Here is a 130,180-nt window from a genome sequence, read left to right as displayed (position 1 = left end):
AAAAATTGTGGGTTTTGATGAGGAAGCAAAGAAAGAATTTCCATTGAAAGAAAAAGTACAGTTGCATTCTGATTGTATATTGCTAGTCATATTTATTTAATTGTTCAATTATGATCATAAAAATAACAACAGAAAACAATATAGCACCAAAATACAGCAAGCAAAATACAGGGAAAATCTGATAGAAAAAATTCATAAATGGAAAATGTTTAGTCAAAAAAAATTTTTAATTCTTCTTTTATAATGAAAAATTTCAATCACATAAAAAAGCAAGCAGAAAAGTATAATGAATTCTTATGTACCTTCCACTAAGCTTCAACAATTATCAACTCAAACAGTAGTTTTTCACCTATGCCCAACCCACTTCCTTCCTTCCCACATTGTTTTGAAACCAAGCTCAAAGATCATGTCATTTCATTCATAAACATTTTAACATGGATTTCTATGAGACTGACTCAGGACCTTCTCAACATGCATTTCTAAATGATAAACATGCTTTTAAAAAATACAGCATGATGGATGTTAACCAGATTTGTTGTGGTGACCATTTTGCAATATATGCATTCAACAAATCATTTTGTTGTACACCTGAAACTAAGTATACAATAAACATTAGAATATGTCAATTGTGTCTCAATAAAAATATTTTAAATCCAATGCCATTAGCACATCTATAAAAATTAACAATAATTTTTTAAAAGTAGTTGTGCATTTTAATACACCTCTATTTGACAGATCTAGCAATCATAAATGAATAAAATAGATAAGGGTATAGAGCTGCACTGTCCAATACAGCACACAGAGTCACAGGTGTTGTGCACATTTGCCTTCTGTAACCAGGAAATTGAATTTTTAATTTTATTTAACTTTAATTAATTTAAATATAAATTTTAAAATGAAATGATTCAGTGTCAACAATTTTTAAAGAATGTTGAGAACAACTTGGTTATGTGAATCTCCTTTTCAACTGTAAGTTTTATAGGATCTAAATATAGATCAATAATTGATGACAATTTAGCATCTGAATTGAGATGCACTATAAATGTAAAACACACATTGGATTTTAAAGACCTATTATGAAAAATATCATGTCAATTATCTCAATATATTTTATATTGACTGCATGTTGGAATAATAATATTTTTGATATAGTGGGCTAAATAAAATATGATAATTAAAATTAATTTCACCTTTTTAAAACTTTTTTTAACATGGCTACTAGAAAACTTTAAGTCACATATGTTGCTCACAGAATATTTCTATGGACAGCACTGATACAGAAAGTCTGAATGATACAATCAATAAGATCAAGTTAATAGATAAATATTGGACTCCCTTTTTCTACAAACATAAAGCTCTTCTACTCACAGATAATTATGAAATTAATTATATATGTCCAACAAAAAAATGCTGATACATTCCCCAAAGCACAAATTATTCAACGCACTCCCTAGTCGATATTAATAACGAAAATAGGATCAATGGAAAGAGCCAACCCTATGAAAATATAGGAATTCTCTCCTAAGTAATTCTTTTGTCAAAGATGAGACCAAAATGCAACTGTAAGATACTTAGAAAAAAGCAGGAATGGGCACAGTACACAGCAAGCCTGTAGGACCCGACAAAGCTGTAATTAGAAGCAAATTCAAAGTGGCAAGTGCTTTCATTATTAAACAGGCAAGAATGACAGTAACAGAATGATGCAGTAAACTAAAGAAGCTAGAAAGCAAAGTAGCCTGGAGGAAGTCCAGAGAAAGGAAGTACAAAGATAAAATAGAAAAAAAAAATTAAATCAGAAAATGGAAGGGATAAGTAAACAGTCTCAGATTTTAATAAACAATAATAAAATAGATAAAATTTCACTTAAGATCTATTTTAAAAAGAACTTATAGTAAAAAAGAAAGTGAAAAACTCAAATACCCACTATTAGATGCATAAAAGTAGCCCATATTTATCAAATATTTCCCAGGTACCAGGTACTATGCACTTTACCTACTGCAGCTTACTGTCAACTTCCTTATGAACAACAAAGCATTAAAATCTCTGTTTTTCATTTTCTGCATTTCAGGAGCCAGGATCAGAGAAGTCAAAGTAATTTATCAATAATCGCTTAAAAGTTGTTGCACATTTTGGTATACCTCTATTTGACAGATCTAGCAATCAATCATGCTTAGGTTTATGTACTGGAGTTTTGTTTAAAATTTTTGTCTCTCTTTATATAAGTAAACATCATCTATCCCTTTAAAAAAAAAAAAAACTTTGTGCCTGAATTAGCTTTAAAAATGGAATTGTGACACAGTCTAAAGTTTCTGCTCTTCCTTGTCCTAGAATAATTTCTTTATCATGGGGATTACTTATTCTTCAAAGGTCTTTTTAAAAAGAATGTTCTAAGTACTCAGCCCAGCATTTTTGTGGAGGCAATCAGCTTTTCTTTCATGGTTACTGCTTTGTTGAGGTTACCTATTTCTTGAGTCAAGTTTGGTGATTTACATTTCACGTGCGGCTCACATCCTTCATAAGGATTTTTAAATATATCAGCATCAAGTCGCACCCAGAATTTGTAATTTTTATATATATAAAACACCAAATGATGTTAGGTCAGGAATGTAAGAAAGATTTAATATAAAACTTCTAAAGCTCACATCAATATCTGTTCTCTTGGCAGATAATTTTGAAAAAATTTAATAAACTCCAGTATCTATTTCTGATTGATTTTAAAAAGTAAACTTCAATTTAAAAAACATGATTTCTTTTCATGATATAGAACATCTCTCTCAATAGCCAACATCTAACAGCTATAAATAAGAATTAACATCATGCTTAAAACACCAAAATCATTCCCATTAAAATCAGGAAGAAGACAAAGTCTCCACAGTTATTACCACCACAACTATTTACCATGATTCCAAAAGTTTTAGCCACTTCTAAAGAAAGTGCAAAGAAATATCACTCACAATAGCAACAATGCCATTAGAAACCAAGGAAGAAATATGGAAAAAGAAGGAATCAAAATTTTATACACAGTATAATCTTTATTAAATAAAAAATGCATAGATAATAGGTAACTTTTTTATTATACTATCTTAAACTTTTCATTAAGCATAAGCATAAATTTTATAATCATAAAAAGATAAGCAAAAGCAACAAAATAAAAATTAAAAAATCCCTGGCAAGAGAGAGAGCTGGGGTGGGAAATGTGATGTGTTTGCAGTGTTAGGAGAGGGAAAGAAGTCGACTTGGAGCCAAGGTGCATGTCCTCCTCTCCACATGACGACTTAGGAAATACTATTTCTTGGAATATGTCTCTATTCATCCAGAGTTGAACGTTAGGACATGGGAGTTCAAATTCCTCAGTGAGTCAGTTTGAAACTTGCAGGCAATTAGATGGCTGTAAAAGACACCAGAGGGCAAGCATGCTGTGTGATAAAGTTTTTCCATCTGGTTAAAGTCCTTTAATCCCAGATGGCGTGCAGAATGGGCTTCTGGGGCCCGAAACTGAATTGGGCTAATGGCCCAATCCTTCTCAATGAGTGCACAGCCCCAGCTTAGGGCAGGGTGTCTTTGCTGGCCAACTTTTCACCTCCATTTTCGTAGGGCCAACCTAGAGACAGGGAGAAGGTGTTTGTGTGCGCAGATGTGTGTGGATACACAAGTGTCACTATATTCTCCAGATGTTTCCTTTACAATTCACCCTCTGTCTAGGAGAACAGGAGTTCTGGTTCACTCCCATCAAGGTCTGCAGGTCAACAGGAGGACTTACACCTTTGGTGGTGACTGGTCACCTTTTGTTCCAAACCACCTTTTGTTCCAAACCACCTTTTGTCTCCTGCCCGCAGCTCCCGGTCAGGTCACCGCATTACTGCTCACTCGGTGTTGCTTTTACCCTTCATGCTCCTGAAGCACCAAGACTGTTATTTAAAGTCAGAGGCTTTCTTAAAAACTTGCAAATGTCGCAGGGTGGACAACACAAGAAGGAAAACGTTCATCTCAACTCAGTCTGTTAGCTCCCCTATCCGGCTTTCCCCCTGGCTTACCTCCCTGCATCTCGGCCAGCTCCTTCCTCTCAGATCGCAGCCTCGGTTCAATTTCCCCTCCGGCCAGGCCCAGGGACCTCCAATCTCCCTGCATCCCCGGTGTCCACAGAGGAAGTCCCAAATCAATGAACATCCCGGCAAGCCACGCTGACTCTTGGCTCTGCAGAACGGTGGAGCTGTTTCTTCAAACCTACAGACGTCCAGGCCAGGCCCCGGCATGAGCACTGGGGAGGTTTTCCGCCACCAGAAGCAGCCCCTCCAGGGCCCCATCTTCAGGATGCCTTCTGTGGGCCACGTGTTCCTGGAGTGACCACATTTTCACAGAACCGGTTAAAAGGCAGAACCCCGGGCCCATCCCAGACACTGCCATTCAGTAGGTCGAGGGCCAGGAATCTGCATTTTTAGTAAATGTTCCAAGTGATTCTGATGCTGATAATCCTGAGATCAGAATTGGAAGGACTCTGCCCCCAGCAAAGCGCAAAAATTAAGACCCTTTTTAATCAAGCTTGCCAGGCCTCATCTTTTTCTCTCCATCCTTCCTTTTTTTCTTTTTCCCTTCCTTCCTTTCTTCCTCTCTCTTCTTTCCTCTCCTTCCTTTCTTCCTCTCCTCCTTCTTTTTTTTACACACACAAAAATTTTTTTTTAAAAAAGTGTATAACATATGTTCTTTTTTTTTAAAGCTATTTCTTTTTTTCTTTTTCTTTTCCTTCTTCTCTTTCTTTTCTTTTTCTTTCTTTATTTCTTTTTTTTTTCTTTTTTGGTGGGGAAAAGATAATTAGATTTATTTATTTATTTATTTATTTATTTATTTATTTATTTATTTATTTATTTTAAATGGAGGTACTGGGTGGGGATTGAACCCAGAGCCTTTGCATGCTAAGCACACACTCTGCCACTGAGCTATACCCTCCCCCCAGAAATGTCAACAATCCTTTCTGGGTGGTAAGAAATATTTATAAAGAAAATTGTATATATATTATATTTATATTATATATTTATAATTCACATGTATAAATATATAAGAAAATATAAACACTTGTATTTATATTTTTTGGCCCTCCTCCCAATTTTTTGAACTTATATTATTTTGTCATTAGTTAAAAAAAAAAAACAATAAAGAAAAGAGAAACTTGAATGACTGGGAAAGTGGACTGGACCCTGGAGTCTCCCTCTGCTCAGGGACAAGGCTTCATCTCCTTGTATCTATCTCCATACCCAGGGGGTAACTCCTGTGACTCCAGAGAAATCTCCCAGTGACTATCAGTGTTGCCTCGGACAGGACGTTCCCCGTGGCTTTGGCCAGCTGAGCCCCCAGCCTGGAAACGGAAATTGTGCTTGAGATGAAACGTAATCTGTCTCAGGTCTGCAGAGTCCTGCTGACCATTTCCCTCCCTCTGCACCTCCTCCCTCCTGCCTCACCTCGACAGTCCCCTGGGGCCTCGATGGCAGCCTGGTGACTTTGATCCTGCTCTGTATCGCTCTTAGCAAGACTCGGCATCAGCGCTCTCACCTGTGAAGTGGGCAGAGCAACAGATCATCTTTTCTTCAGAAAGGTTTGGGGGAAATCAAATAAAAATGGTTGTGAATGTGCTTTGCAAAGTGTGCCCAGCAGTCAGTCCCTCTTGCAGCCATTGGCTCTTTCCACAGAAACCTTCAGAAGTTCCACTGTGCATCAGGAGTGCGCTGGCCATGGCAGCAACACACATTCCTGCTTTCAAGGAACTTCAGCTGTCTGCCCACAGAGAAACAGACACACAGACAAAGCCAGTGTGCTAGTTCTGCTAGAGCAGGAGGGCTCAACCCAACCTCAGAGCAAATTCTAGCCCCTCCTGTAGACCTGTGACACGGGGCAAGTTATTTTACCTCTGTGGGTTGCTATCTCAGAAATGTGAAGATGTGGATTTCACAGGGTGGTTGTAAGGATTAAATGAGACTTCCCCAAGCCCCAGGAATTAGCATCTCTCCCTTAGAATGTTTACTCCATCTCTCTGCAACCTCTATAATTAGTTCATTAACATCGCCACCCACTTTGCTTCCTAAGCACCAATATTTGTGAAATCAGTGGTTCTGATATGTGAGTCCTATTTTTTCTCTAATGAACATTAAAACAAATGATAGCTATAGAAATTCAAATCCACCTAGAATCATTTCACAGACCCCCTGCGGTATAACTACAACACTTAGATGGAGAAATACAGAGATTCTTAGTTATTTTGCTTGGTGCCTGAAAAGGCTGAAATACACACAATTTTGTTGATTCTGAGAAGTCAGCACAGAGTAGGTGAGAGGACCCAATGCCTTAGGGCTGGGATGGGGAGGCTTCCAGGAATGGGTGACATCTAAACACAGCATCAGACTGATAAAGGGCAGGAGGAGGGGCCAAGGGAGGTACTTTCCAAGAAAAGGGGACAAGGGTAGGAGCAGAACAGGACCTTAGAACATTGTTGAGGAACTGCTTGCAGGGCCCCAGGTTGGGTATGAGGGGAAGCGTGTGAGAGATGAGCTTGGAAGCGTAGAGAAGTCATCAGATACAGATTAAGAAGGGCCTGCACGCTCTTAGGAGGAATTTGGACTTGATGCAGGTGGATAGGTTGAAACCCTAAGGAGTCACATTGACAGTGACATTTAAAGACCAGGAAGATCTCAGAATTATTTGGAGTAGCTCAAGACGAAAGGCCCATAATGCTGCCTGAAAAACCTGCAAAAACACTTCTCTCACTTCCTAGTTCTCATCCCCTCATTCACTAACTGGGGCTTCCACATAAATCCTGTTGATTTCAGCAGAAACGAGCACTTTGCTTCTGATGTCAGCTTCCTCTGTCTGAAAGAGCTGCGGCTGTTAGAATTGTCACGCACCCACCTAGTGGTAAAAGCCAGAAACCTGGGAGCTGTCTTCAATTCCCTCCTCCGCCTCGCCCTCCACAACCGGGCTCAAGCAGCCTGTCAACGTCCCCTCTGTGATACTGATCAAATCCTGTGCGCCTACTGCCCCTGCAGTTCATGCCCTTTTCATCTCTTACTTCAATGATTTGTAATGGTCTTCAAACTAGTCTCACTGCTGGTTGCATCAGGATTCCTCCATGCTGCTGCATCATCCTAAGCAAATCCCTAATCTTATTAGATCTCAGTTTCTTCATCTATCTAATGGGGATAATGTATTCATATATCTGTCTCGTAGAGTTTTGGGGATTGTGTGAGCTACTGAGTGTCAAGCCCTTACTATGCTGCATGGTACATAGTAGAAGTTCAGTAAGGTCTTGGTATTATTCTTATAGCCCCCTCCCATTTTGTAATCTATAGCTGCATTAAAACCCCAAACTCTATATGGCATTAAATTGGCCTTCTAGTGTTAGTCACCAGCCTCCCAGACAGGGTCCATGGAGTCCCATGGAGCCCTTGAGAGTCATATCTGCTCTCTGTGTGCAGATTGCTGAGCCCTGCATGGCTAAGGATCAAGAGGGACAAGGCTAGGGTGAGGCAAGAGAGGCACTCGGGCCACAAAAGTGAAGGAGACACTAACTCTCAGGGTCGTGCAAGTGCTTCCTTCACTTCTGTGCCCTATTCCCAAAGGTGGGTGTACAACCTGCTGTCTTTTCCTCCAGTTGAGTGAGCTACATGTGGAACCAGGCTCTCTAGCTGTGGGTAAAAAGCAGGCAAGTTCCAAGGCAGCCTCCCGGGTACCTAGGACCCCAGCAGGCAGGAGGAAGAAGGAGAGCCCCGGGGAGGCTTGAGGTTACAGTGACACCAGTGAGAGCAGTCCTTGGGGGAGCTTAGTGTCAGTTCCCAGGCACCCAGACGCCCAGGGATAAGGATCTGCCGTCAACCTTAGGAAGACACAGGCTGCCCATTAGGCTGGTGCCTTTCAGTATTAAAGTGTGAATCTATAGTTTCTCTTACCACCAGCTCAGCTTTTCAGCAAGGAAGCAATGCTCCCGCTTCCCTCTTGGTTGGCCCTGATCCTAAGCAACTAAAGCATATGATGATTAGCTGAGGTCATCCTTCCACGCCCTGACCAGCTTTATACTGCTGATTATCTGGGCAAGTCTGGATCTACCGGGCAAGATTTTGAGGTTTTAGTGGGTGGCAGAAGGCAGGGACAAGGCATCATCCTATGAAGAGGTGATCTGGGCAGACACGTCTGTCTTGATCCCTCAGACCCAGCACGAGCAGAGGCTTCTTCTCTTCCAGGGCTGAGTAATGCAAGGGGTGTGGGGCAGGGGTGAACTGGAAGTAGAGGACAGAGAGAGGGCTCAGATTTCCCATGCATCTGTCCTGGCCAATATTTTAGAACTCCTTTCAAATCAGCAAGTTAATGTAGCGAGGCGAGACCACATCAGGCTGGTCCCAGTCTGGTGCTTGCGATTAATGTATCATGAAAGGAATCAAGGATGTTGCCGAGGCCAATTAGAAAGTCAGCGGGGTTGGGAATACCAGTCAGCAGGGTGTGCACCCCACTGCCCCTCCTGCTGGTCCCCACCCTTGGAGGGCCTTCCCTTTACACCATGGCTCTTTCGTCCTCTTCCTCCTTCTCCTTTCACCCTTGTCCCCCTCCAATAGGCTTGGCTCAGAAAGTGACTTTGAGTAGAGAATGCAGTGCAATGGCCTAGGAAGCATATATGTTTGGGTAAATGCCAGACTAGGTTTGAACTCTAGATCTACCACTGACCATTGGCGAGGTATTGGTCCAGGTATGTAACCTCTTTGAGCCTCAGTTTCCCCAGCTGCAAAATGGAGATTCTATACTTACCCAGAAGATGGAAGATAATTGTGGTTGGATTTGCTAAGGACCTGACAGTAGAATCCAATAATGAATTCCTAAAGAATTACACTCAGGTTAGTTCTGTCTCACTTTTTTTCAAATGCAGAGGTGGCTGTTGATTTTTTTTTTTATAATCTTCATAGGAATGTAGGAAGAAATAGTTTTGTTAGGACTTTTGAGGAAGTTTTCTTGTGGGTCCCTTGGGCGAGAATTATTAATAATGATGATAGAAAACACGTATGGGGTCTTTACCGTGCGTGTGGCTCTGTTCTCAGCACTTTGCATGGACTAACTCATCGATTCCTCACGAGCTCTGGGAAGCTGGAACTACTGTCATCCTTATTTCACAGACCAAGAGACATACCCTCGTCCCCTCGAGAGTGTGCTCACCTATCTACTCCAGCTGGATTGTTCGTTTGTTTGTTAAAGAATGGCTTTGGACCTCTCGTGATTTTTAAAAAGAAATTTATTAAGGCGAGATTCCTATAACACAGAATTAACCATTTTAAAGTGAGCAGTTCAGTAGCATTTGGTACATTCACCATGCAGCCACCACCTCTATCTAGTTACAAAACATTTTCATCAATCCAAAGTAAAACAGCTTATCTGTTAAGCAGTTTCTCCCCGTTACACCTTCCCCCAGTCCCTGGTTACCTCCTGTCTGTGTTCTCTATGGATTTATCTGTTTTGGATATCTCATATAAACAGATCATATAATTTATGACTTTGTTGTTTCTGGCTATTTTCACAAAGCATAATGTTTCCAAGGTTCATCCATCCACATTGCAGCATGCATCAGTAACCTTTTTATGACTTAATAATACTCCATTTTATATACCATGATTTGCTTATCCACTCTTTCAATGATGGTCATTTGGACTGGTTCCTCCTCTTGGTTACTATAAGACCTGATGCTATGAACATGCTTGCACATTTACTGGTTTGAGTTTCTGCTTTAAATTCTTTAGGATATATACCTCGAAGTGGAATAGCAGGATCATACAGCGCTTCTAAGTTTAAATTTTGAGGAACTATCAAACTCTTCTCCATAGCAGTTGAACTAGTTTGCATTCCTACCAACAAAGTATGAGAGTTTCCATCCTTCCACACCCTTGTCTATACTTGTTATTTTCCATTTTTAAAAAATTCTAGTGAGTGTGAAATTTAAATGCTTCAATTTGCATGTCCCTAATGATGAAGGATATTGGCATCTTTTCATGTGTTTCTGGACTATTTGTACATCTTCTTGGGAAAGTTGTCTGTTCAAGTCCTTTGCCCATTTTTTTCAATTGAGTTGTTTGTTTTTTTATTGAGTCCTAAGAGTTTTTTTATATAATCTAGATACCAAACCCTTATCAGATGTATTATTTTAAAATGTTAAAAAAAAAAGAAAATGTTTTCTCCTATTCACAGGTTGTCTTTTCACTTTCTTTCTTTCTTTCTCTTTTTTTACATTTTTTATTGAGTAATAGTCATTTTACAATGTTGTGTCAAATTCTAGTGTAGAGCACAATTTTTCAGTTATATATGAACATATATATATATATTCATTGTCACATTTTTTTTTTCGCTATGAGCTACCACAAGATCTTGTATATATTCCCCTGTGCTATACAGTATAATCTTGTTTATCTATTCTGCATTTTAAAATCCCAGTCTGTCCCTTCCCACCCCCCGCCCCCTTGGCAACCACAAGTTTGTATTCTATGTCTATGAGTCTATTTTTGTTTTGTATTTCTGTTTTGTCTTTTTTTTTTTTTTTTTAGATTCCTCAAATGACCAATCTCATATCATATTTTTCTTTCTCTTTCTGGCTTACTTCACTTAGAATGACATTCTCCAAGGACATCTATGTTGCTGAAAATGGCATTATGTTGTCATTGTTATGGCTGAATAGTATTCCATTGTGTAAATATACCACCTCTTCTTTATCCATTCATCTGCCGATGGATGTTTAGGCTATTTCCATGTCTTGGCTATTGTGAATAGTGCTGCTATGAACATTGGGGTGCAGGTGTCATCCTGAAGTAGGGTTCCTTCTGGATATATGCCTAGGAATAGGATTGCTGGGTCATATGGTAAATCTATTCCTAGTCTTTTGAGGAATTTCTATACTGTTTTCCACAGTGGCTGCACCAAACTGCATTCCCACCAGCAGTGGACGCTTCTACTTTTAAGCCTTCAGGGAGAGAGCGATGGATGCGGGAATATCTGGTTACCAAGGGTGGAAATGCAGCAGGCAAGCAAGGACGAGCAGCGGCTGAGCCCACAGGGCAGCTTCAGCCCAGGAGGCTGGAGCTGTTCAGAAGCCCGTGGAAAATCCAAGCATCTGAGCTGAGCAGTCAAGCCATCCTCAACCTAAGCTGCCGAACACAGTGAGCCATATACAACCAGTCTTAAATCGCACTTTCCCTTTGGTCCAGCAATGCCACTTCTGTTGATTTATCCCAAGGGAATTACTATGGAAATCACAGATTTGGCTACAAGTTTTTTTGTTTTTTCTCAGAATTTAATACAATAACCAAAAAATCAGATATAACATAACTGTCCCACATAAGGGGATTGGATAAACCAAATAAATATATCCATATATGAAATATAATTCAGCCATTTAAAATATGGTGAAGGAAAATTAATTTTTTGACATAGAAAACTATTAAGTGAAAAACAAGAGTTAAGTCGGAAAGATTAGAAATCAGTATTGTCTGTGTACCCATTATCTCTAGCTCCAAAACCTGAAAATGTAAACCCTACTAGTAACAGGAGACCTCAGCTATAGGAATTATGGAGGTTTTTGTGTTTTTCCATATTCTCCAGATTTTTCTGTAATTTACTTGTTACTTTTGTAATTAGTAAAAAATATTATTCAGAAAAAAATTAAAATCAAGCCAGAGTCTCATAACTATCTGCAGGCCTTGGTAACCACCACTCTACTCTCTGTTTCTATGAGTTAGCTTTTCTTAGGATTCATATATACGCGAGATCATACAGTATTTGTTTTTCTCTGTCTTGTTTCATTTAGCATCCATACTGATGCAAGTTCCATCCATATTGAAACAAATGGCCAGATTTCCTTTTTTCTACTGGCTAAATAGCATTCCATTATACATTCATACCATGTCTTCTTTATTCATCCATTGATGGACAATTAGGTTGTTTCCCTATCTTGGCTATTGTGACTAATACGACAACATGAGAGTGCAGACACCTGTTCAATACCCTGTTTTTTTATTTCTTTTGGACATATACCCCGAGGTAGGATTGCTGGGTCACATGGTAGTTCTATTTTTAATTTTAACAATACTATATTATATACTTGAAATTTACTAAGAGACTAGATCTTATATGTTCTCACAAAGAAATGATAATTATGTGATGTGATGGAAGTCTTAGCAACGCCATAGCAGTAATCATATAGCAACATATAAATCATGTCAAATCAACATGCTGTACACCTCAACTTCACAATGTTATATGTCAATTATAGCTCAACTTAAAAAAGAGGAAGTGAGAATTTGGTCTCACATCTGGATGAAACGTAACTGAAAATAAGGAGATAATCTTGGGAAAAAAAAATTTTTTTAAGTTTGCTCTTACCAAGAAGCTGAGTTTTGACAAGAGCTACTAATTAACTCTGCAAGGAGGATACAGTGCTGATTAAATCAGATGTACTTGCTGGTGGAAAATCTTCCGAAATAATGAGGAGATGTCAAATTCTTCCAGCGTCATGGGGCCACAGGTACATGCTCAGCTCTTTGGGGCTCATTTGCATGTAATCCACCAGGATACCCACAGCGGCACTTACTACAGGTTTCTTGGTACGAAAATAGGAAAAATAAACCTGACCAGCCCTTCTCCAATGACTTACTGTGATCCTTTTCTGTACCAGCATTGTACAGGGGCTAGGGGTGGGGGACCCTGAAGTGCCCCTTCTTTAATAACTGAACAATCCTACTGGGGAAACAAAGCAAGTTCCGAAGTACAAAGGCCTGGACAACGTGACAAGAGTATGTAACTAATTCCTTCATCGAGTGGTAAAGTCAATGAGCCTGGGGAATTCATAGGAGGGGCAGTCAGTGAAGGCTGCAAGGCAGCAGCTTCAGCTTTGGTGTCAGACAAATGGAAATTGGAAGCCAGCCCCCACCCACCTCCACAGGAGACATACTCTTCCCTCCTTACTCACTTAGTTACCCATATAACTTGCTTTAGCTTATGGGACATGAGTGGAGTTAACATAAATGAAAGCTTCAAAATGCTTGCCTGGTTGAGTTTTGAGACTTTTGTTATGAGATGGTTGGGGAAGATAAAATTTCTTCCATCTTCTTCAGTTTAGTGAATGGGGGCCTGCAAATTAAACCAATAAAAGACATATTAACCAAAAAAAGGCATATACTTTTTAATTAATATATTACACCCATGAGAAAAAGAGAAATGCAAAGAAGTGATTAGACAAAGGAGCTTGTATACCATTTTAACAAAGGAAAGGGGGTTTGGGATTTGAAGGATAAACTAGGAAGCAACTAGGAAATATGTGCAGAAACCAATGGAACACATGGGTTATTTTAGTAAGCTTTTTTAATGCAGACTCATCTCAGGGCTGACTCTCCAACTCCAGTGATAAGAGTTGCTGGTGCAGGAGAGAAGGAGGCACTTTCACAAAGGAAAATTTATGCCCTGCTTTTGGGCAGAAAAGAAAAGGGCAGAGAACTCTTCCTGCATCTGCTGACTGTCAATAATCTTTATGCCAAAGTGGTATATTTTGGGGTTGCATATCCTGATCCCATGCAATATGCCCCAGTTGCCTACAGACCCCAGAAAAAAACACAGAGAGCAAGTTTGAACCCACCCTACAGCCTGGAACTAAGCCGAGCCTAGATCATTTGAACCACAGCCAACTTACAGGTGCCTGAGTGAGAAATAATTGCATATGGCTGTGTGCCACTGAGATTTTACAGTTACTCATTCCTCAGTATGATTGCAACACGAGTTTATTCATCCATAAAATGGGGGAAATGTGTAGCTTATTTGCAGTGGTATCGTGAGAATTAAGTGAAATATGAACTTGATGTCTCAGAGTTCCCCAACTTGAGGATACAACTGAGGTTGCATTAATGTTGTTACCTGACTGACAAGGGCCCCTACGCTCATGAGGAAATTCCCTTCCTGGAAGCAGGTTCATAAACAGCCCTGATGTCCCTCAGTTTGGGGATGTGCCTCCTCACCCGGCAGCCCCTGGTTCCCACAACTCTGCCAGGGGACCACTCTCAGTTCAGTTTCCTCAGTATTAATTGGTTCAGGCTGGTCATTTGATGGAACTGCAGGGGAGACTCACTGATAAACAGCAGAAGATTTGAACTTCATTATGCAGGATGGCTTGGTCCATTTACTTACTTAACAAACGTCTTCAGAGTACTGAGCAATGGATTTCAGCAGCACACGGAGCCGGATTCGTGACTTAGGGTAATGGTTCTGATAAGGAGAATGGGATACAAAATATCCCCTCCCTCACTTACACTCTACAGCCTGTTAGGGCCCCAGAGAATCAGAATTTAGGGAAACAGCTCTTTCCAGTGTGACATATTTCTGGAACGGCAGGGTTAAGAAGGGATCGTCTGTAAAGTCGATCTAGTTCTCCCCAGCAGCCCCAAGGGTACATGGCTGTCTAGGGTCAGTTTCCCTCCTGGCTTCTGTAAGGGCTTCCCAACCCATGGCCCTCAAGTGTGTTAGGCATGTCTGAGCCCCAGGCATGAACAGCAAATCAAGATACATTCCCAGAAGACATTCCAGCCTCCACCCGAAGATGAGCTTGCAAATGGTTTTTTGAGAGACAGGGTACCCTTTGACCACTCCCAATGGATAGATTGGATCCTACTTGGATTCCAGCTTATAGAAACAAGTATGGCAAGTACCAGTGAATGCTAGATAGTCAAGAAGTGTTGATTCTCTTCCACCTGGAAGAGAGGAAACTCAACCGGGATTATGGAGTGGCTGAATGAAAAAGAGAGGGGCCAGAAGTCTCTGTGCCCAGTGTGAGTTTAAAAACCCAATCACTGTAGGTCAGAGCTTGAAGACAGCTAGACCGGTGAAGTGGGTTCAAGTGGCCTGCTGGTTGCTCAGGGCCACACAGCAAGCCATATAGGCCGAGTGTCCCCACTCTGGGCGACTGTGGACCTATGGGTCCTAGAAGACGCTCTACTGGGGATAAAATTATTTTAAGGCCTCTCAGAATTCCTATAAATATTTCCTAAAGTCCTAATGAGTACTATTTTTCTTATATTTGTGACTCTTCTTCAAATGTTAACGTTATTAATTTTAAACTGTTACTGGTCCCCTTTAGCTTTAAAAAAATTAAATGAAATTTATTTCTTTAGATTAGTTTCAGGCCCACAGCAAAACTGTAGGGAAGGTACGGAGATACAGCTCCAACATGATGCCATGCTGCAGAGGAATAGGGTGTGTATGCGGTGGGGCGGGTGGGGGTGGGGAGGAGGTTTCTGAGCGAGTAGGCGTTTTCCCTGAAGAAACTCAACTACTCAATGGCACTGTATTAGTTTATTACATTGGAGTAAACAGTTTTCTGACCCCACTCCTCTATCCAACCCCACCAGTACCCAGAGGACGTACACTCAAAAGCAAAACTAGATTACAGGCAAAAATAAAGAATTTAGAGTGTAATACATTTGTAAACCACTCCCAAGATAAGATAAGAGATGTTTTTCAAAGCATTCAGTGTCCCAGGGCAATAGTGGTGGCCAGTAAATGCGAAATAGTCACAGAGGTGGGGCTGAGTCTTACGGGATGGGCAGCATTGGGCCCACGTCAGAAGAGGGGAACCACCAGAGCAAGGGCTGGAGGTGAGGGTGTGCATGTGTGGTTCAGGGAACAGCAGGGAGAGGGTGGGACAGAGAGCTCCTGTTGGGCCTGTGGTGCCCCCCGTTGGTTAGCCCGACCTGGGAACACAGCTATGAGTAAGCTCAGAAAAGGCCGGCTCTGATAGGGCCTGGATTTGCCTCCTGGAGACCTTGCAAAGAGAAAGCCAGAGAATGTGGCCACCCAAATGTCAGCTGGCTCCTGAATAGGCCGAGGAGCTGTGGGGCGGCTCCCGGCGCCTGAGCAGCAAACAGCGGTGGGCTGGGGTGACCCTCTGAGCACGTGGCTGAGGCCCTGGAAACACCAAGGGTCATTCTCCCAGTAGGTCAACTTAAGGAAACCAGGGACTCAGAACAAAGGCTAGCTGGCTCACCATAAGGAACGCTCTTATTTTCTAGTTCCTGTTGACTCCATGAAGAAAGTGCCTGGTCAGTGTTTGAGAACTGGCCTGGCTCATGTTTCATGCCCCCTCCTGGGGCCAAGCTGCTCAGCCAGGCAGAACTCCTTGCAGAGAAGTCACGAACAAGAAAGGTTGCTGGTCCTGCTACAGAAGCAAACAGGAACTCTCAGTCATTGCTGGTGGGAATGCGAACTTGTTCACCACTTTGACAGTTCGGTGATTTCTTATAAAACTGAACATACTCTTAACATGTAATCCAGCAATGACGCTCCTTGGTATTTATGCAAATGAACTGAACACTTCTGTGCCCACAAAAGCTTGCAATCGATGTTCAGAGCAACTTAAAAATAAAATTGCCCAAACTTGGAAACAACCAAGATGCCCTTCAGTCAGTGAATAGATAAACTGTGATCCATCCAGACAATGGAATATTACTCAGAGCTGAAAAGAAATGAGCTAGAAAGCCATGAAAAGACATGGAAGAAACTTAAATGCAAATTACTGAGAGAAAGAAGCCAATCTAGAAAGCTGCATACGGTATGATTCCAACTACATGGCATTCTAGAAAAGGCCAAGCTATGGAGACAGTGAAAAGAGCAGTGACTGTCGGGGCAGGAGGGACACACAGGAGTTTTAGGGCAGTGAAAACCCTCCACGTGACACCATGATGATGGAAACAGTGTTTATCAGTGTACAGTGTTTTAAAAAGTGTTTATTCAAGGTCTTAAGAATTATAGTTTGGAAGATACAGAAGAGAATGTTACTCTGAAAGAATACTGGGTAACTCCAAAAGAATGTTCTGAGGAAGAGAGAGGGACTTACAAAAACAAAAAGGTGTGAAGTTGTTAAAAGTTGCCTGGTGAGAACTGTGATTGACTCTGACCAGAGTCAGAAAATATTTGTTCTCAAGGAATGACAATTAGTTTTAGGGTAGGGATCTGACACTTACATAGACTGTCATGAGTTATTTTAGGGTAAGGATTCGATAAGTATCTTGAGTTTCTGGCAGTTTCTGTACGTCACTTTATCAGGTCAAAACGTGAGATTCCATTCAGGCCAATGTGTAAAAGTCACACTTCCTTAATGACCTCCTGGCTCCATTTTAGAGCCCCATCTTAGCGATACCAACTCCATCTTGATTTTTCTTTCACAGTGGGATGCTTGTGGTGATGTGTATAATGTCCTCATACTGTCTAGTCATTGTTCAGCCTCTGAAGCTAACATCTGCTTCAGCAAACTCATGATCCCTTGCCTTGTCTAGGGCATTACTCCCAGGTACCCTCTTCAACTTCCTCTTGCTGATGGGCTCCACTTTTGGCTCCACTGGTGTTTAAAATTCCCAAAGCTGCAGTCCCTGCTGACATCTTGGCAGCCAGCACCCTCAGCAGATTTCCACATCTCCTCCTTGGAGCACATAAAAGTTTCTAGACACCTTCTAACTACACAGAAAGCTGGCAAGACTCGGGGAAACCAAACTCAGGCTCTTTCCTTTGGCTGCAGCAAACGGAGGCACTGTTGAGCCCCATGTATGGGCAGGGAGTCAGCAAGGCTGATACCTTCCAGTGGAAGCAAGAGAGTATCTCTCTGCCCCAGGACCTTCCCGTGTTTGAGGATCAATCCTCCTGGGCACTTCAGAGGATAATAAAAAAGGAAAATTGAGGGATCTGCATTCTTCCTCTAAACTCTGTTTTTCCCTTCTTTCTTTTTGCCACCACCCTTCAGGCTGGAAGGAGTGGATTTTTCTTTTACTTCCCTTATTATATTCTTTCAGCCATAGTATCTAGTTGTCACAAATGGAAGGGATACTGTCCACACTACTTTAGAAAAGTCTTTGAACTAGTACTCCAAATCTATCTCTTGATATAAGTAAAGACTGTAGGAAACCCATCTCTACTATGCTAAGTTTGCAAGTCCATTACTCTGTTAATGAAGTCAAATATCTGCTTTCTTCCGTCTCTGGTATAAGCTTCAGGGGTCTCTCTCTGAGGGAGAAGGCTGCAAAGGAACATGAGTCGTAGGGTAAATTAAAATACACTGGCTTGATATTTGCAAATATTAACCCAAATTTCATCTTGTTTAACATTTGTGCTTTTATTTAACTTTTTCTATTTGTTGGTCTTGTCTCTACAAGTAAGTAAAATGCTTGTTTCATCTACCAGAGTTTCACACACTATTATATACAGGATAAAAAAAATTAAAAATAAAATTTTACAGCTTCATTGAGGTATAATTGACATACAATATACTGCTTATATTTAAATAATGTAACTTGATGAGTTTTGAATTATGTATGCACGAATGAAATCATCATCATAATCAAGATAAGGAAGACATCTATCACTCCAAGTTTAAAAAACATTCTTCCCCGTAACTTCACCTCAATCCTACATGCTATAGGCAGTCGGTGCTCAGCTTTCTGTCACGATAGATTAGTTGGCATCTTCTAGAATTTTATGTAAATGAAACAATTTGATATGTACTCTTTTTTTTTTTTTTGGTCTGGCTTCTCTTACTAAGTATAATTACTTTGTTAATTATTCTTTTTTTTTTGTATCAGTAGTTCATTCCTTTTTTTGTTTTTTAGTTTTTTTTTTTTTTTAATTGAAGTGTAGTCAGTTTACAATGTTGTGTCAATTTCTGGTGTACAGCGTGTTTCTGTCATACATGTACATACATATATCCCTTTTCATATTCTTTTTCATTATAGGTTGCTACAAGATATTAACTGTAGTTCCCTGTGCTGTACAGTAGAAACTTGTTGTTTATCTAGTTTATATATAGTAGTTAATATCTGCAAATCTCAAACTCACAGTTATGAAGTAATTTGTTCTTTTTTATTACTGGGTAGTAATCAATTTTATGGATATACAATAGTTTGTTTATTTATTCTTTTGTTTATGAACATTTGGGTTGTTTCCAGTTTAGGGCTTTCAAAGAAAGCTGCTGTGAACTTTGGTGTACAAGTGAACATGCATTTTCCTTTTTTTTCTTGGGTAAATACTGGGTTGGCTGGGTTGGAATGGAATGGAATGAAATGGCTTGGGTTGTATGGGAAGCAGAGTTGCCAGATTTAACAAATAAAAATAGAGAGCATCCAATTAAATTTAAACTTTAGACAAACAGCAAGTAATTTTTTAGTACACATATGTCCCATGTGATATTTAGGACATATCTATATTAAAATTTATTCATTGTTTATGTGAAATTCAAATTTAACTTTGTGTCTTTTATCTGGCAACACTAAATTAGGAAGAGTACTATTAACTTTTTAAGAAACTACCAAACTTTGTTTCTGAAGTGATTTTATCATTTTACATTCCTGCAAGCAGTAAAAGAGAGTTTCGGTTGCTTCATGTCCTTGTCAGCACTTAGTGTGATCAATCTTTTAAATTTTAGCCATTCTAGTGAGTATGCAGTGGTATTTCAGTGTGGTTTTAATTTGCATTTCCATAACAACTAATGATGTTGAGTGTATTTTCAGTGTGCTTACTTGCCATCTCTATTGCTAGCTTGATGAGGACCCTGTTTTGTTCAGTTTGTTTCCTCTTTTTTGTATTGGGTTTCTGGTCTTTAATTATTGAGTTGTAAGAGTTCTTTACATATGCTGTATCCAAATCCTCTGTCATACACATTTTCGGCAGATATATTGCCCCAGTTTGTGGCTCGCCTTTTCATTTGTGTACCAATGTCTTTTGAAGAGCAAGAGTTTTTCATTTTGATCAAGTCCAATTTATTGATATTTTTTCCTTTTATTCTTGTCCTTTTTGTCCTACATAAAAAATCTTTGCCAAATTTGAGGATACTAATATTTTTGTTCAGAAGTTTTATAATTTTGGTCTGTACATTTAAATTGATGATGCATTTTGAGTTAATTTTTATGTATGGTGTGAGGTAGGATCCGATTTTTTTTTTTTTTTTTTTTTTTTTTTTTTTTGCTTATGGCTTTCAAGTTGTTTTTATGAAAAGATCTTTCTCCAAGGTAATTAAACATTTTAGCAACTGTGTTGAAACTCGATTGACCATATAAGTGTGAGAATTTCTGGAATCTCTATCTTTTCCCATTTATATATATGCCTATTTTTATGGGAATACCACACTCACTGTCTTAATAACTGTAGCTTTATAATAAATCTTAAAATCAGGTAGTGTCAGTCCTCTCATTTTGTTCTTTTTTTCTTTTTTCAACATTGCTTTATCTATTCTAGGTCCTCTGCACTTCAATACAAATTTTAGAATCAGCTTGGCAATTTCTACCAAAAAAAATCCTGCTGTGATTTTTTGATTGTTATTGAACTGAATCTATAAATCAACTTGGAGAAGATTGACATCTTGAAAAATTAAGTCTTTTGATCCATGATCATAGTATATATGTATCTCCATTTTATTTAAGTTTACCTTAATTTTTCTCAGAATACTGTTAGTTTTCAGAATACATATCTCATAAATCTTTTGCTACATTTATCCCTAGTATTTCATACTATATGACAACTCTTTTAAATAGTTTTAATTCTTTTTCATCTTTCAATTGTTTATTGCTGATGTATCAAAATATATATTGGTTTCGTATGTTGACTTAGGATCCTGCAGCCTTGCTAAGGTAACTTAGTAGTTATAATATCTTTTTCTTGTATTCTTTAGAATTTTTGAAAGGACTTTCAGTTCACTACTGAATAGAACTGATCAGAGTAGGTATCTTTGCTTTATTCCCAATCTTTGGGGAAAGCATTCAGTCTTTCACCATTAAATACAACATAGCTGTAAGTTTTGTTATAAACATCCTTTATTTGGTTGAGGAAGTTACCATCTTTTCCTAATTTGATGTGTTTTCTTAATAATAAATAAATGTTGGATTTTGTTAAATGCTTTTCTGCACTTATTGAGCTGCTCTTATGTTTTATCTTTCTTAGTCAGTTAACATAGTGAGTTGTATTGATTGGTTTCAAATGTTAAATCAACTTTGCATAACTAGGATAAACTATATTTGGCCAGGATATATCCTTTTTGTTAATTGCTAGTTTTAATTTGCTAATATTTGGTTAAAGATTTTTGTGTCTATGTTTATGAAAGATACTGATCTGTAGTTCAGTTTTCTTTTCTTATAGTTTGTCTGATTTTGAGTTCAAGGTCATGTTGGCCTCATAAAATAAGTTCAGAAATATTTCTTCTTCTATTTTTTTATGAAAATGTTTGTGTAGAGTTGATACTATATTTTTCTTAAATGTTTGATAGAAGCAATGCTACAGCCATCTGGCCCTGGAATTATCTTTTGGGGAAGGACTTTAAACTATGAATTCAATTTCCTTAAATGCTGTAGGCCACTCAAGTTTCCTATTTCCTACTTTAGCTTTGGCAGTTTATGTCTTTTAAGGAATTTTAAGATGTCAAATTTATTGGTATAAAGTTTCCATAATATTCCCTTATTATTATTTTTATGTCTATAGGATCTGTAGTGAAATCATTCATTTATTTCTGATATTGGCAATTTTGTGTCTTTTTATAGAGCTTTATCAATTTCCTTGATTTTTTCCAAAGAACCAGCTTTGATTTTATTGATTTTCTTTATTTTTCTGGTTTCAATTTCATTAATATCTTTTTTTTTATTTATTATTTCTTTCCTCTGCTTACTTTGGGTTTACTTTGCTCTTCTTCTTCTTTTTTTTTCTTATGGTAAAAATTTAGATCACTGATTTGAAATCTGCCTTGTTTTCTTATGAACAGTTAATGCTATAAATGTCCACAAATTTTGATGTGTTATGTGTTTATTTTTATTCAGGTCAAAATATTTTCTAATTTCCTTTGAGATTTCTTCTTTGACCAATGGATTGTTTAGCAATGTGTTATTTCCCAGCTATTCTAGCTGTTTTATTTTTGTTTTAGTTTATTTCCTTGTGGTCAGGTAGTATACTTTATGAGATTTCTATATTTTGAATTCTAATGAGACTTGTTTAATGGCTCAGGATATAGTCTATCTTGGAGAACATTCTGTGCACCCTTGAATGAATGTATATTTTGTGATGATTAAGGTGTAGTGTTTTGTGAATATTAATTAGGTTAAGGGGGTTGGACAGTGTCATATAGATCTTCTGTATACTTACTGAATTCTTGCTGTATTACTGAAAGAAGTGTGTTGACACCTACAATTCAACTGTGATTTGATTATTTCTCCTTATTTCTCTGTTTCTGCTTCATACACTTTTGATACTTTGTTACTAGGCATATATATATATTCATAATTACTTAATCTTCTTGATTTACTGACCCTTTGAATATAACACAATGTCCCTTTTTGTCTCTTGTGATACTCCTCGTCTTGAAGTCTATTTCGTCTGATATTAATAAAGCTACTCTAGCTTTCTTATTTCCCATTTGTAACTTTAGTAATATGCTACTCTTAGAAAATATTACTTATCATAAAAGGCTTCTTTCTAGCTTTTCCTTATTGTAAAATCCAGGTAAGTTCATCAGGGCTGATCTTTTCTAACTTGTGTTTGGTTCTCTGCTTTGCGGATCTCCACGACTGACCTCAGTCTGTTGGCTAATCGGGCACAGTCTCCCTGACACTAGAGCTTTTATGAAATACACTCCAGCTTAGACTAATTAAAGGAAAGCCAAGGCTTTCTGTGTAAAGTCACAGTGAAAGCCAAAGAGCAAGAGGTTATATACTATGCTAAATTTCTTTGCCTTCAAGGATAGTCAGGTTGTGGCAGACTCAACTCCAACAAACACCTGCCAGTTCTGAGCACTGAGGCCGATGTTAGTTTGTTTTATATTTCTTTATTTCTTGTATTTGGATCTCAGGTACCCAAAGCTGAGTTAATCATTCTCTCAGTTCATGGCACACCATCAACATTGTGTGCAAGACTCTGCTCTCTTTTTATTGTAATATTTTTCCTTTCCTCACACAATCCATCTCCCAAGCCCCACCTCTGAATATCTAACTAGCCACCCTAATATATTTGATATATGATTTAAGCCAGTAGTTCTCAACCAGGACAGTTTTGCCATTCCTGCCTGCCATTACCTCCTCTTCAGGTACAGTTAGGAATGTCTGGAGAAATTCTGGGCTGTCACAGCTGAGGGGGTGCTACTGGCATCTAGTAGAGAGAGGGCAGGGATGCTGCTAAGCCTCCTATAATGCATAGGACAGACCCCTACGACAAAGACCCATCTAGCCCCAAACGTGAGCCTTGCCGAGGTTGAGAGCTGTGTATGAACCCTGAAAAAAGGTGTGTGTGTGTGTGTGTATATATATAGATAGATAGATACATGAATATTTACATGTACATATACATATTTACCCACATATGTGTAAAATGTTTTTTGAGGGTTTGATTTTGAATTTACACAAATACTATTGACATATAGATCTGCTTTAATTTCTTACTTTTCTCATTTATCAATATATTTTTAACATCTTTCTATGTTGCTCCTCTCAGGTCTAGTTCATTACTTGCTGACTAGTATGATTTTCCATTCAATTTCTCCTACTAGCCTTGCAGTTCCACTTTTCACAGTTAAATCTTTAATTCATTTGAGATTTTTAAAATAAAAGACATGAAATACAGTTTCAATCTTATTTTTCTGCATGTGATTGACTGACTCCCAAACTCTTTAAATATTAAATATGAAATATTCCACTCTTAGTCCAATTGATTTGTGATATTATTTGGTCATACCCCAAGTTTCCATATAAATCTGGTCTGCTCCTTGGCTCTTGATTTTTTTCTCTGAAACCATTTGTGTGTTCCTGCATTATCACCTCACTGCTTCTGTTACTATGGTACGGTGGCTTTGTAGTATAATAATATTTGGTATATCAGTTCTCTTTAGTCCTCTTTTTTAAAAATTAGTTATTCATGGACTTGTATTCTTTCATATAAATTTTAAAATTAGTTTGCCAGTTCCCCACAAAATTAGAACTTTGATTAAAATTTCAGTGAATTTATACATTAATTGTGAGGAAATTGACATATTTATATGTTATTATTTCACCCATGAACATGGTATGTTGCTTTATTTATATCTTCTTTATGTACTTTAAAAAATTTTCTTGGTAAAGATCTAGTGAGTTCATTATTAGATAAATTATCAAACTTTTTATAATTATATTGTTTTAGAAATGAAATATTTATTTTTAATAAATATAATTCTTTAATATTTTATATTTTAGTTATCTATTGCTGGTATAGGAAATATCTATTTTTAATTGAAATATAGTTGATTTACAATGTTATGTTAGTTTCTGGTGTACACTGTTTTTTTTAATTGACATTTTATCTAGAAATATTTTTGAATACTTCATTGGGACTTTAAATGATGCACAGCTTAGCATCTCCCTCTACCAAAGAGTAGAAAGACTACCATTTCCCCACTTTCCAGGAACTTGACAGTGATTAAGCAGTAGATGAATCTGGTGGTCTGTTTCAAACTTGCCAAAATGAAGTCATTAGGAATGAAGAGAAGGAAGTCTAAAGCATGGATTGTAAATTCAAATGCCTACATGGGCTAAGTGTAAAACAGCAGGGAATGGTGGGGACTGGGGCAAATCAGAAAGCACAAGCTTTATCTTGAAGGAGCAGACCTACTCGGCTTCAGCTAATTCTTGCCGTGCAGCAATGAAAGCTCAGTTTTTTCACATCTGTAGATTTTTTTTAAAGAAAAGCCCCAAATCCTTGATTTTAAGATAACAACTTAATCAAAATTTTAAAAAAATACTAGATGGGCCAAAGAAATCACATCTGTGTGCTCAATCTGTTTCATGATCTACTAGGCTGCACCCTCTGGTCTAAGAATGTCCTAAGGGGAGGGGACAATAGGGAAGTAACTGAATGTCAACTGTGGACCCCATCCTTCCATTTCTTTTTTCCTTCCTCCGGCTCCCTGTTGACTTCATTTTGCAGGGTTCTACTCCAGCCAGCTTGGACACCAGCCTGGAAGGAATTGAGCTTAGAACTTGAGGAGAGAAGAGGAAGGTCAAGGCTGGCAAAGGTATGGTCTGGACCTAGATCATGTAGGCTGAGAACTTTCAAGAGAACAGGAGTCTAAGCTGGGACAGGAATTGATGTGTGGCCTACAAGCTTCACCTGAAGTGGTTTGGCATTGGAACCACTCCAGCTCTTTCCAGCATCACCTGGAGATAAACATATTTGGACAACTGTCTCAGATCAGAGTGGCTCCTGTGAGTCCATATTCTGGACCTGGACCAGCCTCGCATAGTGTTTTGGGTTGGTGTTATGAGCTGAATTTTGTTCTCCCAAAATTCATATATTGAAGTCCTAACCTCCGGTGCCACAGAATGTGATCGTATTTGGAGATACGGCCTTTAGAGAGATAATTAAGGTAAAATGAGATCAGTGAGGTAGGCCCCGATCCAATATGACTGGTGTCCTCGTAAGAAGAGATTAGGACACAGACATACACAGAGGAAAGGCCATGTAAAGATGCTGGAAGCAGACAGCCGTCTACAAGCCAAGGAGAGAGACCACAGAAGAAACCAGCCCTGCTGACACCTTGCTCTTGGGCTTCCAGGCTCCATGCTGCAAGGAAATACATTCTGCTCTTTAAGCCCCTCAGTCTGTGCCACTTTGATACAGCGGCTCTAGCAGACTAAGATAGTTGTGTTCCTTGGAAACAGACTGTGGAGGGGTACAGAGTTGTATGTGAAGGTTCATGGGAGCAGTGTCAGGAAATCGTATGTGAAAACAAGGAAGACAGAACTGGGCAGAGGGAGAAACTGAACTATAATGAGAGTGCTACCAAGTGGTGTTTGTGGTGGACGGGGTGGGGTGACCCTTCAGGACTTCCAAATTGAGGCAAGGAGCCTTTGCTTTCCTACAGTCATTCTCAAGGTGAAGGAGGGAAGGTGATTCCCACCCCCCACCCCCCATCAGGGAACATGTGGCAATGTCTGGAGACATTTTTGGCTGTCATGACTCGGGGATTGGGGTGTGTGTGGCAGGGGTGCATTTACCACTGGCGTCTAGTGGGTAGAGACCAGTGATGCTGCTTCTATACATCCTAATGCACAAGATGGCCCCCAAAACAAAGAACCACCTGGCCCCAAATGTCAGTAGTACAGGGTTTAAGAAAGCCCCCACTATATCAACAAGCCACTGGACATGAGCTGCTCTTGCAAGGATTTAACCGTGGGCAGATCCCTGCAGCTGATGGCGATTCGCAGTTGAGGGACGCAGCTGTGAACTGTCAGCAGCCTATGTTCCCAGCAGCAGGGAAATGGGCATGCTTGCCGTGAAGAGGATCTGGGTAGAGCAAAGAGCCCTTGGTCAGGCCCCTCAACCTTCTCTTTCTAATAAAAATAACCAACCATGTTGAGGACATTGTCCTGGGAGTTTTACATATGTTATCCCACTTAAACCTCACGAAAAGCCCAAAAGCTGGATTTCATTGCCTCTATTTTATAAAACAATAATCTGAGACTCAGAGAGGTTAATCGCTCACCCAAGACTGAGCTGGTATACTAGCTACCGAACCAGAATTTGAATCTGGGGCTGTTTGACTCCAAAGTCTGGCTCTTTTGCAAACAGGAAGGACAACCTTTGCTAAAGCAAGGGCAGTGCATACAGCGTACATGGGAGAATGAGGGCGGGCCGCAGACGACCCAGACCTGATAGACATGCAGCCTCACAACAGCCAGAACCCTGAAACGATGGCTGATACTGTGCAAACATCACAGGGGCCAGACCCTGCACTCGGGCTCCCGGAGAAGAGCCTCCTGTCACTTCTGTGTCCGTAAATGTTAATAGTTGCCAGAAATAATCCCTCTCGTAAGGGGATTTTCTTAGCCTTCTTGAGGAAAATGCATAGATCTTAGGACTTTGTATGATGACAATAGTAACTCTAAAAAGAAAAAAAAAATCCACTTCCCAGGAGTCAATGGTATAAAAATAATTTTTATTTACTACTGTAAATAAAGTAGTGCAAAGAGTAGTTTGAACCCACAATATTGCATTACTGATTTATCTACTACCTTAACAGCATACAGTGTTCAGACAGTCTGCTCTCTCTTCCTTTCCCTCCCTTTCTCTCTCACACACACGTGCACACACACACACACCCCTACACAGACTCAGGCAAGCGTAAGGGGGCAGGAATGAGACTATGAGCTGAAGGCTTGTTTTCTGCATGTTCCACTGCTGCCAGTCTATTCTAATAGGTAAGTCATGGAGAAGACTACACTTCAATACTAAGAATTTTCTAAATGTTATTGTATGGATTGCAATTGAAAAAAGAAAGAAAACGATATCCAACAGTGTCATTAAATGATTCGGAAGCACTACGACCCTAGAAAACCTCAAGGAGAAAAATGTAAACCAATTTACAAAGCCATCGCCTTCCCTGTATTTCCAGCTATAACCTATTTATTTCAAGGTGCCTTAGAACTGCTGGGTCTTGGAAGTCAAATTGAAATCTGCCCACGGGACGGCGAGTAGCAGAGCAGTGGCAAACACACGTACCAAAATATTATCTGAGTGGTAGAGAAGTCATGATTTTCTGTTCTTTAATAAAAGGGAATGAGCAAGGGGCTAAGATTCTTAAAATATATGTCAGTGTGTAAGGATTCAGATCCACCACAGGACAAACTGACTTCCTCATATACACAATCATCTGTTAACCTCCCTGACGTGCCCCTGTGATCAGGATGTTCCTTGTATTTATCTGCTAACCTTTGGTATAACCACTGTCTGCTCTGGGTATTTCCTTAGTTAAAAAGAAAAAAAAAAAAAAAAAAGATACCGAGTGCAAAATTCGCATCCAGTTCACAAGACGTTTAAGGTCTGTAATGCCCTGGCCCCAGTTTTCCAATACCAGCTGTTGAAAGGATTCTCTCTCATCCAGTGAGACCTGGAGTGTACAGTTCACCCACGTGGCTCTGGGTTATTAGTGACCGCGGGTTGGTCCTGAGCGGAGGCGTCTGCAGCTGGAGTCACAGCTGGACTTGCAGTGGGGGCAGTCGGGTCTGGGGATGCCTGGGCTGGTGTTGGACGGGAACCGCTGGCTGCAGAGACACACGCACAAAAGGTGCTGAAGTTTCAAAACAGTATGTGCAGGACACACAACCACACCTAGACCCTAGCAAGCTAGGAGCGATGCTTCTAGTCTAGTGGTCCTGACACTAACTAAAAGAGCAACTTGGACCCACGATCTAGGTTCTTTGGACTTTGACGTCCCCTCCTATAACATGGCAGGTTGGAATAGGCATGCAAAGATCTCAATGGTTCTGACATCCTGAGACTCTAAGTCCTGCATTTATGCTGTGAGTTCTGGGCAAATAATTTAATTTTAAGAAGGAAGAAAGAAGGAAGGAAGGAGAAAAACTCAATTCTTTGGTCTTTGTTTCCTGTGGTCGTATCTCTTTTTTTCACCTGGTGTGGATGCAATGCAAGCTATGAATCATAACAATCAGAAAAGAGTACTGATTTTATTCACATTCTTATCCCATTTGGATGACATTCCAAATGTGCTGTAAATTGCTTTATTTAAGTAAATGTCTATAAGTTTTGGCAAACATAATTATTAGGTTTAATTGTTTATCAATCTACCTTTAGTAAAGAGGTTGGACCACCATAAAGGCTTATAAAGTTTTATACTTTATGTCAGTAGTTTTCAAACTGGGGACTGACTCCAGGGGACAACTGGTAATGCTGGTAGACGTTTTTGGTTGTCAAGACTGGAGGGTGGGGTCTGCTGGCATTTAGGGGACAGAGGCCAAGGATGCTGCTAAGTATCGTACAATGCCTGGGACAGCCCCCTCCCCGCTCCCCCCGCCTCCATCAAAGAATGATCCAGCTCCCAGTGTCACTAGTGGGGAGGCTGACACATCCTGCTCTATGTACTGGGACTGAGGGGTGTCCTGGCTCACCAGATGGTGGGTTCTGGAATCTGGCTTCTCTGCCCTTTATCAGACCCACTTACCTACTTTCCTTCTGCCTCTAAAAACTGGGGAAAATAAGAATACCTATACCTACTGAATTGCTGTAAGCATTAAATGAGCTCATGTACATATTGTGCTTAGAACAGTGTCTGGCCCTCATAGGTACTCAACACCTGGTTTACTGTTCAAATGTGTTGATTTATCAATTTCTGGGTCTGACTTACAGGACCGATGAAAGAGTCAGGGTGTTTATTTCTGGGATGCCTACAGTCCTCTTTTAGCCCCTAGTAGCCTATGAAAACAGCCCAAAATTTGAAGCCAGAAAGCCCAGGAGCTACATGGTACTAAGAATTAGCAGCTGAGTGATCTTGAGGAAGTTACTTAATCTCTCTGAGCTGTAGTTTCTCTGTCTATACAATAAGGGTAGCAGTTTGCAGAAATGTGTGGCTGGCACAGTCCCCAGTTTGTGCGAAGAATGGCTAGTTTGCTTTTAAGCAGTGATCTTAATTAAACTCAGCAGTCCTTGAGTCTTATACAGTTTTCAGCAGGTGGGACCATCTTTAAAGTCCCCAAATGTCGATCCTGAAATGTACTGACATGTACAAGATGCCACTACAATGCTGACATTCTGGCTTCTAGATAAACCTTTTAAGAATTTCACCTCCAAGACGCTATTCTAGGAAATTCAGGAATGAGCTGCAAAGCCTCTGGCCTCTTTGAATACGTACAGGAATTCTCCAAGGAACCCTTTCCAATATCTACAGAAGAGCTTGTGAATCCAGAGACTGTTCTGAAAGACAGGATGGTGGTGGTGGTGGTAATGGCGGCAGGGTGGGGAGGAGACACTCAGGTGTTGCGTAATGATGTAATGCTTGCAAGTCAAAGCCATCACTCTGGTGGGTGACGTAACCATGGCAGGGACCAGGAGGCCCAGTGATGCAGTACAAAGACCATTTATGGAGTCAGGAGACCTGTTTTGGGCAAGTCTCATTTATCTACCACTAATAGGTGACTCTGGGGGTGGATACTGAATGAAGACATTTCAGTCCTAAGATGCTTGGCTCTCACAGGCCTTGGTTTCTTCATCTGTGAATGAAAGGGCTTGGATCCGCTGGTGTCCAAGACCTTCTTGGGCCCTAAGATTTATCTTTCTGATGCTCTCTGAGGAAGTTAATGAAGTACTAAGTCATGTATTTTTCCTTTTGAAGATCAGGGAAATGTTTAAATCACCATGGTAACAAGATAAATCAGCAATCAGTTTTCTGATTAAAACAAAAAAGTGCCAGTGCGTAAATGTAGAAGGAATGCGTAATTAGCATCGCCGCCATTTACATTTTCTTGTCAGAGCATAATAAAAATGCTCGACGCTTTTCTCCAGTTAGTTTGTTATTATCCATGTGAGAACTCTCCCATTTCCATTGGGGGGTTTGCAGTCACTGGACCAGCACCCCCACGGCTCATCATAATTTTAAAGTGGCCTCTTTGTCTCCGCTCACCTGGAATCCGAGCTAATTTGATTACCGGACTTGAATCAAGGTAACCAGGAAAATCAGCGTGCTGCTTAAAAAATTACAGAGTATTTTCCAGAGCCAAAGAAATGATTGTTGGATTATTTGCTGCCTGGGGGACCATTTTCTATACATTAGCAAGAATAATCAAGAGCTGGCCCTGAGCTGGCAGACTGCAGCCCATGGGCCAAATGTGGCTGGCTGCCTGTTTCTGTACGGCTTGCAATCTAAGGATGGTCTTTGCATGTTTAAATGGTTGCATAAAAATCAAGAGAAGAGTACTATTTTGTGACATGTGAGAAACATATGAGATTCAAATCTTCACATCCACAGCAAAGTTTTATCGGAAACCGGGCACACCATTCGTTTTCCTGTATGGTCAATGATTGCTTTGGCACTAAAGTGAAAAGTTGAGTGGTTTTGATACAAATGGCCCACAAAGCCCAAATGTTTATTATCTGGCCCTTTATCAAAAAAGTTTGCCAACCTCTGTTGCGGACCACTGTAGGAAAAATATCTGGCTGCCAGTTGACCAGATGGGAGGATATAGGAGAGAAGATATGAGTGAATGTATCGGGTGAATCCAGAGATAATAGAACGTTTACAAAGACCGGGGGCAAGGAGGTGAGGGAGGGAAGGCTATGGAAATTATATGCTATGAATAAAATCTAATCTACTTCATTTGGGCCCTGGATCCAGCAAGGCCCAGTACATGTATAAGATGCACATCATTTCAACATTTCTTATGAGTAAAGATACCGGGAGGGCACCAAGGGTAATGAGATAGGAGAAAAGTAAAATCTCATCATTAAATCACCCTGACTTTAAGGCTACTGCTTTTTTCATGAGCACCACTTTGTGACATTTTACTGTAATTTTAGTAGAAACCTCATTAACTGGAAGTGTAGAGGACAGGAAAAGAGTAGGAACAGGTTTAATTAATCTTGTTCATACCGTCTTACTCTTTTTAAAAGACCACTAGACTAACTGCTTAGGCGAAAAGGATGAGTTGGCTTAAATGATGAATGTTTTGAATAGGCTGACATTGGTTTAAAAGGTGACCCCGTCACACCTGAAGCTGCTAGTTGTGCAGACTGTGCTCTGTCCCGTGCGTTTCATTTAGACATAAAGTCTATAATAACACCAGGAAGGCAGGACTCTCTCTTTGAAGTGATCATTCACATGTTGTCCCTCTAAGTCTCCCCTTCACCTTCCTGCCAGGCAGCCAGCCGGCCTCCACGCTTCTTTGGTCTCAGGGGAGGCTTGTGGTGGGGCAAAAATGGAGATGGTTCTAGACATACTTTACTTTGGGAATTTTTTGTTTTTTTCCAAAAGCCCGAGTCTATTAAGGCAATTATGCTTGGCGTCCCTTGACAGGGAGGGGAGAGGGAAAGTGCTTTAGAGATGCAATGAGGCGGGGAAAGGAGGCGTACGGACTGTGGGAAAGTGGCTGCGCCTGGCTGTGGGTGTCCCCGCAGCGGGGCCCTCACCTTGTCCCTTCGGCCATCTGAGAAAGGAAGACTCGAGAGAAAAAAAAGGCTAAGGTGCTCAGCTTTGGCAGAGATGATGGGACTCGCAGGTGACCCAGAAGCTGCAAAGCCAATGGACCTGGAAGGATGGTGCTGGCCCGGGGCCATGTCTGTTCTGCTATCAGATGGGTGACCATCTGAGTGACGAGTGCTACCCAAGACCTAGGGAACTTGGCATGTCCCTGGGAGGCACTGGCTTCAAGAAAGACTGAGCTGCTTTGGGGAATGCAAGCTAGGAGTCAAAAACAAGTTCTTTCAAAGGAAATAAAAGAGATTTTTGTGTACACAGTGGTTTTTTGTGTACTCATTTTTGCACTCTTGCTAGACAAGTCAACAATGCCTTTGTTTAGCTGCTTTAAAAAGAGTTTGATTTATTAATCATTTAATTATTTTACTTTGGTGGGGGAGGTAATTAGGTTTATTTATTTTTAGAGGAGGTACTGGGGATTGAACCCAGGACCTCATGCATGCTAAGCATGTGCTCTACTACTTCCCCTGAGAGTTCTATGTTTTAGAGAGTCTAACAGCATAGAAAAGCACTCTACACTTGTAATCGTGTCTGCTTATTGATGTAAACCAAGCTTATTTAAGTGTGAGCATTACCTGGTGTCAGTATGCTTTTTTATTTTATTTAAACATTTTTTTCAATTATTCTTTTTTTAAGCATTTTTTTTCAATTTCACATTTTCAAATATTTATTTATTTACTTATACTTTTTTTTTTTTTTTGGTGGGGGAGGTAATTAGGTTTTTGTCTACTTATTTTTAATGGAGGTACTGGGGACCGAACCCAGGATCTTGTGCATGCTAGTCCCACGCTCTACCACTGAGCTATACTTTCCCCCACAGCATACTTTAATTGCACATAAAATGCCCCAGAAGGCATGACTTCTTAGGAGCTACCAGCTAACATTACTTTTCTTTTTTTTCTGTCTTTATAACTGGCTCATTCTTTTTCCAGCTAACATTTCTTGGGTTTTAAGTCCTCGGCACTGTGTGATCTCATTTGATTCTCTCAACCACAGTCCGAGGTAGGCGTACTACTATTTCTGCTGTTGTAGAGAACGGGAAACTAAGGCACAGATAGGTCCCTCCCTTGCCCAAGGTCACACAGCTTGCGACGGGCCAGAATCTTGGCGGCCCGTGCTATTAGCTACCGTCCCGCGCTGCTAGCCTTCTGAACGCAGGACAATTTAATGTGGCGAATGCGGTGAAGTGTTGAGTATATATCACAGAGCGCATAAACTCAGGAGGAAAATGAAGGTAGCTGGAGCTGAACGCGAAATGGATGGACAGCTCAATTTAAAGGTCTGACCATAAATCATTAGTTTTTAAAAAACAACTGACTGGAAAAAATGCAAATCATGAAGTGATGAAGATCCCCTCACTTACAGCACACCCCTCACAAAAAGTGACTTAAGGGAGGCTCCCAGCTCTCAAACCCTGCCCCTCCTGACTCGGGCAGTCAGCACCCAGGGGGCCGTACTGTGCCTGCTTCACGGCGCCACTGTTACCACCAGCGTCGACTCCGTCTGCCCCACTCCTCCCCGTGGGGCGGGTCATGGACCGTGGGCACCGTCTGATCAGGGAGACACCAGAGGTGGACTCTTTGCCCTCTCAGTGCTCCCCCCTGCAGTGCTTCTCCCCTGCTTTTTGTGCCTGGACGGCTCCTGCCCCATCGCCTAGTCACTGACAGAGAACCTTCCTGTTTCAAGTTATTGACAAATTTGCACTATGTTGAGGACTTTAAAAATAATTTACTACATGTTTTAATTCAACACTAGTTCTAACAGGGCTGGTAGGTACCACTGTGGGGGCATGTTTTGGAGATATGTGGAGATTTTATTTTATTTTATTATTATTATTTTTTTTACTTCCAGGCCCTTAGGACTCTAAGTGTGGTCCATGGTACAGCTGCTTGGACATAATCTGAAACCTTGTGAGAAAGCCTGGATCTCAGAGCCCATCTCAGACTGATTGACTCAGAATCTGCATTTAACCAGTTCCCTGGGAGATTCATGTGCATATTAAAATTAATAAGTACGGAGCTAGAATTTACATATTGGAATATATATTATTTTAATTACTTTCTTTTTCTTTCTCTTTATATTGTTTGTTAGGGCATTATTTTTTAAAATAGGTGTGTAGGCAGATTACTTGTCGTTTATTTCAGGGTACCAAAAATCTGTTAAAAAATATGTCTTTATGTAAGGGGACAACGGGTCAGAGACAGATGGTAGCCACAGTTTTAAAGTATTGTGAGTGTGGAAAACTTTGGAATTCTGTTGCCCTGCATCCTTTCTTGGACTTGACTGTATGATTTTGGGCAGGCAACATCATTCCTTTGGCCTCAATTTCTTCATCTATAACATGAAGGGCATAGAATTAAATTATTTTAAAAATCCTATCCAGACTTTTCCAACATGATCAAGAGGGGGCACAGTATGTACAGGAAGAAGCAAGCGAAAGAGTTTGAAGACATGAAGAAGAAATGTGTGAAACAGCAAAGGGTACATAGGAAGGGAAACAATCTCAAAAGGCAGGAGGGACAGGGAGACGGGAAGGTGGAGGGACTGACAATGAAGTCGCAGAGAGAAGAAACAAAAGACGGCTGCGGATAAAAGTCATTCCACCAGCCCATGAATTTTCATGGCTACCAGCTGGCATAAAATCATAAAGACAATTTTCAGCTCCTCTAACAGAATTGCATTTGTAATAATCATAACAATATTTCTACAGAGTAAAAATGACAAAGATAATTTGAAATGGAAAACACTGGCAAGATGCAAAATAAATGTGCTATACCTGGCAACAAATTTAGGGACGGGACAGAATTTGCATGAAGAAAATGGATCAGCCAGCCGGCTACAGGGCATCAAACCTGGAAGGGCTTTTGATGGTTCCTTGCTAACCTCCTCAGGTAAATCAGAGGGAAGTGATTCCATATTAGCCTCGTGGAACAGTGGCTTCCATCTCACCACCGAATCTGTGGTGAAATGCTCTCCTTTCGCCTTTCATCATCTGTGACATGAATAACGGCTGTGCAAATGCTCCAACGCCATGTCCGGTCCTAACATTTCTACTTGTAAACGTCCCCACTGGTGTTAGTGAGGGATTCTGTCCTGCCGTAGCCATCCAACATGGTGGGAGTGGGAATTCACCACTGAGAGATGCTGGCAAAATTGAGCACCTACTAAGTGTGAGATGGGGCCAAGGCCTCCCTCTGACTCTGCCTGTGGTCTTATACAGAAGATAAACATGACAGCTAACACTATTGTATGTCAAATAAATAGAACAGCTAATATTAACTCCAGTGGTCATTTTGGCGTCTTATGTGTATTTTTTTCACTGAACCCTCCTGATATCCCCGAGAAGTAGCTACTGTTAGAACCTCATTTTATTGATGAGAATCTGAGGGATCAGGAAGGTGAGGTAACTGGTCATATGTCACACTTAAGTGAACAGCTAAGCCTGGACTCTACACCAGCTCGAAAGGACAGGGGTGCCTATCTCCTTAAGTCCTGCCCTGCACTAGCTCAGAGAGGTGACAGTGATGAGTGGAAACCACACTAGACCACACGCTGGCTTCACAGTCCTCCTCGGCGCCTCTCTCTGAATCTATGTGGCTGGGTATTCATTACAAGTGCTTGTTTATTATCCCACAGGTTTGACTACTTCACCAGGATAAACAGGAAGACTTCGTGCTGGAGGGGCCTCAGAACTTGGATTTTAAGGCACACAAGGTATAGTTTTGATAGCAGGTGTACTTTCAACAGGAGAAGACATTTTTGCCCAATTTCTTCAGCATCTTGTTAAAAAAGAAAATTCTGCGTACTTTGAAAAATACAATTGGAGCCTTTCATCAGCCAGAGGTCACGTTACAGCCCTCAGGGTGACCCCCACACTGTGAATGACCATCCTAATGGCCTGAGGAGGAACAGTGTCATTTTTCCAGAGAGGGGGAAAGAATCCCTACACTTTTTCTATTGCCCTGGCCTTTTGTAAACTTTTACCTGAGACAGACTGGAAATACTGCATGATCCAGGCGATCGATACGGACAGCAGGAAGGTTCCCAGAAAGTAGATCTGCAAACATTGGACACACATGTCAGATGCTGACAAAGGGCTGGGACCCTGAGGGCAGGGCTGAAGGGAGACGGTTCCTACCAGTGCAGAGTGTAGGACGGCGCCCCAGAGAAGCCGGAGGTTAAGGTAAAGCCAGGCCAAGGAGCAGGGGCTGAAGGACTCCTCGCTGCTATGGCTCCAGCACCTGCACACAAAGAGCATAGGGCATCCAGATGCATCAGCCAGCTTTGGTAGTATTACTTATGACCCGTATTAGCAGATCCTCAAACCCACATCCTTCTGCTTCAGGTCAAAAGAACACACGTAAAATGAGAAGAAAAAGAAATAGAGCCAGTTCTAAAGAGTTTAGTCCTGCCCTGAAATTCTAGGATTCTGGCAGAAATCTCAGAAAAAGGTCAGTCCTGTCCTTCGTAAAAAGCCAATAGGTCAAGGAGGACCTTAAAGCGCGGGGGCTGCTGAGCAATATTTCTCTCCGAGTGTCTGTCTAAAGTCCAGACGTTGGAATGCCTCCCCATCTTGTAGAACAGCATGCGGATCAGACACATTATTTTTTCCACGATCATTGAAAACCTTGGTCAGCATTTTAACTTCAGATCAATTTAACTTAGTATCATAAGCCTCAGATACTAAAAAAAGGAGTGAATTTGGGTCCAGCTTAGTGTTCTCTAATGGAAACAAATCCTGAGCCCTTTACAACCACTGACATTAGGAAATAAGAATAAGGCTAACTGAAACCAAAAGCAAACAGCACCCACTTGGGTTCCCCCAGTGGAAAATAAAGAGGCTCTGAACTTACCTTTCATACAGTTCCCGGAGGATGGAGATATTATTAGAATGGATGTTTGGGTCAATTTCCAAGAAATCTAAAATATGATGTGGGATTTTAGCACCTTCCTCAATCAGCAGGGCCAGGTTAAAAAATCCCTGAAAACAAACCACAAACAAAACTCATTCCCTCCGTATAATAAAACCTAGACGCACACCCTTTGTCAGAATGTAAACTTTTACAACATTAAGATTTTTTTTCAGTCCCTAGAGCCAGATGGTTTTGTCATCTTCATTGATGAATTGTTTCCCTAAATATATGCATCTGAGAAATTTATTTGCAGGAGAACCAGGAGGCTTTCAGAAGATGCTGCGTCCCATCTGCTCAGAGCCAGTCAACCAGGGGAATCTGTCCTTTCCTGCTCACTCTCTCGAAACAGAACCTGCTGGAAAATGTGCCCTTGTATCACCAACAAAACCAGAATATCGAGTCAAAGGCAATGTCCGTCACTTACAGACTACACCCTGGGTCACCACCAGCAAGTCAGAAATCTAACAAAATGTTTTTGTGGCTAGGGGTGCTACTCATGGCTCATGTTTAAAGTAGAGAGGGTCTCTGATGCACAGAATAATGTGTAGGTGTTTGTCTCATCTTCCCTAGGTCAGCGTGGAAAACCTCTTCTCTCGATTACTTTTGGCACAGACCCCCTCTCTGGTACGCTTCCCTACCTCTTTCTTATTATACATTGTGTTCTTGACTCTTAGGGGTAGGACCTGCCTTGTGGGGCTGTGAAGGTCCAATACAACAACACAGTTAAGAGCCTGATGATAGAGGTGCTTCATGAAGGATGGAAACTATCATAGCACCTGGAAGAGAGGCACTGTCCACTGTGAGCTGAGCATGTGGCCAGACCAAGAAATAAAGAAACAATGAGGTGTTACTTATATTTAGGGCTTTATAAATTTCACTGAATTGTTGCCCTTCAAAGAATTAATGGTCACGCTTTAATGACTTATATCCTCCCTGCTACCTTTCCTTTCATTTAGTTGATTCTAAATAAAAATCACCCTCCCCCGGGTTGTAAACACCAGGGCTCTCACAAGTAGGCTATGTGATAATCATGATAAAAATAATGGCAGCCAGCATTTTCTGAGTGCTCGCTGTATGTGAGGCATTGCTCTGTTTTTTATATATTTATTTAATCCTTATAACAACAAATTGAGATAGGTACTATTATCCTTCTTCATAATCAGCTGAGGCACAGAGAAGTTAAGAAATCCACCCTAGGTCACACCGCTGGAAAGGGGCAGATCTGGGATTAAAACGCAAGCTGACAGGGTCCAAAGTCTCAAATCTTAACCTGCACCATGCTGCCAAATAACCTCTAAACAGATAAAAGTGTTAGGCATCTTTAAATTTCACACAGACACACACAGACAGACAATAGACTGTTTCTCTACTTCTTGAAAGGAAAGTATTCTTAAAGCTTGAGGTATTAGAAAAAAATGACTTTATTAAATTTTAAAGTCTCTGAATGACAGAAACATAATAAGACTAAAATAAATGGGAAAATGGACTAGGGGAATATTTGTCTGTAATGTAATAGTTTAAGGTTCATTATCTACTGGGCAAATGTATAAAGAACTAATTATAATTTAAATTAAAAAAAATCAAAACTCCAAAAGATAAGCAGGCAAAGAGTAAGAATAGAGAATTCACATAAGAAAATATGAAGAGGAAATTATCACAAATACATGTCAAGATGTCCATCCCCAGTAGCAGTCAAATAAATACAATTTAAAACAATAAGGAAGTATCAACTTATAATTATTCAATTAGCAAAACTAAGTCGTGAAAACATCCAGTGCTAACAAGATTTCAGTTATCCTTTTATACTTAAGCACTGCTTGGTGATGTATTAATTGGGAAACCCTTTCAGAAAGCCAATTGGCAACATACTATTATTATGTCGTAGCCATAAAAGCATTCTGGCTGTTTGACTCAGTAATACTATCCCTCAGATTATATAGAAATTATTCAAATGGAAGTAAAAAAATGGAAATATGGAAGCATTCATTGTAGCACTAGCTATAATTACAACGTAATTGGGAACGACCTTCACGTCTTCCTTAATAGACTGTAAATCCCATGAAGACAGAAATATTGTCTATCTTTTAATCCTCCGTCCCCACCGCTAAGCTGTGTCTAAGATGTGACAGGACTACATAAATATGTGCCAAATCAACAAATAAATTAGCAAACAAGAGAATAAATGACCACCAATAAGATAAAACTTAATAAATTACAGTCTATCAGCTCAACAGACTATGAGGCAGCAGTTAAGAGTAATAATTACAGACACCCTGCAATAAAGTGCACGCATTCCTACAATACGTGAAAAGAGGCAGGTTTTTCAAGTGGACACTAGTTACCATTACAGAGATCCACTCGCCTGTGGCCAGGACTAGACAGGGACATGAAAACTGGAGGAATAAAACTCTTGACATGGAATTGTGGGCACATTCTTTGATTTTTTTTCTCTTTAAAAATTATTTTTTAATATTTTTATAACATTTTCTTCCAAACAAATAAAAATCAGAACTGAAAAAAAAAAAAAAAAGAGGTCCAGGCCTAATTCTGAGTAACAGCAGGAATCATCCAGGGGAGTGTGGCTCTCTAGCAAGTCCTTTCAGCACCAATAATTCAATAGCAATAGAGCAGATCATGCGCACTGAGCTTGCTCAGGGCTGGGCTCCATGCTTTACGTCAAACATCGCATTTAATCCTCATAACCTATGAGGGAGAGGCTGTCATTAACCCCGGTTCACAAGTGAGAACACGAGGACAGTGACTGAGGGACTTGCCACGTCCAAACAGCTGTGAAGTGACAGGGATGTGGGTAAAAGTAAAAGCAATACTTCCTTCAAAAAAAGACTGAGATGGGGAGGAGTGTCCACCTTTTGCTCTGTGAGCAGATCACAAACCACCACACCAGGAACCTGTGGCTTAAGAGGGTAACAACTATTTCAGCCTCCGTCATGAAACGGCCCTGAGATTCTCACAAGAGAATTCCGATCAGCGAATGTAGGAGGAATGAGAGAAATAGAAAATTATCACTGGCACACACCACAGTTAGTGGCTGCAGGCAAGATTTACTGAAGGATACTAAAATCAGTGGACAGGAGTTTGAGTAGAAATAGAATGTCTGCACTGTTGCAAACTGTCTCCCTAAGATACCTGTAAATTAGAAAGAGAAAAATACTAACTTTATAGGGGAGAACTCAGCAGAAACCACCTCAGCCAAGTGGTTGAGATTAACCTCACCAGTAATAAGGCCTCATATGATACACTGAGAAGAACACATCATTTCTGGGCAATCCTGGCCCAAAGTGCATTATCTCAATTTATTTGGGAGAAAACAGAAGACAGACCCAAATCGAAGGACATTCTACAAAATATCTGACCAGATTCTTCCAAAGTGTCAAAGTCATGAAAGACAAGCAAAGACAGACTGTCCCAGATTGAAGAAGACTGAAAAAATTTTGACACTTAAATACAATGTGTGCTCCTGAGTGGAACCCCGGAACAGAAGAATAACATCAGAGGAAAAACTAAGGAAACCCAAATAAAGTCTAAAGTGTAATTATTGAATCCACATTGATTCCTTAGTTTGATAACGATATTGTGGCTACGCAACTTCTCTATAAATCTAAAAATATTTCAAAATAAGAACTTCCCCCCATCAAAGGGTTACTGAGAGCAGAGTCCTAGCACTAAAGTGTTGGCCCAACTATACAAGTAAACTACTCCGGATTTGGACCACACTTCCAGTTTCTTGAGATTCTGGTGAGTTAGTTTGATGGCATCTGGTAGAAAGACCCCTGGGTTTCGAGCCAGAAGACCTGGGTTTAGACTATGGCTGCTTCAGCTACTAACTGTCTGGCCTTGGGCAACTTTCCACAGTTTTGCTATTCTCTACTATAAAATAATTATAATAATCCCCCCTGCCATGAGATGGCTGTGATGACTGCATGGGAAACACAGTAAGTACTCAATAAATGTCCGTCACTATGGTCAGTGTACTTTGAGAGGTGCTGTGAGGGGCTCGTGAAAATGGATGAGAAGTGACTTTGTAACCTGTGAGGCAGACAGAGATGGGTGGGTGTGTGAGGACTCCGGGCCTTGCAACCTCACAAACAAGCATCCCCAAGAGCTCCCGTGGCCGTTTACCTGCGAGTCTCCGTCCAGGGCTGCTTGGGCGTACATCTGAACAGACAGCTCAAGGTCCTGTGACTGGTTTTGGTGGCCATAGTAGTAAAGGTCTCCCATTTTCAAATAGGCTGCAGGACAAAAAGCACAGGTCCGTTTGTCAAGTGGCTTTATTTCAGGCCGACATTTTAAATGATTGGCTCATATGCGTGACTGCAAGTTTTTCCCACCAGAATCTGAATACAGACACATATTTAGGTTTCTACGGTACGTTGGGAGGGAAAAAAAGGGTTTCTCACTGAGCATCCCCATTTCTAGGTACGTTTTCTTGCCTGGCCAGGTAGCTCTCCTGAATGTGTCTGCAATCTTACAGCCAGATCAGCCAAGGCTGTTTTGGGCACCAACATTTTGCTGCCTGGTTTTGATGACTGATGGGCATTTCTTTACTCTGTCTGAGCCACATATTTTATTTTTCCTCTGCAGAAAATGTTTTGTTTAAGAGTGTATATTTCACTCAATGTCCAATCAGCAAAATAGAATCTATGTCAGGTAGTTCAAAAGAGGGATTTTAATACTGGAAACTGGTTGGAAGAACTGAAGGTGCAAATGGGAAAGAGTGGTTAGCAAGGCAAGAAGCTACTACCTTCCCGGGGCTGGGGGCCAGCCGAGACCACAGGGGATGGACTGCCGGGCAGGAGCTGGAACCATGGAAACGCAGCCATTGCCAGAAACAGCCCAAAGCAAAGAGAGAAGGGGAGAAATACTTGGGCTTCTTACCCCTTCCCACCCTGCAATTTCCTGCCAGCGCCTCCCTTTGGCTGTAACTAAGAGATGACCCAGGGCAAAGGAGTCTGGGAACTGTAGTTTCTGAGGGTCAGCCTCCTAACACACCCTGCAGAGCCAGAAAGACAGGGAATCCATCCGAGGGCCAAAAGGCAATGACTGGCCCAGAGAATCTCTCCATACTAGCTTTATCTTTCGAATTCTCACTGATCCCTTAGAAACTGTGGGTCCAAGCATTCGATGGACAATGGAAGAAGAGAAATGTATTGCTTGAGGCCGAAAGCAGAGTTTAGGCAAGATCTTAATAGCTGAGATTTTTCACTCTCTTTCTTAATTGTTTAGAAATATCACACTCCCCACAAAGCTGTTGGATGTTCCCTGTTACTAAAGATTAAAAGCCTCCAATGCTTCAATTTAGCGCCCGTTTCTCTATACATACCAAATGAAGGAGCATCGATTTGAAAAACAGAGAAATTATAGTATCTCCAAACACAATTAACACCCAAGTATCTCTTGGCCAGGTCCTAAGAGGGTGAAGGGGAAGAAAAAGTTAACTCATTAATATTTCGGCCAAGTGAGTAATTTTGCCTTCATAAAACCCAATTCATTACCCTTAACCTTAGAGCTTCTAGACTGGGAAGAATCCATTTACTTACTGGCCTCTCCTCACAGATGTGTGCTAAATTTGTCTGTGACACTTCAATTCCAGTTTCTGCTGCTAAAACATAATACAGCAAAGCTTCGTGCCTAAAAATAGATGATTAATAATAAATTTCACATAGTGGCTCTTACTAATATTCATGGAAAGCTTTATACTCACACATAAGAGAGCACAAAATAAGCAGTTTTTTAAAAATCACAAAATCATGATTTTTTTTTAAAAATAAATACTGTTGTTAAAAATACCGCATGCACTGATTTATTTTCTGTCTTAAAGGCTGAACTCACAGACAAGGTTGGGAGCTAGCTGATGCAACAGCTACCTCTACTGGCCGAATGGTATGACGCGTGCTGGCGGGGGAGCTGTCTGTTAGTTTTCAGTCCTGAATCCTTCCATCCTCTGTCCTCGCTTAGAGGAGATAAGTGGCATTAAGAAAAAGCCCTGCACTTTCCAGTCCTCTGTTTTGTGAAGGGCTTTATGGGGCTTAGAATTCTGAACAAGCTTAATTAAAGCTGAACTTCTGTGGTACATTAGAAGTTTGGCAAAGGAGAAGCAGTTTACAAGGGGCTTGATACCAATGGCCAAAAACACAACTGAAAAAAAATGTATTCGACACCAGTGGCAATTGAGTACTTGCAAAACAATGAGAGACCACTTTTCATCTGTTGAAAGGCTGGAAAGGTCCAATTCATAATATGGATAGCAGCAAGGGCTTGGGGCAAACGGACATATTCTTACAATCACTGCTAGTGGCAGGCCAATTAATGCAATGATTAAATGTGGGAAGTCTTGCAGGGAGGGTTTAGCTCAGTGGTGGAGCGAGTGCTTAGCATGCATGAGGTCCTAGATTCAATCCCCAGGACCTCCGGTTAAAAAATAAACAAATACATACCCCTACCCCCCAACACACACAAAAATATGGGAAGTCTTAAGAATGTGCACACCACCTGGCCCATCAGTTCTGCCTCCCGAGGGTTTATTCTAAAGAAACAATCAGAAACATATGCTAAGATTCTGTGGCAACAGAGTTCATGGCAGAGCGTCTATGTGCATGAAGAAAAACAAACAAACAAACAAAAAACCTAGAAACAACTCAAATACCTGAAAATCAGTGACTAGTTAAATGAACCCACGGTGTAGCCCCCTTCAGATGAGGCCATTAAAAATGAGGTGGACGAAGAGTATTCAAAAACGTAGAAAGATGTCTACACAGAATTTTCCATTGGGTGAAAAAAAAAAAAGCAGGGTTAAAAAAAACAGTGAAATTCCACTTTTGTAAAACAAAAATAAAATTGAATACACACATGGATACACAGACACGGATATATATATACACACAGAGGAAAAACCCAAAACCTAAAAATGATCTACCAAAATGTTAATAGGACTTAGCTCCAGGTGGTGAGAACGCAAGTGATTTTTATTTTTCTTTTTATTTATCTGATTTCCTCCATTTTCTTTCTGTTACCCATCTCATGAATAAAAATTTATTTTAGTCATAAATAGTTGTTCCTAAAGCTTAGTTTTTATTTTCAGTAGCTGATATTAAGAACTCTTTCTTAGTTTTAGCTCCACCTAGGAACCGGTTTAAGGAAGGGTGAGGGGAGGCAGGGGTAGGGGCATAAGGAAGCAGATCTTGAAGTCATCCTTTCTACATTGCCAAAGAGCTTCTGGCAGGCCATCCCTCGGGAAAGAGAGGTGACCCGGAGGTCAAGTTACGACAGGCAGACCTTAAATCAGACAGACTGCAAGTCACGGGCCGTGTGGCTGCTGACTGGGCTAATTCTGAGCCCCTGGGATACCCAAGGCAGCTGACCAGTCAGGCATGACTCACACTCAAGAGAGGAGGCTGGCTCAGCAGTGTCCCCGCACCGACAAGCCAGATAACAAGCCCACAACTGCAGCGACACAGAGACCCCCAGGCACTTTCTGCACAGCCTGCAAAAGTCACGTTTGGTGACAAGAATATTCAGAGCAGACCTCAGATGGGAGAACCGGCAAGGGAGGCTCAGCAGAAAGTCCCCATCATTGTACAGTAAGGTCCAGTTCCAAAGGTCTTACAATGTCAGGCTTCTTTGGAGACACTCAGGTTTCCCCAGTGCCTCAGTTTCCCCCAAGATGAATGAGGGAAGGAGATGGTGTAGATTTGCCAGCCCAAGGTCAAATATCAGGCAGGCTCCCTCTGCTGCTGGAACTGGATAGAATGGGGCTCATGTTACTGCAATGTAATAAAGTGAGTTTTTCTTAGACAGCAGTTGGGCGGACTATTAGGATTTGGGGAGGGGGTGGGGTACAAGGTTGACACTTCCTGTAAGAACAGAGTCACCATGTTAAATTTTATAAAGACAATATCTTGTCTCTAAAGTTACTTGGGTGGAGGGGTAGAGAAGGGAGGAACACGTTTTAGAGGAAGACTTCTATTGTCCAAATATCACGTAAGTCAGCAGGAAATTTCACAGAATTCGCAAGCATTTCCTTTGAGGAAGCACTGAAATCCATCAAAAAGAGACGTCTAAAAACACTGGCGTCAATAGAAGCAGTGAACAGACATCTACGCAGTCTTCCATCTTGCAGAAGCCATCATCAGAGACGGTGGACTCTAAAACCACCACCATCCGTTTTCATATATTGAAGAGTGAACTCTAGGCAAGGGTCAGGACACTGAAGTCAAGACTTTCTCAGCTTATTAAAAGACTGCAGAAACAACATCTCTGCAGAAACCCTATCTTCATTCAGCCTCCCAGCACTTTGCTCTTTCTTGTGTCTCAGCTGAAACTGCCTAAAAGTATTAATTACAGGTATTTCTATCCTTATATTCATAAAACAAATATTTACTCGGTATTTGCTCTGTGCAGGAAGCCCAAAGACAAGCCACAAAACTGTACTGTCCTTCCGTGAATTTCTTCAAGGTTTAGGAAGTCGACCAGAGCATTCAGCTTTATTTCCAACGCACAAAAGTGAAACTGTCCTCCAGGCAGTCATTCTGATGGGGATAGGGTGGAGGTATGCAGAGAGGAGGGGATTTAGAATAAAGAATGAGTTCAGGGGAATATTTGCTGCCTTTCCACTTCAGACTCGGCACATTTGTTTACAGAACTTTCATAACGATGCATCTTAATAATCAGTCATGTGGCTGCTTGCTGTGAATTGTGAATTTGAGTATCTCTGAGCAGTTTCTCAAACAATTCTATTATTTTCTCTGTGCTCTTTTCTTCCAATGTCTGAAGCAGCTCAAAGTGGAAGGATTAAAAAAAAAGATCTGGTGTCTCAGTGGAATTTAAGAACCTTGCTCTGTGGCAAAAAGATGCGTCTCTTTCAAGTGGAATTTTGCGTGCCTGCTTGTCTTGCCTCAAGCTTACGAGAATCTGGCTAACCTCCTGGGCTAAGCATTTGGGGCATGTTTAAGACAAAGGACAATAAAACACACAGCTCACAGATAAAACACACAGAGAGAGGGATACGCTGGAGGGAAATGAAACATGACGGGCAGCCTCTCCTTAGCTGACTTCTCCTGATGTCCGAGGACAGCCTCGGGCAGGACAACATTATCTTCCATATTATGCCGATACAGCGAAAAGCTCCCTTTTCCATCACGGTCCTCTTTTAAACTATCCCATATAAATCTTGGAACAACACAGAAAAGCACAAGCTCATCAAACTGACACATGTAATTTGAAAATAATGTCCAGAATAAATTCACTCATGGAAAATGAAAAAAAGGGGATGGACTTGAGACACTGATGGATGATTTAGTTCTATTACAGCAAAATAGATGGTATCAAAAAAATGCCACGTGGTGGTGTGGGGAAGCCAACACTCATTTATTTCCTGTTAAACTCAGGGGGCCGGTTTGGAGGCTCAGAGAGCAGAAGAGATAGAACCACTTTGTGTCAAATATATTTGGACAAAGATTTTTCACTTTGGGATGGATACTAGATGTTTCTTCCTGTTGAGAGGAAATGGTCTCAAGTCCAGATTAAGACGTATCTTTTACAATACTTAGCACCAGCATCAAGGTTGGCAAGGGTATGGAGAAACAGAGATTTATACATGGTTAACAGAGTATAAATTGGTAGAATAGTCTGGAAAACAGTTAGCATTATCTTGTAAAGTTGAACACACGCCTAGCCTGTGACCCCACTCTTAAGATTATATTTTAGAGAAACTCTTCTTATATGTGCCAGGATACACACGCAAAAAAATGTTTATGGCCACATCGCTCTTTTTTAAAAAATGGGAAACAACCCAAATATATGTTAATATGAGAATTGTTAAGTAAATTGTGATTTATGACAGCAACGAAAATGAATGACCTATGGACACCTGTATCAAAAGATAATAAATCTCAGAAACATGAGGTTAAGCAAACAAATTTAAAAAAGCAGTTGAAGAATTACATATAATATGATTCTAATGAAGTAAAGTTCAGAACCAAGTCAAATCTATTGCTTAGGAATATATCCACATACGGCAAATCTAAAGAGAGTCAGCGGCAGGGCAACAGCAGGGCTCAGGATGACGGCTAGTTCCGGGGGCGGAGGGCAGGGCTTGTTTCATGTGGGCAGGACATGGAGGGGGCTTCAACAGTTCATCTTCTTAAATAGGGTGGTAGGCTTACAGGTGTTCATTTTGTTGTTAGGCTTTGGAACTTACACACATGGCACACATTATTTGGTTTGTATCAATTGTTGTGTGATAAAAGACAGGAGAACAACTTCCCTGGCTCAGACCACAGCTCCAGCTCAAAAGTTCAGCTCCTTTGACCTGGATTGTGAACTAGCTCCTGGATTCACGCTCTCCCCTCTCTTCACCACCATTCACAGGTGTCTGATTAAGCATCTCAGAACCCAGCCTTGTCATGTCACTACCCTCTCCCCAAACCATCAGTGGCTCCCCACTGCCCCACAAATGAAGTAAAAAGTATATGACCTGCTATTCAAAAGTCCACAATGCATCATCACTTTGATCTTGGCATTTTTCCCTCCCTTTTACAAATTTTACCCTCAAGGCAAACTGGGTGACAAAGTTTTCTAGACATACCCAGAACTTTCCTATTTCTTTGATATTCTTTAAATACTGCTCATGGCCCTTGAGTTATGGTTGTTCTGTCTATTGGCCTTAGTTCATTCTCTCAGTAGTTTTTGAGTACTTCCTAGGTGTCACCGGGTACTGGGCACTGGGCTACACACCACAGGGCAATCAACAAATAAAGAGCAATCATGATCCATGCAAGGACAAAAAGGAGTAAGGAGTTAGGCAGAACTTCTGGGCAGAGGGAACAGCAAGTGCAAAGCCCCAGAGGTCAGAGAGAATATGGGCATGGCAGGTAGTTTGGCACAAGGAAGAGAAGAGGCAGCAGACTTCCCCCAGCCTTATTCGTGGCATCCCCTACAGCTATGGCAAGGTACCTTGCATTTAAGTGTACTCAGTAAAATCTGCTGAACTGAACCCAAAGTCACCAACAATGTAGAACACATTTAGCCCTCCTCCCCCCTGCAAAAAAAAAAAAAATCAATCGTGCAATGTGGCTGAATATTCTGAGGACAGCAGGCAACAAAAACCTTAATTCCTCTTGACCTTCACAGCAAATGTTTAAGTGTGCGCCCTGAACTGCTTTGTGATGTTAAATTCAAAAGTAGGCAAGGAAGCTAAGCTATTAGCAGATACTCTCTTTATGGGAAAAAGTGTCAGACATCTTGGGGGTGTGTGTGTGTTGAGAGGGTGTTTACGGATATGCTCTCCCTTTGGGAAAACCCCACGTATAAACACTTGGAGGTCTGAATGCTTAGTTTCCCCTAAGAAGCAGTGGGGAGTAAAGGGAGGGGAACTTGGAGGGTGAGACATAGAGAACAAGTGAAAGTCAAAGTCAGTGCAGTTTTATGAACTGAGGCTCATTTGGGAAACAAGATAAAACAGCACAAAAATTGTAAGCTGTATCAATCTGAAAATGATCATTGCATTGAAAGATTTCTCTCTGATTATGCAAAATGAGGCCACAGGTGATAAACTTTCACAGGATAATAATAATAAACACTTTTATCTCATGCTTTTTGCACTGGACTCATTCTCTAATTTGAGATTCTCCTTCACTGAGATGCTCTCTGTAGGTTACATGGGCGCCCACGGACCAAAGGAGAAAATGGCATTCTTTTGGACTTATATATTAATTTCTAATTAAGAGTTGGATCTGAGTATGATTGATGATAGGTCTGCTCTAATGTCTTTGAGGCAGTGGACCAATGGGATGTGTGCTGATTTGCATATCCGTTTTAGTTATTATGGAAATACCCAGATCACTTAGGTAATCAACGAGCCAAGAAAATGTGGCCCAAGGAAAAGTAAGCTGGAGTGCAAGGCCTGATAGAAGAAACAAAAAGATGGATTCAGGTTGAGTTTGGAAAAGTGTGTCCTTTTTTGTAAAATCAAGTGAAAGCAAATGGAGGGTATTTACAAGTCCTCACGTGTGGTGTCTCAACCCAGTCAGTACAGGACAGGATTTGCTAACTCCATCAGAAGAAGGTTACAGGTACAGTCTATCTGGCTGTGACAATGGATGTCTAGTGAGTGAATTCCAGCAACCTTAGGCTCCTGGAAGATGCAGTGAAATATCTATGGGAAGATGTAGCCTGAGCTTTCTCTCCTTCCCAGGAACAAGGTGGAAATCCTGGACTTTCTGTGGCCTGCTAGTGAGAGACAGAGGGTCAGCTAGGATCCCCTGAGCTATCTCCAGACTCTGAAACCGAGAAGAGTGAGCTTGAAGGGAAGAGAAGTCAACAGTATTCGTGTGTCTCTCAGCTTGATGAATGTGGACGCTCCCCCCAAAGAACTAATTTTTGTGTATAATTAAACATGGAAATGCTATGTTTTCCAATCAACAGCCAATCAGTCAGTGAAACTCTGAATATCATTACTGGGAGGCTATGATTTCCCTGCAAATTGCTTTTTCAGTTGCATTTTAAGACTCCATCTCATAAGACTACGCTGACAGATTGAAAGGTAAGGACTGAGAAAGTTCAATCTAACTTACCAAGAGCCCTCCAGGTAGGCGTTGAGGCCTTGGCGAATGACGTGGCCCAAGTAGCCATTTTTCTCAGCTACGTGCTTTGCCCATCTGGAAAGGAAACAGAAGAGAAAATATCCAAACTGTGGCAAATTAAACAATTGCTTTTTGCTTCATATGATTTTATAAATCCCACTTGGGGAATATTTTGCTTGTGAGAATTTTTATGGAGCAACAAACCAGAACCGAATGTTAAGAAGGTAAAGAAAGATACATTTTGAGTGCCTGGCATTCAGTGCCCTTTCTAATGAATCTTAGGCACTCTCATTCTTGGAAACAAAGACATGAAAAATGTCCACCAATATGGAAAAAAAAATAACCTTTATCAAGTGTTCTAGTACTGTCTCCATTAAAACATGTTTACTGATTTATTATAAGGTTTCCCTATTTTGTTTCTGCCCCTTAATTTATCCCAGAAGAGTACTAATAATAAACTAGTCTGTTGTAATCTTTAGATTGACAATCACTGAAAGAACATTATAAAAATATGTAACTGACAAACTAATGAAAAGGGGGAAATACAATAATTTTTTAAAATACTTGAAAAAAACACTTGATTAATTTAAAGTAAGGGCAAGAAAAGAGAATTAAGGTACAAGGAACAGATGGGACAGACAGAATAAACAGTAAAATGGCAGATTTAAAACTAAATATAACCATATTTACATTAAATGTAAATGAGCTAAATATATCAATTGAGAACTAAAATTGTAAGACTAAACAAAAAGTACACAAACCCCAATTACAGGCTACTTACAAGAGACACATGAAAATTAAAAGACAGAGAGAGAATGAAAGTGAAAGAATGGAAAAGATAGAACATGCAACTGTAACAAAAAAAAAAAGCAGGTGTACCTAAACTAACCTCAGAAAAAGTAGGCTTTAAGGCAAGGACCACCAACAGAGATAAAGACGACATTGTGACATGATAGAAAGGTCACTAAGAAAGTAAAACAATTTTCAATCTCTATGATCCATTATATATTGAAAATATATAATTGACAGGACTTAAAGAACTAGAAAAGTATACACTCATAATGTGAGATTTTAATGCACTTCTTTCAATAACTGATACAACAAGAAGAAAAAAATCAGAAAGTATGTAGGAGATCTGACCAACACAATTACCCAACTTGATGTAATTGATATATATATGTAGAATGTTGTGCCCAACCAGTTCAGAAAACACACTTTTTTAAAGAGACTATAAAGCATATATAAAAATTGACCATATTCTGGTCATAAAGCAAGCCTCAACCCATTTTAAAGGACTGAAGTCATTCAGAATATATTCTCAGATCACAGTGTAATTAAGCTAGAAGTCAATAACAAAAGGCAAACAAGAAAATATGAAACATATGAATGTTCACACCAAATAGGCTAACTAATAATGATAAAAAGCCCCAAGTCTGTCTAAGCCAAGTTTCATCACTGAGTTCAGGTCAGATTTAATTTGCTTTCAAATGTCTTATGAAAAATAACCTTTTGAAGAGCCAGACTATACATACGAGGTGGAAGTGTCTAAAGCAGAAGTATTCAAACTTTTTTTTTCTGTAAAGGGCAAGATATTTTAAACCTTGTAGGCTACATACAGTGTCTGTTGTATTTTCTTCATTGTATAACCTTTTAAAAATGTAAAACCCATGAGGAGGTGTAGCTCAAGCTGTAGAGTGCATGCTTAGCATGCACGAGGTCCTGGGTTCAATCCCCGGCACCACCTCTAAAATAAGTAAGTGAACCTAATTACCTACCTCCACCAAAAAAATATAAAACCCTTTAAAAATATAAAAAGGCTTCTTCACTCCTGGGGCCATACAAGATGGGCAGTGGGCCACATGTTATCCGTTGGCCATAGTTTGCAAATCTATGTAAAACATTTTCAGATACGTAAGACCTCAAAAATGTGCCTCCTAGTCATAGTCAGGAAGCTACTGGAGGGTAGCTACCAAGATGTAGGAGTCAACCAAGAAAGAGGAAGAAAAATGGTCCAGCAAAGAGGAGAACCAAATAAGACAGAGATGAAAGGGAAGGGAAACCCACAATGATGATCAAGTTAATTTCAGGAGGACAGCTCTTCTTGAATAAAGACTCCTGGAGAGATGTCACCAAGAAGATTAAATGAATAGAAGAACTGATGGGTATAGACGTATTGAGAGGAGATTTAGAAAACTGAAGGAGAATGTGGAGATCAAGTATACAGGAAATGAGAAGTACACAGGGAGTGAAGGAAATAAATAACAATAAAAAATGATTATTATTCCACAGAAAACCAAAAGTTATGCAAGAAAGAAAAAGCAGTCATAGTATACCACATGGCTCAGCTGTGAATAGTGTTAAACAGTCATAATAAATAAGTGTAAACCCAGATACCAGCCCAACCAAACCAGTGATGCACATATTAGGAAGATGGGAGAGGGTAGGAAGTGTGAATGTGTCGGGTAGCAAGAGGTGGCAGAGTAAAAGGGAACTGTATACTATATCTTTCCCACTGGCACATCATCAGACAATGCCTATAAATAATAGAACAAGAAATAGTAGTTATTTAGAGATAGAGGCAAATAAAAAAGAAATAATTAAACGCTGAGAAGTGATTTATTCTAGGGAGCAGAAAATGGAGTGTGGTTGGGGGAGATTTCCTGTTTTCACTCGTCAAATTATTTTTTTAATTAAATTTTTAAAAATTTGCCTCAAATGATTTGGCTCTTTAAACTCTGTGCACGTGTAAATGATAAAATTAAAATAAACAAATTTTAATGCAAAAAAAAAGAATAAAAGAAAAAAGAACGCTATTTTCTTAGGCATGGTGAATACAGTATATGGCTTTCCCTTCACACGCAGCATCTACAGGGTTCTTACACAACAGCCTTCTCAGGATCGCGAGGGAACGTCTCCAGGTTGCCTGTGATATAGTAGAGAGAACACCACAAGGTTCCTTCTATGTGTCCACCTTGTGCAGCTTTGTGGAAATATTCACCAGCTAAAGTCTGCAAAGAGATGAACACATGTCACTCTCATGAGGGAGAAGTCCTCCCGGGCTGGTTTCATCAGAGCTTAACTGGTGAGGTAACTGATACAAACATCACAGGTTTATAACTTCTGCTATCTTTAAGAAGACCAAGTCAAGTTCCAGGAAGACAGTCAGTCGCACAAGCTGGCCTCCCGATGTGATGCCCTTGACCGCGGCTATTCTGTTAAGTGTGCCCGATAAATAAGACAACACGACGCTGCCGGTATCATTGCCCTCTCATCGGATCCTCGTGTAACCCCCACCAGCTAGACAGAAGACCACATCAAGTCACACCAGGCGGAAACTCAGGCACTTGTTTTCCTAACCTTGCTTAATACCTTTCTTCGAATTCAAGTGCAAACACTGCATCCCCAGTAGGAAGGTGAGAATTAGAATATGACAATAAAAAATCCAGGCTCGCAGATGTGTGGGAGAGCTGAGACATTTGCAAGGCATAAAAATATACAACCTCACACGGAGTCAAAGAGAGGTAGAGGGAAAAAACAAAACAAACACTTAGATGGGTATACGTTCCACTGATTACTATGATTTTTTCCCAGACAGTTGACCACCATTTTTAAGCAGAGGGCTTAAAAGTATTTTTAAGTTTTGAAGCCAGATAGACCTGGGTTCAAATCCAGCTCTGCTCCCAACTAGCTGTGTGACCTTGGGTGTGTTAGTTGATCTCTCCAACTAAAAGAATAACTCAATTTCTACATCTGAAAAAAAGTGCCTCTGGAGAGTATCCAGCATGAAAGTTTGTTTCAAGGATTCAATGAGATAACGTATTCTCGAGGCTTGGCACCATGCTTCACAAAAAATAATCTGATTCCTCAGCCGCAAATCTGCTGCCAAAGGCTGCCCATCCCCAAATGCCCCCTCTTTTCTTCCCATCTCAATACATGCCAAATACTTTGGAGTCATCCTGACTCCTCTCCCCTTCTCGTACCTGACATCCAATCATCTTCAAATCCTGTCACCTTGACCTTCAAAATACATCCAGAATCTAGTCCCATCTCAGCCCATCTTCTGATATTACCCACTCTTCCTCACTTGGATTCAATCATTAACCCCCTGCTCTTGCTCTTGTTCCTTCAAGCCTGGTCTCCATCAGGATCCAGGAGAAGCCTTTTAAAACACAGCATATCACTGCCCTGTTGAGAGCTGGCGCGTCCCGCCCAGAGCAGCTGCATCCTCATGTGGACCAGGGCGCCTGCCTCCTTGACCTTCTCTCCCCCTCACCCCACTTCTCTGCTCCTTGCCCCCACCCTCCCGCCTCCCTGCTCTTCCTTGAACCTGCCAAACCTGCTTTCTTCTAGGGGCTTTTGCTCTCTTTCCGGAATGTTCTGGATATTCATGAGACTCCTCTAGGAATCTGTACAATGTCACATTATCAGGGAGGTGTCTGATCTCCCTTATCACATAGCATCCCCCCAATCTCCACCCTCCCGATCCTCCTTATCCTGCTTTATTTCTTCCCATAATCCTTATCTCCCCCTGCCCTCATACTACACATTTGTTTATTATCTTTCTGCCCCATCGGAATGTAAGTTTCCCCAAAGCAGGGACTGTTTTGTCTGCTGCTGCATCTCCACTGCCTGGAAGAGTGCCTGACCTAGGACAGGTGTTCAGTAATTTGTTGAATGGTGCTCGGATTACTATTACCATCAGTATTATTATGAATAACAAGGGGCTTCCATTTCACAAGGGGACCAGGGCCTGACGCTACAAGGAGTATGACTCTGAGTAAGTTATGTAACCTGTCAGAGCCTCGGTTGCTTATTCCATAACAGAAAAGTAGTAATAGTAACTATTCCAGAAGGTGGTTAGAATGACACAGGACAGCCCACGGAAAGTGCTTATGAGTCTCTGGCCCAGAGGAAGTCTTCAGCAAACACTAAAGATTGTGTTTTCATTATTGTTTGTTTTTCAATTGTTGTCTTCATTATTATTAAATCTGGCCTCATACTGGGCAACCCTATTTAGATCCAGCTCTTTGCTTCCAGTAAGATCAATCACCAATCTCTGCACCCTCTGTCACTCACTCTCACCTTGTATCATCTCCTTCTCCTCTCCCATGCTCAGGCCTCCTCTTCCATGAAGCCTTCCTGACTGCTTCAGCCTTTACTATTTCCCCTTTTGAGAACTGTTTGGCAGTTAGCACATACTTGGCATCTGGCTAATGTCAGCCTTTGCCCTCCCTCTCTTGTGTTCCTAACTGGGCCCTTGAGTTCCCTGAGATCATGGTCTGTGTCTTGGGTGGTGTCTGTCCCAACCCTGGGGCCATGGCTGGTCTCAGGTCTTACTCACTTGATTCCTTCCAGGAACTCCTGGGAAAATGCCATCCAAATACAGGACTCCAAGATTGTATGAGGCATCTGGGTTTCCCATTTCTTCTGCTTTTAACCAGTACTTTGCTGCTTTCGCATAATTTTTCTTGAATTTGTGGTAATACCATCCCAGGCCATTGACAGCCTGATGCAGTCCCTGGATTTCAGAACAAGAATTACTTTTTTTTTTTTTAAATGAAACCTAAAGAGAATCAATTGTTGTGAAGGCATTCTGCCTGAGTCTACCCAAAACCTTCCTGACTCTTTTTCAGGGGCAGATGGCATTAAAGGAAAGCTACGTGCTGGAAAACAGAGGCCGCCTTAGTGTCTTCCTGGGAGGGTTTCACCCGGCTGCTGCTGGGATTTCTGCCTTCCAGCTCAGCAGTGATGCTGGACCCCAGGTCATCACTCAGCCCCTGGGGGCTCTTACGCAGCATCCTTGTCTACAAAAGGCTTCTTACTGCCCTGCGGTATCAGTGATGCCCTTGAAATTCAAGAGCGCTCAACTGCGATAGGAGGCCAGAAGTCTGCCCTGGCTGGGACGGTTTCTAGGTGGCCTGCCTGCCCATCTGCTGATTCCTCTGCCGCAAACACCAACAAACCCTCTGCAGAAAGCAGCCACAACATCCTACTTGCAAAGCACAGGTGTCGTGTGATCGCTCAGCATCCCGTCTCTGCCGGGTAGCGTCTGGTCGGGGCTGACGCAGAGGAGAGGGCGGTGGAGAAGGCAGGGAGGTTTCAGACCTGTAAGCCTGGGACTGTCCCAGGGAGGGGCTGCTTCATGGGAGCCTCCCTGTTCTTGCTGACTCATGCTCTCAGGTGCCCGCCTCTGCTCTCCCCAGGTGCTCCCACCTGCTTCTGTGCGGCTGCCTGGAGCCTGGTTGTTGAAGGCTTAGGAGCCGGGCAGGGGTGCAAGTATGCAAACCTGGGCATTCAGTGTTCTCCTTCTTTCTTTCCTGCCGCATCCACAGGACCGCGAACAAGCAGGGGAAAAGGGATTGGAGAAGCAAACAGTGAGTGCCCTTGCATCTGCGAGACCCAGCAGAGTCCAAGCGGGGAGCCAAATCTCTCGCCCCACCTTTTAGTAGAGGGGGACGGGTGTCTTTCCCCACAGATGCCAAGATCGCAGCCTGCAGCCTTTCAGTCCGCAGCAGCTCCTAAAACACTCTCCGTCTTAGTTTTTATGTTGGACTCGGGGTGCCGGGAGGACCAGGAGAAACTGTCAAGGCCCCTTAGATCAGATGCTCCACGAGGGCAGGGAGTTTTGTTTTGTACCCCAAGCACCTGTACTAGTACTTGGCTTAGAGTCAGTGCTCAGCAAATGTTTGTCAAGTGAACGGAAGCCATCCTTTGAAGGCTGATGACACATAAAATGGAATCCAAATCCTACACTCTGCGGATTAAGGGTAGTGTTCAGATTTGCAGGCCCCCCAGATAGCCGACACATGGGCCAGTGAGCTGTCAGTGCTGTGGATCAGTCATAGACACATTCCTCTTGAGTCTCGCACGGTACCAGGTGCAAGGCAGCCCCCTGAGAAGTTGCGGGATGAATGCATTTCCATGAAGCCACAGATCAGGCCCTACTATAAAGCGGTGGGAACCAGCTTTGGAACAAGCTATGGAATAGACATCCAAACGGCTTGTGCAGTGCTCACCGCAGGAGGCCACAGGCTTATTCAAAGGTACCTGTCATCACTCAAAACATTCACAGAACTTCCTTTGGAAATTGTATTTAGAACCAGTCCAGAAGCCCCTCGAGAAATCTTATTTTATTTCTTAATCCTCACACTTTGTTCTGGACATTTATAACTGTATCAACAGATATCCTTCCAAGTGACTTTTAGCTAATTCCAAAAATCAAATTATGGGCTTCAGCACAGTGCCTGACAAAGAGTAAGGGCTTAATAACTCCCTGATGAGGGCATGAGTGAGATCCTGTAACGCTTTTAAGACTGCGACTACTCCAGGCCATAAAATTGCATTTCCTCCAATATTCATCTAAGTGCTGCTAAAAATCCATTCAAAATAAAGCACCTTAGACAACAGATCACCACTAGCATGACTAAGGGGATGCAAACTGCACACCTGCCAGGAAACCCCATCACTGTCCCGTTTTAGGGTGCTCTGGAACCAGTGCCCTCAATGACCGCCATCAAGCTGTTTTCTATTTCTATAGTCTGCATCAGGGTGGGGAGCCAGTGTGCACTTTGGTGGGTTCCCTTTGGTGGGTTCCCTTCTCCTGGGTCACTGGCCTTCTCGAGGCCACAGAGGTGGAGAAAAAGCCTCCTGGCTTTCTTCCTCCATGCTCCAACTTTCTACAAAGGGACACTCTGAGCTCTTTAAAGAAAGGGAATGAGGAAGGAAAATCAGCCTGGTTATTTGAGGAGTCTTGGTTGACAGGGCGAGTACTAGCAGCCTTGGGGATGGAGGCACATTCAGAGCCTGAAGGGCTATAAAGGGCCCTGTCAAGGTTGTAAAATTACAGTGGTTTCTCCAAATCTATTTGTTTGCAAATCTGTATGCAGGCACCGGGGAGTATGCATGTGTGTGTCTGCATGCATTGGGTGTGTGTCTTTGCACACAGGGATATGTATGCCTCTGTGTGTGTGTGTGTGTGTGTGTGTGTGTGTGTCCGTCCGTCCCCTCACAAGTGATATTATAACCTCCATCCTCTAGTGCAATGTTGAAACTAACTGGTTTGAAGATAACTTTGAAGAATAAATAGGGACAACAGAAAGCTAATTCTGAAAGCCGGCAGTAAGCTTGATAAACAGCCCGTTTATCAAAGCCCAGAGAAGCAAATGCGTGTTGGGCATGACGAGGTTAATCTTCAGAGGAATCAGGCTTTTGGTTTTCCTAATTCAATGGCATTTACATTCATTCGGTTTCAAGGAGCCCCCACTGCTGCTTGCTAGCAGGGCAGCCCTTGATTATAATTTTAGCCTTCAAACAAAATTGGTCTGAAGTCTATTGACTGGAAAGGGAGTTTGGCTTTTGAATTCTGCCATCCCCATTGGGTGGGTTTCTGTGTGTGTTGTAGCTCGAAAATGACTAATCACTGTGACGCCAGGGACCCCTCCCTCCCCACTGCAAGTCTACCTTCCTCAGAAGGCTGCCCACTTACTCTCGGAGACATGTGAGAGCGTGGGTGTGTGTGGTGGAAATGTTTCGCTCTGACAATATGCACAAGTGTTACCTTGGAAGCTGCTTTCTTCATCAGCTCTAAGGCAAGCCGTCTGTTCTTTTTCACTCCTTGACCCTAAACAATGGTAAACAGCAATGATCAAGAAGAAAATAAATGCAAAGTATACGCAAAACCATCACACAGATCCATCAGTGTTTGATAGAAGATACTTAGAAATAAAGCCCAGGCCTTCTTATTTAAAAAGCTAATCTTGAAGATTTCTATATGTGGAGCTCTTATATCATCACAATCACCATATCATCATCACCATCATCACCACCATCATCATTTTGCTTATATTTGTAGAGCAGAGGCAACACACCTCACCCTCCCAGCTTAGCATCCCCGATTCCCCGTTTATCATCAAGTGAATCCCATTCCCGCCAATCCACAAGTGCTGTTGGGAGAAGCCAGGAATGAGGTTAAATGAGCGTGGTCATCTTGGATGCCTTGCTCTGGGGATTCCCTAGTTTGTGTGCCAGATAAAGCACTTGATCTGTGTTGGACAGTCAAGAGTTATTAGGCTGTCATTTGCAGCCTTCCAGGGTCCTCGTGGGAGACCCCACCGTGGAATACTGTGGCTTCAGAACCAGCTCGAGAGCCAGCAGCGAAGGGCCCCTTGGAATCAGTTGTCTCAGACACTGACAAACTGACAAGCTTCCTCCAGCAAAATCAAGGGTTTCCAGCAGAGATGGTTTGTGCATCACAGAGAGAAATGGCTTTGGGATCCTTGTTATACGAGAGGAAATCTGTGGGACCACACTGTTGTGTCTGCAGGACCACGTGGAAAAACAGTGAGTCTGGGGAGGGAGGGGGTGGTCCTTGGTCCTCTCTGGACATAGATCTGATCGTGACCATGAAGATGGCAGGCAAGAGGAGCAGGATGAAAACTGCCAATGCTTCTAAGCGCACTCTGGGTCTGTGATTGACCCGCACACTGCATGGAGCCCTCCTGGTCTGAGACTCAGCACTGGACGGGGTCACATATGATACAATGTGAGAGGGCTTTGCAATGAATACAGCTGTTCTCTCTGTTTAAATGCTCAGCTCTACAGTAAGTGAAGACAGCACTAGCAAACATTCCTGTGCTAATTACCGTGAGCCCAGTACCCTCCTGTCACCTCTAACCCTCACTCCCCGCTCTCCCCCACAGTGCTGCCAACGTTCTTATGGGAGAAACTTGCCCAGAATCACACAGCAAGTGAGAAGTCGAGGCAGGATTTGAACCCAGGCAGGTGGGCTCCAGGGTCCATGTTTGTAACTGCCACACTGTATTTTCTCCCATATATTTTCATTTCTATGCCGAGAATCTATAAAGATTTGTAACCTTTTTAGAGGATACAGAAAACATGCTGCAAACTATGTTTGTCCTTGTAGTTTTCAGGACTCAAAGTAAAACTGTGAATCTAGATAAAGGTTAAATTACATACACTGAGTTTCTACTAGATTTTAAGTTACTTATTGAATAAAACCGATGAGCTGAAGCAAACTGGAAGATGAAAATATTTTTCAGAAGTGCGCCATTACTTCATTTAATTAGAGGGAGAGGAAAGAGAATGGACAGGAAGACTATTTGGAATAACTGGATGGGGCAATGAGATGACCTTTTTGGACTTTGGGAAAAGAATCAGAACCATCAGGCTGACAGAATGTTATAAACTGCTTATGCTCAAAGTTTATCTTCTCCAACTTCTTTGTTTCGAAGGAATAGAAATGGGGCTCAGAAAGGTTGACTTACTCTAGACCTCACAATTAGATCTGCAACTAGAACTCAGATGCTCTGATTTCTAGGACGGGGATTTTTCAGGATAATCATGTAATGAGAGGTGGGATGGTTTCTGGCAAAAAGACAACACACGATGCACAAATGTGAGTAGTACCGGAAGTTGTCAAGTGACAGAATGTGAATTCCTGATACACAGTAAGTGCTCAGTAACTATCCACTGAATGAATTCATGGAGGACAGTTGCTGCAATAGAAGTCAAAGCTCCATCCTCATGTGGATATGAAATGGGACGGACTCCACCATCTCGGACACACTACTGCCATCATCGTGGAGCCATCTTTGAATTCAATAAGCCAGGTACCCACACAAGACAATAAGCCAAGTGCACAGGACTGTTAGATAAAAGGTTTCCTTCATCCCACTCAAAGATAACTCAGTTAGAATGCAGGAAAACCAAAAAAGGTTTCTAGGCCACCTCCTGACTCTCCCTCTGGATTTCAAGCTCCCGCTGGGCAGAAGAAATGTCTGATTCATGCCTTTATCTTTCCTGCAGTTTGGGCAGTAGCTGGCCCCACCCCCGGTGGGCAGGTGCCTCTCCTCTGTCTTCACCTCGAGGGTCTGAGATCCCTGGGGTCAGGGATGTGGCTCGTGCATCCATGTGTCCCTCCTCTATCACAGAATCTAGCATTTTGTCAGCCCTTAATGGGTGTTTATTGTTCAAATACACGAATGCCTTGGCATATGGCTAAGAGTCAAACAATTTCCATGTTGATTTGACGATGACAAAGAGAAAGTCTGGGCTTTAAATCTGGAAACCATAACAACTAATAGGTTTTAAGGCTTTAGAGAGTTAGACATTTAGCAAAAGTCATGATTGTTAATCAATGAGCAGCCACAGCTGTATTCTGGAGATGAACCTGGCCATGGGCATCCAGGTCCTTGTTTGAAGACATGTGTATCTGCAGGCAGCTGCTTCCTTTGGGCCTGGACATAGGGGCCTGGGGTTTCCTTACTAGAGCCAACAGCTTCCTACTTTTTCAAGATTGGTGAATTGATATCTCTGTGTTCAGGGGTGAAGAGCACAGATCCTGAAGCCAGATTGCCTGGGTCCCAGTCCCAGATCTGAAATGTACTAGTGATGCGACCTTGGGCAAGTTACAAAACCTTCCTGAGCCTCTGCTACCACACACGTAAGCAGCGGTCATAATACACCGTGGAACCTACCTTGCAAGGTTGTTGTGAGGACTGGATGTGTTAATACACGTACATTAGGGAATAAGCACCACCTCAATCAATGTGAACTACTATTATTCTGTATAGGATAACATTTTTCAGTTCTTGAAGCCCTTTCCTTAGGTCATCTCATTCCATCTGTGGTCATGACCATTGTCCCACCGGATCGGGTAAGTAGAACACAGCTGATGGTTGCAGAGGAGGGACTTGAACTCCATTCTCTGTCTCCTGGGCTAAAGCTCACCCCATCCGTCCTCCTGCTCTCCCACTGGCTTAAAACCAAGATCTTTGTTTCAATCTATGGGACTGTTGGGATCCAGCCCAAATATGCACTTTGTCTCAGCTGTGATTCAATGACAACTCTGCCTGGTGGCAAACTTGCAGCACCTTTGGGGACTGCTGGGCACATAGCACTCCATAAAATACGTGTGTCTCCTCCAGAATGCCACAGTTCTTGCAAAAGCAGAGAGAATCCAAACATAAGACTAATGATTAAAAATGAGACCAGGGAAACACTTCTGACTCTTGCCTTTTCAGCAAATACCCCGTTCCACCAAGAGTGACAGAAGCATATACTAAGATTCTTCAGCTCCAGACTCCCTGTTGGCCTGCACCCCTACAGGAACCCGCTTGGGAAGTCTGATAAGAATTGTGCGATTTCAGCACAAACTGCGTGATTCTCACCTTGAATAACACAATGGCGTAGTCGTATATTAACGCGGGGTCCTCAGTCTCCAGGGCGCCCTTGGCGTACCACTCGATGGCCGCTTCCGGGTTCTTGGCCACACCTTGCTGGCCCCAGAACAGCATCTGGGCCAACCGTTGCTTCAAGACAGCAGCAATTTAGAATAATGACTTGCCTGTGCAATGCTTAACATGAAAGACTTTAAAGGCAGTGGGGGTGGGGAGAGGGCAAACCTAGTTTAAAATGGTTTTCTATTGAGACGCAAGAGTTAGGTAGACATGTGTCATTTTCCTACCGAGGACCAAAGCCCTGAAGGTGAACTTGTATAAATACAAGTCCTTAACATGAGCTGGAAATGGGGTATGTGTGTGTGCGTGTGTGTGAATGAATCTATGGCACCCAGACCAGAGCTGGATGGAACTTGGTCAACAAACACGCTATCTCCTCTCCTTTGGGAGGTACTGCCCATCCTCTTGCTCCGGTGAGCGGTGTGGCCAGTGCACATCCGTACTGGTTAGGGTGCCTCCGACAGCACCAGTCTCCTCCTATCCCAGTGTCTGTCCCTGTGGTTGGCTCCACTGCAGACTTGAGGTTGGGAGTCTTTGCGGGTAGGGACCTCAAGAGGTTGTTTGTCTGCCCTTGTCCCCTCAGCTCCCACCCAGCAGAACTCACCAGAAACTTACAGAAGCTACCCATCTAAGATTCCCTGACTGAAGGAAGAGGTGTCCACTGTTAGGAAAGTTCATGCACGCTCTGGGGCACTCAGGAAACGGCTGTGGCAGTGCTGTTTCTGGACTATGCGCTGGATTTGCTGCCTGCACTAGAAAGGCTGCAGCCTGGCACAGACCCCGGGAAGGGGACCCAAGCAACGCTTGTTAACATTCTGGTCCTTCGTGGGCCCCTTATTGTCTTTCCTTCTTTCTAGCTCTCTTTTCATCTCCTTCTCTTCTCTTTCACCTCCCTTCCCCACCAAGAAATTAAACTTTGTAACTTCCAGGAAAGCATCTCCTGAGATGCTAAGAAAACCTTGAAGGAGGAATGGGAGATCCGTTACTACAGGGACTCTGAAGTGTTTGATTGACAATGCGTTTGTTCTTTGGTTTTCTTTCTCTTTCTCATCTCTGGTTTTCTGTCTTCTTAGCAGACCCGGAGGCGCCTCCTGATGCTGTGTGCTCACCAGGAGCACGGAGCAAAAGCTAAATCCATCCTTAGGGAAGGAGGTGTCTTCCCTCCGGTGCCATCAGCCTTAGCTGGCTCTCATAAAGTCTTTTCTTCACAGTGGAATCAGGCAAGAAGTCAGATAGGGGACATTGTCCCAGCCCCCTGTCCTTTCTTGTACCTCTTACAAGTCCATCCAAAAGACATGTTCAAGAGACAAGGTTGGTCCTCTTGGTCTGTCATGCCAGATTTTCCCTCATTCTCCTAGCTGACTTTGTGGCCTTCTTCTCAATGCCCATCTAATCTCTCCTACACCCCAAGATGCTTTTTAATATTTCCTTTTATTTTATTGTTTATTGTGGCTCTCTCCCCTCTAGGTGCTGGGTTGGACTACATTTCCAGCCCACTCGAAGTCAAGAGTGACCAACTGACTCGCTTTGGCCAATGAAATGTGAGAAGTGACTCATGCTCCTTCGGAGCAGAAGGATTAAGAGCCACCCTGTGATGTGTCACGCCGTTGCCCTGTTGCAATGGCTTTGGAAGCGGGTGTTTTGGGCTCCCAGGGGACTATGAGAGCACAGCCCATGCCAACCCCTATGGGACGGGCACATGAGCAACAATAAGCTGGCGTTGTGCTAAGCTGCTAGGTTTGGGTTATTTTGCTACCAAGGCGTAACCCAGTCTATCATGGCTGAGAGAATTTCCAAGACAGTGGATTGCATTTTTTACCTGAGCTGCTGCGTTGCCTCGGGTAGCTTCATGCTTCAGCCACATAAAGACGTCTCCATCTTCTTTGGTTTGTACCTTGAGTATTTCATCATCTTTTAGTCTAATTGTTTCAACATATGCCTAAAAAAGAAGGAAGGGAGGGAGGGAGGAAGTAAGGAAGGCAGGAAGAAAGGCAAGAAAAGAGGGAGGGAGTGGGGAGGGGAAGAAGGGAGAATGAAAATCTCTAAATGATACGGCATGCAAAAAAATGACATTATTCTTAAACTAGCAATTTCTCAAGCAAAAACTATATGAATAATTAAAATATAAGGTGTGTCCACAGTGCCGTAAGATCAAACCCTTTTTAAATGAATGTTTCACATGTCATGTATCTAAACGGGGATTTTTGTTCCTATCAAAGTTGCCTGAAGAGGACAAAGTTTATTTCACCTCTGCCTCCATCACTCCAGCTGGCGTGGAAGTTCACTTCTGGGCCGCCAGTTTCAGAGCCAGATTACCCACAGCATCATAAAAGGTAAATCAATATTTTTCTAAGTATAACCTTATTACTTTTTTTTTATCCCAAAGTGTTATTATCCTGCATGACTAACCCTTTTTATTTAGCAGGCTCAGCCTCAAATGTCTTTCGGCTATTTCCCAAAATTAAATCTACTCTGAAAAAAAGAGGGCACGTCGACTCTGAGGACGTGAGCAAGAAGGGGCTGGAGGCACTAAAGGCGAACTGAAGGGAAGGTTCACCAAATGTTCTGAATTTGCACACAGCCTCCCAGGTATCTGCCTCCTTTGAAGAAAATAACTCATTTTTATGTATACATTTTGGCTGTTTATCCAAAAAATGGTCCTGCCATTTTAGTCTCCCCTTACATAAAATGAACTCTATCCAACCGTGAGGGATCCCAGCCCAGAGCATGCCACGGGCACATGGTGACAAAAACTGGATGTGGATGAGTTTGGGAAAGAAGCCTCAGAGAACAAGGCACCAGGCCTGATTTCCCCCCTGACCTTTTCTGTTTGTCAGGGAAGAAAAGTACTTAGATTCACAAACTCTATCCTGCAGCCCCATTTGCGACAAGGTCGCTCAGCTGCCTCCTCCACTGCGGCCCCTTGGAGCCAGAGGTGCCTATCAGGGGCAATAGGGGGCCGACTTGGGGACAGTGCTAGGACGCAGAACCCAGCGGGTATCAATTCTTGCTGGATGGTGAACCTTAAGATGCCACCGAGCAAAGAGCAACAATTAGAATAGTGATGCCCACTACCTTTTATTGAAACCAACTATGTGCAGGGTGTTTAATGAATGTTTTTTCATTTAATCCTCACAACAGGGCCGTGACCTAAATACCACTGTCCTCAATTTATAGGCAAAGGAACTGAGGTTCGGAAGGTGAAACCATGAACTCAAGGTCACGTTGTAGAGGTGGCCCGGGAGGCCAGAATGGCCTGATTCCAAAGACAGGGCTCTGACCGGCTCCCCTACAATGTCGCCCTCTAGCGGGAAGGCCATGGAACCCGGCCTGGGCACCAGCCTCTCTCACCTAGATTCTTCGCCAAGTGCATGGCCAAGGAGCAGGCGCTGCAGCTCAGACTCCAGGGGAGACTGTTGCTGTGATGAGCCTGGAATAGGGCTGGAGTTTGGGCTTCTCAAACAATGGAATCCTCAGCTAGATTTTTTTTGTTCAATTGGAGATTTGGGGTGTTTGGATTTGGGTTTTTGTTTTTTTCTTTTCCTTATTTTGTTTCTACCTCTTAACTTTGTCATGGGACTTAAGTGAAAGACATAACATATGAAGACACAGTTCCTATCCTGCAAGGATTTATACTCTTAGACATTTCTGCCACTCTCTGGCAGTGATGATACATCACACCGGCAAGGACTATGCGCCAGGCACTGTTCTAATTGCTTTGCCCAGATTGGCTCACTGCATCTCTGTAACCTCATAAGACAGTCACTATCAATATCCCCATTTCACAGATGTGGAAACCAAGGCCCAGAGAGGTTAAATAACTATCTAAGGTCATATGTTTAGTTCTTTAAACTTAGGAATCAAACCCAGGCTGGCTATGGGGCTGACTGTCCTCCGTCAGCCTCCTCACCCTGCAAAGGACTCGTGCGTCTGGGAGGAAGCCAACAGTGGGCTGTTTCATCATCTCCCCTGTATACCCTGAGTTCCAGCTAACAGTGTTGAGGGGAGTTCTTGGCAAAGGCCATGCTTCCAGAGGGCCTGAGCAACCATGCATTACTCTGAAGAAGTAACACTTTTATCTTTTATACCGCTGTCCCCTGACCTAGCCCCCTCCTGCTCCTCTGGGTAGGACCATAGATCCTGGCAGCAGGGCGGGGTCATTGAGAGCACGGCTCTTCACATCAGACTCAGGGGACATGGATTCTAACTTGTCACTAACTACCTGTGGACCGTGGGCCACTAACTCTATTTATCTGAGACTGAGATTCCACAACCGTAAAACAGAGCTTAACAGGTACCTGCTATACCAAAAGCACTCAACCTCTTAGCCACTATTTTTTATAGTTCGAAGAGTTAGAAGCACCTAGGTTCAAATCTAGGCTCTGCTATTCATTTGCAGTGTGTCTTTGGGCAAGTTCTTTGGCTTCTCTAAGTCTCGGTTGCACCATCTGTAAAATGGGAACCATACCTGAACTGACCTCATAGAGCTGTCTGTGAGAGATCTTATCAGCGCATCTGGCACACGGTAAGCTCTCAGGAATGGCAACTCATCATTTTTTAGGTCCTTATTTCACACTAACATGGAAAAGGCTAATGGCAATTTAGAACGTTACCTTTTCTGTTGGTGTTTGCAGTTTTGCACAGCTCCAAGCCTCACCTTGTGGAGCTAAAGATCTAAGAGAATTTGATGCTTCTGAAGATGGGAAGGATAGATTTGAGGAGTGGGTGCTGGGACCGGAAACATTTGAGAGAGTTACAGTGTGTGTTGGGCTCCGCTTAGCATACATTATATGGACTCTCTTATTCACACTGTAACAACCACGCGAGGTGTAGACCATCCTGGCAACCGCTTTACGGGTGAAAACTGTGCAGGGAGAGAGAAGCAACTGGAATTATCAAAACTGCACACCCAGTGAGCAGCAGATCTGGGACCTGGAGCCTCACCACAACTGCCTTCGTCAGCCAGGCAGGTGGCCATGTCTTCACAGTTGTGAGGTCACCACAGTGGCAACCGGCACCAGGTCAGGGCCATGAACCCAGAGCTTTCTGTGAAATCCAACCATCTACAAAGACATCTGATGAAAGAACGTCCCTAAAAGGGAGCAGCGCTGGGTTGTTTGTCCAGCAAACAGTTTGAGACCAGGGAATGATGCTTCAGATGGGAAAGTAACCAATCCCGAAAGAGGCGTGGTGTGGAGAAGCCACAGTGGGGGTGAGGGTGGGGGCAGAGCTGAGAGATGCTGGCAGGGACCCAGTCCCAGACTGACCAGTTCTGGGATCTTTTGTGACTCCAGGGTGTTCTTTCTGTTGCTATGTTATGAAATCAACGTCTCTGGAACGAGCAGTTCATCTCCTACACCGCAGGGTTAGAACCCACTGACCAGGTTAGAGGAGGTCCAACATCCGGAGACTCTGAGTCCTTAGACCCCACCCCGGACCCAGCGTCAGGGAAGGCTCCACCCTGTCCCAGGGACGCTGACACTTCGCATGCTTTACCTCCGCGCTCTCTGCTCAGCCTACAGGCTACAAGGGCAGTGTTCTCAGCATGTCTGCTGTCTGCCACTGCTCACAGGAGAGGTAGGACAGAGGGCAGAGCGGGGAGGGGGCTAGAAGGGTGAAGGATGTGGTGGCCTTTGCAGCTGGGAAGCAAAGGCTCTCAGCGGCCCCCCACTTTTCAGAGTATCTGCATTCTCTGAAGTTGTGAAATACAACGGCTCAGCCAGCACTCCCAGGAACGCAGGAGCAGGGTAATTTCAGAGCCTACACTTAAACCACCCTCTCTCTCAGGGCCTGTGGGAAGCACCATAAGGAGCCCTCCTCTGAGAGCATTTAAAGTCAGCTTTAATGTTTGGCTCCTAATAGGGGATGTGGGTTTTCTCTGTTGAAATTTAACATTTTAGGAATTTTAAAGTAAGAATGGAGGAATATCAGTTGTAATGATGGAGAGATAGGGCATCAAGTACCCAGGATTCCCCAAATGGGGGAGGCCCCATGCTGAATACAAGAGAGGCGGAGCTGAAGGCCAAGTGCCCTGGGTCCTTGCTGTTGACAGTGAACACTGGTCACATCAAAAAGCACCAGAGAGTCAACAAGACATCATGATCACTTTACATCTGTTACTGGATGCTCTGCACTCTCATCCTATCCATCACCCCATCTGTAAACAGTGAGTGCCAACTACATGTCCACACAGTGCTGGGCACTGGCAACACTGATGTGAAGATACAAGGTGCCTGTCTCGGGGAGCTCACAGTCTACTGGGAGAGCCGGCTCTGAGACCCTGTACACAGCAGCCATCACAGTGCCCGGGTACCATGACGGCACAGCAAAGGGGAGAGCCAGGGAGGAGGTGACGTCTGAGCCCAGGTTCTAGCAGGAGGAGGAGTCTGCAGACAGGAAAAGGCGAGTGGGCGTGGAGAAAGCAGGCAGAGGAGACCCAGGAGGGCCAGGGGTGTGAACAGCATGGTGTGACCATAGACTTGGTATTTCCAGAGGGCAGATCAAGCAGGGATTGCTGAGAACTGAGGCTGGGGAAGCAGAGAGAAACCAGATCAAGGAACAACTCCTGTGCCAAGTGACGAGCGGGACTTAGTGCTTCCGGGTCAGTCCTTCTCAACACTGATTGCACGTTAGATCATCCGAAGAGCTGTCTAAAAGTACACGTACACGTGTGCATATTACATGACTGGGACCACCCTCTGTCCCTTCCACAGGACATGGGGTGGAGCTGCACAGAGGTGCTCTCTGAGCCCCCACACAACTCTGATGTATAGCCACGCTGGGAATCTCCACTGCCAACAGCCCCCTTCGGCCTCGGTGGGAAGAGAATGGGAAGGGACAAGACTGGCGACAGAAAGGCCAGTTAGGAGGTGGGTTCATAGGCCAGGATCGCCATTACAAAGTACACAGACCGCGTGTGGCTTAAACAATAGAACTGTATTTTCTTACACTTCTGGAGGCTGGGAGCCCAAGATCAAGATGCTGGCAGGTTTAGGTTCTTCTGAGGCCCCTCTGCTTAGCTGTGTCCTCACATGTTCCTCTGTTTCATCTGTGTCTTAGTCTCCTCTCCTTGTAAGGACACCAGTCACACTGGAGCAGGGCCACTTAATGACTCCATTGTAACTTCATTATCTCTTTAATGGCCCTAGTTCCAAATACAGTGTCCCACTCTGGGATACGAGGGGGTGGGGGGTACTTAGGGCTTAAACATATGAATTTAGGGGTCAGTTCATCCAGGAGGCTGTCACAGTGGCTCCAGGGAGAGACGATGGACAACTGTGGGTGGCGGCAGCACGTTGGATGGAAATGGGAGGAGAGAGAAATCAGCATGTAAAGCTGTCAGGGATTACGACTGACAGGGTGATGGGGGGATCCGAGATGACCCCCAGGTGACCCCCCAGTTGCTGATATGGACGATGCTGTCATCGGTTGAGGTGTTGTAGGGAACGGAGGGGAGGAGATGCTGTGTTTCCTTTGGGGTGTGTTAAGATTGAAGATGGGGTTGTAAAAAAAAGGTTTGCATGCCATCAGCATGTGGAGGGCTGTTGGAACTAGGGGTGTGGGTGAGACCCCTCAACCCTCTAGAAGATGTAGAGAGAGAAGCCTGAGGACCAAAGCTTTTGGAAGAGCGAATTCTGAGGAGTGAAGAGAATGAGAACTCATTTGTGATGAAGCCACAAAAACAAGCCAAAAAAAACAAAAAACCGAAAAACAAAAAACCTCCTAGCATCTTCTTTGTCTTTAAGCTGAAGCAGAGTCTCCCTAAATCATCAAGAAGTGACGTGAAACAAGATTACTAATAAAGAAAATGAAATGATGTGAACCACGAGTTACATAAAAGGGAAAATGAAACAAGAATCAAGAAGGAAGTTACTGACGGATCCTTGGTTTGTTAATTAGAGGTCTGGTTTTCCTTATTTCCTCATTTGTTATGTGCCACTGTTGAATTAATAGATTTCTCAACAAAAAGACATTTAAATCAACGTATGACACCTGCTGAAATTCTCCAGAAGCCATTAATTACACATTCTTAAGAAAATGAGCTACGATACAACTCTTCTAACTGTATAATTCCTATCTATGAGTCTTAATCATACGACTTCCCAGCTGCAAGATAGATCATCTCTATTCATCTTCTCTGGTTCTGACCAATTAAACATTTTCTTTCATAATCATAACATTTCATATGCCAAATCTTCAAAAGAAAAGGGGCTTGTTAGCAACATACCATTTCCCGTTGCTAATTTATGCTGCATGAGAATTCCTGAAAGTACAGTATATACATATAGGACACTATTAACACATTCAGGCTTAGCAGAACAATGGCAATATTATTTTGTAGCTTGATTTCGTATGCATGTGTTTTCAGAATAATTTTTTTTCCAAAAAGCTTTTATCAATTAACAAATTAATTCCTGTCAAATTGAGGGCAAATTTTGCACGTAGCGTATATACGCTGAGAGAATGCAGATGGCAATAAGAGTGTGTCAGTTCATTCAGAAGAAATCATTATCTTCTAAAGGAGTTAGAATGTCTCTATAGACAGGCTCTTGGTGTTTTATATCTTGACTCATGTTTAATGTTCACTGACAACATATATCTTTGAGTTGTTTATTTCATAACTATCCAGTGGCCACTGTAGATTTCTTTTCCAGAAACCATTTATTCTCAATCATCAAAGCACGAGTCTTCTGCACTGGGGGTTTCTGAGTGCACTGCAGCAGCAGTGCAGGGAACAGTAAGTGGTCTGGCTCCAGTAGCTGCTCTGCCTAAGATTCCACTATCCTGACCTGTCCCCTAGGCTCACCAAACATAAGCAGGCAAATCAACAGTTTATGGCCTAGGGGAGGGTATAGCTCAGTGGTAAAGTGCATGCCTAGCATGCTGTGAGGTCCTGGGTTCAATCCCCAGTACCTCCATAAAAAAGATAAATAAACCTAACTACCCCCAGAAAAATTAAAAAAAAAAAGTTTATGGTCTAGACCAGAGCCAAACCCAATCAGGCAGTAACCAACTGTCAATGACTGCACAAACCCAGCAACCCACTGGTTTATATATTGTCTCTGGCAGAGTTGAGTGGTTGCAATAGTGACTATAAAAACAAAGCCTAAAATATTTACTATCCGGCCTTTTACAGGAAAAAATGGCCAACTCCCGGCACAGACCTCTGTGCATTTCTCAACTCAACTACCTCAAGTGTTATGACCATCAAGACAATTTAAATCCATTCTGGAGAAAGAGATACAGAAAAACACATTCCAAGAAGCTGACCACGTCATAGTCCACTCCTACTGGGTGCCACCATCTAAAAGGAACTTTCTTTCTATTCTTACAGTGTCACCTTTATTTACACCCTTTTATTCACGATCCCCAAAACAAACCATCAGTTGGTCTCATGTAGCACATTACATTTTCTGGGCAAAATACGAGCCACTGATTTCTTTCCCTAACGAGCCTGCAAAATGAGGGGCTGGAGTTAGAGCCCCTCATCCAGCCCTTAATCCGGGATGGGGCAGAGTCTTTAAACCTTGCCTACTGTCGGTCACCTGGGAGCACTGCACTAGCAAGGCTCATGCTATGGGCCTGATGCTCCTCAAGGTGCCTGGCAGCAGGGACATAGCTGTGATGGAGGTGGCTTCCTTGTACTGTAGACCCTGCTTGCTTGTCATGTATTGATAGGAGCCCTTGGCTTACTGCCCTCACCCAATTCAACCCAATCTCTCCTAACATCTCCAGACCCCAACTTCCCACGGTCTTGGAACAAAGACAAAATACCTATGTTTCTGGTATACACTTTTTTTTTCAAAATCAAAATCTGTCCAGAGCCGTATTTACCCTTCCCATACCGGTCCTCCCACTCACGGAAAGCTTTTCATGCATGGGTGCAGGACTGTTCCTGCATTCAGCCGGAGAACACAGTGAGTAACTATGAACTGGAGAATGCAAGAAAGGTTTCCTTTCCATTGGATTCTGCTCATACTCTGAAGGCCAGGGAATAAAGCAGCCACAGGTGCAGACACTTTATAAAATTGTTCAGGAAGCCCTCGTAAGCAGGACCATAACCATGTCCACCCGCTTCTCTCTTGTACCTGATCTCCTTGCAGCGTGTGCTGGTCAAGGGGTGTCTTCGTGGCAATGTTGCTGTAGTAAGCATAGGACAGCTCCCAGTCCAGGGGGTAGTGATCAATGCCCTGGTAGTGTTTGTACCCAAGGTTCATCGAAGACAGCCTCTCACTGCCCTGGCCTCCAATCAAACTATACAACATGCCCTGTTGGGGAGAAATTGACAGCGTTCACAAGAGTGTAGAAAAGGGTCATAAAATCCTAAGGCTAAAAGGTCATCTGCTCCATCCCTCTATAGGTGCCTAGTCATTCCAGAAACACATTAAATGTACCTTCTAAAAAACACTTGTGAAAAGAAGCCACAAAAGTTTCCACATGGTTTACAAATTTCCAGCTATTTGTCCTCCTCCATGTCTAACAGCTTAGAATTCCTTTGTTCTTTTCTTAGTGCAAACAGCGGTCTTCCCCTGACTTATCTCACAGTGTCTCTTTATGTCTCTGCCAACTGTTCTAGGGATCCTGGTCTGCTTCAGCTACGTCACCTACGGCCAGACGATCTGACTAGTGGGCCGTGTCCAGCCTCATACTCTCAGAACATCAGGGTTGGGAAGTCTTTGGCGATCAACCGGTCCAACAACCTCATTTCAGAGTTGAAGTCTCATGTCCTTGGCTTACCAGCCACTCTGTGGCAGAGACAAGGCTAGAATCTTCCGCACTCTTCCACCTTGGCGGGGATTACCTGAGGGACTCGGGAAAGCATGCCATCAGTTAACAAGCTTCTATGAGCCAGAGACACGCAAAAAGAAGGAACAGGGGACCAACTGGGAAGGCCTAAGCAGTCTGAGTCTCTTCAAATCCAGGGCGAACAACCGCGTGTACAAATACAGTAACTGAAAGTGGTCGGGGGCCATTTAGCAGCGCTTACAACAGCGTGATTCCAAATGTTAGAACGGTTGCATAATAAACTCGGGATCAACACCATGAAAGAAACTGTCTGGTATGACTTTTATTTTATTTATTTTATTTTATTTTAATGGCAGAAGGCTGGATGCGACAATACTTGGCTTAGAGGTCCAAATTACGGCACTTAGCTAAAAGGTCATTTGGGATAATGGACCCACAGCCAGAACAGTTACAAGAATTGGGTAAGAGGCAGCTGTTCTTGAAGGACTGGGATGCTGGTAAGCCCCGCCCGGACTATTTCTTCAACAGTGTGCCAGTCATATCCCCATGCCTAGGCCCCGAAAGGGATGAAGCGCCCTTTTTCACTCACCAAAAGCAGCAGATCCTGCACTTGACACAGCCCTAGGCTGTTTTTCTTGAGTGTAAAGATTTTAAAGGACTCCAGGGAGCATGAACACGTCCACTTCCACCAGGGGCATGAGGGCATTACTCTGCAAATATAACGCAGGTGACTGATGTTCCTGGAACCCGTGAAATACTCTACCTGCAGCTGATCCCGGGGTACGTTTAATCCAGTTTCATAGAAGACTGCGAGGTAGTAGGATGCTTTATGGTACCCACAGCAGCTGGCATCCATCAGAAAGGGGACGACAGAGCTAATTTGGTGAAGACCATCAACACTGGAGAGTCTCTTAACAGCCTTCTCGAATATCCTCCCACCGATTTCTAATACAGATTCATTTTGGTTCCTTGGCACTGTAAATAACACAATTCACAGCACACACAATTAACTACCACGGAATCGACATGGCTTTAAGAAGAAGTGGGAAAAGCCAATTAAACTACCTGAGTTATTAATATGACTGGGCCTGCAGTGCCTTGATATATACCACCTTCCAGGGAGGTAAATCAAACCCTTGGGGGATGCCAGGATGTCATTCTGTAAATAGCTTTTCCTCGGGCTCTAAATGACAGCCTAGTATCCAGGGGAAAAGGATGTGCCTTCTAGAGCTGAGAGAGTACCTCAAGAGAGTAATTTACTCAGTGTAACTCCCCACCAAATCAGGACCACCGAAACTGCAGAGAGACTTTTTTTTTCGCCTCTAAGACTCTGAGGAAGAGTGTGTTTTATCTCAGAAATAGTTCCTAGGTGCTGCTCTAAAAAGTTGAGCACAAGAACCTTATTTTGAGATGCTTTCTTATCATTTTTTGCCTCCAGGTTTTCTTGCAGGTTTCTAAATACAATAAAAAGAATGAGTCAACTTTTATTGAGGGCTTATAAGATGCCCAATAGTGGGTTGGGTGTCTTATGCAAATTACGTCATGGAATCCAAAACAATTTTATGAGGCAGGTACTATTATTAGTGTCCTCATTTTTCAGATGAGGAGATTGAAGCCTGGAGAAGTCAACTAACTTGTCTAAAATTACAGAAGCTGGCAAGTGGCTGAGCCAAACTTAGAATCCAGTTTGGCAGGTCACAAAAGCCAGACTCCCACTCACTCTGCTACACCTACCTCCTGACTAACAGGCAACCAGCTGTCTTAATAAGTACCTTACCACCACGGGCAGAGATCTCTACCTAACCGCTTTAAGCTATATGATACTTCCTTTTACCTAATCCTTCCATAAACTGACAAACAAATTCAAATAAGCAAGTCCTATGGCCCTACAGTGTGTTATAGTCTTTCGAAGTCTGTCTACATTATTCATCTCTATTGTTTATTAATTTAGTCAATGAATGTTTGCTCTTCTATTCTGTTCATCTATTAGATGCTGTGTTACAAAAGGCCATATAGAATTGCACAGGTATTATTTCTATTTAAAGAGATACGGGAAACTGATTCAAAACTAAAATTTTCTCTCCCTAAGAGTTATGTCCAACATTCTTCTTTGGTTTTCTTCATTCCATCTGAAATTACAATGTTACTAACAACTTGCAGGAGGCAACAGGAGACTTTATCAGCACTCCATCAAGGAATAAATAGAGACGAGTTTCCAACGGGGAAAACTCTCAATGGGAGGATTTGAGATTAGATTTAAGGGCAATTCCTTTGCAGAGGTGGATGCTAAACACAGAAGCCAGTGGGACCCACGGATGAAACTGTGAAACTCAAGCCATTATTTATGAGCTGGTGGCAATCCCTTTGGGCACATAGGGGGGCTGCCTGCCCCTGAGAGGGGGGCACATGCCTTTACTTGCTAAGCTGTGGGGAAGAAGCCCAGCCACCACGTCCAGCCAGAGCCAAGGCAGTCCCCTCTTCTGGCTCCGGGAAACCCTCACCCCAGCTCTCTGGGTTTCTGAGAAGCAGCAGCTTGGATCTGCTTTTACTCTCTCCCATCCCAAGCAGCAGGTGCTGAAAAAAAGCCTCTTTACTAAGCAAATGGAGTTTGCTCCATTTTTTTAAATCCCTACAAAATTGCCACACGATATAAAAAAAAGTCAAACAATGTAGATTTGTATAAAACAAAAACAGAAGCCCCTCTCTCCTAATCCTTCTTTAACAGTGAAGACAAAATGTTAAAAGCTTGGTGTATATGCTTCCAGACTTCTCCTTGGCATAGACAATATTCATTACACATCTGTCTGCCCACACACATACACATTTCCTTTCCAAAAAGCTCCCATAGATTCTGACCTGCAACTTTTTTCCCTTATGAATATAATTTACTTTTTATTGAACTATAGTTAATTTACAATATTGTGTTAGTTTCACGTGTACAACAAAATGATTCTGAGATATATGTATATGTATACATATACATTCATTTTCCGATTCTTTTCCATTATAGGTTATGGCAAGATATTGAATATAGTTCCCTGTGCTGTACAGTAAATCCTTGTTGGTTATCTATCAACTTTCTTTTTTACATTAACCACATACCACGAATACCCATCCATGGCAGTCAGAGGCTCATTCTTTCTAAAGTTTCCATAGTATTGCATTCTATAGCAGTGATGTTTTCCCAATCAGTTTTCTACTTTTAGACTCAGGTTGCTTCCAGTGTTTTTGTTATAACCAACTACACAGCCATGAACATCCTTGAGCATTTCCCTCTGCTCGTTTGTTGCGATGGATCTGAATAATAACACCATTTTCCACCAGGAGTCTGGAGATCTCATTTTGGATTTTCCCTTTGCATAGTTGAGAGATGAAATTCATCCTACCCAACACTTAGACAGGATAAGAACCTTGTCCCCTGGATTCAGTACGCCCTGCAGCACTCAGATGGAGTTGCAAAATAAAGCCCACTCCTATTTCTTCGTATATTTACTTTTAAATGCATATTCATCTCAGATGCCCCTTTCTACACATTCTGAGCAAAGAGACATTAACATTTTATTAACAGTTCATCCCAGCCTCACCTGCTCTGCCAAAGACATAACTAAGATGATCAGTTTTGCCTGAGTACCCACGGACATGGGCTTTGTGGGCTCAGAGGAGAGAAGAGACTCCAAACCAAATGAAGCTCCAAATGAAACACTTGCCCTGCTGACCTCTGGCACAGAACCCCAGAAATCATTAGCCGGAGTGCCCATGTAGCTGGGACTGCTGGACGATATGGAGCAGCAGAGGAATCCTTACAAAGCTCAAATCCTTAGCGTGCACACACACAAGACTGCAGACTGAAACGCAGGCAGGTTGAAAAGCCTGCATTATTTCTTTTACCCATTAAAATTCTTAACTCCCCTCAAACATTACCAATCAGTATTTTCTCTGCAAAAGAATCTAGACAATTTTCTGCACTAGTGAATATAATAATAAAATTATAATAATTCTAAAGGAAAACCACTCATTTTGCACATTCTTGAAAGTTCAAATTCCAAATGTGGCACAAAATCAAAGCTCTGATGCCACTGGTGATCTTGTAAAACTGGCAATTTAAAAATCAGTTTACCAAAACTGTTCATTTCACCCATCTGGTTTAGCATATGCATTTTTTTCTAGTCGATCTGTAACTAAAAAACATGCCTTGTTTATGGAGATTAATGATATACCAAAAAACAAACAAAGTAGAAGTAGGAGCCATTTTCCCATTTTCCTTTCTTCCTGCACCAGAAGCCAAGGAAACAAAAGGCACCACCACTGATCAACTCTTGCTATTTTCCAAGTAGCCCAGCAGTTTCTATTTTGCTGTTTTTTCTTTTTTTCCAGCCATGCCATAAGGTCATTGTATGTGCGCTCTTCATTAAAAGAGGCAAAAAGCAGAAAATGAGCAGGTAGTCACATACTGAGGAAGCCAGAGTCGAGTCTGATTGAGAATTCAGGAGGAGAAAGGCAGACTCTTTCCTTGGGAGGGGAACAGGACATCGATAGGAAAGTCATTTTTCGTTCCAAGCTTCCAAAAGGTGTAATGCAACCAGAGTAGAAGTTTGAAAGGCGGGGCGTGGAGTGAAAGGAGAAAATATCATTTAACCAGAAGAGGGAAGATCCTCACTACGTTTCCTAGCCTAAAAAAGCAGGGCACATTCTTCATTTGCATTCTGACTCAGTGAGCCCTGCTGGGTTCCTGAGACCTCAAGAGGTGGCTTACTTCTCTCTCAGAAGTAAACTATTCACAGGGAACTATATTCAATACCTTGTAATAACTTTTAATGAAAAAGAATATGAAAATGAGTATATGTATGTACATGCATGACTGGGACATTGTGCTGTACACCAGAAATTGACACATTGTAACTGACTGTACTTCAATAACAAAAAAGAAGTAAAATATTTGTACTTTTCTATACTGTGCAGGTTTTCTGGTTTTAAACACGTAATTTCTCTCCCTCCCTTCTCCACTCCCTCTCTCCTTCCCTTTCTCTTACTCTCTCTCTCTCTGTATTTTTTTAAATGGTAATATTTGCTTTCTTAAATTAAGACAAAATGAGATAATAGTCCTTCAATGAACAAGAGTAAACATAGCTACGAAAGGACACAGTATCCTGGCATTATTATATAACATCATTGTGTTTCTATCTTTTCCGTGCTCTGCATGCTAGTCTCCAAATAAACAGTGCAACTGTTGGCAAAAATAAGAGTTAGAAACAAGCTAGAATGACCTTAGTGCAGCCAGCCACCCCTCAGCACATCATGCAGAGGACCCCGGTCCCCTGCACTCAGCTCTCCGAGGCCCGGGGCAGAAGTCAGGCTGTGGTCCTGAAGAAGCAACGCAGATGGTCTCAGCCCTGGGAGTCCAGGCCTCAGACTTGGCCTCCTCCCGAGAACCATCTGCGGGCAGATCCCAGCCGTCCTGTAGCCACAGTCACCAGCTCCCGTGGGCTCAAAGGGGCCCAGCCCAGCATGAAAGGAAGAAGGGGAGTACTCAGTTCTGGCCTCGGGGCAGATGTCCGGTGGGGCGGGCTGGCCGGCTCACCTGTCTCGCTTACCTGGCCCTCCTGCCTTTGAGTCCCACATGCACCTGAGCCTTTGTGTTCTTGCTCACTCCTTCCTACCACTGCCGGCTCTCTGGCCAGAGCCCTGCCTGGCACTGCCATTCCTACAGCCTCTTCCCAGCTCAGTTCCCACCACCTCTCTTCCCAGATGCCAAAGCCCTGATCACAAGGTTTTGGAATTCAAAGGGTTCCATTTTGACAAGAAAGGTGTGACAGGAGAGTAAAAGAAACAGCCAGCACACCTCTTAAGTGATGAAAAAGCTTGCATACTAAAAGACTCCCATCCTTGCAATAGAAAAAGCCCAAATGCTAATAGGGCAATTCCTATGCTCTGACAGGAGCCATTTTCCTAGGGAATTGGCAGTTCTCCAGGAAACAACAGAGAGGTCGACCCATCAGTATGCTCCCCCTGAAGTCTCGAATGTGGGGTCTTGTGTTGGATGCCACCCAGAGCCTAGAGAGCGGTGAACTTCAGGACAGAGCAGCACGGGAGAATTCCTGGACCAAGCAAGGAAATCAGGATGCTGAGCCGAGGTTCCGTAATGCCAGGGGGCAGGACGAGCGCGCCGCACATCTATGTGCACCACAGCCGGGTGCCCTGAGGAGGGCTACCGTCTTTAAAGCAAAGGCGTGCTGGCTCTGGATGGCGGGGAACAAGTCCTGTGACACTTCAGAGTGGGAACCACCAGTGGGGACAGCTGCATTTCACATTGGCTTGGCGCATCAGCTGTCAATACGTAAAAAGCCTCCCCCCTCCGCACACGCGGCCCTTGGCAGAGAGTCATGTGTGGGCCGGTCCACACTTTTCATTACAGTGGCCCCAGGGCCCAGCGCAGGGCTTGGAGGCACTCAATGCATGGGTGCCAAGCTGGGTTTGCATGTCCCTTAGGGCTGTTTTACACCTGGCAACCTGTACACTTCAGCAACAAGGCTACAGATACATGAAAGCAAGAACCATGAGGGCTGAATTTTGGGAATTCTTTCATGATGGGTGTGCAGAGACTGAGAAGGATTCTGGTCTGCTTTTGTTGATGAGAGAGGGTTGGTTGACAGCATCCCGACTGACCTGGGAAACAGGACTATTTTGTAAAGGTGTTTTCAGAGCCAGGATGGCAGCTCCTGAGGTGGAGCAGGCTGAGGAAGTGTGTGAGAAAAGAGAAAAATGTATCAGTCTGGATTGGCGTCATGGCGTGGCCAGCGCAGACCTTGTATCTCCTGGAAGTCAAGTTCCTTGTTCTTTCAGTGGTTCACAGACGCCCAAGAGATGCTTTTAGTGCTTACAATGGGATCACGTATTCATTTGGAGTGTGTTCAGTGACTCAAGAATGCTTATTGAGGGTCTTCAACAAAAAACCCCTAGATCCTGTTGCTGTCTTTGAAGATGTCTAAGCCTCACTATGGGATCAGACAGGCAAATCAGTATTGTAACGCAGTAAGACCGGTCCTGTTAAAGAGAGACCTACAAAGTGGCAAGGAGAGCCTGGGAGATGGAGCCGACTGCCTGGGGGGGACAGGAAGGATGATGCAAGGAGGCAGTAACTGAGCTTGGACTTGGAGGCTGCCCACAGGGCAGGCAAGCCGAGGAGCGTGGGAGAGTGAGGTGTGCTCTCTGAGGGGAGTGGTGCAGAAATGTGCAGTGAGGGTCACACGGAAGAAGGACTGATAACTAAGCAGCTAACAGATGCCCAGCACCACTGCAGACACGGTGCAAGAACAGGAAGTGTAAGGGGATATGCACACTTCTTGCACGACCCTCAACAAGCTCGACTGAGCAAGTGACAGACACACAGAGGATCAAAGAGCTACAACTCAAGGCAGACGAGATGAGCTCTATTCGAGCGACCCTATCTCTTATCTCTGCAGGGTACCTTTCTGTCCATGAAGCTCTTTCACAGATGCTGTCACTTCATGAAAGCATTATGTTCTTAATTCCTATGAAGCCAGACTTTCCCTAGTCTGTAAATTACAAACATAAATTACACTCCACACCTGTGAGGATGGCTACTATCAAAACCCCGGAAGGTAACAGGTGTTGGTGAGCACGTGGAGAAGCGGGAACCGTTGCACACTGCTGACGGGAATGTAAGATGCTGCAGCCCCTATTGAGAACAGTACAATGGTTCCTTAAAAGATTAAACCCAGAACTACCAGATGGTCCAGCAAGTCGACCTCTGAGTATATATCTGAAAGAATTGAAAGCCAAGTCCTGAAGAGATACTTGCACACATGTTCAAAGCAGCACTATTCACAATAGCCAAGGGGGGAAGCAACCCAAGTGTCCACTAACAGATGAATGAATAAACACAATGTGGTAGATGCATCCTGTGGAATATTATTCAGCCTTAAAAATGAAGAAGATTCTGTGCTCGCTTCGGCAGCGCGGACACTAAAATTGACACGACACAGAGAAGATTAACGTGGCCCCTGCACAAGGATGACACACAAATTTGTGAAGCATTTCGTATTAAAAAAAAAAAAAAGATGAAGATTTTTGATGCAGGCTACAACATGGATAGACCTTGAGGACTTTATGCTAAGTGACATAAGCTAGTCACAGAAAGACAAATACTATGTGGTTCCACTCATATGAGGCACCTTGCTCATCAGGTTCATAGAGACAGAAAGGAGAATGGTGGTTCCCAGGGCCTGGGGGGTGGGAGCAGGATGGGGGTTTGTGGTTTAATGAGTGCAGAGTTTCAGTTTTGCAGGATGAAGAAGTTCTAGAGACCTGATTATGCAACAATGTGAACGTACTTAACTCTACTGAAGGGCACACTTGAAAATGGTTACAGTGGGGAATTTTACGTTATGTGTCTTTTACCACCGTTTCTTTTTTTTTTTTTTTTAATTGAAGTATAGTCGATTTACAATGTTGTGCTCATTTCTGGTGTACAGCATAGTGATTCAGTTATACATATACATATATATTCATTTTCACATTCTTTTTCATTATAGGCTATTGCAAGGTACTGGATATTGTTCCCTGCACTATCGTGCAGGAACTTGTTGTTTCAAAAAACATTTTTTAATTACAGGCCTTCAAAAGTGAGGGTGTGAATATTCGGCAATTCTTTTTTGTAGTAGAAAAACAGAGCTCAGTCTTTTGGGAACAATGGACTTGGTGGCCACTCCTGGTCTCACTGGGCTAGGATGCAGAGGACACTCCCACTGGTTGTTGAGAAAGCCCAGGCTTCTAACTCTCCACCCCCTGCAACGCTCTCACAGCTCCTTTGAAGCGCACTGTTGGCTTGGAACGGGAGCAGTGATCCATCTAAAACCACACAGCGTGGGGAGAAAACACTGAAGCCTGACACACGTACGCGTAGCCGCCTGGAAGTGGGATTGGCCAAATACGTGATGCGATGCGGCCAAGAAAACGGTGTCTCTGTGGCAAAGAAGCAGAGATCACAGGCCACTGTCTCACGCTGTCATATATGTGTATTTTTTAATGCCTGCAAAAACTAATTTCACCAATTAATTCCCTTTGTGAGCACTACGGGACCTGACATTTTTCCTTGCACTGAGCCTAAGTAACTCTCATTCAAAACACGGCTGTATCTTTGTTCTCTCCTGGCTCACAGGGACCACTTAGTCAATACGTGTTTAGAGTGAATGAATGGAAGGTTGTGATGTGAGCGACTTAAGGAGCTGCTCACATAGTTAAATTCCTTATCTGTTACTGCGCCCACTCAGTTCCTACAGCAGACATTCCAAGCAGCCAACATCTGATACTTGGGTCCGTTCTTGTAGCTCAGCTCAGATACGGGAAATGTAATACGATGAGGGTGTTCTAGGAAAGTCAGCAGGACCAAACAGCTCAGGCCAGCAGCAGAAAACATGATGCGAACATAGTTCCTATTGACTCGAGTGGCCCCAAGCCCTCCAAAGCCGCTAGACACTCACGGCAAGATAAACTTGGAAGAAAAGGTATGTGAGGCACCAGGAATAGACACACAGTCACACCCGTCTGACTACTACTCTTTTTATAGGAGACCAGAGTAAAGATATGTAAATAATGTAAACTTGTGAAGTTTTTTTTTTTAACTCTCAATTTACAAAATCAAATTTTCTGCATTTTTCTCAGGACTGTTAGAAATGGGGCACAATGTGTGACACCACTCTCCAGGGTTAGCCAGAGGACGCTATGATAGCGCCACGCACGGGCCGTGTGCCAGTGAGAGATGAACTGCAATGAGGAGTGAGTGCCTTATCTCTGCAGAAGGTTCCCCAGTCCCTATGGATGGGACTGGTAAAATAGGGGCTGAAGGCAGAATGGGGGCCTGAGGTGGGCTCTGGAGATCTGCCTACCCTTCTTGCCCTTCCGCTCGGCCTGCTCCTGGGCCCCAGGAAATGGTAGGAGAAGAGGAAAAGAGGTGGCTGTGTGCCCAGAGACATAGGCCCCTCAAGGATACGTTTGTTGGCACTGATCTAAGCAGACTTGGCACCAGAAGGACTCAACTGGCTGGCTGGGCACCAGCCGTGGGCCCCAAAGTGGCAAATCTGGCTTTGAGCCCCATCTCCCATCACGGATGGGGGCCCCCCCGGAAGTCAAACAGAGGGCGTTTCTGTGCTGCAGTGTGACAGCTCCAAGGCATTGCAGCCCAGGAAGCCTTCAGGTTTGAGGGCTCCTGATCTGGGTTTTTAATTAGCTCCCTTTCCAGGCTTCCACAGAGAATAAAATCCTTCTAAATTCTTATAAGCAAAACTTCTGAGCTATAAAGATAACATGAAAACACTTTTTATCGAGAGTATTTGCTTTAAAAAGAATGTTTTGTGAGAATGATTCACTTCTGTTCCCAATCAGCAAAACTGTATTTAAATATATCAGAAATCTCATGAAACCAGTGCTGAGGTGGATGTGGTTTTAGCCCGTTTAGCCTACCCTCTCCAACATGCATCTCCTTCTTCTGTTCGCCTGTCTCAGGGGGCAGCCCCGCCACCACCCACAAAAACCCAAGAATTTTCTCTGCCGGGTAATAAGAATATAACACTTACACAGCAGTGATTCTCAACTGGGGGCGATTTGGCCTCCTTGGGGACACTTGGCAATGTCTGGAGACATTTTGGGTTATCATACTTGAGAGGGGGAGCCATGGGTGGGTAGTGAGTGCTGCTGGCATTCAGTGAGTAGCGACCAGAAGTGTAGCTAAACATCCTATAATGCACAGGACAGACCTCTCACAATGACAAATTACCCAGTCTGAAATGTCAGTGGTGCCAAGGTTGAGAAATGCTGCTTACATCGAGTTTACTAAGTGCTGATACTCGTCTAAGTATCAATTCATTTAATCCAACACTAGGAGAGAAGGACTATTCGAACTCCCATTTTGCAGATGAGGAAACTGAGGCTCAGAGAAACAAGGTATCTTGCCTAAGATCACACAGCTAGCAAGGGCTAAGTGAAAATCGGAACGAGGTCACCTGGCTTCAGAGGCTATGCTGTCCCCAACTCCATGTGGCCTCCCTCACCGGGATCCAGGCAGTCATGAAGTCCTTCCGAGCCAACCCCTTTACATCCCTGGGCTCCGTCTCCATCACTCTGTCCCATTCAAGCCTGCAACCTCTCCTCCCTGGACCATGCAGTGGACCCCTGTGTCCGGCTCCACACCCCTCTAGTTCATCTCCCTCAACCTCCCACTGCTGCCAAGGGTGACCACAAAAACCCAAATCTGATCATGCCTCTATCCCCTGCTTGAAACCCTTCAGCGAGTCCCTGTCACCTACAAGGGAAAGCCAAAATTTTCCAGGATGGTGTCTGAGCTCTAGTCAGAATCGTCACTCTCCAGGCCCTTTCCTGCTTCCCAAACCCCTTGCACATCCTGAAAAATGCTGTGCTCTTCCCGGCTCTCTGCCTCTACTCTGCCTGGAATACCCACCCCCACCTTGCTTATCTGGCAAACACCAACTGACTCTTCAAGAACAATCCTAGTGTCAACCTCCTCCAGGAAGCCTTCCCTGAATACCTTAGTCTTCCAAGTCAAAGTTCCCACTCTCTTCTTTGGTGCCTTTGCCAATTACTCCCACAGCTTTTATTTTTTTAAAAAAATGCATTACCATTTTCTTTGCTTTCAAGTCTATCCCTCAAGGGCAGAAAACTTGTATTATTTTACTTATCTCTGAAGTCTAGCCAAGTAACCGAGCAGTCACCCAATAAATATCAAATGAACCAGAAGTGAAATATCTTGTATGGCTTGAATTCTTACAAGACGGGGTGAGGGTAAGTCACTATCTGCAAAGAGAGTCTATCTTGTTGGACACTGCTGTTCTTAAGAAGTTCTTATTTGAAGCAGAAATCAGTTTCTGCATGGCCTTGTCTCAAGGATCTGGTCGCATGCAGAACACAGGCTGCCGCTCACCGATCATTGTCATCACCCTCCTTATCATTCCCTTCCCCAGGCAGAACATCTCCAGGGTTTCTCTTTCTAACACATTGTTTCACAATCCTTCATGGTCCTACAGTGTGTACTTAATTATTCAGCAAACCTAAATCACAATGGACTTAAGGAGAAGCTGGCCGCATCTGGGATGTGTATGTAGATTCCTGAGATGCTGCTTAAAGTGAACTTCAAATCAGGGGTCTCAAGTTCACATGCCTGAGGGTCCAGGCAGGTAAGAGCCATAAATGAAGTAGGCAGGCGGGGCTGTGGATGGACGGGGCTGTGGATGGACAGAGCATGCCTATACTGACCATTCAACCTCTGGGATTTTGGCCATGTAGGAGTGGACGCCCAGTGTTGCCAGATCTTTGGATTTTTTGAGAAAAACTAGAAATTTGCATTTTCATATAAGCTTTTAGATACTGGTAACTTTTTTTTTTTTAATTGACAATAATATGTATGCCAAAGCAACCACACTTGGGGGCCAGCTCTGGCTGCCAGCTGTTCATCTGTGGCCTTGGCTTTAAATGAAGAATTTCTCGAGTGATTCCTAAATTTAAGTTTTTGTATTTAGTGTCGGAAATGGGCACGGAGATACTGAGAGCCGTGGACATACAAGGGCAGAATTTAAATCTGAAATGAAGCTAGAGCACCAGGGTTAAAAATAACTTCGAGGTAAAAATCACCAAAGAGGGCTAGGAAAAGCAGAAACGCAGGGACCTTCCTTGCCAGGGTCCAAAGGCAAGGTGCAGACTTAATTACCTGTCACCAAACCCATCTCCAGCAGGGCCCGGAGCAAGCTCTGGTGCTTGTCTTTCAGCTCCTTCTCCCAGGGGAAGGCTCTGCACGTCGAGGGCCTCCCATACCTGAGTGTCAGGTCCAGGTAGGAATTCCGGAGGTCACCTACAGGAAAGGGAAGCACAAGATACCATTCCCCTTAGGAGAGGGAGGGTCTCCCCTCCTTAAACCCCTTCCTCTTAGAGGAACTAGAAATCAGAGCTCAGACTTAACGTTACTGGATGTTGGTTTGAGTGCATCAGGGATTTGAAATTGGCTATGATGCCTCTGCCTTGAGGTCACAAATTCAAAGCCATGTCCAAGGGAAATGTGCCAAAGTTGCTGATAGCTGTTGAATAATTCTACAGAACGAGCAGCTGGCCTCGGATGGGCCCCCAGGAGGCCAATATCTAGGCCATTTTGTTGGCAACGTGAATCGAGGAGCAAAGCACAGGGACCCCCAGGGAGGCCAGGCTATAGAAGATGTTAGGAAAGTCTTCCCAACGCCACCAAACCAATCAGTATGCAAGACTGGCCTTCAGACTCTGGGTACCTCTCCTGAAATTGCATCAGCTATCAAAATCAGTTTCTTTCCTGTTTGGGATATTACTATTCCTATATATCTCCCCCCTCTTCTGACAGCATCATATTTTCTGGATGATTCAGCGGTGACAGTGGCAGCTGGGGGACCAGTATAGCCTATTCTTAAATTAAATTGCAGAAGTGCTGCTTTTCTTCACTGACCTACCACCACCTCTAATCACTTCCCAGGACTGTTTTATGTGAATCTTATCGGGATGGGGTATATTCAAGACGTATCCATCCCTCCCTGGTCTGGGATGGGAAGTTCAGTTCTGGAGATGTTGAGACATTTAGGCAGGACAGAAATACTCAATTCGCTTTTGCTGAGATGGAAAAGGCCCCACAGGAATTTCTCTTCCAGAAGGAACATATGTGAGTAAATCTAGGGCCACCATATCATGCAAGAAGATCTATAACCAGAGACATTCATAAGTGCTAGATCCAAGCCGGAACATTGGAAGACAAGACGGGATGAGTTTTATAACAGACACACACTCTGTATGAATGAAAGGCTGTCCGTGCAAATATGGGCAGATATGAAAGCAGTCAATTTGAAATTCATTCCTTCTGTTGAAAAATTACCAGTGTCTTCCAGAATGAGTCAATTTCAAGGATTAAAAAAAAAAAACAAAAAACCCAGCCCCAAACAACAAAGTCATTGTTCAACATTTCTGAAAGCTAATATTCAGATATTAATGGTCCAAGACAAAAGTGCACCGATGGGGAAATACTTTTGATGATTAATTTATTTTCCAATTCATTTTTATTTTCTTAGACTGGCCTAAGATCCTATTACAGATGGGCATAATGCAATTTGAGGCTCAAAACACTCATTTATATTCTTAAACTAAATCACGGCTGGTTGAAGCCACGAGGCAGGTTTGGATTCTCGCTGGCTGTTGGTCTTATTGGAATTCAGGTGGAATGCAGATACCTTCATCTGCATCCATCTGGGGAGGTCACACTTGTCCTCACCGGTCAAGTCACATATGTTCTATTTTAACTCCCCTGAAAGAAGCCAGATGTGTTGCTACAAATGACCGGAGTCAAAAATTGCCCACCTGAAGTTCAATACTTACATGCTTCTTGTCTCCTGGTCCCCTGCTGTACCGTGGATGTGTACACAGACACTATTTCTTGAACCTCTGCACACCTTTCATAATATAAGTTGATTTGTTCAGCAAGTTGCTTTTCAAGGAGCGGATTGAAAATCTACAAGAGGGCAAGAAAACAGAATGAACAACTGTCATCAAACACCCATGGATACCTATGAGGCTACGTTCAGGTGGATTTCCTCCTCTCACTGATGTTACCAGGTGGTTATTTGTACACAGATCACCCACCCTGGATTCTCAGGGGAAGTGTGTTACTAGTAATTCAAGGATATGCAGGCTCAGATCTCTTCCCTCCAGTTTCTTTTTGTAGCCTCTTCCCTGCAGAGCTTCTTAAGTTGTCAGGATTTCCCAGAGACCAGGCCTTCATCCTTTTCTTTTCCCCACCACTGCCTGCTGTCCCCAGAAAATGATAGTTATTTCCCCTGAGTTCCCAAAGGAATGCCAAGTCTACCGATGCTGCGTATGCTGCCTGGAAGCCCTCCTCCCCTTTTTTCTGCCTCGAAGGCTCCTACCTCAACCTCCAAGAGCCAAATCCCAGTCCATCACTTCAGGGCAGCCTCCTTAACAGCCCACCCCACCAGCACACATGTACCCAGGCAGACAGTGGCACCTCCGTACTCCCAAACACTGTGCTCGAGTCTGAATTAAAGCACATACCCTATTCTTTCATGAGTTACCTGTTTGAGACACAGACAGGGAGCCCCTCAAGAACAAAGGCCTTACCTCAACTCGATTTTCAGTGCAAGTTGTGACCCACTACAGGGTCATGAAATTATTTCAGTGGATTGTAACCAACAGTGATTTTAATTTTTATAAAGCAGAACACAAAATATTAGAGTACACTGAACATAGCAAGGGCACGTATACTTAGTAAAACTTTTGTTTCAGTTTTGTGTTTTATATATACGTATGTGTGCATGTATATATGTGCGTATGTACGTGCATGTGTGTGTGTATGTGTGTATTTGTATATTCATATGTATGTACTGCTAGAAATGCTAGAAATAGATTTCTGGGAATCACCTCCAAAAAAACCTTTGAAAACCACCACCTTAATTCATTTGGATGCCTCAGCATCTCTCACAGAGCCTGGCACATAGTAGTTGCTCTTTAAGTACTTGCTGCACAAATGAATAAATGAATTTCATTTTTTCCTCTTACAGAGGTCTCTTAATAGGGGCTCCAAGATGACTCATGGGTGATATGGTGCCTCATTTTCCAAATGACTTTGCTGAGTAACTCCTGCTTTTCTCAGAAGAAACCCCACGAGTTCACGGGAATGAAACAATGCTCCTTTTTCCTGTATCTGGTGTTCTAACCAAGGCAAAAAAAAGCAACTGCGTTGAAGTTTCTCTCTTGGGGCAGCCCTCCTCTACCTGCCAGCCCCGCCAGAGCTGGCCTGGAGACCTGGACGGTGCCACCTCATTTGTGGCTGGGTTTGGATGTGCAAATTCAGTTCCGAACACAAAGCCCTTTACGATCTCTACCACCGCAGCCAACCCACCAGTGGGAGCCGAAGGCCTGCATTTCTGGAGAGAGCAGTCAGCGGAACCAAGATGCTAATTTGCTGGAGTGTCTCCTCTTCTGATACTTTAAATAATAGCATATAAAAGAAGCTTTACCAAATAACTAAGATTCTCGCTTTTCATTAGCTTAATCACTGGATAGGCAACAGCCCGATAAAAATCTACTCTATAATTAAGCTACTAGTTATTAAAACAGAGGAAGTAAATGGTTTCCATTTTATGAGTACTAAATGAGCCAAACGTTCACACAAATCTATTATCACATTTGCTGGGGGAAAAGTCTCCATATTAATGATATTTGGTGACAGAGCCAATGCGAGGTCCAGCTAGGATGAATCTTTTGTTTGCAGAGGGCTGCAGGTCCCTGAGCCACACGCCCATCACCCACGAGCACCCGAGAGCTTCCCGGCCCCCTGGGCTCACCTGTGTCAGGCGCAGAGCGTGCAGACGGTAGTACCTCAAAGGTCCAAAAAACCCTTCAATGCCAGCCACATATCTGCTCCCTCCAATAATGAAGTACCCAGCGGTGTCATTATAATGGAAATCCTCCCGGAAACTAGAGAAGAACAAAGGATTAAGAAGGCTCTGGGTTTGAACCAAAGTTTTTTTAAAAGAGACTCTTTCATTGACACTCCTTGAATTAAAACCCCACAATTTCCGCAAACCCTTCACTCTTGAGTTCTAAAAGATGAGACTAAGGTGCAGTCAGGCAGACTTGGGCTAGGATCCCAACTCTGCTGTTTACCAGCTGTGTGACCTTGGACCAGTTGCTCAACCTCTCTGAGTCTGAGTTTTCTCATTAGCAAAATGATAATTCCTCTCTTACTAGACTGGTAAGAGGATTAAGTAGATGTAAAGGCTTAGAGCATCGAGCATAAGTACTGAATACTTGCTGGCTATTGATATTGGTGAAATTGTTTGGAATCATTGGAATTATTTGGAATTGCTCATCTTAATTGGAAGTATTTTATTCTAAAAGGGAAAAAAGAAAACTTGGTGAATGGACAGAAGATGGCTGTGGAGGAAAATAAAAACACACCCTATTAGATAAGAACTGAGGTCAAATTCAGAGTTAGGAGAAGGAGGCCACAGCAGAGCCAAAGGGCTTGGCCAAAGACAAGAGGCCAGCACGGGTGATGTGTTGGAAGCCCGCTTTGTCCTGAAAGACTTGAAGGATCAGAAAGGAAAATGGAGGGGAAAGAAAAGCTGGCATGAATAAAATTCACGAGGTTGTTCCCTGTAGCATTGTTTACGTTCACAAAAGAGTGGAAAACCCAGGGGTCTGTCGACGAGGACTGGTACCCACACGCATCCGATGGGCCCTGAACATGAGCTCTTTCACAACATAGCTTAAAAAAGGACAAACGGCTCCGTGTACTGAGCTGCAGAAAACTCTAAAATACATTGTTAAGTGAAAAATCAAAAAATGAAAGAGCAGAACAATGACTACACTTTTTATCCAAGAAAGAGGAGAATGAATTTTTTTATTTTTTGTATTTGAATTGAAAAATTCTGGAAGTATCTGTACGAAAGTAATAAAAGTATTTTCCCCATGGTGTGGGGGGGTAGAGGGTGGAGTGGACAGGGACAGAGCTGGAAACAAGACAACTAACTGTATACCTTTTCACAGAGGTTTGATGTTTTAAACCTTGTGCATTTATTCCCTATTTAGAAATTAAAATAGGAATGGGTGGACGAGCAACCATCAGAGCATATGTGAACAGCAGGGTTGGAGGAGGTCAAGACAGGGATCAAGTGAAGAGCCAGGCAAAAACAAATGAGCCAGGGAGCGCAGGGGACAGATGGAAGCAACAGGAAAGAACATAACAGGTCAGGTATCAAAGAGTGACGGGCCAGGTGACACGGACAGGGACAGAGCAGCTGCCAGTGGTCAGATCAGAGAAGCCAGGCAACCTGGGTTATCCCAGGAGAAAGGATGGACTGACTGTTAGCCAGAAACCCGACCCTTAGCAGGTGCTCCTGGCCAGAAGAAGACCAAAAGGTGAAGAAACGGGCACTCTGACAACATCAGCCGATGGCAGCAAGAGGGAACACTTAGGGGTTCGCTGTCTGCAATGGCAACTAAAGTGGAAAAGAAATGCTTTATCTCCTATGTTTCTTTTTCCAGAATCTCAGGCTTGAAGGGCCACGAGAAGATAATGACCTCCTCCCTTGTCTGCAGGTGGGACCACAAAGTTACAATTTCTGAGGGCTGTGAATTGACTCTGTTTTTCAAGATCTGCGAAAGATTTGAACATTCCAGCTACACTCACGAGGAAATAACCCGGGACTCGGTGGACACAAAGTGATGCTTCTGAGGCGGAAGTTCTAGTGACGGAACGCCGCTTCACCAACTCACCAGCTCACCTGGGGGCCCATCCCTGCGACATGCTGGATGCTTGCCAGCTGGAGGCAACTCTGGAGCCTTCGTCTTCTAATTTTTAAAAGGAGACAATAATAGTACCCATCTATAGGGTTTGGGGGAGGATTAAGTAAGCTGATATTTAAACAAAGCATTTAGAACACTGCCTGGCATACAGTAGACGCCATATCTATTAACTCCAGTTATTATTATTAGTTATTATTATTATTAACCTAGTCCCCTCTTGGATTTTAGCTGCGATTTCTTGAGTTGAGTGCTTAGCAAGAGTAAGATGTGTTTGTTCCCAAGCCTCTCTGTTGCCAATTGTACAGTCACTGTAACCATACGCTTTAATTAAATCTTATGTAATCCAATAAAATATGGATGGAGAAGAAAGAGATGTTCATTCTATAAAAATTAAGTTGAATATTTTGGGTGGACTCAGCAAAGAATGGTAACTGAAAAACTGTTATGGAATTAGGACAGCTGGAAAGGCTGGAAAAAGAAACTGAAGACACCTAGGTGGATTGGGTAGTTTCACAAGTGCCTTCGCTTTCTTTTCATTTGGGAGAAATAGAAATTGGGTACCGCTTACGCGAGAAAGGTCACAGGGAACTCCAATCAGCAGATCCAGACTCAAAAGCAAGGCCCTATCTGGAAAACAAATGAATGTACATTTCCTTTTTTTAATTAAAATGTTTATGGAATCTTTTTTTATGGATCTTTGCTTTAACTGAATTTTCAACTAATTAATCCATTACTTGTTCCTTCCGGTCCTAGACTGTGATTTTTTATCATTGTTCTAATAAAACTGATAGAGCTTCCCAGCTGGGCCTCCCTCTACATCGGTGCCTCCACGTTTTTCTCCTCTAGAATTCTCAGTGGCTGCACCAAGACTGCAAGAGATTCCTTGTACTGTGCATCGTTTGATGGTTATCAGTTTCGAGGACATAAAAAGCTGAGCTAGATGGTTCAAGAGCCCAAACTGGTCCCCTTCTCAAGGCTCTGACATGCTGGCAAACTATCTTTACTCTTACCTGACGTGGGAGAGTGCCCTGGTGCGTTACTGTGGAGGACCAGCAGTGGGAAAGAACCACTTCCATCGTTAAAAAGGCCTCGCTCAGAATTAGGGAACAGCTTTGGCTCGAGGGTTCTTTAGGGAAACTTAGAGCCTCAATTTAGCTGTCCCTCTCATCCCTTAAAGTAATTTTCATCTTAAGTGTCACTTCCCCAGGGCCTGGTCTAAATTCTGGCCTCTTTGTTATCTTCTCAGGCCAACCTACATTTCCTTCCCTGCATTCACCTCAACTCATAACTTTAAATTTACTTGTGGATGTATTTGTATAAGATCTATCTTCCTTCCGCTAGATTTTTTAGCTCCATGAAGGCAGGGATTCTTGTTGCTCATCGTTTTATTCCCAGAGTCCTGCACTGTGTCAGGCACATGGTAAAGGTGTTGGATGAATGAATATATACTGGATGGATGGATGGATGGATGGATGGATGAACGCAACACACGCAACACACGCTACACAGGTCTGCAGCTGTGATTGTAGCCTTTCATTGTGTGCAGCCCTGCACCTCTGAGCACTTAATTACTCATCTTCCTACACCACCTTTGTGGGATAACAGCTGTCATTATGTTCACACAACAAGAACAAATAAAAAGAAGAATTAAGGGGCTTTCCTTGGAATACCTATAACCATCTGAAATATTTGATGTTCAATGCACTGGCTTGGCCCACTCTGAAATCTCACTGCTGAACGAGAGTCCAAACATCTAACCAGGGGAAGCCCAGGTGGGCCCCATGTTAATTCTTCAGCTGTTCTACTGATGGAAGGGGCCCCAGGAGTACAGGATGGGCAGCTGAAGTGGTGGTGAGGGGCACTCTTGGGCCTGGGGACTACCAGCGTTACCAGGCGAGGAATCACTGCAAAGCTTTCACTGGAATATCGAATTGGTATGTACCTGAATGTCAGCTCTGATCTCTGGAATCTTATGTGAGCATATTGATTCTGTCTTCACTTAAAATTTTGTGATTCTGTTCATCATGGATTCTTTACATTAATTTTGAGCTTTAAAAATATTGTATGAAATGTTATTTATCATGGCCCCTGTTATGAGTTGAATGGTACACTCCCCCCAAATTCATATGTTGAAGTCTGAACCCCTAGTACCTCAGAATGTTACATTATTTGGAAATAGGGTCACTGTAGATGGAATTAATTAAGATGAGCTCAAACAGGGAGGGGGTGGAGGGATAAACTGGAGGTTCAGGATTTGCAGGTACTAACTATATATAACAGATAAACAAGGTTCTATCATATAGCACAGGGAACTATATTCAATTTCTTGTAGTAACCTATAATAAAAAAGAATATGAAAAGGAATACATATATGTACAACTGAAACATTATGCTGTACATCAGAAATTAACACATTATAAACCAACTATACTTCAATAAAAAAAAGTTATTTAAAAACGAGATCACGCTGGAGTAGGATGGGTCCTTAATTCAATATGACTGGTGTCCTTATGAAAAGAGGACATTTGGACAAACACAGACACTTTCACACGGAAAACGCCATGTGAAGATGCAAGGTTATGCTGCCACAAGCCAAGGAAGGATCAGAGGCTGGAGAGGGGCCTAAAGCAGATCCTTCCCCAGAGCCTTGGCAGGGAGCACGGCTCAGCTGACACCTTCATCTCAGGCTTCTAGCTTCTAACACCGCCATAAATTTCTGTTGTTTAAGCCAGTTTGTAGTACTACGTTCTGGCAGCCTTGGCAAGCTAATATAACTTCTGAGCTTTCCTGGTGCCTGCCTCCTTAAATTTTATGCGGAGGGCATATGTCTCACTCTCGCCTCACCAAGGTCCCAGCCCTCCATCCTGCTGTGATCCACTCCACTCCTGCCAGCACCTGCATTTCTGGGGTTTAAGAGGAAAGGAAGCCCTTACATAGAAAATGAAAAAGAGCTTATGAGATTCAATTGGTTGTCAAAAATGGCCTTAGTTGGGGTGGGTGTCAGGGGAGAAAGGGAACAATATTATTTTAGACTTCACCTTCTGAAGTCTCAACTTCTGGGGCAGAAGAGGGCACTGGAAGAGATTTCCAAAGGGGTCACACATCATCTGTTTCTCCAAAGCAAATTCCCAGGCCTTTCCTAAGCTCCAACTCTTCATCAAAGGCCCTATGGCCCCTGTTCTGTAACAACACTCATATCTACTGAACTCTTTCTGACCGGTCTAAGTCCACCAGAGTTAAAGGCTTCTGCTCTGTTCTTAGACTTCAGCCTCAATGCTTCAATACAGCTATCAAGTCACCCCCGACTTTCTTTTTGCAGGCTCAGGAATAACACTTCTTTAGCCTTTCTGGAAACTTTAATCCGGTCTATGTGCCCAGGGCCTAAAAGAAGTTGTTTGACTTAAATGTAAACAGAAATGACAGGGGAAAAAATGTAGAGAATATGCCCCCCTTATACCCTGTCATCACCTCCTCTTGGCTTTCTTTTCTTTAAAATTTCCTTTTTAAAGAAAATTTGGATTGTGTGGGGACTCTGAGTGAATGGAGCCTGTTTGGAGAGACAGTTATCTGCTTGGCATAGTGAAATGATGAAAGGATGGAGGAATGGAGGCCCCCCTCTACCAACCAAAGTACCCAACAGTCCTGATACATTCTTCTAAATTATGCATATGAAACTGGTAATTATTGTTTCTGTTCTTTAGATTTTTTGGTAAGCATCTGACCATAGATAGATAGATTGATACAGATATAAATAGATATATATCTATGATAACGTATACTGAGTTCCTAAAGCAAGCTGCTCCATGGTTCTGCCACTATAAGCCCACTCTCACACGGGATGTAGAAGTCAATTAAAAAATGATGACATGCAAGCAAGAGACCCAGTTCTCAGTTTCTGTAACTCTCGTAGAGAATCATTGTACAAGGATGAAAAGTTAGAGCAACATCAATAGTTGCATTCATTTCAAATCTAGATTACAAACATAAATACGAAGGCAGTCTGCTTGTTCGTTTTATACTAAGCCGTAGTTACCAACTCTTCTCCATAAGCAAACATTAATCCTTTGATTTATTTTTCAGAATCCTTTGTAGAAGGTACTTTTCAAAGAAAATGAATTATACAGAGCCATGCAAGGAAGAATGTACAATGAGACCCAGAGAGAGAACTAGTTTCTCTTGCTTAGAAAAAAAGATTGTGGAAGAAATAGTTTGTGGACGTTTAAAAAAGAAAAAAACGTATAAAGGTTAGCTACAGGGCAGACTAGTTATCGTCCAGGCTTAGAGAAGCTGAATAAGGAGGCGGGAGAACCACAGTGTGGGGTGTGGGTATGAAGGTTCCCTAACCCTCATCCAGCAAAATTTTGAATCCAAAGAAAAATCACACTTACTTGATGGTCTGATTATGGTGGTTTTTCAAATCCTGTCCAGTGCTGGTGGTAACTACTATCTATGTGGGAGAGATACACAAGGATCAGTTATGTCTCAACACCCCACATCAGAAACACAGTCCTGGGTATCCATTATGCGTAAGTGTTCCTCCTGATCAGTTTCCACAAAAAAATTAAATTAGCAGTTTTCTAGCCCTGTGTACATTCTTCTCCAAATGACTCGATGTGATAAAAAGATCTATAATGCAATTTCCCCACAGTGGGCTTCAGACACTTCCCAACTACAAGCCAAAGGTTCACTCACTGGGTGTATTCATGCCTGAAAGCTGGTTACATAGCAAAACAAGGAAATGTGTAAGACGCTGCAAGGGGTTTTTCAAATTTTACTCTGATTCCATGAGAGCCTTAGGGTGAAAAACAAGACTGGCGCTGAACGCTCTTCACGCACTGCTGTTTCCCGCCCTCTCTCCCTCCGCACTGAGATTCATCACTGTCATTTCGATGGTGACAGTGTTTTCGTCGCCAGTGTTGTTAGCTGTCACGAATCCTTCTCGTGTCTGGGACAGCAACATGAAAGCCCCTGGGGTGAAGGGGTTCCTTCAGCTCCCCCAGCGCTCGCACAGAGCAAGTGTTCAGGAAACATGTTCTGGCTTAAGTAGATTCTCAAAGAACTGGCGCCAACACCGTGTGTCCAAGACAACCTAACCCAGAGGAACCAACCCGGCTCAGCCATAAGCAACATGCTGGTTCGGAGAAGAAAATGACTCAGACCAGCTGTTTCTCTAAACCAACTATTTACTTTACATAAATCTGTCCATATAGTCGAAGCGATGAATACAGTAGTCTCACCACAGAGCTGGATTTTGTGTAGAAAAACAATAAGTACTGTTTTGCAATCTACGTGTATTAGGGAGACCGGATGGGATGGAAGGAAAGAAGGACAAATGGCAAAGTCTACAAAAGAAAAATCTACATTTTTTCCCACCCCTCTGTCTCCCTAATCCTTCTCTCTTGCTTTACCTGATCATGTACTCTGCCATTAAATTCATCTCTTTAATGAAAGGACAGCTTTAACTTACTCTTCTGCTCAAAAACCTTCGTTGATGCCATACTGCCTTGCAAGTAGAAATTCAAATTCCATGATACTCAAGATTCTCCACATTCTAACCCTAAAGACATTTTTTCTTCTATTAGTGTTCTACAGTCTGCAAATTTCTACTCCAGACTGGTTTATCTGCTAGCCCCCAGTGATGTGTTAAATGTCCCCTCCTTGTTCCTCCATCTAAATTCTGCCCATCTGTAGAAACCTTCCCTATGAAAGCTTCCCTGAGCATCCCAGCAGGAAGTGCTGTCTCTTTTTCTGTGAATCAATATGAGTCATTCGGCAATTAAGTACACCCTATGACATCCCGTCACCTGCTTAACGTGACTTTCATAAAAAGTTTGTAAGCTCCTTGAGCATACTGTCTTGCATACAGCAGGTGCAAAATAAGATCTGTGATTTGCTCTGGTGATTTGATACCTGTCTAAGTGACCCACGGTACTGAGCTGACCTTAAGAAAAAGCAGCAACCGAACTATAATGCCATCATAATCCGCAAGTCAGCGAGAAGCTAAAACACAGGCAACAGCAATGTCACCTAACATCATTTAAGGAAACAAACACTCAAAAAATGCCAGCTAACATCTTACAGACTCCTCTCAGGAAAGCTATAAGGACCGACCTGATTTCTTTTTTCTTCAGAAAAAGGAAATGTGATAAACCTAACCACCGAGGGAAGTCTGTGTATTATCTAATGCACACAACAAACAAAACGTCTCTTCCACTTTTCTTATGGGAAAATCACAAATCAATATGGAAAGCTGACGAGAAAATAAAGCAACCAGAAAAAACATAGCATACTGACATCGCATATATCAAGAAATGGAATTATCTTCAATTATGACAACAGATTTGCCCATAATCCATAAAAGCTGTGTTACGAGAGCTTGAAACTGTTATGTGTAGCATTTTATGGTACAAAGTAGATAAAACCCTCCATCTTACCAGAATTATCACTTAGGTTTGTTGGTTATTATTTGTCTGTTTAATGTCAAGCATAAGCAATTGTTTTCACTGCCAAAAACAATCAAAGCATTTCTTGGCTGAACTAACCAATAAATTTCCTGTAAAAAAAGTTGTAGATTTGATAACACTATATAAATATGGCCAAGGCTGTTTTAACATTTATCTCCCTAATGCCTAGCTAGCTGGGAGACAAGGCCTGAATTGCTCGGAAAATTGGCTATATAGCTGGCTATATTATTTACTCATTCACAGTATAGTTGAAAGAAGCACTTGAAAAGTTAATTAAATGGGATAAGAGTTTTATGATTTAAACTTCCAACTATAAAAATTTGATTAAAAAAAGTGTATGGTTGTAAAAGTTTATCAGTTACCACAAATTTGTTTTTGCAGATTTCCTAGCTCCCTGACTTTACAGCAATGCTCCACGTTAAGTGATGATGCTGACGTGATTCGCCGGGGAGCGAGCCTCCAGTACCTGGGCGCCGTTAAAAGAGATATCCAGGCGAAACCACTCCTTCAAAGGCATGGTGAATTTTGTTTTTACTGCAAGGTCTTCTCCTTTGACAAGATGCATTTGAATATGCAAGTGGCCTGAAAGAAAAATTAAAGCAGGTAAAAATCACCCAAAAAAAAAAAAAAGTACTTAAGAGTGATTGAAGTGGTTACAACTTTCCAACAATTGTCCTAAAAGGCTATGAGACTAGGTCCCATTCCTTCTTCCTTTATCAACTAACCAAAATCAACCAACCAAACAGACATATGAGTGCATTCCTCTATAAATAAGATGTTTGTTTTAAGCTTCCAGGAAAGAAGTTTAACTTGAAGCCCATACTTGTAAACCATCACTCTCATTGACCTGCCATGCTGAGAACATCTTCCTTACTCTAGACAGACGTTATCTGTCAATAGACAGAGTATAAGAAAATTACACTATTGTTCTAAAGGTTTTGTTTCGTACTTACCCTCTTCAGTAAGAAACACAGAAGGTGTGCCGTACATCTCATTAGAATCAACAAAGTACAGAATCCCACAGAGGTTGGCCTTGCAATAATGGAGTAAATAAAGCCACAATGAAACAGTAAACCTATAGGAGTGAGGGGGGAAAAAATTCTGCAGATTGATATCATCCAAGAACAGGTAATTACAGCTAACAACGACTGAGTAAATTGTTTTCTTTCCAGTGAAGGGATGAATATGCCTTCATGTTCATCATGGGAGATCAGCTTGCAAAGCTTGATTTTTGAGACAAAGGAGGTAGTTATAGTAACTGCAAAAGACAGGAGTTAAGCATCATTGTACAAAACAAGCAGACATGGTACCTTGCACCACAAACTCTGTGCCTCTCTGAGAATCACACATGCCTGCCATTTGAATTCTTGATTAAGGCTTATAAAGCCAGACTCAGGAAAAAAAATCTGGATTTTAATAAGAGGTGATTTGATAAGAAGCTATTCTAATTTCAGTGATTAAAAAAAAAAACATAATTAGGGCTTTTTGAGCAATTTTGTGTCTTTCAAAGATAAAAGCCCTAAGGCAGAAAAATGTCATAATCTGCAAATGGCATCACTATAGGCTAATCGGGACACAGAGATCCTATTTTAATGCACACATTAGGTTGTTCAGTATCACAGTTCTGGCTGACCAATGTGGAACAGCTACTCTAATTGTTCCATTTCTGGGCTAGGGCTATTTTAGTTGAAAAAAAATATTGTCCATCTGTGATTTGTGGAGTCAGGATAAAACAACAGTAGTCAACTCAACTAGGACACATTGAACCAAGCTATGTGATCCATCAATCATTCGACAAATATTTGCTGTTTGAACACTTGCTTGATGCCACACATCATGCTAGTGACCAGCAGTTCAAAGATGAGCTGGGAGTCATTGCATCTTGCATGTGAAGTATGAATCAAGGTCAAGACCAGTACAGAGGATGCCCTCCATTATCCCAGTCACCAACTCAAAGTTTGGGTTAAAGTGGCAGTAGCCAAGTTCTCTGGGGATACATCCCAGCAAGACCTTTAGAATATTCTGGGCTTTATAATCTGGCCTCCAAATCGGTGGTGAGATATGCAAACAGATGGTGCCACACAGCTCCCTCCTGACCCAACCAGCTGAGCAAGCTCATGAAGATAAGTTATTACAAGGAAGCTTAGCAAGAACATACGCTTAGTAAAGTGACTCAAGATCTTTCTACAGCCAGCAGCATGGGAAGATTTAAATCACTCTGCTAAATCCATCCAGTCTGAGGTGAACCAGGAACCATTTTCAGCATCTTCAATTCAGCAGAAGGAAAAAAATATATATCTGGATTTTGCTGAAATCAATGGAGGAGATCAGAAGCTGTGAGATTTCAAGCAGTTCATCCAATCTTCCAAGACAGAACAGGTAAAGCAAAGGCTGCAATCGGGCTGGGCTGTGGCTGGCTGCACCCGCCACCTTGCAAAGCCTCAGGCTCCAACACCTGCCTCCCCTACTTGGGTCATTCCTGGAACCAACGTATGAAATCTGAAGCTAATTGAGGATTGCTAAGTGCAAGAATAATTTCAGAGAACTTTGAGGTTTTCGGGTCCACAAATTCTGCCTAAGCTGAGTAGATCTCAACATTTTCCTGAAGCATATTACAAAGGGAAGTCCTCCTAACTGGCTCCAGTAGCCTGCTCTAGTCCTTGGATAAAAAGTGAGCCTGCCATCCCACCGACCCCCTTCACCAGCCCCTGCTTACACTGGGTAATCTATCCGCTGGCGTCGGGTGGCCTCCAGCTCTCGATTCTGAAATCTCGGAAACTTCTTCACGATGCCTGTGTTTTCTCCACTGGAGGCATAGAGAAAGCCCAGGAGGGTGACCACATCTGTGAACATCAAGATGGCTGCCTTTTAATTATTTTCAGAAAAACACTGCTTCCAACATCACATTCTTCCTGGAAACCTCTGCCTAGCCCCTATCACATATTTAAATGAGATAGTCTGAAAATATTAGCACACTGAATATACGCCCCGGCGTCCGAGAAGCACTTTACAGAGCTATCTCAATTAGTGTTCATAGCAACCCTATAAAGGAGATTCTATTATTAGTCCCATTCTACAGATGAAAAGCCCAAGGCATAGAGAGGTAAAATAACTCGCCTGAGGTCACAGAGCTAATAAGCTGTGGAACCAAAATTTCAAATTTCCAGCTCTGGTTCTATGTGCTTAACCATTTTACATACACTGCCCTTCTAATGCTAAGAAAAGCTTTTTGAATTTGTGTAGTGATAGTAACAGATAACACTTCAGTAACACTCACTATGGTCCACAGTGCTGTAAACATAAAATTCATGCAATCCTCATTAGTATCCTCAATCTACAGATGACGAAATGGACACACTGCTGCCAAAATAGTAACTAACATTTATGTAACCCTTCGAATATGGCAGGCAACATGCTAAGTACATTTCAGGAATAATCTCACTTAATTTCACAACTAAAGAAATAGACTCTAATGGGTTTTTTTGCGTTCTTTTTTATTGAAATATAGTCAGTTTACAACATTGTGTCAATTTCTGGTCTACAGCATAATGTTTCTGACATACATATACATACATATATTCCTTTCCATATTCTTTTTCATTATAGGTTACTACAAGATATTGAATATAGTTCCCTGCACTGTACAGAAGAAACGTTTTTTATCTATTTTATATGTAATAGTATCTGCAAATCTCAAACTCCCAATTTATCCCTTCCCATCCCCTTTCCTTCCAGTAACCACAAGTTTGTTTTCTATGTCTATGAGTCTGTTTCTGTTTTGTAAACAAGTTCATTTTCTTTTAAGATTCAACATATAAGCAGTATCATATGGTATTTTTCTTTCTCTTTCTGGCTTACTTCACTTAGAATGATGATTTCCAGGTCTGTCCATGTTGCTGCAAATGGGATTATTTTTATTCTTTTTATGGTTGAATAGTATTCCATTGTATAGATATACCACATCTTCTTCATCCAGTCATCTGTCAATGGACATTTAGGTTGTTTCCATGTCTTGGCTTTTGTAAATAGTTCTGTTGTGAACATTAGGGTGCAGGTATCTTTTTGAATTATATTTTCTCCAGACATATGCTCAGGAGTAGGGTTGCTGGATCATATGGTAAGTATATTTTTAGTTTTTTAAGGAACCTCCATACTGTTTTCCACAGTAGTTGCACCAATTTACATTCCCACCAACAGTGTAGGAGAGTTCTTTTTTCTCCACACCCTTTCTAGCATTTACTATTTGTAGACTTCTTAATGATGGACATTCTGACTGGTGTGAGGTGATACCTCATTGTAGTTTTGATTTGCATTTCTTTAATAATTAGTGATGTTGAGCATCTTTTCATGTGACTGTTGGCCATCTGGATGAAAACAGATCCTATTATATCCCCAATTAACAGATGAAAAAACTAAGCCTTAGAGAGGGTGAAATAATGAGAGGGATTCAAACTTGAGCAGTCTGGTTTTTTCAGGATCCATGAACTTAAAATTACATAGTTTTTTTCTTTTTCTATGCAAACTTTCCACATAAACTCAACATGTTACCCTGTGCAAATATTACTAACCATGCCTCTTAAAATTAGGAAGGCTCCCATTTTATTTTGCAAATGTGGAAGAATTTTGTGGCTCCAGAAAAGAGAAGGGTCCATAACAAATCTTAAAGTGAAAGAGTTATTTCACCTATTTTTAATTCCTCCAAGGCTAATATGGATTTTTTTTTTATTTCCAATACCCCCACCCTACTTCAAAGAAAAAATAATTCACCAAAAACAACCTAGAAATAAAGATCACTTTTCTCTTTCTCAAAATGATTTTTGGTTTAAATATTCAGAATTAAATGGTGGAAACAATCTATCTTCCTGAGCTTCATAGAGAGGGAAGAGCTGACTTCTGTGCAAGTTACCAAATACCAATATTGGCAAAAATTATAGGAGCCTCAGCCTGGGATATTGGACATCCCAGCTCTCATATCTTAATGGGGAAAAGATGTATTATATAAAGAGGTACTTCTGGTTTATTATAACTTGGAAATCATAAGATTAACATTTTCATAGTCTCAGAGATGCATTTGGAAACCCAAAAGGGTGGAGTTATCAATTCCAACAGAAATACTTCACATCTTTTTTTTCTTTGCAATTTGAGCTCAACCTGGGCACACTGGACTTGCTGGTCAGTTATGGGAGCAGGGAGACAGAATTAGAAATGGAAATACTGCAAGGGTGTCTTCAGAATCCAAGGAAAAAATTTCACCAAGAGGTTGATATCAGCCCAACTCCGGCTGGCTTCCACCGTGTTGAGCAAAACATAAGCGACCAGATGGTCACGTTAGCCCCCTGGGACGCCTTCTGCTAGTGATTGCTGTTGAGTTATCTAGTATATAGCAGAAACATTTATCAACATGAGCGTGATTTGATTCTGCCTAACCTGACTCCAGTAAAAGGTGGCCTCATAAGGAAGGTTTCCAAAGTGAAGGGAGTTAAAAGTGAATGTTGATGAGCCTTTCCTTTATCCAGGGATCAAAGTAAAGCTGGTTGAATAGGAGAACTTGCAGCAAAAGACTGTGGAGGGAAAATCTAAGACCTAAGATCTAAAATAATTTTACAAAAACATGTATCTTTTGTATCCCATCAAACCAAAGTGATGGTGGTTTTCTTGTAAAGACTGTAGCTTTAATAGTTCTATGATTTGGAGTTCTATTCATTTTCCCTCAGTTTAATACTGTCTTCCCATTTAACTAGAAATAATTAATAAGGATGAAATTTTGGGGCAGGAAAGGACTTTCGAATTCATCTAGCCCAAGAGAACATTTTCTAGTAACTGATGGGCTGCTTGGAGCGCCATCACTCTTTAGTGATGGTTGTCCTAGGCACTAGAATGGGGAGTAACAGTACCAGTGCCATTCCCCATTAAAGAATTTACAGGGAGGAAAACTTGGGTCAAAGAGGTTAAGTGGCTTGCCCAATTTTCTCTAAAAATGTAAGTTCCAAGAGAGCAAGGACTTTATTTCATTCATTATTCCATCCTCAGACCCAGAACAGTGGTCAACACTTGGTAGAGGCTCTATAAATATTTAGGGAGTAAATGAATAAATCAGTCAAATGAACAAATGAACATAAGTGCAGCCAAGTCAGGATTTGAGTGTGTCTCTCTTTCGCCCAACATATTCCATAATTTTATAATGTGCCCCACGCTGCCCAAGCCAAATAATTAATAGTTTCTTTTCATTCAGATCCTTCTCCCAAATCCATTTCTCTGGCTAATCTTAAATGAAGAAGTTAGGTAGAGAAAAGTGATCCTTATGGCATAAACCCAAAATGCCAGTTTGGAATCCCTTGGCCATTGTGCTTGTTCTATTTTCTCAAATTTTATAGCAAGAAGAGGCATTAAATATAACCTAGTGCAAGCTCCTTCATTTGGAGACAAGAAAAGTGTCAGTGTCTTGTTGAAGGTTGTATAGCTAATAAGAGATCCAGGTATGACTCAAACCTGGTGTCCCACTGCAAACCAATGGGCTTTTTCTTAAACCATAGCACATCTCACAAGTCCTCCCAGAGAGAACTAGGCATGATGTTCAGCTGGCATGCCCCTGTGTGCCTGCACTGGTTATCAAAATACTGAAATACATCCATATGGGTTAGATGACTGGTGTTGCCTTGGACATCCAAGGCCCCCATCCACTACCCACCCTGGCTTCTCCTTCAGAGTAGAGTTTGGCACAGCAAGGATCTCCAGTACCATCCTGCTTCAGCACCAGGGCCAGCACCCGAGAGAGACTGGGGCCCCCACCTCAAACTATCTGTTAAGTATTTTGAATATCACCCTGAGTGGGGTGGCTGTGGGGACGTTCTCCGGTTCAGCAGAGTGATCAGAGTCCTGACATGGATCCTGGCTCTGGGGAGCATCCCGTGTCCATGTGCCAAAGCCCTATTCAGGATGAGCTTCAAATACACCACAATGATGCAGCTGAGGCCCTCAGTCCCTTAGTGGAGAAGTTACAGATAGTCTTGAGGCAAGAAGTAACTGTGGCTAACAGTTTGTAAGGGGAACCTGGAAGAAAAGGAGCTAAGATTTTCCAAAGCAGAGAAGTAAAGTTAGGATGCTGATAACTCAGTCTGCTTTCCAAACACAGGACACTGAACAGGCAGTGGCGATCAGGAGTTTTATTTTCCTTAAAGCCAAAGCCTGAGAACACAAACTCCATTTTCTAGCAAGTATGATTTAGGTCAGAACTCCCCCCACCCCCCCACCAAGGGGTACTATGTGAGTGACTAAGGAAGTCTGTAAAATATTCAACACCAGGAGTCATAGGAATAAATAAATTCTACTCCCAGTAATTTATCGTCCAAACATATTTATTTTCTGCACAAAGATACATGTCCAGGGATGTTTGGTAAACCTTGTTGTTAATAGTAAAAGACTAGAAATGACCTGCATGACCATCAGCAGAGGCAGGTTACATAAATTATAAACTGTCAGGCAATGCAATACTAAGGAACTATCGAAGAGAATGGGGCTGTGTAGCATGGACTGCCGTAGAAAAAAAAACCTCTGCTGTGTTGTTGATGAGCACAGGTTAGAGTCTACGGTATCCTCCTCCATGTGTATGGAAAGAAGGGGCTACCAGTTTAAAGCCTACATGAGCAGAGAGCATCTCTGGAAGGGGACACAGACACTGGTGTTACTGAGTTTGCCTCTAGAAATAGGACCAGAGGAGTGGGTGGGTGGGAATTTACTCCTCCCCCAAACCCTTTAACACTCTGATTTTTTTACCGGGCACCAGGTATTACTTTTTTGGCTGCAGTGGAAGAGAACACCATCTCTGAGCATTTTCGTGCAAGCGGGGAGAAGGAGCCGGCCACATTCAGAGGCCTCCCCACCCTGGACGCTGCGGGGCGGTTCAATCCACTTCAAAGAGCAAAGTCCAGTGGGTGAGGAAAACAGGGTGATTCATGTCGGTAAAAATTCAACTTAGAAAAAAGCATATTCCTTCCAATTTAGAACCTGGGTTAGGACTGCATTAGCATTTTTCAGAGAGGCGGCATAGCCAAGTTGAAAGAATCAGGAACTGGATTCCATTAAACAAGTTCCCTGAGCCTCAGTTTTCCCCTCCGTAAAGAGAGGAGGAGGATCCTGTCCTTCCCATGGGACTGTTAAGATTAAAGGAGACACTGTGCATGGGAAAAGTGGTTTGAAAATCATAAAGGGCAATGCAGCTGCTAGGCATTAATTAGTGGTATTACTAAAAATTCAGACTACTGTGATTAACTGGTGGGAAAAAAAAGAACTGCCTCTTTTTTTTTTTCCCTAAAAGTGTCAAATGTATAGTTCTTAAAATTACAAAAAGTATCATTATGCCATTGACTTGAATTGTCCCACTGAATAAACTGAGACTTTTCACAGAGGCAAGTAAAGTCTGGCTCCAACATGTGACTTAATCTTTGATTTTGTTGTAACGGAATTTTGTTATAAGAAATCCCACTTCCAATCCATTGGGTCTGAAGATAAGAATAAATTTTTAGTGAAAGGAAAAGAGAGTGGAAAAGAAGGAAACTGCCATGTTCCACAGTTTCTGACCTAAGAGGGTAGGTCAGGAAAACGTTCATAGTGGTAGGACAGAACACTTACTACACCTTAGCGTGACATTTGAGACCCTCTGAAGTGTGGCCTCCAACCTGCCTTTCCAGTCTGCTCTCCTGAATTGCCCATCTCACACCAGAGACTCTACTTGAACAAATAATCTCTCAGGTGCTGCTACTGCTGCCTGCAGCAAACACTGTGCATCAACCTGCCGGGCGCCCCGGCTCCCTAAGCACAGACCCGGCCTCCGAGCCCTTCTCACACTCTGCTCAAGGTGGTCTTTCCTGATCCCTCTGAGCTGGCGTGCAAGATGAAACACATCTGCCAACCCTCACACCAAGGGACGCAGGCTCATCCCCGCTCCCCCATCAGTCTGTATCTCCTCCCCTTTGCCTGGATGTCCTTCCTCCATTCCTTTATCTGACTCTGAAAACCTGACTCATCCTTCAAGGTTCTGTCCAAATGTCACCTCTTCTGTGAAGAACCCTAGCAAAGCAGACTGCTCAGTAACTTTTTCCAATTAATAAGTGACTTAAATAAATAAATAGCTTCATGACATCACCCGGCAGTATAGCTTAATGCTTAGGTGTGGTGTGTAGGGGCCAAAATACCTGGGTTCAAGTCCCAGCTCCATCATTAGCTGTGTGATCTCAGACAAGTTACTCTACCTCTCTGAGTCAGTTTCCTCCACTGTAAATAACGACAGTAGAGCACTGGGCAGATTAAATTAGATACTTGCACAAAGTGCTTAGCACAGTTCCTGGCACATAGCAAGTGCTCAGTAAGGGAAAGTGGTTGATACTATTGGTAGCTGTGTTTACCTCCCATATAACCACCTTAAAGAGAGGGAACCATGTCTGCATCTTTGAGCCTCCAGACTTGGTACAGAAATTGGTACATGATAGGTGTTCAATCAGTTTTTACTGAACTGTACATGATACACATCATAAGGGGTGGTGGGTATCAACAGAGAATGGTTGGGAAGGAAGTTAATTTCTGATGTGGGAATCCAAAAAAAGAAGAAAAGAGAGAGAGAAGAAAAGAAAAAAAGCTTGTGGGGAAGGAGTGGAAATTGGAGGGGGCTACTGAAATATGAGACTGATTTTTGCCGGGAAAACATGAAAGGAGGCAGTGGGGGAGGAGGAGTGTTGGGGAGGAGCAGGGAGCCAGGGAAAGCAGCTGCCGGTAAAAGGGGCTGCTTTAGCCAAAGCACGGGGGAGGGGGAATCACAGACTCAAGCTAGAGGGCAGGTACAGGGCAAGGGTGAACTCAGGTGTGGTTGCAAAGGAGGATCACCGCAGCTTCACCAGCACAGCCCTAACAGGCTCCACTTGGAAGCCTGAGTGTGTGCGGGCCCCGAGGAGGGCACACAGCTGCCCCCCAGCCCCACATGCTCCCCGCTGTAGCCATGAGAGGATGTTGTCACAGTGTGACAGTCACACACAAGCTAAGAAAGAAAGGGTCCTTGCCTCTTGACTAAAAGCATCCATCACTCAATCAACAAACAGTTACCACGTGCCTGCTGTGTGCAGGGTGCCACGTCGGGCACTAGGACTAGACAGACCAGGATCCTGGCATTACGGAGTGTATTCTAGTATGGAGACACTCAATAGGAATAAGCCGTTAAATATATGAGGAAATAAAAGGTGGATACGGATGGGGCGGGAGCAGCAGGGGTGGGGCTGCTGTCTTAGATAAGGTGGTCAAGGAAGCTGCCTCCAATGAGACGGCATTCATGCAAAGATAGGAATGATCTAAGAGAGCAAGCCACGTAGTCATCTGTGGGAGGAGCGTCTTAGAGGACAATAAAGCAAATATCCCAAAGTGGGAATGAAACTGGTACATTCATGAGACACAAGCAGGAACAGGAGGGCAAGGGGAAGCACGGCAGGAGATGAGGCCGGCAAGGGGACGGGGACAGATTCCACAGGCCGCGCTAAGGGCCGTGGCTGACCCCTCCTAATGTGATGGGAGGAGGCACCTGCAGGGGGTGCTGTGACCTGCTTGCAGCGACTGCTGTGTGGGGAACGAGGGTAAAGCCGGAAGACCATTTGCAGGCTAGGGCTGGAGTCCAGACAGGGACAATGGTGGCTTTGCCTAGGATGCCAGCAATACACGTGGTGAGTAGTGACTGAATATGCAGTATGGGCTGAAGATGAAGGCAGCTGGGCTAGCTGCCTTCTCACAATAGGACGTACGTCCAGGTGCGTCCTACAGCCACCAGCCTGTGTGGTTGATTTCTTTCTCTGGGTGAGCTCATGCGTGAGTCAGGCACATGTGTGACTGGTGAGGGACAGCAGCTACCTCCCAGTACCTCCCCCAAGGGAACAATGAGCGGACCGCAGACACAGTGTCCCTAGCCACTGATGACCCACAAGCCCAGAATAAAGCAGGAACAGGTGCATTGGAAGGGCATGTGGCTGAACCATGGCATTTACGTGTCCTGAAAGGCTGCCGGCTTCTGATCTGGGGTAGGTTTACTCAGCAGGGCCAGACAGAAGTAAGTGGCACCTCCACCGAAAATCAGATCACTGCATGGTCTTGGCAAAGGAGGTAAGCGGCAGCGTGTCTGGACACGCACAGCTCTGGCCCCAGGAGCCTAACCTCAGGCTTTGGTGGAGGGGCACTCCATCCATGCTCATGGAACATCGGCACATGGGGACTCGGCTCTCTCTCTTTATAAGAAAAAAGGAAATGCGAGCAAGTCAGGGGGTACTTAGTTCAGACGCAGAGCTCTCGTAGGATACAGGGCACTTGACACAGAAAACGTCCCCCTACACCCTGCACCCCCCAGCGGAGCTGGCTGCAGACTGTGCCGAGGCTAGGCATAAAAGCTCCCCTGCGGTGCCCTAATGCCACCGTGTTGTTCTGACTGACTCTGGTTCTTCAAGAGCCGAATAAAGAAGCCCCTGCTGGGAACAAGCCAGAAGCCGGGCCCCCTTCCCTCGCACAGCCCGTACCAAGAACAAAGGTCGCAGACACTTTGCAGGGCTGTTGCAGAGGCTCTTTTGATTTGTCTTTTTCAGAGACGGAGAGGAAGTGCTCCCCCTTTTTTGGGTGAACAAATCACAGCCCTGCGAGCAGCTGGTTTTGAGGGTAGCCGAAGCCCCCTCCCCGCTACTTCCAGTGACTCTGACTCTTAGAAAAGGTGTTCCTCTGCGTTATGCTTCTATTAGACTAGTTCTCACCCCAAAAGTAATAGTCTGAAGGAGGTGGGGAGAAAAAAAATCCCACTGTGCTGTTCCCGAGCCCTGTGAATATGGGAAGGAACAACAAAAGGAAGAAAAGACGTTTCACATTTTAAAGGCCTCTTTGGGCGCCCTAAGAACTCGGCTGGTTCGTAAATGACTTCATTTGAAAACTTCCAGCTTGCAATTCAGTCATTCTTCAGTGAGAAATATGTGATTTGCCAAACATGAAATGGAATCATTAAGCCCTGACAAAATCAATCGGAGGCAAGGCAAAACTGGCTGCGTGTGCCCCGTGCTTCCTTCTCCTTAACAAGTGAGGTATCCCTGCGGAAGGCATTCCAGAAGGATGCTAGCATGGGGTTCTGCCTGGAAGAGGGCTGCACGCTGATCACCACGACACCTGCAGCGCGACGATTCCAGACGTTTCGTTGCTCACCCCACCCTCCCCTCAACACACACACAGAAAGGGGATTTGTCCTCTGCTAGGTATCTCTGTTTTTAAAGCACTGCACCAACACGAGATAAACCAGACACAGAGCAGGGCTATTGAAAAATGCAGGATAAAATTGTATAGAACTATGCACACTCAGGAAAGTGCATGTAAAAACAGGTGTAATCTGAATAAGGTCTGCAGTCTAGTTAACAGTATCAGACTAACATCAGTTTCCTGGTTTTGATATTGTACTTTAGTTATGGAAGATGTCACAATTAGGGGAAGCCGGGGGAAGGATATAGGGAACTCTCTCCCATTTTTGCAACTTCCTGCAAATCTATAATTATTTCATAATGAAGTTTTTTTTTTTTTAAATGCCACATGTATTGGTTCTATGGCAAGTGGCCTCTGACCAGCAATAACACGGGGTTGCTCTGGCCCTTTCAGTTTCCATTATATGTAGGGTGGTTTGGGGGTGGCCCCAGGAAATCCTCACTGCCATTGTTTTCACTGTGTCCTGAAGTCACCTTGCTCCAAACCAGTCCTCTTGGAGACAAGGAGGTGTCAGGCACGTCCCATAGAAGGGTCTGCTGTCACAGGCCTGTGGATTTCCTCCACCCACCAAGTCTGCCTGGGGTGTTCAGCCCCTGCAACTCTAGATCCGAGTACCACCAGCTCTACTCCTGTTCCAGAGGGTCTCAGCTTTAAGGTGCATCAGAGTCTTGGGAATGTATTTTAAATGCTGGTTCCAGGGCCCTGCACCCCACAGATCCTGGCTGAGGAGGTAATGGATGAGGCCTGGGCATTTGCATTTGCAGCAAGAGCCCTGGGTGATTCTGTTGCAGGTGGTCCTAGGGTCTCACTTTAGGAAATGCTGCCCAGACTCCAGATGAGCTCCTGGGAGCATGCCGGGGTAGGCTCTGCAGGATGGGGAGAGGAGCTGGCAGGTGCTCAGATTCCACCTAGCAAGATGCCCCAGGTACCAACAGAGACAACTTCAGTCCCCTTCTTCTAAATGCACAGAGCTAGAGATCTCCAACCCGGGGCTTAAAGAAGGCTGAAAAAGGGCATGGAAACCTCCTCTATTGGTCTTGGGACCATGTGACATTTAGGATAAAATACAGAGTTTGCATTCTGTTATCATGATGGCTACTTTTTACTGAGTACTGATTACGTGCTAAGCAAATTACATCTCATTTAATTCTCTCAATGCTGCCCTGAGAGAATTGTTATTTATTTCCCCCATTTTACAGATAAGGTAACTAAGACTGAAAGTTCCAAAGTTACACAGGCACAAAGTGGCAGAGCCAGGAGTTGAACCCAGATCAACTTGGCTGCAAAGCCAATGCTGCACTAAAACTGACACTTGAGGGTTTTTTGAGGGAGACCAGGTATAACCGAGCAGGACCCTGTGGAGCCTTCCCGGGACAGACCCTTCCTCCATATCCTCCTCTTGGAAGTACCCAGATAATAGCATCTCATGTATATTTTCTGAATTTTTTAGATGCTAAAAACCACCACCAAAGGGAAGAAATTGCCCACTTGATGATTGAGAACACGTGGCCACCAGACCTTCTGGGGCTTAGGGGTTGATCGTGCTGACCTCCTTGTTACCCCAACACCCCAATTAGAGGATTGTGCATGAGTTGATCACATACCCTGAAACCCACCTCCCTTACCTGGCCTTTAAATATGCTTTGCTGAAACCCTTCGGGGAGTTTGGGGTTTTCCAGGTTTTCTTGAACACAAGCCACCCCACCCTCCTTGCTCGATCCTGCAATAAACCCTTCTCTGCTCCAAACTCCGACGTTTCGGTCTGTCTGGCCTCACAGGGCACATGAACCTGCATTCAGTAACACAGTGGATGGGGGTCGGGGGAGAGGAGGAGGACTTTCCAGATCCTTGTTTCCGTGTCATTAACACTCCTTTGCAACGTATAGCAGATCCAAGCCTCTCAGGGTCCTTTGTCCCTGTCTTACCTCCATCTTCCATCCTCTTCTCTCCTACTTTCTCTTCTCTGCACCTTTTCACTTTTCCCCTTTGCCCCCAAAGTCCAAAATTACAGATTCCATCTCCCTTGTATCCCCCACTGCTAATACAAGAACGTGTCCCTGCCCTCCTCTTATGACACAGGCTGTCTGAAGAAATGAGAATTGGGTTCCCAGCAAGGCAAGTGACCTACCATTCTCAAGAGGACACTGGGGAATCTTGTTTGCTCGCAGGTTCCAAATATAATCCATGTTCCACTCAAGGCACACTTGATGATCTTTGAAAGGACGTTCGAAAGGTGGGACGGTCTTCAACAGAGTATAATTCTTTGCTACAGCGTGTAGCAAGTTTTCCTCCCATTTAACATTCAAGTCTCCACCGCTATGTTTGTGAGTAATCCAGGCGCGCAGTATCACCGCAGATACCGAAATGGAGTGTCTGATGAAATAATCATCTCTGTAAACCATGATGCTTGGAAATTTCACACGTACTATTTGTGTCCTGCTGGTGTGAAGATGTTTCTCATTCTTCCACCTTTTTTTGTACACGGGGATGCTGCTTCTGAACTCAGACGAAACAACGGCTTCCAGGTTGACAACACAAGGCTGAGAGCATAAATACTCAACCGAGACTTCAGAAACGTTGCGGACATTTCCTTCAAACACAGTGAAATAGATAAAGTCTTTGTAAGCGACGCTCTGTTCAGCTCTGGGTATCACCGACGTAGTCAGGGAAGTCTGCCTACCCAAAGACGGTACAAAATTCTAAAAAGAAAAAAAAAAAAAAGAAATAGAGAAAGTTTTAAAATTATCATATTAACAGATACGTGAATCATTATTTTCCTGGAAGAAAAATATAGCCATTTACATAATGAAACTAATGTGGAAGATAAAAGATGCCGAAACCAGTACTGAACAATTGGAGAAAAACCAGCATACACACAAATGAAGATTAGACCACATTAAACTCTCTCCCCAGACTCAGGAGCATCTGCTGATCAGAATGTGACTTTCAAAGCTACGTGGCAATCATTCCAGAGTTGGTTTCCAAATGGAGGAGCTGGTTCACGACAAATCCAGCAACAGTGAATCTGCCTTAGAGTGAAAGAGGCAGCCCAGCTCCAGACATTTTCAAACTATTGTCCTGACATCAGATGGTGGTCAGATGCAGCCAAATCAAAGGGCAGGAGAAGGGTTCAAAGTGCACCCGTGAGGAAACGTATCAGGGACGCCAACCCAGCCCCTCTTTCTCCCTAAGTCCTGAGCCAGGACAAGTGTGCATGACAAATGGACTGGCAGGAGGTTTCCATTGCTCCAAATCAGACACCGTCAGGCTTGGACCACAGACCGTGTTGTCTGAATCTTTCACCATGGATGGCGCCACATATGCCAAGAAAGATTTTAGCTGCCGGTTTAATTATCTAGTTCCTAAAATGACGAAGCCTTCTCAGTGTGGACATTACTTCCAGAAGTCTGGGAAGTTTGGTCATAAAATCAAGGCAATGTTTTGAGCAGGAGGCATGGATGTATGGATGCTAAGAGCTCTTCTAAACGTGACTTTGTGATTTAGGCATCCAAATCACAACAGCAAAAATGTTAGCCCACTTAACACCCATTAAAATGGCTATTATTATAAAAATAATTTAGAAAATAAAAAGCATTGGAAAGGATGGAGAGAAACTAGAACCTTGTGCATTGCTGATGGGAATATAAAACGATGCAGCCACTGGAAAGAAGTACAGCAGTTCCTAAAAAAATCACACACAGAATAACCATATGATCCAGTAATCCCACTTCTGGGTCTGTACCCAAGCACTGAAAGCAGGGACTAGAAGAGATATGTTCATAGACTTACAGCCATGTTCACAGCAGCATTACTCATAATAGCTTGAAGGTAGAAACAACCCAAATGTCCATTGATGGATGAATAGATAAACAAAATGAAGCAGATTACACACAATGGAATATTATTCAGCCTTAAAAAGGAAGGAGATACTGACACATGCCATCCTGTGGATGAACTTTGAGGACATTATGCTGAGTGAAATAAGCCAGTCACAAAAGAGTGAATACTGTCTGATTCCACTTATCTGTGGTACCCAGAGTAGTCAGATTCACAGAGACGGAAAGTAGATGATGGCTCCCAGGGCCTGGGGGAGGGGGATGGTGCACTGCGGTTTAATGAGTAGAGAGTTTCAGTTCTGCAAGATGAAAGGAGCTCTGGGGATGGATGGTGGTGATGGTTGCACAACAATGTGAATGTACTCAATGGCACTGAATTAGACACTTTGAAATGACTAATATGGTAAATTTTATGCTATGAATAGCTTTACCGCAGTTTTAAAGAAAAAGGTCACTGTGGTCTTCTCCAAAGAAGGAACGAATAGGGACCCCTTTCTTCAATTCTGTCATAGGGCTATAGGGGAGGCCAAGGTGGACTCATGTTTATAAACAGCAGTGACACCAGGCAGAACCTGGCCAGGGTTCCAGTCAAACTATAAGCAAACCCTAAGGGAGCACAGAGGCAGTGGAGAGTGATTTGCCGGGACCGGCTTTATGGAGGAAATGGCATCTCAGTTGAACTTTGAGGAATCAAGAGAAGTTCTTTAGGTAGAGAGGCAAGGGGAGGACACTGCAAGTGGTGTGAACAGCTTAAATAGGAGCAAGAAGGCAGGGAGATACAGCTGTATTGGGGGTCTAGCAAGCAGCTTGGTTTGATGAGAGACTAGAAGAAGGGTAAAGACATAAAAGGACTTGGGGCTACGAAGATGAAAGAGAGGCAGAATCCTGGCTCTGGAGGACACTGAATCTTAGCCCAAAGAATGTGGATTTTTATTCTACTGACAGCAAAGAATTGATGAAGGTTTCTATAAAAGGGGATGGTGTTTCTATTTTAAAGCACTGACAGTCAATTAGAAACAAGACTGACAATCAAGAAAAAAGAGAGAACGACATTGTTCATTGATAAGGAAATTCTCACTTAGAGGCAAACTGAAATTACACTGAAATACTATTTTGAACCTATTAGATTCACAGAGATCAAAAAGTCCAAAAACACATCGTCCTGGCCTGAGTGGGAACGCATGCCTCTCATGAATTGCTGGTGGGAGTGAGGTCTGTGGATATCAATCAGGCTGTATCTATCACAAGTGTAAATGTCCCTATCCTTTGGCCCTCGAATTCCTCTCCTAGGATTTTCTCCTACAAACATACACCCTCAAACTTGTGCAAACTCATGCACAAACAATTTTTCACTGCAGCATTGTAACAGCAAGAGATGGAAAACCTAAATGCCCATCAAGAGAAGTCTGGATCAATAGATTATATATAGTACACCCGCCCCTGGAGTACCACACAGCTATTCAAATTGGGAAGATTTTCATGTCCAGATAACGGGATAACCTCCAGTTTTGTTTGTTTGTTTGTTTGTTTTAAGCAAGTTCAGAAGTACAACTTGGCTTTTAAAAAAAGGTGGTGGGGATGGGTAATACACATTTGCTGCAGCACACACAGCACTGGCTGCTCACATAGAAAAGGACAAGGTGACAAGGGGAGAGGGCAGGAGATAAATCTACACTGTCTTTGCTTATTTTTTGAATTTTTGTACCACATGAATATTTCCCCCAAAAAAGTCGAGGCGGCAGGGACAGAAAAGCAACAGTCCTAAAAGATGAAAATGGAAAATGCAGCTTCTCCAAATGGCAGGGGCAGGACAGAAGAGCTGGCCATGCCTTTTGATTAGTCATGGGAAACCTGTGGGATGAACTATGCAAAGAGGTGGGTAAAGTCCAAACTGCCTGCCTCCGCCAGGAGGGATCTAATCTTTTTATGCTCTCATTTAGAACTCCAAATTACAGGAGAGGAAACAAAAATAAAAATAACATTATAATTAGAAGTAGAGAATGTCAGGGCAGGTGAGTGTTTGGTGACGAACCAGCCCGCCTCATGTTTCGGATGAGGCAATGGGAACCCGGAGGGGATGTTCTCCGACGTCCTCCAGCTGGAGGTTTAGCGGAGGCCAGCCCAGAAGCCCGGCTCCGTTTCCTCCCGCCCACTCTGACACTCTCCACCCCGTAGCACACACCAAGAGAGGGAAAAGTTGCCATTTCCAGGCTGAATTCTGCTTTCGTAGGAAAAGAGTGAGAGCCAGCTTTTGTCCACGAGCGGCAGTTTACCTCTACGGCCAGATATGCTGAGATGCGGGCCCCCTTCTCAAGATGCAAATCAAGCTGTTAAGCCCACAGCAGAGTTCAGCCCAAGCCAGAGACTGGAGCTGATGGAAGCTGGACCAGAACAGTGCTGCTGGGTGGCCGGCTCTCCCTGGTCCAAACGCCCCCAGCGCTTCCCTTTCTCAACCCTTCGGGAAGGAGATGTTTGCTTATTTAGTGAGACAATAGGAAGCAGAGTCCAGGATATGCTGTGGTAGATTAAATATCCCATTGTGTTCTTTCTCACAGAATGACTTAAAACCGCTTCCTCATTCTTTTCATGTATACTTTAAAACCTCACCCAGGCCCCATTCTCCCACTTCGATTTTTTAAATCATATATATATATATATATATATATATATATTATTGCTGATGCTAGAAATTCCAGTGAAAACATCTTTGAAACAGAATTCCAAGGGGAAAAGCGATCTGATGTCATGAAATTTCACTGGAAAGTGCAGTTAATAATAGTCACACTCATTTGTTTACGTCTTATTGCTAGAAATGCACCGGCCCGCTTTTCCGAGTTAAGTGCAATTTCACTATTGTTTGGTGACCCACAACTTTCCAGACCCCAGGTTCAAGCTCATCTCTCTGCAGCTGGATGGTGAGAGATGAGAATGAAGAAGGTATGGGACACCTGACTGTGTATTTTCTTCTGGGTCTTCCCTTTAAATTCTGTTTTCAAGGAAATCTCTACACACTCAGATGAAGATAATTTTATTTTCACCCGCTTCAGAGTCTCATATGAAGTAAAAGCAAATCCCAGGTTGACGGATGCCAGACATCTGCTCTCCAGAGTGGGAGCCGGCAGTCATACTAAGCATTCAAGTTGAGATGCTTTGTAACTATAAAAGATACACTGGATTTCAAAGACTGAACATAAAAAAAGGTTGGAAAAATAACTCATTAATAACTTTTAAACTGATTACATGTTGAAATGATAAGATTAGGATACAATGAGTGAAATAAAACACATTACTAAAAATTAACTTTACCTGTTTCTATTTACTTGTTTTGTGTGGCTGTTTTCTAAAATTTGAAATGACATATGTGGCTCAAATTTGTGACTCACATTATATTTCTACCGAATGGTACTTTTCTAGATTTGAGGTCAGCAGACTTTTCTTGCAAAAAAAGGGGGCCATATGGTAATTATTTGGAGTTTTTAGGCCACTCGATGTCCATCAAGAAAGCAGGCATTGATAACACACAAGTCAGCGAGCGTGGCTGTGGTCCAGTACGACCTTGTTTACAGGTAAGGGTGGCTGGCCTGCTAGGCGCAGGGGCCATAGTTTGCCCAAACTGCTGCTCTAGATTATCAAGCTTTTATTCTAGACAGTTTGGAAGAAAACAAAGTGACAGGAGTTATGCATTTTAAAGGAATAATCATATAGGAGAAATGAGATGAATAGACCAATCAGGCATCATTTCCCATATGTGTAGTTGATGGGGCTTGATTTGTTATTTTGCCCAGGGTCCCTCGTGGCAGTGTTGACATCTTGCTAATGTTTCTTTCAATAAAGATCTAAGCAGGATGAGAAGTTGGAGTTAGGCTGGGCAAAGAGATCAAATTCCATGGATAGGTTATTTGCGAAGTGGGAAAAGCATGAGTGACAGCTGGAAAAGAAGAGCAACTTCAGGGATGGGGCGATGTTCTTAATAAGATGGCTGTGCTGGCCCCAAGGAGGACCCCAAAATCACTGCATGTGGCTTGAGGCAAATGGCCTAAAAGTCCTTCCAGAAGGCATTAACAATCCTGAGTCTTGTGGGCACCCATGTAACACAAGAAGCTGGCATTGCGTGAGTTGGAGCAGACCCAGTGGGCAGCTGCTTCACCAGGAGTTGCGGCTACCTCTGTTATGTACAAAACCAACACCGATTAGCAACACATCACATTCTAAATATTGATTAAGCTGAAGCTGACTTCCTGGCTCAAGTCATGTGTGTGGTTATGAGCTATTTCCTGCCAAGAATATAAGGCAATTAACTTGAAGAGTTTCAGCTACAGGCATGACACGTGTCCAACCTTCATAGGTATTTTCACATGCCAGGTTGCATTAACATAAGCTAAAAATCACCCAAACGTCCCTTTGTGTAGAAATTATAAAGTCAGAGTCCATGTCTTATTCATTATCATGTCTCTGGCTTCTAAGGTAGAGCTTGGCACCCAGTAGAATTTGGAGAAGTGTTTCTTGCTGAAATAAAGCACTGGGCAGGGGCACTTCTGCTGAGCACCTGGTGGTCCGTCTCAGGTCGACTGCCCCCCAGCCCTGGAGGCACCTGCATATAAACCAGAGGACTGAGTTTCCACCACACTGCCTGACATTCACAAGTCTTTTGGGAGGGGGCCCTTGGCACTTCTCTGTTTTCCATCCAGCCTCATTAATCCCTTTCCAAAGAGCCCTCACCCTCTGGCATCTCATTGGGTCCCTCGGGGTCAGCGCTGACTTGGGGGACTGTGAGGTCAAGGAAGGGGGCATTCTGGCACCCATCCTGCCCCTTCAGGGTGAACTTCTCTCAGCTACCGAGTCCCTCCACACCTTTCAGACAACTGCCCTACATTCTAGAACTTTTCCATTTCTCCACACCAAAAATACAAATTAAAATTTAAAAATTTCTGATCCTTCCACCTCCTGTGGGACTCCTGCTCATCTGGCAAGTTCATGCATGTTAACGTGATCATGAGAAAGCACTGTGGCAATGTCACGTTTCTGCACTTCTGTGCCAGTCTCGCGGAGACGATGCCTTAAAAACAAAGGCCAAATGCACTGCAGCTGTAAGCAAGATATCTGGGGTGCAAAGGGCATTTCTGTGCCCTTTCAAATTATGCCATTCAAGAAGCCACATAGATGTTCCACCTCGGAAGCTACTGGCCTGCTCTGCATACAGTGGAGCTGGGCTCTGAGAGGTGCCTGAACCCTCAAACATCTGCTTATACCAGGAGGCCCTAATCAAAGTCAAATTTGACAACATCCCACACAGTCACAAAACACAGATTCCTTTGTCTTTGTGTAATTGTGTATGCCTTGTAATTTTTTTTTTTAAAAAAGGAAGAAATGGGTCATTTAATGTGTGTTCCTGATAAAAGACCCATAATTGGAGATCTAAATGCATTCAGTTCAGCCTGGGAATCAAGAAACAGATTAACTTACGTATCTTCTGGATAGAAAAAAAAAAAAATCTATCAATAGTGCCCAAACTTCTTTAGCATGAATGCATCTGATTCCTTTAAACAAAATCAATAAGAAACTCTATTCAAATAACCTTCCCTTGTTCAAAAGAGCTGAGAAAACTTGGCTCTTCTCTCTATATGATTCCCCTGTTATTTAAGGAAGGGACAGAGAGATTAGAAAATCTTAATTCATTTGCGTCTGTCTACAGGAAGTTCATTTACACTTACACGTGTATGTGGGTAAATCTGATTGCAAACAATAATTGACAGTTTTTCTCATCTCTGCCCATTCCACCCCATGGTCACCGAAGAAAACCTTGGCTCATGAGCACTTTCTCTCCCAACTGGCTGGATCAAACTTTCCATGGGTCAAAAAGGTAATTGTATCAGCTTAAAAACCCTTCTGATTTCTGCTGAAATAAGCAAAAATTTTGTTTACATTAACAAAGTGTGCAATTAAACAGACTGGGCATCAATATGGACTTCGAAGTCAAGATGCACCTTGGGACACATTTCCCAGCCAAATAGTGTGCCTTCCCAACCTGAGAGCTGGCTAAAGAAGGGCCACCACAATAATGATCAATGCTCCTCATTGTCATCCTCTCCCCTCTTCAAAACTGTGTGATATGCTATTTCTTTCTAACACAAATCATACAAGGAAAACTACATTTTGGTTCAGTTTAATTTCACTGAGTACCTACTCTAAGCCGGGCACTGGGATGTGCAGAGTAAGTTTTTCTTCTCACTCACTTCTAACCTCATCCTCTCCCACTGAATTTCACAGAACTTCTTCCCTCTCACCTGCTTCTCACAATAGCCCCCTGAGGGACCCAGCACTCCAGTTTTATAGCTGAGGAAACAGAATGGATTCAGAGAGTGTTGGAAACTCGCCCGAGAACCACCAGCTACTAAAAAGCAGAACCAAAACTCAAATCCACAGCTGCTGACTCCAAAGTCAGTGATGGTGTGCTTCCTGCCTTCCAGAAACACCCAGAATGATGCCCTCAACTCACCCACTTAACTTCTACACCTGTCACTGCTTTCTGGCTACAGGTGGGGGAATCCTGGGACTTTGCCCATTCCCGTTTTGAAAATGGGGGGTGAGGAGCTAAAATCCCATGAGGTCCCTACACCTTGTGTCTGGGGAGGGTAGACATTATCTTACACACGCGCGCGCACACGCGAACACACACACACACACACACACACACACACACACACACACACACTGCACTGAGCCAACTCCCCAGCTCCAGTGAGCCCTTCTTCGAGTGAGGCTGCGAGACAAACAAGCCACCAAAGCAGAACACCCTCTGCCCTCTGTAATTCCTCACGTCCTGCACACCCTCCTGCCCCGGGTGCTGTTCCCCAGGGAGTGGGATGAGCCAATAAACGGGGTACCAAATTCACATCAGGCTATGTGTGGTCTATGCCAGCCGATCCATCTTCTCCCTGCACTGCCTGGGTCCCTTCTCCTTCTCTTCTACTTTTCCTCCAGCTGCTCCGTTCCGCCAATTCGTGGCTCCTACACTTTTGCCCACAGGCAGCCAAAAGGAAGAAAGGGCAAGAGGCAAATGCCATCGCTTGGGAGATTTTAGGGGCTCTTGTCGGGACGAATGTGGAAGCTACTGGCTGATGTGAAGTTTGAGAATGGCTTCTGTATTTCAAATATCCCTGATCACTGTCACACAAACTGGATAATTAAGGGTCTCTATACCTTGTTGTGAACTTCCGAGGTCCCGTGTTACACAAAACAAGGAGTTAATGAATACTTCTAGAGGGTAACTGATGGTCTGTGGCCACTTACAGAGAATTTCGTACAAGATTCTGTCACAGCCACTGTCTGCTAATGAGCCCCACGTACATCTGGGCCACTAATGCCCTCTTATTTCTTTGTCCTCTGGTTGTCTCACAAAAGCAAATACCCACTCGGAATATTTCAGCTCTACAGCTGACATCAATACCAGCCATTGTGAGATCTGTTTTCTCATTTAAAGAAAAAAATTATACATTCGAGACCAGAGTTCGGAATAGACAGAATTACCTTCTACAAGTGCCATTGTCACAGAAGGGGCGGGGCAGGCTGTTCTAGCCAAGTCTGGAGGACGTTAAGAGTTACTGATGGATGAGAACAGCAAGGGACTCTGTTTGGCAGAGCAAGACCAGCCCGGACCACACCACTCAGCACCCGGGACCTCAGTGGAAGCAGTTTCCATTACCCTTGGCTTTCAAGGCCCCCACCGTCTCTGAGGAGCCTCTCTGCATCTTAACCTTTAGTGACCTCAGAATTTTTTTGGCAGCTGCCGGAACCCGGGATCATGTTTTCAGAAATCTGCTTGGCATCGTTCCGTGACTTATCTTTCAGGCTTCGTCACAATTATTCATGCTTTGGCAGTATCCTAGCTACAGTCACAGTCCTGTACTTGGGCTGCTGCTGAAGGTTACTCTGTCCCAGCCAACGGGGGATGAATGTGTCCATCACCTTAGGACCCTGGCTTCAGGAAGCATGCTCCCCACGAGGCCAGGATCTTCAAGACATCTATGTAGAAAGCCGGTGTCAAACACCAGCCCTTATGACAAGCAAATAGGTAGGGATGACACGAAACAGGAATCGGTCCCCAAATCACAGACAATTTGTCTTTGGAATACATTCCAAGGCACACCCGGCTCTACACTTGGACACATGTTCATACGAACTCAAGTGCTAAACTCTGCTGGCTGCCTCTGGATTATATAAGGGCTTCGTCCTTCACCTCTGAATTGCGGATGGCAAATATCTTCTGGTTTTACCTTTTTATTTTCTCTCTCTCTTTGACATCCTGAATGTACTCTGTGGCCCGGGCTTCCTGCTTTGCATATCTTAGGCTACTTTAGACATAACCTCACATCCTGGCCAATTTCACAGTAGCTGCTAATTTAGAGAGCTTTGCTAATGGCCTATATACCTATGAATGAGGGGAATGGGTTACAAGCAGGAAAATCTAGAAGGCAATATGCTAGCATGGCTAAGAACTGAGGCTCTGGAAGGAGACAGACTTGGGTTTCAATCTTGGACTACCTGTGTGGCCCAAGGCAACTAACTTAACCATTTCTGAGCCTCAGTTACCTCATTTGAACGAGGATCATAATAGCGCCTATCTCACTAGGTTAATGTTAAGGTTAACATTGGATAATGAATATAAATAGCCTAGCACAATGCAAACTATTGTTATTATTATTATTAATTAGGCTTCCAAATTATGGGGTAGCTTACTTCCTCCAGTGTCTCTATTCTCAGGTCCTGCCTAGCTATTCTGTTCCACTTCTACCCTCCACCTGTCCACCCCCCTCCCCTGACCAATCACTTTCTCTAGGAAATATTCCTTGATGCACAACATATACATGATTATGCATCTCCTCAGTGGTTTCATGTTTTTCATGCATTCATGCGGACATTTTATATTTTCCCCAGTTTGCAATTGAACTTCTCCAAGGTCAAGAAGGCTTACCTGTCAGCAGTTTCTCGGGCAGCACATACTTCTAGAGCAAAATCCCTAGCAAATGGCTAGACCTTTAGGACAATAGGTGAAGCCCACTTTCCAAGTCACACTTTTACTTCCCTAGATTTTGCAAAACTTTCTTCTCCAATTGCAAAATGGCTTTCTTGTTTAGCCAAGTCTTTTTTTTTTTTTTTTTTTTTTTTTTTTTTTACAGTAGCATATCTGAAGCCCATCTGAAGGAAACCCACATAGTCAGGGAGCACTGACATTTCCCTCTCCATGAGAGTTTCCAAATCCATTCCTTCCCTGTCTGCCAAGATACGCATCCACGCTCTGGTTACTTCCCACATTTACAGTATTTTCTATAATCTCTTTTCCGAGCCCTACCACACCGCTTCAGGAACTCACCATAGTCTGCCCAAAGCCCCATTTTTCTCCCCTGTGTGATCTGGTCTCTCAAATCCCCGTTGGTCCACACAGAACTTTTATACTTGCTCCATCATCTGTCTTTGCTCCCACGGACCACTTAGGCCCCATTGTTCTTGTTACTCTGATTTCTTGCAACTGTCAAGAAGCGGTCTTTCCTGGCCAGGTCTTGGGATTCCCTTGTGGAACGTTCCGACCGCTCATACATTAATGTTTCACACACTGCTCTACTACATCATTTCCGCCTCTGTGGGTAAACAGTGCCTTGTGGACGGGAATCATCTGTTTAAACTGAAACCCTGCCATTTGTTATGACAGTTTTATTTATGAGCCTGTGTGCTGTAACCCTGTGGCATAAATATTAAATAATAATATCTCCTGGGTAAAAAAAAATCATTCATGTTAACTGACAACTTCTTATAAAAATAGGAACTAAATCCAACCACAAAATCTGGTTCTGGCTTATTTTACAATATGAGGAAAAGCATGGATTGCTCAACAGGTAGAAGCAAAAGTAGAATTACAATCTACATTTTTACATCTTCTCGCTTCAAGACATGAAACATCTAAGAAGTAAAGAATGTTAAAAGAAACTTGGGCTGGGTGACAAATATCTTTGGAATCAAATTCGAATTCCTGCCAGTGTCTCCTAAGCAGTTTTTAGCCTCAGAGAAGACAGATTCGGAATAATGACAATGCCACATTAATGAAAAAGAATTCTGGATAATGACACTGCTCAATTTCTTTTTCTTTTTAGCATTCCATGAATTTCCTATTACATCAGTTTCATGATTCAGCATTTTCCATTTCATTTATTTACAGTAATATATGGCGAGATAACCCAAGGTTTCTGCAGGATCCCGGAACATAAGGTAGGCTGGACAGAAAGGGTGTCACCTTCTGTAAATTTACTATTGTTTAGGAGAATTCCAAGCAGAAGCAAGCAAGCCATCAAAGGAAATGAGGAATATTCCCCCACCTTGTTCTGAGGGTCTAAATTACTCTGGTATTTTAAAAGAGTTGGTTTTGAAAAATAGGTTACTGTCATTTAGTTGAAGACTAAAACAGAAGCCAAGAAGTGTGCAAACAGTAAACTGGCATGCATGAGCCAAACGTGTTCTCTGAAATGACAATGTTCAAGACGCAGCTGAAGTCAGCAGTCTGGCGGTAAGCGTGTTGCAAAAAACTAGATTTCTTTCCGGCATCCGCAACTTGGTTGGAGTGACCATGGAGGAGTTGAAGAGCTCTGGAAATACGAGGCTCATCGCCGGGTGCGTCGGTAGAAAACGGTCCGGGCCATGAGGACCGGGTGGAAACTAAAAGGAGGGTCGAGGCGGGTGGCGTTCGCAGAGAGAAAGAGGCGAAGTTGGGCACGGGAAGGAAAGGAGCGGCGAGAAGATTGTGAGGGAAGCCCAGGACGGGCAGGGAGGGGGCTGGAGACCCGCGCGCGGCGAGGAGGGGAGGAAAAGCAGGGTAGAGAGGCTCCCAGGTGGAGTCGGGGACAGGACTGGGTCTCGAGGGGAGCCCGACACGGGTCTGGAATGGGTCTCGGAGGAAGAGGAACGGACGCCGGAGAGAGCGGCAGCGCCGCAAGTCCGGTACACGCACCCCTCTCCGCGCCCCGGGTACGCATCCCAGGTGCCGGGACTGCGCGGGGTGCAGTGGCGAGGTAGAGAGAAAACTAGCCGCGCCGTGCCCGCCCGCGAGGCGGAGGTCTCCGGCCGCCCCTACCGCATCCCCGGGGCCCCGCGCGGAGGGGAGGACCCGAGCAGGGTCCGGCGCTCACCAGGTAGCAGAGCAGGAGCAGCGCGCAGGCAGGGCGGCCGCCGAGGCACGGGGGGGCGCCGCCGCTCGGAGGGGCCATGGCTGCGGCCCGGGGGCCGACCGCGGGCGGCGGGGGTTGCTGCTGCTGCTGCCGCCGTGGCCACCCGAGCCCCGCGCAGCGCCGCTGCGATCCGGGCCGGAACAGGTCACCTGGTGCAGGGACCGGCCCCCGCCCGAGGCGCCACCTTCCCGCCCGCCCCCGGCCGGGCCGGCCGCCGCGCGCGGGGCCACCTGCCGCCGCCGCTGCCGCCGGACCCGCCGCCGCCTCCACTGCCGCTCCCGCCGTCGCCGCCCCCGCAGGCCCAGCCGAGCGCCGGCTCCTCCCCGCCTCCCGGTCCCCGTCCCCTCCCTCCGCTCCGCTCCTTGCCCAGCCCGCCTCCAGGCAGCTCCCTCCGGCCCCCAGGCCTCCACCCCTGGGGGCAGCCGGGGCCCCGCAGGTGGGGACCGACCCCGGTCCGGCCCCCTGGCCGCCGCCCCTCGCTCTGGGCCGGCCCCCCCTTTCCCTTTCTTTCCTTTCCTCCCCCGCCCCCTTTCCGCTCTCTTCCTCCCCATGATCCCGCTCCCCTCCGTTTCCCTCTTTCCCTCACCCCAGTTCTCTCACTCTCACCTCTCTCTTCGTAACCCCGCTTTTTTTTTTTTTTTGCACTTTCTCCTTTCTCTCCCTCTCAGTTTCCTCTCTCTCCTCCCTCCCTTTCTCATTCTATTCCTCTCCGGCACATCCCTTCTCTCCCACCCACTCCTTTGGCGGGTCGCGCAGCCCAGTTCCCGCCCGTGCAATGGGTTTTTGTTTGGTGGCTTTTTTGGCGAGGGCGCCATTCCCGCCCGGCGCAGGGCGAGTGTGCCCCCTGGAGTTGCGCCACGCAGCGGCCCAGCTTCCATTCCTTGAGGATGGATTTTGACCCCTGCCAACAAACACCTGTCCACCTACAGGGGTGGGGCCGTCTCCCTGCAGACATATTTTTAGCCCGGGTTGTGCCCCACCCTGCCGGCTGGTTCGTGGCACGTTCTGGATGCTTCTCGAGGGTTTTGTGCGGGGCTGGCGCCGCCGCCGCCGAGCTCTTTGTTTTAATTGTCCAGAGTATCAGCGCCCAAAGCGGCTTTGGATTTGATTTGCATCCCTGGGCCACGGCTTCCACTTTGGACCGAGAAGAAAATGAATTAATTAGGCCAATGCAATTGCGCTCAAGCCCCAAGTGAAAGGGGTGAGGCTCTTGAAGTGCGCGAACAGCTTTAAAAAACATATATCCGGGTGCATCTTTGGCCCTGGGGACACAGATTGGGACTGGCTGGTTGCCAACTCGGATTCCGCCTCCAGGCCAGGGGTCCTGCTCGAGGGATCCCCAGCTCGCGCCAGCTCTGTGCTCTGGGAAGCGCGTGGCTGGGTCTAACAGCTCAGACAATTTGCTTGGGCCGCTCAGCTGCTCTGAAACAGTTAACTCACCTTCGAAAGTTCTCAGCGGCTTCCCTTTGGCACTGGTGGATTTGTGCGGATTGGAACTAATAATAGATTGGGAGTCTGAGAGGACTCAGCCCTTTTTCCCTGTGGAAGGGCCACCACAGCAGGCCAAGTCCCGACCCCGACGGGCCTCAGGAGAGGCTGGTGTGAAGACAGGATGCCCTGGGTAGGGGTTAGACCAACTCTGGAATCCCCTGTGCCTGCATATGCCCTCAGACATCTCAGTACAGCCCTGGCCACACTTAGCAGCTTGGCTGAGTCATCCCTCACTTTTTTTAGGTCACCTAAGGGCTGTGGCCCTGGGTCAGGCTCTAGGCTCCGAGTCACTCGCTGCAAAGTAATGGCTTCTGTCAGTGGTTCTCAAACTTCAGCCTGCATCCTAGTCACCAGGAGGGCTTGTTAAAAGACGCATCTCTGAGCAACCTGGCTCGAATTCTGGTTTCATTTGGTCCTGGGTGGGGCTCAAGAAGCTGCCTTGCTAACAAGCTCGTATGTGATGCTACTGCTGGTTCTAGAATCACCGGCTTATAAGAAAGGGTCACATGGCTCCTCTCTCATCCAGCAGCCACCACATTAAAGTGTTTGAGGGTTTCTTTGTTTGACCACCCCTTGTCCCACTTCCACAGACCCAAAGCACTTAAAATTCTCCCGTGTGATGTAGAAAAACATTTATTCCATCAAGTGTCCCAGGGGATAAAAGATTTGATGGCTTTGTCCCAGATCGTGTCCATATGTTTTTTTTAACGTTAGGTCAAAGTATAGACAATACTTTTTAATGTATGTGGAAGGGAAACTGTTCCAGTTCCAAAGAACAGGGTTTCGTAATATTTCTGGGGTTTCTACCTGTATTCCTGGCCTCCCTCCGGGTTGTCTCTCCTCCCTCATTGCACACGGTTTGGGTTGGTCTTTAGGGAACTGAATGCTTCCCTCAGGTTGTTTGTAATCAGAATTCATGGAATCGAAATTTTCAAGCCTTATGAGCTTTAAGGGTTTGAGTTTACCTAACTGTAGTCCCTGTGGAGACACCCCACAGGGGGCTGGGCTATTTTTAGCATGATATCCCCAATGTCTCACTTCCTCATCTTCTGCTGTGCTCCTACTGTGCATCTGACACCACCCACAGGTCCTGGGAATCCAGAGAAGCCGCAGGCTTGCGGAAAACTGACCAAAACACAATCTGATCCTCTAAAAGGACTTTCAGGTTGGTCTGTGGCCCAGGTCCCGGGATGAGGGGGGGGGGGCGGGCACGGGGGATGGGACTGACTGATTAATTCTGTACTGCAGAGGGGCAGAGAAAGAGAAGGTCAGGATTTCTATTCACAGTGGAGTGTGCCATTTTGATCCAGAAGACAGAACCCATTATTGCCCTTAACTCCCCTCTAGACGTTTTTGGCAGTAATTGGAAGGGTGTGGTCTTATTTCAGTAGAAGTCCCCTGATTTAAAATTAGTCTTCTTTTCTATTGCCCTGTGGGAGGACTTAAAATTCCACCATTACAATTCATTGGCTTGAATGAAGTTGTAATACTCCACTAAAACACGTAGGCCCCTGGGGAGAGTGTGTTAATCTGGTATCACTCATTACCGACAACGTGTAAGTCAGTTTATCTTGTCCCCTGTAAGGAGACAGTGAAAGAACAACACCACACCTCAACACAGGACAGGACGCAGGCAACAGAGTCTGGAAGGAGGAGGGCAGCCTTGCTTATCCAAACTCAGTGGAGGGGCATCCAGAGGCCTGGAGGGTGAGGGGCCAGGGAGAATCTGCCTGCCTGGATGGGCACCGAATAATATCTGAGGCCAGTCGTTCTGACATGGTTTGAGAGCAGATAAATCTCAGGGACCAAGGCACTTGGCCAACTGTTAACTTGCTGAATAAAAATATTTAAGCCAACCAACCAACAAAAACAGTATCATTTATCAACATTATTTCATTAAAAAGACAGGGCACTTTTATGAGCGAAAAATTAGGAACGACCTAACATCATAATAAAAGACGATCCTTTAAACTGAATATAATTTCCTTATGAAAAACTCCTAACTTGTCTTTGTCTCATTTAGCTATGCACCAGTAGAAACTTACCTTCCAACTGGTGTTGACTATGGCTGGGCACTTGGAAACCACATTTTTAAGTACTAAGGATGTGCAGGGTCAAGAGATCTGCTCCTGCAGAAACAGCTGACCTCGGGGTTACAAGAGGTGGGTGGGGAGGGCACCACGTAGGAGTGAAGAATGCTCTTTCTATCCCTCTCCATAAATGCCACCAGTTCTAGGGAGCCTCCCTGGTCAAAACTTCAATATCTTGTAATAATTTGAAATAAATATCTATAATGGAAACACAACCTGAAATGTATGTATATAATCACTTTGCTGTACACCTGAAACTAACACAATACTGTAAACCAACTATACTTCAATTTTCAGGGCCACTAAATAAAAATATATACATATGAAAAAAAAAAACCCCTCAATTGGTCATTTCTCTTTGCTCCCACTGAGCATTGCCTGTAGCAGTTTAATCCTGCTTTACACCATAGTTGGTTTCTTGGCCAGCTCTCCTCCCCAGGTAGGTGACAAGCCCTTTGAAAGCTTGTTTCTGAATCAGCCCTGTGTAGTCCCCCTTTGCCTTGCATAGAAAGGCCTTAGACAGATTCACTAAATAAAATTGAACCCATCATCTTCCTTTTTCATTTTTCCTTCCATCCTCCCTTTCTTGTCTTCCTCCCTTCTTACTTCCTTCCTCCTTTGCCTTTTTCACTCCTGACTCTCTCCCCCATCTTCTTCCATTAGAACACAACTTTTCCAGCAGTCAGGGCTCTCTGGAATCCTGCAGCCTCCTCTCTCTTCTGTCCCCCTCTGCCTTTCTGCAATTTCAGATATTCATAATAAAGACGAATAAACTGTGACATTTGCCTTTTACATCAAGATAGAAGAGAAGAAAACAGAAGTAGAAGCGGGGACTGCCATCAGGCAATGCTATCTCATTCCGACCGGAAGACCATGACCTTCTTTCTGCCAAGGGTGACCTTCAGGATCCAGCTAAGCCCTACACACCATTTTTAACGTTCAGTACTTCTGTTTTTCTCCTGGCACCTATTCTTTACCTTCCCTACATCCATTTCCTATCTCTCTGTTCTTTCCGTTTTGTACTGTCTGTATTGACCAATTACCTCCCAATTCTTCCTACCTCAGAACATCCCACCAGGTACCATCCTCATGTCTTGGTCCCCAGACCTTATCTTTTGAGCCTCAGGTCTGACTCTGCAGACTCTCCTCCTGTGCCCGCAGGGCCCCTACTCTGAGAAGTTGTAATGAAGAGAGAATGGATGCTGTTGTGTAACCTCAGACTTTTTCCATGTATTTCTCTGGGAATGCTGAAGATCTCGGAACTGCTCGGTCTGTAGCTCCGAAATGAGCTCTATTTCTGGGCCTGTCAGATGAAATGCTGTTGCTCCTAGTTATTTTTGGCACGTTGCCCTTCTGAATAGGTGCATATTCTGCTCAGTGCTCCCCATCCCACCCCCCCCAAGCTGGGAAAAAACAGGCAGCTTCCGTTAGCCAACTTCCCTTCCTCCCTTCTGTGTCAGGAACTCTTGTCCCCTTAAGCAGCAGCTGTCCTTTCTCTGACTGCACCCAGGATGTCTGTGCAGTGTCCAGGTGGGCAGCAGGGAAATCCACTCTCTGGCCACTGATGAAGAGCTTTGTGCGCTGAACATCCCTGAGCAGGTGCAGCCAGGTATCCAGAGCCTCTTCACTCATACGTAGGTCTGCATCCTGCCCTGCTGGGCATAGGTGCTGATCTTCTCCGGCCATCCTTGGGGGAACTTGGGATGGAGAGAGGGCGTTTCAGGCTCAGTGAGAACAGAAATATTTGTACCCGAGGGTCTGAGGAAGGAAGGTGCCCTGGGATGCAGAAGATCAAGGGCATGTGTCCATAGGTGGAAGCATGTCCTTGGATAAGCGTGTTGAGAAGAACATGTGTGGAAAGGGAGTGGAGTAGAGAGAAGTTGGGTGTGAACATTTAGATCCACTTGGGACAGAGTGAGGAGAGAGCAGC

General features: G+C 43.5%; 1 protein-coding gene and 1 non-coding gene across 2 annotated transcripts; one reads left to right on the top strand and one right to left on the bottom strand.

The window, feature by feature from the left end:
• Positions 1–26,953: 26,953 nt before the first annotated feature.
• SEL1L3 (SEL1L family member 3) lies at positions 26,954–124,925 on the bottom strand. The gene is made up of 24 exons (XM_074349618.1): positions 124,631–124,925; positions 111,749–112,319; positions 100,079–100,205; positions 98,316–98,437; positions 97,829–97,944; positions 95,287–95,345; positions 88,933–89,065; positions 86,948–87,080; positions 85,272–85,412; positions 73,299–73,510; positions 71,878–72,057; positions 63,609–63,728; positions 61,721–61,861; positions 58,090–58,152; positions 54,874–55,050; positions 52,413–52,540; positions 49,524–49,607; positions 42,492–42,582; positions 42,275–42,359; positions 41,074–41,183; positions 36,874–37,001; positions 36,159–36,261; positions 36,005–36,077; positions 26,954–28,079 (listed from the first exon to the last, which is right to left on the bottom strand). The coding sequence occupies exons 1-24, from the start codon at positions 124,706–124,708 to the stop codon at positions 27,940–27,942; spliced, it is 3,315 nt and encodes a 1,104-aa protein (XP_074205719.1). The 5' UTR covers positions 124,709–124,925; the 3' UTR covers positions 26,954–27,939.
• LOC123619172 (U6 spliceosomal RNA) lies at positions 80,495–80,601 on the top strand. The gene has a single exon (XR_006727712.2). It is a non-coding gene; the product is annotated as a U6 spliceosomal RNA (small nuclear RNA).
• Positions 124,926–130,180: the final 5,255 nt, after the last annotated feature.

Source organism: Camelus bactrianus, chromosome 2 (assembly GCF_048773025.1).
Source record: "Camelus bactrianus isolate YW-2024 breed Bactrian camel chromosome 2, ASM4877302v1, whole genome shotgun sequence".
Lineage (NCBI taxonomy): Eukaryota > Metazoa > Chordata > Mammalia > Artiodactyla > Camelidae > Camelus > Camelus bactrianus.
The sequence above is the reverse complement of the archived record's forward strand: the minus strand, read 5'-3'. Positions and strand labels throughout refer to the sequence as shown.

What these genes read in the sequence shown, in the direction of transcription:
- SEL1L3 (XM_074349618.1), bottom strand. Translation starts at nt 124,708, where the DNA reads ATGGCCCCTCCGAGCGGCGGCGCCCCCCCGTGCCTCGGCGGCCGCCCT. An exon ending in TGTGTTTCTTACTGAAGAGG is followed by an intron (nt 97,945 to 98,315) that starts GTAAGTACGAAA and finishes TTTTTCTTTCAG; the next exon opens with GCCACTTGCATATTCAAATG. An exon ending in ACGCCATTGTGTTATTCAAG is followed by an intron (nt 58,153 to 61,720) that starts GTGAGAATCACG and finishes ACCATTGTTTAG; the next exon opens with GGTCAAGGAGTGAAAAAGAA.